Source organism: Crinia signifera, chromosome 1, assembly GCF_055691185.1.
Source record: "Crinia signifera chromosome 1, ASM5569118v1, whole genome shotgun sequence".
NCBI classification, from domain to species: domain Eukaryota; kingdom Metazoa; phylum Chordata; class Amphibia; order Anura; family Myobatrachidae; genus Crinia; species Crinia signifera.
The window spans coordinates 304,628,744-304,744,656 of NC_139217.1; the positions used below are offsets into that span (position 1 = coordinate 304,628,744).

A 115,913-nucleotide genomic window follows, 5' to 3' on the forward strand; every position below is an offset into this window, starting at 1 on the left:
ATCCTCCATTATTTTCTTTAGCACTTTGTGAATTAATGGAATTGGTGGGAACACATACCCTAGCCGGAACGTCCACTGGACTGATAAGGCATCTGCTGCTGATGTTTGGGGTAGCCAATATCTGGAGAAGAATTTCTCTACCTTTTTGTTCAAATGTGTTGCCATGAGGTCTACTTCTGGAACTCCGAACCGGCTGGTCAGTTCCCTGAAGGTCTCTCCATTCAACTCCCACTCGCCTGGGAGGATCTGCTTTCGACTGAGAAAGTCTGCCAGCACATTCTGTTTCCCAGGCATGAATAAGGCTGTTAGGGAATTCAGATTCTCTTCTGCCCATGACACTATCTTCGCAACTACATTCATTAGGGACTTGCTCTTCGTACCCCCCTGATGATTTAGGTAGGCCACGACTGAGGTATTGTCCGAGAAGATTCTCAAATCTGACTTCCTGATTCTTGGAGAAAAGAACTCGATTGCTCTCCATACCGCCTCGGCCTCTCGCCAATTGGATGAATTCAGACTTTCTCCTTTTGTCCATAGCCCTTGTACTGTCTCTCCTTCGGAATGGGCTCCCCAGCCCGACTGGCTCGCGTCGGTTGTAATGACTACAAACTTGGGCACCCGCAACGACGTCACCTTGTCCCTCAGGGTTGGCTTGCTCCACCATGACAGAGATTTCCTTGCTTTGTCTGGAATTGACACCTTCTCTGTTTTTGCCCATCTTCTCTTTAGGTATGGCAACACTGCCCACTGTAATTCTCTCATATTCCATTGAGCCCACGGAACTATCCCGATCGTGGATGACATCATTCCCAGAAGCCTCACCCAATCTCTGAGAACTACAACTCTTCTTTCTGTCAAGGCGACTGTTAGATCTCTTATCTTCATACATCTTTCCTCTGACAGGGAAATGTTGAACCTCACGGAATCTATCATCACTCCAAGAAACTTTATTCTTTGTGCTGGCTCCAGCTGGCTCTTTTCTACGTTCACTAGCCATCCGTGCGACTGCAAGTACTCCATGACTATCTTGAGCTGTCCCATTAGAATCTGCTTGGAGGGAGCAGCTATCAAAATATCGTCCAAATAGGGCCATAACAGAATCCCCTTCTTTCTGAGATTCGCTATCACTGTTATTAGCACTTTCGTGAATACCCTCGGGGATGAGGCTAACCCGAAGGGGAGGCACGTGAACTGATAGTGTTTCCCTTTGATTGAAAACCTGAGAAATTTCCTGTGACTGTTGTGGATCGGAACATGATAGTAGGCGTCCTTCAAGTCTAGAGACACCATAAAGTCTCCTCTTCTTACTCCTGCTGTGATCGTCTTCATAGTTTCCATTTGGAATTTCCTTACCTCCAGGTATTGATTCAGACGCCTCAGGTCTATTATAGTTCTGAAACCCCCTGTATTTTTCCTTACCAGGAAAAGATTGGAGTAAAACCCCTCCATCCTTTGTTCTGATGGAACCGGTTCTATCGCCCTTATTAGTAACAGATTGACTATGATTTTCTTCAATTCTCTTTCTTCCAACCTTGATTTTGGATCTCTCGACTCCATAAAATAATTCTTGATCGGTGTCTGAGCAAACTCCAGCTGATAACCTTCGGACACTATGTTCCGAACCCAAATGACCTGAACTGAATTCCCCCAAATGCTGGCAAATAGTAACAGCCGGGCTCCTACCGGGGGAAACTGCTGACTGTCATTGCCTGCCACCTCTTTGGATGTTTTGACGAAAGGACTGGCGAGAAGAGGCAAAAGCCCCTCTTTGACTGTATGGCCTACCCGGCCTATAAGACTTGGCTTCTCTGAACGCTTGTCTAGAGCCTGAAGGATATTGGAAACGAGTTTTCCTATCTTGAGGTAATTTCAAGGATTTACCTCCCGTGAGCCTATGAATTAGCGCATCCAATTTGGTCCCAAATAGAAATGCTCCTTCAAAAGGTAATGATACTAGACGGTTCTTTGAATTGGAGTCAGCAGCCCAGGGCCTTAGCCATAGAGCTCTTCTTGTGGCTACTCCAGCTGACATAGCCCTGGCTGCAAATGTTGTCACATAAAATGAGGCCTCGCATAAGAACTCCACCGATCTTTGGATCACCTCTAAATTCTTTAATAGATATTGTCTGGAGATCTTCTCCTCAATGTCATTATGAAGAGTGGTACACCATACCCTAAGGGCCCTGGCTACTGATGCCATAGATACACCAGCCTTCAAAGATACAGCCGTGGAGAAGTGTAGTTTCCTTAATGAGTTCTCCATTCTTCGATCCATTGGATCCTTGAAGGAGGCCCCGTCCTCCAACGGTAAGGTAGTGCGAGATGTGACCTCCGCCACAGCTGCATCAATTCTTGGCAATCCGCACCATTTAATAAACTCATCATCTTTAATGGGATACATCCGGTCGACTCGGAACAACTTGCCCTGTTTTTTCTCCACATTTGTCCATTCTTTATTAATGACCTCCTTGATTACACGGTGTACAGGAAAGGATCTTGTCTTTTTCGACCTATCCTCAAATAATACATCCGCCCCCCCCACGGGTGTTACCGGATCTTCATAATTCATATTCTTCAGAATAATCTCAACTGTCTCAAAATTGAATATTCTAGTGTCCTCCTTAATTTCATCAGGCTCATCATCGGCAACCTGTGCCTCGTCAGGCTCATCAGAAGTATTGGGATCATCATATGACAGACCTGCTTGATCCCTGGACCTCTTAGAGCCCTGCTGTTCCATATACTCTGCTTTAGACACGAAAGAGTCTCTCATCCAGTCCATCAAATCCTTAAGCATCTTAGTATGACTATCACTACTTGCTCCTGAGTCCTGCTTAGGTTGCACTTCACACTGTTCACATAGAGTTTTGCCTTGTACAAATTCAAACTTTCTGTCACAGTTCATGCAGCATGTTTCTCTATGCTTCTTCTTAATTGTTTTCTTTCTAGCTCCAGTCTGTACCTCATTCTCCGGCACACTATGGAGAAAGAAAGCCTGTCACTATGCTATAACAAAAACCCTATTCCTATTAGCATAAAAAAAAACAACAACAAGGCTCACCTCACAGGGGCACTCTCTTCTCTAGTGGGGGAAGGCAGTATCTGCTGCTCCATACTGTCAGAACCTGAATGAACATATTCCCATAAGAGATATCCTTTAAGCATCTGAGGTATCTGAATAGTAAGGACGTGTCCTACCTTAAACCAGCTTAATAAGTCACTGCCACTGGCCTCTCAGTAATGCTGCACCACCGCTTGCTCAGAGATCCCTCTGCTTCCATCCAAGCTGCCATAGTGCCGCTAGTACTCTAAGTACTCTTAGAACCACGCTTCCATGTTGCTCTTCCCCTAGTGACCCCCTGTATCTACGAAGTGAGCCCAAAATAAAAGTAACCACTCCTGCCTCTAACTACACAAAGAGACAGGAAAAAAAGACACCAGGGTCTGGGAGGAGCAGGGATTTATACAGGAAGGGGAGGTCCCTGGGAAAAAAGTAACCTGTCTAATTACGAGGAGGAGGGATGAAATCCCAATGTTAAGGCTGCCATGGGATCGTAGAAGAAAAACCTTTAGCTAAAAAAAAAAAGATATATATATATATATATATATATATATATATATATATTAAATACATGCCAACCACAGAGTGCCCCTAGATAGAGGGGGGCCCATGGGTACTGACCCCCTGTGCCCCTCCCCCTTAATCTGGCCCGGAATGTAACTACTCCTAAATGTTATATAATTTAAACATCTAGGTGAGGGGTGGTTTTTATTATTTTAAAACAGTAGAACCCTTAAATTCTTTGTATATCATTGACAATACATTTATATATTAGCTGAAGAGAGAAGGGTTACGGTAAGATTACTGAAGAATTTGGTATTGATCTCCAGCTGTGTCTGTTTTTAAGTTATTAACGAGGAATATAATAGTTGCATAAAATTAACAATTACGGGAATAACTAATAGCCTTACGGCTAGGAGTTTACGGGCGCCTAATAGGGTGGTTTGTCAAGCTGCTCCTACAGGGGGTGTCACGCCCCTAAGGGAAATACAAAAGAACAAAGGTAAAAGTGGAGCGCTAGAAATATGTCTGTTGGTTATTTCAATTCATAATATTTATTAAGTACTGTGCCTTTAAGCACTGGGTATATAAATAAAAAACACACATACATCAATCAATATTCACAACTGTGTACAATATAATATAAAAGAAGTAAAATCGCAATGTAAAAATAAATGGGTCTGATCCTTATTGGTCTGAAGTCCCGCTTTGGATTCCTTTGGATATGGAGGTATTTATGCGTATTGGTTTCCTTGGGTTAACCCAAGGAAACCAATACGCATAAATACCTTGTTTAAGTGTTTAGGTTTTCTTCTGTGTTTTTTTTTTTTTACAGTTCAAAGTTAATAGGCTCAAACAGCAATTAGCCAACATGGATCATAGAAAAAAAAAACTATTACAATGTTATTCCATGGTAATGTGTTTCATGTAATTGTAATCTTGTTTCTTGTAAATGGCTAGTGATGAAATCATCCCAATTTAATTAAAAAGTAATTATTACAGCCCTAGTGTGATAAAGACCATTGGAATGACCTGTGCAAATGACAGATGTTATTGGCGGCATAAAATCATTAGTGACTCTTCATAATGTATTGTAGGCAATAAGCATGCAACTTTACTGAGCTCCTTGTCATTTATATATCTTTATCTTGTTAGTGAGAGCTGCTTGTGATTCCATTCCATTCCAATAGGGGTAATTATGTGTGCCGGTCAGCACACACCCATAAACTGCCTGAACAGGACTGACTAGGTGATGTTGTATGCCAGTTAGTGACATCTGCAGAGATTACAATAATCTCATACAAAGGCTCTGTGCCAAAATACAAGAAATACAGAAGGAAAAACAGAAAGTGAGTTGCGTATGAAATATAAAACAGGAATCTTTTATCCAGACCTGAGGCTAAATACATTCCCTGCATTAAAATATTTCTGGACACACTGTAACCGCTATAGAAGATTGCTATTTACACGGATGCCATAACCATTGTCATGACTGTTGCCAGCCACTATGGTTATATGCAAACAAATATTTTGCATACATAGCATACTCCTAAATTACACTCATATTTTGAATATTTTTATGGAACAAATGAGCTTTCCTTCTGTTTCTATTTATTGTAAATAAATAAGGAAGAGTCCATTGTAAACTCTGTATCTTACTGTACAGTGTGTTTTGTCTGTAGAAATGTTTGTTAGAGCTCTACCACTGACATTATGCTGCGGCTCTACCAGTGGCGTCATGCTGGGGCTTTATCAGTGATTCTATGTCAGTGCTCTATCAGTGACTCTATGTCAGTGCTCTATCAGTGACTCTATGTCAGTGCTCTATCCGTGACTCTATGTCAGTGCTCTATTCGTGACTCTATGTCAGTGCTCTATCAGTGACTCTATGTCAGTGCTCTATCAGTGACTCTGTCAGTGCTCTATCAGTGACTCTATGTAAGTGCTCTATCCGTGACTCTGTCAGTGCTCTATCAGTGACTCTATGTCAGTGCTCTATCAGTGACTCTATGTCAGTGCTCTATCCGTGACTCTATGTCAGTGCTCTATCCGTGACTCTATGTCACTGCTCTATCAGTGACTCTATGTCAGTGCTCTATCAGTGACTCTATGTCAGTGCTCTATCAGTGACTCTATGTCAGTGCTCTATCAGTGATTCTATGTCAGTGCTCTATCAGTGACTCTATGTCAGTGCTCTATCAGTGACTCTGTCAGTGTTCTATCAGTGACTCTTTGTCAGTGCTCTATCCGTGACTCTATGTCAGTGCTCTATCAGTGACTCTATGTCAGTGCTCTATCAGTGACTCTATGTCAGTGCTCTAACAGTGAGTCTATGTCAGTGCTTTATCAGTGACTCTATGTTGGGACTTTATCAGTGACTCTATGTTCGGACTTTATCAGTGACTTTATGGCAGTGCTCTGTCAGTGACTCTATATTGGGACTTTATCACTGACTTTATGTCAGTGCTCTGTCAGTGACTCTATGTTGAGGCTCGAAGAAGCAAGTAGGTGCGAGTTTGTTCTCGGGAATAAATTTGCACAGCATTCTGCCCAAGGTATTTGGTACTTCTTATTTTGTTATATAATGTGAGCTTACTTTGCTATTTATTTGTATATGAATATGACACACTCAATCCTCAATAAGAACAATTGTAGTCATTGATGTTCTTAGTGCTTTTGAGAGAGCTACGGACAGCTGCTGCATAAATGCTTAACAAAGGTAGACAACACAAAGAAAACCTGTCTGCATTACTTGATTACACTAGATTCTTTCCACACCACAGGCGAAAGAGCTTTCTGTTTTTCCATGTAGAAATAGAAATACTTTTTGGCTATAGAGGTGTTAGAGATTCTGAGCTTATAAGCACCACCCACTTACATTGTTCTATGTTTAATATCCAGTCTGGCTTTATTACTGTATTTGTTCTCAATTTGATCATAATTGACCAAGGCATATGCAGTATTTATAAAAATAAATGTTATATGATATCCCGTACATTAAAGGCTAAAGCTGCTGTTCACCTCTATGGGGAACGCTGACATTACTATTATGATGTTTCCTCATTTTGAAGTGCAGGTAAGTTAACTACTTAATAAACAAACAAGTATAGAACTAAATGTTAATATCTGTTAAGGTGCCCATACACGGTACAATGGTGCTGTGCGATGCGATGCGTGCTCCCATGGGCATCCTATCACACAGCATATAAAGTCTGTGCAGCCCGTGCTTTTTGAACAAGGTCCCAACCGCATAACATCGCACGCAAATCACATTCAAATCGCATGCAACTAGTTCAAAATGCACAGGGAATATCGTACCGTATTTGGGCACCTTAACACATATTCCTAGGTATGACACACCTGTGCTGCTATTGATCTGGATGCGCTAAGCAGGGGTACAGAGTGCATTGGAAACTTCAGTCATCAACAAGTCAGACACCTGTGTGTCTTTAAATCTTCATCGCTGATGACTGGTACTACTCAGTGGAGGTACATCTTCTGCGGCCTTTTTAAAAATATCTTACCATTTATTTTTATGATCAGCATATTGGTATCAGGCAATTAATTGCTATTATTAAAGAACTAATGATTTGGCTTATCTTAATTTCTGAATCAAATCTTTTAAAGAAATAAACACCCCTGGTGAAGTATTTCATAGATAAAATGTGTTGAGTTGTCTCTATTATGCACTTGTGAAATTACTGAAAAACATTCTGCTGTTTGAGAACTGTGCCATTTTGCCAAAGGAGTTTTATAATAAAAAACATCTGAGTCATGTAGGAGCAATGGGCCTAATTCACATAGTGAAGTAATTATCGTCCGATAACGGAATGGTTATGGGAAGTGTCTTGTGTCCTTAGCCACCATGTTTCTCGCAGTTGCACATGGGCTGCAAATGTAAACGCTACTGCGATTGAGTTTGCGATGGCTCCGGGCAGCGTCTCTTTTCATTCTGTTGTTTATTTGCTATAAAAAAAGTACCACAGCCTAGAAAATAGCAATTACAATTGCGTACAGACATGAATTAAGCCCACTGAACATCAGCATACTTCAATGCACCTTGTTGCACTTAATAATACAGAGAACATTTGAAGACTGCATGTAGGATTAGTACATTATTGTATTTAAATACAACTACACAGGGGAAAAAGCAATGCAAAATAAGCAACATACAAAACAAAAATCTGAAATGGAAAAAAGAATATTTAGTATGTAGGAATCTATTTATAAGAAAAAGTGGATATCGGGGAAAGTGACAAATACAGACCTGAACGAACGTGTCTACATCTGGTCCAGTTAGAAGGGAAACAATGTTCTAATATCCAATGAAAATTATGACAAAAATGTTTTCTGTCAATAGATAAAAGGTGCCATAACTTTGTTACTTACCGCTCTGGGCTGCTTCAGAGCAAAAGGGCATAACGTACATTATATACTCAGCTCTGCCAGGGAAAGCTTTCTCGCTATGAGATACTGTAGTGGGCAGGAAATCTTTTGCTTTCTTTTTCTAATGTACAAAAACAGGAACTTTAACAGAATGATTATTTATCACTAGCAAGAACTGTGTACATGTGCAGGATGCTGACTGCCCCAAAACACATAACAGGGGTCAGAAAAGATGAATGCACATTTAGACTGCTTATCCCTTTAACTTTAGTAGGTCATTACATGCTACACCAATATCTTTCTTTTTCTTTCTTTCTTTCTTTCTTTCTTTCTTTCTTTCTTTCTTTCTTATATAAAATGAGCACCTAACTGTAATTATACAGATTGTAACATGACAGTTAAGTGCTGATTGGTCACGTAACTATAGCACTGCAGTCCAATAGGGCGGGGGGAGCTGGCGCTGCGGGGGGACATTCCATGTAGTCAGGATGTCTGCATTGAATCTGTTAAAATTACACACAAGATGTCAGGGGGGGCGCGGTGCGTGCAGTGCTACACAGAAGTGCTGAATTACAGGAGTGTGAACATGTAACCCCATGGCAAGGAGCATGTAACCCGCTGGCAACAAGCATGAAACCCCTGGCGAGCATATAGGGAAAAAAATATATAATTAATGGGAGAAGGGGGAGAGGGTGCCAGCAACTTTATAGTTACTCCACTGGCTGATTGGCTGTTTGTTTTTATCTCTGACCACTTTATCACTCGCCAACACTTTCCCACATAATATCAAACATTCTAGTTAGAACAAAAGTACAAAATTATCGCCCTGCCTTATCATTGCTGTCTGCAAATCTTCAGGTTCTCCACAGCATCCGGATTCCATCCTGACATGTTTGTGAACAAACTAGCCATCTGCATGGGTACAACCATTTTGGATTTTTCCTTGTGATTCTCTAAATCAGTCCCTGCATTACATCCACACTCACATGACTCCAGCAGCCTATAAACTTCCGCTACTGCCTTTTTAACCTACTCTGACCTGATGTACACTGTCAGAGCAATGTCTTCCTTCTGTGATAGTTAACGGCCTCAGTAACTCTGTCTTATTGAACTCACAACAAGTCCGTATCGGCTGCACTCCACATACAGACACTAGGAAACACACTCACCTCAAAATGAGGCCCTATGTTCATGTAAAGGTATCTTTTCGCATATCCACATCCAGAAATCCCCTTGAAATAATGCTCGGATATCGCCGTAGCAGGGAAGAAGTTTATTCCAGGACGTGTACAATAAAAACATACAGAAAAATCCAATTAAAAATACACACAGTCTCAGGTGAGCCCAAAAGTCACTCGCTCCCTGTATCCGGATACTAGGGGGAGTCAGACCAGATGGAAAAAAGGTAAAGGGTCTCACCTGTGCTGTGGATTCAGTCCTCTCACCAACGCGTTTCGGGCTTTAAGGTTAGCCCTTTTTCAAGGTGTGAGGAGTGTTTGTAGTACCAGGGTATTTATACCCTCTAAGCAATAAAAAAACAATAAGGCATCTAAAAAACCCGGCCTGGGGTAGTAATTCCCCTTTCCGGTATTATCCTACATACCTCTCTAATACAGCTTCATAACCTCTCTATCTACCTAAACATATATACCGCTAGAGTCATACATGCTGGTGACACATATCGGGAGAGAATTACAGTGTATAAGAGATAAATGCATAATATCCGTATATGTTACATTCCGGAGATCCCGGTTTTCTATCTCTCTTCATATCGTACTTCGCCGGTCAGCTGGTCTGGGGAGCTCGTTCCTGCGGAAGCGCGTCATTGCGCTTCCGTTTTGGACATCCTCCGTCACTTGGAACGCGTGCTTCCTGATTTGCGTTCCAAAGTAGCGGGCGCCATTTTGTGTGTGGCTTTCACTTCAGTGCTTGGTATTGCATTCTCGTCCTTATTTCCACGCCATATTGGAGGTTTACTCCGCGGGATCAGCAAGCCATACAAACAACATATAAAGCAGAATATTAGTATTGTATATTCATCATCCTATTCTCAAACGAAAAGGTCATTTAGGCTTGAACATAGTTGATACAATATATATACATATATTGTTTAAAAAGGCGAATATCAAAAATATATATACATATACAAATACAAAAATATATATATATATACAAAAATGGGGTCTTTAAAAAATTCATTAATATAAAAAGGAGATGACTAAAAATATTATTTAAAAAGTATAAAAATACATTAAGAAATTCATTGGAGTAAAAAATAGTAAGAACACCCATATAAAGCTCATAGAAAAAGTCTCATAGAAAAAAGTCTATAAAAGTACAAAAACTATAAGAAACACTTCAGTTCGAACCCAATATTTAAACCACGGGGCTCAATGGTTTTGTGCGAATATATCTTTTTCATTTCCAAACATGATAATCTCTTTTCCTTATCATTGGCCCTCCAATTATCTTTAACAACATTAATGCCACAAAAAGATACTATATGCTTGGTTTCCATATTGTGTATTCGTTTGAAATGGGCCGAGACATTATGTGTCTCCACCCCTTTCTTAATATTTCTAACATGCTCGGCCAGGCGTGTTTTTAACATTCTGGTTGTTTTACCTATATACTGTTTCTGGCACGAGCATTCAATTAAATATACGCAGAATTTGCTACTACACGTGATGAAGTCATCAATAGGAAACCATTCATTAGTTTGTGCTACTTTATACTGTGTTATCGACCCGCCTCCTGCTCCTTTACAGACTCTGCATATGGAGCAAGTCCCACATCTGTAAAAGCCCTTTGACTTGATGTGGTTATATGGAGAGGGGGTATTTATTGCACTTTTTACAATCAGGCTTTTTAGGTTATTCGCCTTCCTATATATAAATTGTGGGTTCTCACTCAGATATTTCTTTAGCATGGGGTCTCCTTTGAGTATCCCCCAATGTTTTCTAATGATTTTTTCTATTTGTTTAGACTGACATGTGTATCTTGTGATAAAATTCACCCCAGATTTTTCTTTCGGGGGTTTGAAAAAGTTCCATCTTTTGGAGGAGAATCCAAAGAGTTTATGGACAGGTGGTTCCAGACTCTAGATGACTGCTCCATTAAACTTATGCAGCTAATCATTGATCAAAAAAATGAAGAATTGCGTAAGATAGAGGATGATATTGCCATATACAAATCATTAATTGAACCATATTCTAAATCAAAAGAATATAAAGAATTAGAGGGAGTGGTTACATCTAAAATAGAGAAAAATGAAAAGGATTTAATGTTAAAGAAAAAGAAAAAGTTCTGGAGAGACAAAAATGACTATAAAAAGGGAAATCAGCATTGTCTCACCAAAAATGAGATACGTTTTGCACGGAAAGAACAGGAAGAAGGGGCTCGGGAGGTGGAACCCACTCAAACCCCCATAAAAAGATATCAATATAGACGTTACCCCATTAATCAAAATAGATATCATTATAAGAGAGAGGAAACACCAAGGGAAAACCGGAGTTATCCCCTTAGATATCAAAATGATAGGAATAATGAAAATCCAGGACCATCTAGAAATAACCATTGGAATGAGGATAACAGAGATAATCAACATTGGGAGAAACCGAAAGAAAAAAGGTGGAGAAGAAAGATTTTTAGGCAAAAAGACAATTGGAGGGAGGAAAGGACGGATTGGGAAACCGAAAATAGGTTTAATACATTAAGAGATGATGAACAACATTTTTTAGAGCCAGGTCCCGTGACCCCGAGACACAGGTAACCAAAAAAATTAAACCCCGGGGAAAAAGAGGAAAGGGGCTTAACAGAATCAAAAAGAGAAAAAGACCCCCTGCAACAGAGGCGGAACAAACGCCTACTGAGGTCGCCACCCAGATAGAAGATCATAAAACTAAAATAGTAAATCTGAGTAACCACGAGCTCACTGCGGATGAAACTGCTCTGTTGGAGAAAGGCCTAAAGTTTGCCCCCTCCAACAGAGTAGACAAGTTCGAAGTCTTTGTTGATTTACAAAAATTTGTACGCAAACTAGCTTTGAAGCGTTTTTTTGACGATAAGGACCAAATGGGTGATGATACCAACATGACGGTGGAAAATCAAGTAGATACCGTCCCTGTTTTTAGAAGGAAATCCACATTTAATCCCACACATAAAAGGGGATGTCTGGTGGAATCTTTCGAAAAACTGGTAAGGGATGATCTGGAAAAAATGCAGATTAAACCTAACAAAAACCCCAATCTGACAAAGGGAGAAAGAAATGCAATTAAGACCCTAAAAGATAACACCGAAATAATAGTAAAGCCAGCTGACAAAGGTGGTAGTGTAGTTATCCTCAATACAGTAGATTACAATAAAGAGATTTATAGACAACTTTTGGATGTAAAAACCTACAAAAAACTAAGAGGGAACCCCACAGCCACCATCAGCAAAAAACTGGAGAGTTTTTTAAACCTGTACATGCTAAAGGGGGTATTAGAAGAAAAAGTAAAAGAATATATCATGATAGAAACTCCATCTATACCTGTCTTATATATCTTACCTAAGATACATAAATGCATGAATAATCCCCCGGGCCGCCCAATTGTAGCGGGCACCAATTCAATTTTGTCAAATTTGTCACATTATTTGGACACTCTTCTGCAGCCACTGGTTCTGAAAACTACCTCCTATTTGAAGGACACAATTGCCACCCTGGAAATGATTAAAACCATAAAGTGGGAGCCTAATTACAAATTGGTCACATCAGATGTGACCTCTTTGTATACAATTATTGAACACACAATGGGACTTAGTGCAGTGGCACACTTTTTGGACAAAGAAGGTACCCCCATAGATGAGAAAAATTTCATTTTGGAGGGTATAGCATTAATACTCAATAATAATTACTTCTGGTTCAATGATGACTTTTACCTGCAGCTGACTGGCACCGCTATGGGCACTAGACTGGCACCGAGCTATGCAAACCTTTTTATGGCTCGATGGGAAGAGCAAGGCATATATGCTAATGTGAGGCACGGTGCCAGTCTAGTGTCCTGGAAGCGGTATATTGACGACATTATGTTTGTCTGGAAGGGCGATGACACATCCCTTGAAAGTTTCTGTCAAGAATTAAATGACAATGATATGAATATTAAGTTGACTTTTGACATAAGTTCAAGTCATGTAAATTTTCTGGACTTACATATATATATCGAAAATTGCACGATTAAAACAAGGAACTTTGAAAAAGCAACTGATTGCAATTCATTCATAAATTATAGTAGTAACCACCACATAAATTGGCTGAGAAGTATTCCTAGCAGCCAATTTCAGAGAATTGGCAGAAACTGCACTGAAATCGATATGTATGAATTTCATGCAAAAAAACTAGAGAACCAATTTAAAAGCAAGGGATATAAAGATGAAATTATTGTACGAGCCAAAAACAAAGGGAGACAATCAGTACAGACAAATGTAACAGAAATACAGATGGTGCCCAAACCCCCGAAAGAAAAATCTGGGGTGAATTTTATCACAAGATACACATGTCAGTCTAAACAAATAGAAAAAATCATTAGAAAACATTGGGGGATACTCAAAGGAGACCCCATGCTAAAGAAATATCTGAGTGAGAACCCACAATTTATATATAGGAAGGCGAATAACCTAAAAAGCCTGATTGTAAAAAGTGCAATAAATACCCCCTCTCCATATAACCACATCAAGTCAAAGGGCTTTTACAGATGTGGGACTTGCTCCATATGCAGAGTCTGTAAAGGAGCAGGAGGCGGGTCGATAACACAGTATAAAGTAGCACAAACTAATGAATGGTTTCCTATTGATGACTTCATCACGTGTAGTAGCAAATTCTGCGTATATTTAATTGAATGCTCGTGCCAGAAACAGTATATAGGTAAAACAACCAGAATGTTAAAAACACGCCTGGCCGAGCATGTTAGAAATATTAAGAAAGGGGTGGAGACACATAATGTCTCGGCCCATTTCAAACGAATACACAATATGGAAACCAAGCATATAGTATCTTTTTGTGGCATTAATGTTGTTAAAGATAATTGGAGGGCCAATGATAAGGAAAAGAGATTATCATGTTTGGAAATGAAAAAGATATATTCGCACAAAACCATTGAGCCCCGTGGTTTAAATATTGGGTTCGAACTGAAGTGTTTCTTATAGTTTTTGTACTTTTATAGACTTTTTTCTATGAGACTTTTTCTATGAGCTTTATATGGGTGTTCTTACTATTTTTTACTCCAATGAATTTCTTAATGTATTTTTATACTTTTTAAATAATATTTTTAGTCATCTCCTTTTTATATTAATGAATTTTTTAAAGACCCCATTTTTGTATATATATATATATTTTTGTATTTGTATATGTATATATATTTTTGATATTCGCCTTTTTAAACAATATATGTATATATATTGTATCAACTATGTTCAAGCCTAAATGACCTTTTCGTTTGAGAATAGGATGATGAATATACAATACTAATATTCTGCTTTATATGTTGTTTGTATGGCTTGCTGATCCCGCGGAGTAAACCTCCAATATGGCGTGGAAATAAGGACGAGAATGCAATACCAAGCACTGAAGTGAAAGCCACACACAAAATGGCGCCCGCTACTTTGGAACGCAAATCAGGAAGCACGCGTTCCAAGTGACGGAGGATGTCCAAAACGGAAGCGCAATGACGCGCTTCCGCAGGAACGAGCTCCCCAGACCAGCTGACCGGCGAAGTACGATATGAAGAGAGATAGAAAACCGGGATCTCCGGAATGTAACATATACGGATATTATGCATTTATCTCTTATACACTGTAATTCTCTCCCGATATGTGTCACCAGCATGTATGACTCTAGCGGTATATATGTTTAGGTAGATAGAGAGGTTATGAAGCTGTATTAGAGAGGTATGTAGGATAATACCGGAAAGGGGAATTACTACCCCAGGCCGGGTTTTTTAGATGCCTTATTGTTTTTTTATTGCTTAGAGGGTATAAATACCCTGGTACTACAAACACTCCTCACACCTTGAAAAAGGGCTAACCTTAAAGCCCGAAACGCGTTGGTGAGAGGACTGAATCCACAGCACAGGTGAGACCCTTTACCTTTTTTCCATCTGGTCTGACTCCCCCTAGTATCCGGATACAGGGAGCGAGTGACTTTTGGGCTCACCTGAGACTGTGTGTATTTTTAATTGGATTTTTCTGTATGTTTTTATTGTACACGTCCTGGAATAAACTTCTTCCCTGCTACGGCGATATCCGAGCATTATTTCAAGGGGATTTCTGGATGTGGATATGCGAAAAGATACCTTTACATGAACATAGGGCCTCATTTTGAGGTGAGTGTGTTTCCTAGTGTCTGTATGTGGAGTGCAGCCGATACGGACTTGTTGTGAGTTCAATAAGACAAAGATACCCTTATGTGAACATAGGGCCTTTCTATAAGGTCAGTAATCCACCTATCTGTCTACCTGCTGAGAGTACCAGTTGTCCTGGCAAGGATAAAAAGAAACCTCTACGGGCACATAGGGACCTTATTTAAGGTCAGTAGGTGCCCTTAAGACGTTGTGTAAACACGGAGAAAACCACGAAAAATTCTATGACAGTGAACCAAGATACATGGTTAAAAATCCTATGGAGTAGCGCCGAAGTGTATATTCATTTTTGTTTTTGAACGTCTACCCAAGGGGAGCTAGTGCCCCACGAATATACACACGGCTGCAACTCCTGGCGCGGCCATCCTCTCTAAATTTCTTTCTGGCCTCAGTAACTGCTGAACCTTTTACCGGGTCTCTGAGCCATATACTGCTTATCTTCAGATAATCCTTCCTGTGTTCCTGTTTACCACTCAGTCTCTGCTGCAAAAGTTCACTGGTATATCAGACCAAGGGCTAGAGACGCTAAGCTTCAAAAAGTGATAAATTGTATAGTGATAAACAACCAACCAATCAGCTCCTGCCTGACATTTTTTAAACACGATCTGTAACATGGCAGGTAGGAGCTGATTGGCTGGGGGTTTATCACTCTCCATTTTATCACTTTTTAAAGCTTAGTGCATCTGGCCCCTAGTACCGCTGGTTGTCGTTAGTTCTATAAGAGCGTGAAAGCATCCATTCAGCTGTTATACAGTACTTTGCATTACAGTTGTCCTGGGCTGCACCCATATTCCAGGCCTGATTCAGGCATACCCTCCAACATGGCCCATTCCATTAGGTACAAAATGCCCTGTTGCTGGATTCCTTACCAGTGGCAGTTGCAGAGGTGAGGCTGCATCACAGACCAATATTCAAAAAGGGGAGCCGCATCAACTGCCACCTCAAACATCACTGTCCTGGACTCACTGGCAATGTGTATCACACTGCATTACAGGCAGCAGCGCTGACAGCACAGAGGATCCCTCCCTGCTCCTGGTCAGCATCGCGGCAGGGACCGAAAAAGGGGCGGGGTAATGTCCTGAGGGGGCGGAGCTACACGACTGTCAGCATCTATTGGAAAAAGGAGAGGATGAGCTGCCAGCCTGAAGTTGCCTGAATTAGTTAAGTAAAATGTGAGTGTACTTTAACTGGTGTGGGCATGTGTACAAGCAGCGCTACTAGTGGTGGCAACTTGTGTTGGCATATGTACATGCAGCGTTACTAGTGTCGACAACTGGTGTGAGCATATGTATAATCAGCGTTACTAGTGTCGGCAACTGGTGTGGACATATGTACAGGCATGTCGACCTTTTGACTGTTGACCTAACCCATGTCGACCTAATTGTGTCGACCCAATGCTTTTAGACTTAGTGACTGTATTCCTTGGATATTGTGCTGGTGTTTTCCTGTCCTCCACGCATTCCATTAGGAAGAGGAGGATTCCTTTTATTGTAAAAAAAGAAATGCTTAACTCTTTGAGTGCCAACATCTCTGTGAGAGATGTGCAAACTATCTGCTAAAATGCCAGCGTCGCTCTCCTTTGTTATATAAATTCAAATAAAAATGATGTATAGAAAAAGATTATATTTCCTAGATAATGTAAACATTACAGGTCATTATGATGAATAAAAAGGTTTGCTTGACAAACTCACTTGGCAATCAAAGGGTTAATGTATTTTTCTCTTATAGAACACATATCGTTGGCTCTTGGTGACAGAGTGGTTTCTCTGAGGATTGCATAGAAAGGTTGCAGCTGTGGAACATGCAGACACTGTTGATGATTTGTGGTAAAACAAAGGACTGCGTGGAGAGACTCATTAAATATTTGTATTATTTATGCTTTCTCTATTTGAGTATGAGACACTGTATCAATAAGGGAGTGCTGGGAGATTTCTTTATTAATGGATGAATATGTTTACACAGATCATTTAGTGTAATACATAGGAGGATATTCTTTGCTCCTGAAAGAGTAAGTTGGTCCGAAGAACACGTGTATGGACTAGAACAATAGCTCATACCCTCGGCTTCATTTTAATTATACAGAAAAATGAAATAACTTTGAGTCATCTACAGAATAGCAACCAATCAGTTTATATCATTTCATAGAATGTACTAGATAAAGTATAACTAGATTCTGCTTAATATTGACTAACTGTCCAGTTTTCCTCTGTGGACATGTCATTTTATTGTTGTTATGCTTGTTATAACTATACTTGCCAACTTTGTATTCCCCCAGAGGGGGCTGATGGGAGAGGCCCAGATGGGAGGTGCTTCATTGCTGCCCTCCCACCATCAGCACAATGCTTGAATTTATGGTATTGTGCAGCAGGGGCGGACTCTGAAAAAGTGTGTGCTTATTCATCTCTTACATATAACTTGTACTTTATTTGCACTACAACCAAGTTCAGTAGTACCCTGCTGCCATACCAAAATGTAGACCAGGCAGCAAAACCTGACAGTACATGCCGCCATCTTCTGAGCAATTACAATTTTAATTGATAACCCCCCACCACAAACACCCGCAGTAGGTATGGCCATCGGTGCAGTCGTCATCGCTGGTTGCCATTGATGGCAATACTGCATCCAGCCATCGATGGTAAAACTATGTGATGGATAACCATTGATAGCTTTAGTTATCGATGGTGATCCATTTTCTTTGACTGACGGTCCCATGGGCCAATCAGAACATAAGGGCATGGCTTCAGGCTCGTGTGTGTGTGAGGGAGCGGGGGGTGCGAGCTGTGTTATCGATGTATTGAAACCATTTGGTTCTCCCCCATCGAAGGCAAAAGTATTTCGCATTGTAATCATTTTGAATCATTGATGGTCGATGGCCATCCCTAACATGCAGTTGTATGTATGGTGGGTGCCTATGAAGCTGTTTTGCACAAGTGAAGCTAGTTTAGCACAGAAATTATTTTTTAGAGCAAACACAGAGACAACTTCATCTTTACCACAAAGGACATTATGCACAGATAGATATGAATGTAATCAATCAAGAAACATGTTTTGGTTTAGTTGCTATCGATTCAAGCAAATGCATAATATTGATTATCGATTTAGAAATATTTGTGAAATATATTGTTATATTACATTTAAGGTAGTAACTGTAATCCTTAATGCAGTTTAATAGTCTTGTTAATTCTTGTACTTGTGTTTTTATTGGCTTGCGCAAACAATAACTATAATATGCATATAATGTAAAAGAGTGTATCGTGGCTCTAATTGATATATGTTATATACAGTAGTTAATTCAAATGTTCCTGCAGTGACCTATTTAGATATTGAATGAGAGACTGACCTATTTTCTTCTAATTGGCACCTTGCATACTAGTGATTTCATCCATGTTGCCCTATTCTTGTCTTGATTTGTTCTTATAAAACAGGTTTGTTCTATATCAAGAGGCCATAGTATATCAGGGGGGTTACTTGTGTGCAAAATGTGCCTTGTTCCATTCCTTCAGGCTGGTATTAATGACTTTTCCTTAATAATGTCTTAATAAATCTGTACAGTGTCAACCAGACGTATGATGTAATACATCCAGCCACCAGCGTATTACATAGTAACTTAGTAATTAAGGTTGAAAAAAGACGTCAATCCATCAAGTTCAACCTATTTGACTTGAGTAAGTCATATCTATATGATTCCTTTAGTGGCCAAAAATGCATCCAGTTTTGATTTAAATTCATTAATAGTAGTTGCTGTAACCACCCCCACCGGCAATGAGTTCCACAATTTTACTGTTCTAATGGTGAAGAATCATCTTCTTAATTCAGTACGGAATTTATTTTCCTCGAGCCTCAGTACATGCCCGCATTTCCTAAGTATAGGCCTGTTAGTGAACAAATCATCTCCCAGTTCCATATGATTCCCAATCCTGTATTTGAACACACTAATCATATCCCCTCTCAACTTCTGATTCTCCAGTGAAAACATATTCAGTCTAGTTAGCCTATCTTTGTATTCTAGTGATTTGAGACATTTTACTAGTTAAGGCCCACTTCTCTGTACCTGTCCCAGTTCATCTATGTCCTTTTTAAGGTGCGGTTCCCAGAACTGAACACAATATTCCAAGTGTGGTCTCAACAATGCCTTGTAAAGAGTCACTATCACATTTGAATGCCTTGAATACATTCTCCTTTTAATGGATGCTAGTGTTCTGTTCGCTTTTGCAGCTGCCCTTGAGCAGTGTGCACTATTACCCATTTTATAATTTACAATAGACTCTGAAGTCCGTCTCCCTTCCAGAATTCCCTATAATTACTCCATTTAGCCTGTAAGTAGCTTGTTCATTTTTGTTCCCATAATGAATTACTTTACATTTCTCAACGATAAACAGCATTTTCCACCTTTCCACCCACCTTCCTTGTTTAATTAAGTCGCATTGCAGAGTATCCACATCCTTTACGGAGTTAATTTCCTTACACAATTTTGTATCATCCAAAAATATAGCAATATTACTCACTATGTCACTAACTATATCATAAATGAATATATTAAACAAGGTGGGTCCAAATATTGAACCATGTGGGACTCCATTTAGGACCTTACCCCAGCTGGAATCTATGCCATTTACCACCACTCTCTGTTTCTGTTTGTTTGTGGAACCAAATTTTTAAGCCAATTACAAATGTTATCACCTATGCCTAATTTACCTAGTTTTATTAATAACCTTTTATGAGGCACCGTGTCAAAAGCTTTAGTGAAATCAAGAAGTATTACATCAACAGATTTCTCTAAGTCCACCCCCGTACTGACTTCCTTATAGAAGCTAATGCAATTAGTCTGATATGATCTGTTTTTGATGTACTCGTGCTGAGCCTTACTTATCAACGTCTCCTGATCTTAGAAATTTTGGATACTATCTCTTATTATTCCTTCTTATAGTTTCCCCTCAATGGATGTAAGGCTGACTGGTCTATAATATTCAGGGTTAGTTTTGCTATCTTTCTTCTATATTGGTACTATGGGCCTTATTCTAGTTCACTCTTAGAGGCAAATTCCTTCTCAGATGGACAAAACCATGTGCACTGCAGGGGGGCAGATGTAACAGGTGCAGATATTTTCTGTAACTCCACACACACAGTTTCCATATGGTCAGTCCCATGCCCCAACATTTCTAATGCCAGAAATGTATATCTGCATGCATGTAGTTTCAAAGTTCCAAAGAGCAGACCGTGTCCAATAGCTTTTCTCATTTTTACTTGCACACCATAAATTGGTTCCTGTAATAAAGAGCAGGGCCAGATTAACAATGGGGCAGATAGCGCTGCAGCTCCCAGCCTTTACATAAAATGAGGCCCACCATCAAGTAAGTATGATGATAACAGACAGACACCAGCTGCCAAATGGTTTTCCATAATTCTCAAGTATTAAAATTGCATTTCTATCTTACATATTTATATATTTAGGGAGATATTGGGGCTTATCGTGTATGGGTTCTACATGCCTTAGCTCATATCCGCTACTTTTTATTATAGGCCCTTGAACACTTTCAGTCTAAAGGTGTGTACTCACGGGGGAGATATATTGCTCAGCCATATATTGCTGAGCAATATATGGCTGAGCAGTATATTGCTCATTTTCTCTTTTTCATGTTTCTGCGACCAGCGATCACTACAGGGGTAAAAACGGGAGCGCGCACCCGGCGATATATCGCCGATGCACACTCCCATCGTGGGCAATATGGTCGATTAGCGACCATATTTCCCGCAATGTTATACAAAATCGCCCCCGTGTGTGCGCAGCTTTAGAACCATTAGGGCCTGATTCTGGTTCACTCTCAAAAGCAAACTCCTTCTTTAATGGACAAAACCATGTGCACTGCAGGTGGGGCAGATGTAACATGTGCAGAGAGTTACATTTGGGTGACTTATTTAGCTTCTGTGCAGGGTAAATACTAACTAACTCACACAAATCTCTCTTTGCATATGTTACATAACCCCCCCCCCCCCTGCAGTAACATGGTTTTGTCCACTAAAGGAGATTGCTTTTGCAAGTGAACCAGAATCATGCCCTTAATCTGGCTCTGATAAAGGTTAATGTGTGCAGTTGGACGTTGCTGTGGTGTGCGACACCACGTTGTGCTGAATTGAATTCCTAGGTAATTATTATAGTAGATGCTCACCTTGGAGTACAATAGCTAAATATGTAAAAAATTAAGTGGCTGGGAATTAAAAGTGGTTTGCATCTGATTAGGGCAGAATCACTTATGTAGCTCCAGTTTTGCATTGTTTATATTGAAAATACATTAACCACAATGATTACAAGTATTTCAACCTATTGCCAAACCCATATTTACCTTCTGGATTCCTTTTTCTCTTTATTATTTATATACAGTATATTTAGGGTGGAAGGCAACAAACCATCTTTATTGTGGTAGCAAGGTTTGTGGTTTTTGCTAATTTTACAATTTGCAACACAGTTCTAAGGAAAATGTAACATGATCAGTGATGGGTGTTACCTATAGAGCCTTGATGGCTAACCTTGACACTCCAGCTGTTGTTGAACTACACATCAGAGCATACTCTGCATCAGATTTAGCATGGCCAAATAGCAAAATTGAAGCAGAACATGCTGGGATGTGTAGTTCCAAAAAGCTAAATTGAAGCAGAGCATGCTGGGATGTGTAGTTCAACAACAGCTGGAGTGTAAAGGTTAGCCATCAAGGCTATAGGCCCTTGATTTATTTAATTAGTTTCTTATATAGCGCAACAGGTACCGTTGCGCTTTACAATAGTAGACAGTGATAAAACAAACTGGGTAACAACAGACAGATTTAGAGGTTAGAGGGCCCTGCTGCAAGCTTACAATCTATAGGGACATAGGAGGGAAACACAAGGACAGGCATCAGTAATAGCATAGCAGTCCCACCAAGTTACAAGTCCAGAAGGGAAGCTATATAAAAGTGCCTCAGAGGGTAATGCGTGTAGAACTTAACTATGATAGGCTTGCCTGAAGAGGTGAGTTTTCAGGGAACACTTAAAAGTCTGGAGGCTAGTGGAGAGACTTATTGTGCGTGGAAGGGCATTCCATAGGATGGGAGTAGCCAGATGAAAGTCCTGTAATAGTGAATGGGAGCTAGTGATCCATGCAGAAGAGAGAAGCAGATCATGTGCAGAGCGGAGTGGTCGAGATGGGAGACATTTTGTGATAAGTAGAGAGATATATGCTGGTACAGTATGGTTAATAGCTTTATATGCGAGTGTTTTATATTGAATCCGGTAAAAGACAGGCAACCAATGGAGGGACTGGCAGAGCAGATCAGCAGACGATGAGCGTCTTGCAAGGAAGATCAGCAACAGCAGCATTTAAAATGGATCTTGCTATTTGGCCATGCTAAATCTGATGCGGAGCATGCTGGGAGGTATAGTTCAACAACTGCTGGAGTGTCAAGGTTAGCCATCAAGGTTATAGGCCAGGCATGTCCAAACTATGGCCCTCCAGCTGTTGTGAAACTACATATCCCAGCATGCCTTGCCAAATTTTTAGCATTCCCTAATAGCAAAATTGTGGCAAGTCATGAAGGGACTTGTAGTTTCAAAACAACTGGAGGGACATAGTTTGGACATGTCTCTTATAGCAGGCATGTCCAAACTATGACCCTCCAGATGTTGTGAAACTACAAGTCCCATCATGCCTTGCCACAGTCTATTAGGAAATGGCTATTAGGGAAATGTTACACAGGCTATTAGAGAAATGTTAAAACTATGGCAAGGCATGCTGGGATATGTAGTTTCACAACAGCTGGAGGGCCACAGTTTGGACATGCCTGTTTTATAGGTTGTAGGACTGCAGCTCAATCTGTAAAATTAACCACCCTGCTCAGTATTCCCGAAGCCAGATGCAGTTTGTGAGACTGCTCTAGCTTTACTTTGACTGGCAGGGACTACCTATTTGACATCAATTAACACCTTTACGTGATGTCTAAAGCAGGGAACACATTATACGACAACTCAAACGATACAATGTCATTCATGATTTCCCTTGAAATCCTGGAGCTTTCTGACAAACAAAAGATTTCACAAAAGATATCTTCAGTGGCCACATCCAGGAGTATGCAGTCATTGACAATATAGTCAGGATTGAATGTACAGATGACAGAGGGGGTTGCTAATGTGGGTTGCTAAAGATATAAGGGGTGATTCTGAAGTGCACATGGTTTTGTCTATTAGAGAATTTGCTTTTGCAAGTGAACCAGAATCAGGCCCATAGTGTGCATACTAGACAATTTGCACAAAAATATTACTAGTGACTGTCATAAGTGTGCATATTGTTTAAAATATTGTCCGTGTAGCAGCAACTGGATGGCTGTACACACAACCAGACATACCGATATTTCTGGCTGATATATCAGCATTGCTTGTGCTGCACGGCTGATTTGATATGTTTGAGTACAAAAGTACGCGCATATACGGTATATGTACACACCTGATGATGCACTACCAATCTGTTGTTCATAGATCAAACAAGAAATATATTGATAAGCGTGTGGTAAGCCAAAGGCGCATTTGACAAGTGGCTGATGCCCTTAAACCTAGCTGTACCGGTGAATCTGCATATGAACTTTGTGTACGCAGCCTTGTGAATCTGCAAGCAGACTACTAGCTTTGGAACACTCCAAAAATGAATCTGCTCATATCTGTTGTAATGGCCAGCTCCTAACTATCATGTTGCAGGCCATGTATGACTAAAATGGCCGTTGGGAGCCAATTAGCTTGTAGTTTATCACTTTCCACTTTCTGAATTTTAGTACATTTGGTCATCAATGTAAGCTGATTAGTTTTTCTTTTCTTTTGTGCTTTTCCTTTTATGGTGTGATGTATTATATTATGTGATGTATCAACATACAGCAATTGTAAAGCTCCTTTGCAGGTCACATCTTTAAACACTATGATTTGCACTAGTAAAAAATAATACCATGTTTTGGTGAGGATGTCCCATTTAAACTTAAGAGGAAAAACATTGCTATCTGGATGAAGTTCAACGGAAGTGCTGTTATCAGGGTATCCTCTTCCTTCCATGATCTTAAAATATCTTCAATCTCCTGTGTTATTTGGATCCAAGCAATATTTGCATCAAAGCAAATAAAGTTACACAAGTATCATGAAAAGAAAAATGTTAAAAACTTATGGGGCACATGTACTAAGCCTTAGCACATGGATAAAATGGCAAGAGATAAAGTACCAACCTATCAGCTCCTGTCCTTTTTGAAATACAGCCTGTAAAATGACGGACACAGTTTGGTTTGTACTTCATATCTCTCCAAAACATCTCAATTTATAAAATTATATGGATTACATGTAGCATACTTGCTGAATTTCTACCTAGTTCTCTAGGAGATGCTGGAGCGGGAGGACGGACCAAGGTATATTTGGGGCAGTGATTATTTATTAACAGTTTCTTATATAGCGCAGCATATTCCGTTGCGCTTTACAAAGGAGACAGTGATACAACAAACAGGGTATTTACAGTCAAAATGTAGGAGGCCCTGCTCGTGAGGTTATAGAGCAGCAGGATTAGTCACTTGGTACTTGTTTCCTAGAACGGCGCCCATCGCATGCTATTATAATAGCATGCGATGCGACCGATGTCCGCGATTTAACATAGAAATGAATGGTAAAATGTAAATCGTGTCGGTCGCATCGCATGCGGCCAAAAAAATCGCATGCGACCGACGCAATTACCGATTTTACATAGGGAACAATGTTAAATGGCCCAATTGACCCGATTTCACATAGGGAACAATGTTAAATGGCCCACAGACCCCAAATAGCCACCCTGAAGTGTGAAATGGCCCCAATTGTTAACGCCACCCCACGATCAACGTCAACCCGAAGCGTGGCGAGCAGCGGCGGTACACGTCCTCCGACCTTTTCATACCCCCACTATCCACGTCAGCGTGGAGTTGAGAATAGAAAGTGTGGCGAGCGCAGCGAGCCCCGCGACAGGACGCGGATACTTGTGAAGCCCGCGAGGGGACGCGTATAGCTGTGAAGGCTGTTCTACTCTTTCTCTCTCTCTCTCTCTAGGGTTCATGAAAGCAATGGATAACTTCAGAATCTCCCAGACTTTCCATAAAAGTAGGCAAGTATGCAGTGCAATGGCAACAGGCAAAGACTGGTACAGTGGCCTTTATTCAGATCTGATCGCAGTACAAATTTGTTTGCAAAATGGGCAAAACCATGTGCACTGCAGGTGGGGCAGATGTAACATGTGCAAAGTGTTAAATTTGTGTGAGTTATTTTGTTTCTGTGCAGGGTAAATACTTGCGGAATTATTTTTACACTGCAATTTAGATTTCAGTTTCAACACACCCCACCCAACTTTAACTTAAAGTTGATAAAAGGGTTGTTTAATCCACAGGGGATTGTGGTTTTTATCCAAGCAACTGGAAAATTAATGTGGCTGGCATGCAGAACTTTAACATTGTCCCTAATAGACATTGGGAGTATTACTCCACTGTGCTTGAGCCCACATGCAGTGACAGCAAATGCCTAGACGCCAGCATATCTAGAGTTCCCTCCCAAACGGACTCAGGATCCTGCTAAGGAAACCAAGTTCATCATGTCTAGTCTGAATCCAAGCTCCAAAGACCGTGTGTGCTGTTCACAGAAGGGAAGTTCCCTGAAACCACTTAGCTGGCTGCAATATGCCACTTTCAAGGATAATGCTGCAGAAGGTATCAATACATATACATGGCGGACACCGCAGCCCAGAGAGCTTAAGATTCCGCCTAGACAATCTTAATAAAAAATATATATATAAAAAACGCAAGTGCATTATACCTCACGTTTTAAACTCTTTAAAATATATGTATTTATATGCTCTGAAAAACACAGTCTCACTCAACACAAAATGAAAAAGTAAAAATTGTACCATCTTTAGAATCCGCAATAATTACTATAGCACACGATGCTGCAACACAGATATTAAATTCTTTCATGACTCAGACTTCTACCACTTTCAATCAGAATAAACTCTAAATTCCGGCATTTGAGTGCAGTGTTGTTTTGCAGGTCCCAAACTGAGACACAGCAGCCCCCCCCCCCCCCCCCCCTTCACACAGAAAAGCAAAAATTACTTTTCTGATTAACAAAAGGTATTTCTTCTGTGTGAAAAGGATAAATACCTGGAAATCTTGACCCAGGTTGGCCCTTTTACACAAGAAAAGGACCTGTGTCGAACGGCAAATTAGCGTTCTGTGTGAAAAGGATATTAAGCTGGGTACACACCAAAAGATTTCTGTCTGATAAAATCACAGATCTGGTAATGTATGGAAGCATATCAGAAACATTTGCTTATAGACACTGGAAAACAAATAATGGTCATTCAAACAAATTGGTTAAATCCATTTGAGTTAACCGATTTTTCCAAACAATCGTTTTGCACATTATCCAGGGTTTGGGAGTGAATGGTTGATTGTCAAATGCTCCCATACATTAACAGATTTTTGTTTCCACCAGGCAGATAAAGCTGTAGGTGTGTACCCAGCTTAAGGTGTGTCTGTGCTAATTAATGGGGAAAAAGACCGAAAGAGATACAGAGACAGAGACAGAGACAGAGACAGAGACAGAGAGAGAGAGAGAGAGAGAGAGAGAGAGAGACACCGAGAAAGTACCAGTCACCTGCTAACTACTTTTTTTGGCACAAGAAATCCTGGGAGTGCCGCCTATCTGTATGCTATATCCGTAAGGTCAGACGACCCCATGAGGAAGGCACCGGGTAATTTATCACACATTCAACAAGCGAGTGCCGGGCAACAAGATTAGATATCTATCTATCCACACACACTTTATAAAGCCAAAATGGTTGGTACTTGCTCGCTCTTAGAAAAGATGCCAAACACGTTATTCAGCTGAACTCCTAACATAAAATCCTCCCGTATCAGCATTTTGGAGTGCTGCTACCACCTTTAAAAGTGTGACGTGAAGAATTTAATAAAAAGTATTCTTAATATAAATACTACATTTTCTACATCCATTCCAACAGTGCTAAAAAGGTTTGTCATGATGTGGTTTAGAGAACTTTAAAAATAGCATAATTGCCCAACTGTAACATGGGCTCAGGAACTGACAGAGACACAAGTGCAACACAGATAGTAGTTATAGATTTTACTGGGTAACATCTAAACCAATGCAAGGCTTTAGAATACATATTAAACTGTATACAATCCCAGACAGTCACAACAGTTATTACACTAAATAAGGCCTTTATATGTATCCACAGTGTATTATCCATTCACAACTGTACTACATACCATTAGCTTGTAGTTGCATTCATCATTGACACTTTAAGTTTAAAGTTGAAGGACAGGCAACTTATATGAAAAAAAAAAAAAGACAAGAAAAAAATCCCACAGTACTTTGATAAAAAATAAAAAACAACCTTCATCTGTAAATTGATATGAAAAACGAAATTTTAAATCCTATAATTTATTTTGTATTCAACTTTGTCATAAGAAAAAAAATGTTAAAAACAAAGAAAAAAAAAAAAACCCACACTCTACTACTAAAGTTATGGTATATATTTTTAAAAATCCATGGAGGTGAACACATTTCTGCCTTGTACTGTACTAAAAGTGAGCATAAAGGGCTCTGTGGCAGCAATTATTCCAAATGGCCAGTTGTCAGTGGTATCAGAACAGTTTATTAAAGGTTATTCCATCCCCCACTCCAACAATTGCTATAAAAACAGCAGCTTACTGTCACAATTGGTTTCAGTGCAAGCACACTGTGTTGTAGTCCACAAACTTCAAAGGCTGCATGAAAACCACTACCAGCTTTAATAAGAGATTTTAGCCAAATGAGTTTGGTCTGCCAGTGTAGGATTCCAGAACCTTGTCGCTCAGCAACAGAAGTGAAAAACATTTATGATTCCCTTTAAGCAATCCTAGTGTAGAGAAACGCTCTTATACAAGACGTCCAGGTCACTGATGTAACATTTATATAAAAAGCAAAAAAAAAAGTTTGACCAGCAGATTTGTTAATAAAAATAACATTGCCAGGATGACATGTCATTTGTATACAATAGTTTAAAAAAAAAAGTGCAACCAGGGCAATAATGTATGTGGAGGCTTACAATAAAGGGGGAAAAAAAAACTCAAGTCATTTCAGTATTTTAGTAGTGGTAATGAACAGGAGTATGGGGACAATCCAATTTTTTGCCTGCATTTTCACAAGTTTGCTTGGAGGCCTATGGGGCAGAGAACACTTTGGTGCGAGTTCGTGCCACCAAAATTGGATTGACCCCAAAGCTCTGGCGTGTGGGTTACGTCGTTCCACAAGACAGTTGTTCATAGTTCAGTATATGAAATCACAGCATCTAGTGTAGGATTTTAAATGTCAGTGCCAAGTGGACCTTGCAGAGCTTCCTAGACCATACAAATCTTGTAATGGCCAGTAGGAAGTACCTGGAAGAATTTAGCAACAATATTCTGCATGATATGTTTTACAAGATTTAAAAAACAAACAAAAAACAAAGCAAAAATAAAATACAGCTCTTTTAACAGGCATTTTACCAATGTACATGATCATTTTTTGTCATTTGAATCCTGCACACATTTTGATGGCCTGCCCTTTTAAACAGGATAGAAATTACGACAACAATCAGCTTGCCATCAGATAAGCAATACTAAAATCTAGTACCAGTAGGTATGGATGCATCCTGTTGATACAAAAAACTACTTCGCAGACCTCATAGTGAAACAGTAGACATACCAAAATAAAAAAAGTTATTATATACACAAATGTACAGAGGCCTGACTGTACATTACGTGTAATTCCACATTCTAATACTGGTATACAAAAAAAACCTTCATTGCCTGTGTTAAAAGGGGATTCCTATTCAGGATAAGTTTCCTCATTGCTAAGGCACAGCTCTGCTTGGTTTAACTGTGGTGGTCTCTCCTGGTTAGCAATATCTGCTATTGCCAGCGGGACCACTATGACTATTGGCAAATCTGAAATGGTCTGGACAACATGCAATAATGTTGAGACTGGTGATGAAGCAATGTCAGTAGCCTTTAGGAAAGTCTTCATTGGTAGACTTGTATACAACAGTGGTCTCGCTGGCCTGCACAATGGTAATGCAGGGGTACAAAGGGAGGAACGCTCTATTATACAAATTAGGGCCAGGACAAATTCTGAAAACAATATCTATCCCCGTTTATAGCAGCTCCCATAACAAATGATTAATAATCTGTTATGCACCCAACAAGATTTGCCAGAAAAAAAAGCCAGTTTTATAACATAATGCTATGGCTCACAGTCCAGAAGAGTTGGGGGTGGGGAGTTAAAATAAAGGGGGGGGGGGGGGGGGGGGGGACACAGGACGGGACGACATGGTCATTTAAACCATTTGGTGGCCAGGGAGAACTGCAAAGCACTGCTGTGAAACTTTATACAGACCTTTAGTATTATGTTTTTACAAAGTTGCAGTTTACAAATTTACAAGCTCTTGCGTGACAAATTGTTTCAATCGCTCAAGATATTGTCCATAAAGTTCCACGTCATTGTGTCCTGCTCCTTCAACCCACAGGGGTTCAACTGGCCTCTGGCAACGCTCAAAGAGTGCCAGGCCATGTGAAAAGTCAATCACTTCATCTTCTGTGCCATGGATTAGCAGGACTGGGGAAGTTATTTTGGAAATTTTGTCAATGCTGTAATAAAGAAAGATGAAAAATCAGTACTAAAAATACACACACACACACACGATCAAATTTAGAGTTTACAACATAACAGATAAAGCACACATATAGGGGTGTATTCAATGATTTTTGCGAGCTGTGACAGTGAGCAGTGCTGCCTGCTCGCTGTGACAGTGAGCAGTGCTGCCTGCTCGCTGTCACAGCTCGACAGGGCCAGTAGGCAACTGACCCCCTGCACACACCGTTTACCCCTCACTAGGTTTTTGAAGTGAAGGGGAAATGGTGTCTGCCGCCACCAGAAAGGCGAGGCTCATGGCTGATTGCAGTGGGCTCCCTGCACTAGCCACGAGACTCGCTGTTTGGTGGAATCCTCGCCGTCTTCTGACAGCAAGGATTCCCACAGAATGTAGAATAGGGTGAGCGGCCGGCACAGGGATTAAACGGCGAGTAGTCCCGCCAGAGATCCCCGCCATTTAACCCCCTCAAATAAATCTCTTATTTGAACATTTTTAGTTGGGAACCATAAGTGTTAAATGTGGATTTAAAACCATACAGGCACAGAAAATAAAGTCTACAAGTCCCCATATGGGGCATAATAACTACAAACATAAGTAAATAGCTCTTTCACACACAAAAAATTATGGAGTCTTCTCGTCAATGATATTGCCAGTGGGCAAATCTTTATAAGCCCAAGAGTATAATCTGTGAACGATGGACAAGGCAGTGCAGTCCAAGCTGAGAGAAACATATACTGTATAGGGATTTAAAAATGACAGAATACCAACAAAAGGCTAAAAACGGTGGACAGCTCTCTGCACTAACTTGGTGGCTCTAGTACCTGAAAATGTGCTATCCATTTAGCTATCCAAAACAGCAATACTCACTTAGGGAATGCATCAAAACAATAGGTTTTCTTTGTGTCCGGAAAGGCTACCCTCATGCCAGACGTAAGGGGAGAATGAAGAATCACAGCAGCACTTTCATACCGAGCAGCAAGATCCACAGACGGGACAGTTCCTATGCTCTGGCCATATATAATGACATGCTCCGGACGTATGCCATACCTTAAGGAAATAAACAGAAATTTTAATATTCATGGTTTAATCAAGTCACCAAAGCAGGCAAATAGAAATAATAGCCTGTGAGATGCAATCTATTTAGAAATATGGCAGACACCTAGGAAATTCCAAAGGCCCATACACACTAGGCGACTTTGAGCTGAAAGTCACTCAAAACTGCATGTTTGAGCGGCTTTCAGCTCAAAGCCGCCCAGTGTATGCCCTGGCGGTGAGCACTGCTGCGCGCTCCCACATCATCGCTGGCAGGTGAGCAGCTTTGAGGATGGCTTTGCATAGCGCTGCACTATGCAAAGCCGTCCTCTCCCCGCTGACGGCACCGGGCAGGGGGAAAGCAGCTCAGTGTATGTACTGATCGGCTTTCCCGCCAGCGATAAAAACGATCATTACTATTCATACACACTGGGCAAAATCGCCCAGTGTGTATGGACCTTAAAGCTGCAATCATATACAAAGCAAAACCTTGTAAGTGATTCCTGCTTTAAAAATACAGGACTCCCCAGAATTTTGCCCCGAGTTTCAAAGAGCTACAAAATTTAGATCAGCCAATGTACAAAGCATACTTAAAACATAATGTTGGAAAAATATATACATGCCTTTAGTACTGTACACATCACAAAATCAACTAAAACAGTCAACAGAAAGAGCTGGAAACATTTATACTTGTGTGTCACTAGAGAACAAAGTTTCATTCTCTTTACATTTAAAGTTACACAGTGCATACTTTTGGAATAGAGAGTGTAGCATTTCTCATTTGCATCACCAACAAAATTATGTACAGAATTATTGTTCTTCATACAGATATTGCATACTCTTGACTTATAATAACGCTGTTGTGTATATTTGGTTTTGGGATTGGTATGGAGATTAAGCTATTTTTAACCACTTCACTGATGTATCTCTAGCCCTACAATTACCTTCCAACCCCAATTAGCAATTGATATCTATTATCACTCTGCTCGCCTAGCAGTAAAATACGCCATATTGTATCACCCCTCTTCCCATTACCAAGTAGTGCTCTGAGGGGGGACAATGCAGTTACTCACATTTTTGACCCCGGTGCGCGTGCTGCTGAATCTCGTGGTCATGGACCTTTAGATAACAGTCTGGGGAACTTAAGAGCAAGTGGTTTTTCCCTTTTCAATAGCTGGGTGACACGCCACATCAGATATGCCTTGATGGACATAGCACAGCTGGCTGTGGTCGCATCAAATGCGACCTAGCAAGTTAGTGGTTAAAGGAGAGGAAAAGCAAGAGTACTTGTGTAGTTTCACGGCGCCACTAAATCGCATGCGATTTTACATGCGATATCGCATGTGAATTACTATCCAGTTCATATCCCCACTATCCACTAGAGCATGGAGTTGATTTTATATAGTGTGGCGAGCATAGCGAGCCCCGCGAGGGGACAAGGATTACGCTACTTGTGTTGTTCCACAGCGACTCACGATATTGCATGGTATTTGCATGCAATTCCGTGGAATACATTCCGTGTCCGCTTGCCACGCTGCTCTCGCCACACTATATAAAATCAACTCCACGCCCTATTGGACAGTGGGGATAGGAACTGGATAGTAAATCGCATGCGATTTAGTGGCGCCATGAAACTACACAAGTACCGAAGCAAGTTTTATTGTTTGGATACAAAAATAGACCTACTTCTGTGTAAGTGTTCCATGATGGAATACAGAAGTCAATAACGGTAAAGCATACTTAATGAAGAAGCTTTCTCTGTTTACAGTCAAAGCATTTCTAAAGCAATAACATTTAAAAAAAAGGCAGCTATTCACAGGTTTAAGATAGAAAGGAGGGAGAAGAAAAAGGGATTTTTGTAAGAACTTACCGTTCGAATCCCTTTCTCTGATATGGTCCTGGTGACACAGCTCAACACTGGGATGTAGGAGGGTCCGAAGGAGCCAGGCACCTATCCTAAAGTTTTAGAGGGTAGGCTCCTCCCCCACTGCATCCCTGGACTCTTCAGTTCAATCTTTCAAAGCCACTGGAATACATTAACTCAGTACAAACGCCTGCACATATTATATGCACATTTTATAACAGAAACTGTTAACTTTTAACCATTTTAACATGAACATCATGAAACTTCTGGCATACTTACTGAGCGTAAGGGAGGGATCGCTGTGTCACCAGGACCATATCAGAGAAAGGGATTCGAACGGTAAGTTCTTACAAAAATCCCTTTTTCTCTTTCAATGGTCCTGGTGACACAGCTCAACACTGGGACGTTCCAGAGCCGGTCCTTTGGGAGGGTACGCTCAGGTCTGCAGCTCTCAGCACTGCTCGCCCGAATGATGCGTCCTCCGACGCGAACTCATGGAATCTATAGAATTTGGCAAATGTGTGAACAGATGACCAAGTGGCAGCTCTGCAAACCTGCTCAGCTGTGGCCCCATGTCGAACCGCCCAAGAGGTGGCAACTGACCTGGTGGTATGCGCATTTATTTTGGCCGGTACCGGTCTACCCACTTTGGTGTATGCAAAGGCTATCACAGACCGCAACCACCTAGCAATAGTCTGCTTAGATGCAGGCCAACCAATTTTGTGTACGTCATACAATACCAACAATGTGTCAGTCTTCCTGACACTCTTCATTCTGTCCACATATATGCGTAAAGCACGCACAACATCCAAAGTTCTCAACTTGTCCCTTTTCTTAGAACCCTCTGGGGGTTGAAACACAGGTAGAACTATCTCCTGATTTAAATGGAAGGTAGATACCACCTTCGGTAAAAACTGAGGCACTGTTCTCAAAACAGCCCTGTCATCATGAAAAATTAAGAAGGGAGATTTACATGACAAGGCTCCCAACTCTGAAACTCTTTTAGCAGATGCTACTGCTAACAAAAACACTAGCTTCCACGTGAGAAACTTAAAGTCAGCCGACCTTAAAGGTTCAAATGGTGCCTTCTGAAGGCATTCCAAAACCAGTGATAGATCCCAAGGTGCTACTGGTTGCTTGTATGGAGGTTTCAACCTGGATACTCCTTGTAAAAAGGTTTGAATTTCCGGCAAAATGGCTATCTTTTTCTGGAAATAGATGGACAAGGCCGAAATCTGCACCTTCAGTGACTGAAGGCTTAGACCCGATGAAAAACCATCTTGTAAGAATTCCATCATTCTTGATAGCTTAAAATGAGATGTATGAGCCTTTCTTCTCTCACACCATCGAATGTAAGTCTTCCAGACTCTATAATAATTTGCCGAAGATGCAGCTTTTCTGGCTTTTATCATCGTCTGTACTACTGCCTCAGAAAACCCTTTCCTTTTCAAAATGGTGGTTTCAATAGCCAGGCCGTCAAAATCAATCGATCGGAATCCAGGTGATTGAATGGGCCTTGTCTTAGAAGGTCTGGTCTCAGAGGTAGACGCCATGAGTCCACAGACAACCTCTGAAGCCTCGAGTACCAGGACCTCCTTGGCCAATCTGGGGCCACTAAGATCACTGGAACCTTCTGCCCCTTTATTTTCTTCAGAAGTCTCGGTAACATTGGTACTGGTGGGAATGCATAAAGGAGATCTCCCTGCCAGTGAATAGTCATGGCATCCACTGCCTCCGCTAGTGGATCCCTCGTTCTGGCATAGAACCTGGGCACTTGACGGTTGACCCTGGATGCCATCAGGTCCACATCCGGAGTTCCCCACATCGAAGTGATCTGGTGAAACACCTGAGGGTGTAAGCTCCATTCCCCTTCCTTGAGCTCCTCCCTGCTCAGGAAGTCGGCTTCTATATTCTCTATTCCTGGAATGAATATAGCCGATACAGCTGGAACATTCTGTTCCGCCCATAGGAAGATTCTGGACACCTCCCACATGGCCAATTTGCTGCGTGTACCTCCCTGGTGATTCAGATACGCCACAGCTGTGGCATTGTCGGTCTGAATCCTCAAAGGGAGGTTCTGTAACCTGTCTCCCGCCAAGGAAATCACTTTCCAGACAGCTCTCAGCTCCAAGATGTTAATTGGTAACGCTGATTCCTCTGCCGTCCACAGGCCCTGAAGCCTGAGATCCAGGACTACTGCCCCCCAGCCCCTGAGACTGGCGTCGATAGTTACTACCAACCAGTCCCAGGTCTGTAATGACCGACCCCACTGAAGGGAATCTACTTCTGTCCACCATTTCAAGGATTCCCGAGTGTCCGAAGACAGCACTATCATCTCGGATTTCATGGTCAAAGTGTTTCCTGACCAGGCTGACAAAATGTTCCATTGGAACCTCCGAGAGTGGAACCTGGCAAATTGAAGCGTCTCGAATGACGCCACCATTTTCCCCAGGAGCTTGAGGCACCTCCATACTGAAATGCTCTGAGCCCTGAGAATCTCCTGGACTAGGGTGACCAGATCCCTGGCCTTTACCTCCGGGAGGAAAACCCGATGAAGATGGGTGTCCAGTATGACTCCCAAGAATTGGAGCCTTTGTGACGGTACCAACTGAGATTTTTGCAAATTTAAAATCCAGCCGTGAGCCTGCAAAAAACTGATGGCCTCTGCCAAGTGACTCTGCACCTTGAAAAAGCTGCTGTAGCCAGCGAAACGCGTTGGTGATTACCCTAAATAGGACCCTTGGCTATCTTCACCCTTGCCAGCTACTACCCTTGCCAGCGTTTATATCTACAAAAATCCATAGAACCCCACTCGTAAGTGGCTCATCACTAAATTATTGGGATAACAAAGTGGACTGGTCACACCACCTCTATCCGTGGCACATAGAATCTCCTGGAGGCACGCCACCTCCTTAAGACCCAGAACTTTGTTGTGGAAGACACCGGAATACTCCCACTTGTCATACCATCACCATCCGAGGCATACGAAAATCTTCTGGAGGCACTCCACCTCCTAAAAGGCCCGGCATCTTGGTGTGGAATCTCCCAAATATCCTCTTTACTCCCAGGAGTATCTATCAATTGGATTACAAATTTTGTTTCCGAAGATAAATATACAAGTGATACCCTCTGGGGTTTTTCCTCGCAAGGACTGGCACAAGGATATCCGAATGGGTGACTATTAACCTTCTGTCCTAAACCATTTTTAATATTATGTACCACACTGTGGTTTTTTTATTGTGTTTCTTTTATTGTGTTGTTTAATAAATTGTGTATTCCCTTTTCTCACACCTGACCAGAATTCTTTTTATACATAATTACTGTTATATCATCTATTTAGCGCATCCTACCATCCCCTTCCTCTTGTGACTCTGCAGCATGGCTGCTGACTCTGCTTTGAACAGGAGATCGTCCAAATAGGGTATTACTGTGATTCCCCTGAGCCTCAGCACCGCCGCCATCACTGACATTATCTTTGTTTATACCCTTGGCGCGGTTGCTAGCCCAAAGGGTAACGCCCGGAATTGTAAATGCAGGTCTCCTATGGCAAACCTCAACAAGGTCTGATGCTCCGGGTGTATAGGGACGTGCAGATATGCGTCCTGGACATCCATGGACGCCAAAAATTCTCCCTGGTCCAGACTCAGGAGTACTGACCGTAGGGACTCCATTTTGAAATGGTCTACCATAAATGAACATTTAGAGACTTCAAATTTAGTATTGGTCTGAAAGACCCGTCTGGTTTGGGCACCAGGAACAGCGTGGAGTAAAAGCCTTTCTTCCACTCTGCCCTGGGGACTAGTGTAACCACCCCTTTTTCCAAAAGGGAGTGAGCTGCTCTCACAAGAGCTGTACGAAGCCGTGCCTCCTTTGGTAAGGATGTGGGAATGAACCTCTTCGGAGGCGGCCCTCTGAAAGGGATTTTGTAACCCTGTGTTATAATATCTAACACCCAGGCATCCTGGCCTAGAGAAGCCCAAGCGTCCCTGAAGAGTGTGAGACGCCCCCCCACTTTTGTCACTGTCGGGCGAAGCCCCTGACAGTCATGCAGAGGGTTTGTCCTCTCCTTTTGTGGCAGGCTTCTTGTGAAAAGAGCCAAATTTTGACTTTTGTGTCTTGCCTCTAGAGGACTGAAACCTTCCCCTGAAAGACTGTCCTCGAAAGGACGCACCACCTCTAGGGGAGGGCCGAAAGGACGGCTTAAAAGCAGAAAATCTGGACGTCTGCTTTGCTGAGGAGGCCGGCAGGAATGTACTTTTGCCGCCCGTGGCCTGTTTTATAATCTCCTCTAATTCGGTACCAAAGAGTACCTTTCCTTTGAAGGCTAATGTTTCCAGAGCCTACTTGGACTCATTGTCTGCTTCCCAGGCTTTAAGCCAAAGCACTCTCCTGGCATTAATGGAGACTGTGGACACTCTGGTTGCCATTTTAATAGCTTCCTCCTCTGCTTCCACTGCATATTCTGCAGCTGCCTTAATCTTTTCTGCAAGCAGTAACGCACCAGGGTCAGCCTGCAGCATGGTGCATAATTCACCAGCCCACTCTATCATGGCCTTAGAGACCCAGGCTGAAGCAATAAGGGGCCGTAAGGTAAACCCCACCCCTTCAAAGATAGCCTTGAGGTTTCCCTCCAGCTTTTTATCCACAGAATCTTTAAAAGCTGCACCGCCTTGTACTGGTAATACAGTAGCCTTGGACAACCGTGCCACTGAAGCGTCCACAACTGGGACCTTTTCCCAGAGCTCCGCATGAGACTCTGGCATGGGGTACAGACTAAGGAATCGCTTAGGCATCTGAAGCCTCTTATCAGGAGTTTTCCAAGCCCCTTCTAACAATTCCTGTAACCCCTCATCTGAAGGAAAAGTAACAGCCTCCTTCCGCTGTCGCTTAAAAACACCTTTAACAGGAGTCTTATCCTCCACAGACAGCTTTAAAGCCTGCTTCACAGCTACAATGAGATCCTCTATACCAGCAGCAGAGTTCTCTTCCAAATCATCACCCTGATCCCAGGGGATGTCAGTATACTCTCCTTCCTCCTCATCTACCACAGTAGTCAAAGCATAAGACCTTCTAGGGGTCCCTGCCACATCATCCATTTTGTCCAGCATTTCACTGAACCTGTTGATCCCTTTAGCAGTATCCTGCATCACCTGAATCAGCGCAGGATCTGCCTGGGTAAGAGGCAAGGAGCCAGACGACTGCTGAGATGATGGCATAGGTCTCTGTGATTCTACCAGCCCATCACTCTGCCTGTCCAAAAGCTGCACCAAAGCGTTTACTGACCTGCCTAGGGCCCTGGCCCACGCAGGTTCCATCTGCTCTGCCCTATGGGGTTCACTGCCCATGGGTCTCACATCAGCGCAAGTAATACATAAGCCCCCCTTGGCCATCTGCTCAGGGACAAACTTTTGTGTGCAAACATTGCACGCGCTCAGTGCACTAAGGGCTCCCTCCCCCAAAACCACAGCCTGATGCTCAGACATGATGCAAGTGATAAATGTATATCTATCAGTATACACAGTGCAAACAATGTACAAGCGTTTATACAGAGGTAATGCACCCAGTCACTTATCTGTCTGTTGGTTTCAACTGCGGGGAAGCGATGCCCAGGAAATCCAAGTCACTCTGCCAGGATCAGTAAGCCAGCTCAGCTCCGCTGCAAGCGTTCTGAAAGGCGCCAAAGTCAGAGTGAAGGAAGAGACCACAGGTCCCTGCTGCTGCGGGGTCCGTGACCTTTTGGCGCCAACCACCCCCAGCCAGCCGCTCCTTAGGTAGGATTTCCTAGTTCCAGTGTCTCCCCCTCAACTGGGGATCACTTGGAACATGCCTGTCACAACGCTGCTGTCCTCTCATCTAGGAGCTCAGCGTGTAAGCTCCGCATAAAATGGCCGCCGCCATCACGGAGCGCCTGTCCCCCATGATCCCCACCTAAATGTGGAGCCGGTTTCAGGGTACTCCGGAGCCCAGGCAGCCTCTTAGAAGAGGCTATAAGCGCTGCACAGGGAGACCAGGCTATAAGCGCTGCACAGGGAGACCAGACAGTGTCTCCCCTGTGCACAGTGAGCTGACAGGACGCGCTTCTGTCAGCTCCTGCTGCGCTAGCAGTGTGAGGATTCACTATGAGAATCCTCACACTGTGCCTACCTAGCTAGGGTAAAAGTTAATAAAACAATAAAAATCCCCTAACTACTCTAATTCTTCGGCTGCTCCTGCAGCCCTTTAGAATAGCACCCACTCCAGTGGGCACCTAACACGAACTGAAGAGTCCAGGGATGCAGTAGGGGAGGAGCCTACCCTCTAAAACTTTAGGATAGGTGCCTGGCTCCTTCGGACCCTCCTACATCCCAGTGTTGAGCTGTGTCACCAGGACCATTGAAAGAGAAATATAGATAAAAAGGAGGGAGAAACTGTGTCGTGGCACCCTGGGGTGCTAAAGTACCCTTGCAGGGGTGCCCCGGTTTGGTGGTCTAGGACCAATGCAAATTATTTAAGGTCTATGTAAGGGCGCCAGTCGGGATCCCGACAGTCATTTACCCAACGTCGGGATCCCGACTGTTAAAACACTGACAGACTGGTTCCCGACGACCACCAGCTATTCTCCCTCGTGGGGGTCCACGACCCCCACGAGGGAGAATAGAATAGGTGGCAAGCGTAGCGAGCCACCATGCCCACAGCGTAGTGAGCGAAGCGAGCCCGCAAGGGGCTTTGTTGCGCTCGCCATGCTGTCTGAGTCCGGCCAGTCGGGATCCCGACGTCGGGATAATTACTGTCGGAACCCAATACCACACCCCTATGTAATAGGCAAAATCAGTGCTGGTGGCTGCCAAAAAAACTATGTGCACAAACAACATTCTCCCCATATAATTAAAACTAAAAGATGACCAACACAATTTACTTCATTTAATATTTTAATTTTTAATTAAATTATGATAGTTCAGGGTGCCGTGATTGAAAAAAGTTTATTAACCTTATGAAATAGTTTACACGCACACACACAAAAAAACCCCCTCATAAGTGCAATTGTTCTATTATACTATCAGAACAACTACAAGTTCTGAAACGGTTTACATTACATCAGTAATCATTACTCACTTTCACAACTTTATATGAACACGTAACGAGAGACTATACAATTTAATGCCTGTAAGAACAGAGTAAAAATTGACTCACAAGAAAATAAAATGTTCCTGTCTTAAAAACCATGACCTTTGTGCTTTTAGTTCTCAGTACTGGACATATCCTTTACGCCATATTTTTAGAAACCTATGATAATCACTTCACAAAGCAAATGACTTTTTATGAGTTTAAACAATTTATTAAATGTAAATATGTAAAAGGCACACACACACACACACACACACACAGGGTGACTGAGCAGAAAGCCCAGTGTGTATGGGCAGGCTATGAGCGGTGAGGCAGCCTCCTGCATCATCGCTGGTGGCAGACATTGGTCCATTAGTTTTACCAGCAGACTGAACAGCTTTCAATAGCCTCCTGCTATGGAAAGACGTTCAGAGCGGCAAAAAAAAAAAAATAATAAGTGCTGACTGCAGCGATTTTCGTGATCATCGCTGTCCATACACGCTGGGAAATATTACCCCGTGTGTATGGACCTTCACACAGCTGAAATAGAGCAGATGTTTTAGTGTGTTGAAGCAACATGTATTATGATTATGAACTCCTTTTTATGGCCAACATTCTACTGCATGACAATCAATACACTTCTTTATGACACCCATGCAATTAGAATTATTGATTAAACAATGCAATAAATCCAGGCTTTCGCGATGCCTGCCATCCTCGTGTACGTCTTTTCTATCATGATACCAGTTTCAGGCTACACTGCAGGCTCAGAGGCAGGGGATTACACAATGAGAGTGCTGCATGATGACATCAGCTCTTACTGCAAACTTACCTTGCAAAGGACCACTATAACATAACAGGGAACGGCAACCTTAGAAAAGACATACAACAAATAATTACAGCCAAAAAAGTAAAATGCAGTATTAAAGGGAAAACAAAACAACAACACCATCTTCAGGTCACATGCAAACCTGCTGCAGTGACACTACAGACCCATGAAGGAGCCACCTAGCAGCACCAACTCTGTATATGGCATGCAAGCTGAACAGAGCATGTGGGTAAAAGCGAAATACTGTACAGCTGTGCTTCAGAGTGCAGTTTATTTTTACATTTATTTAAGCAAAATAAATAAATAGAAAATAAAAATACTCAACCAGCCTCAGCCTGGCCTGGCTGTTACTAGCACAGAGTGCCACAAGCTTAAGGGCACACTTGTCACTGCGGAACTGTTGTGATCTGCAGACAGATAATGAAATATGACCCTGGAAATTTAGTTTAAGGGAGATATTCAATCTCCACCGCTATTGTTGACGCTAATAGCAGCGGGCGCCTATTCAATGCGGTCTTCCCCGACAGCATTGAATAGGCATCTCGTCAGAGCGGCCCGACTTTAAAAGCGGGCGGCCCTTTCTGCCGAGATAGGCCATGGATTGTCGAGATCACGGCATGACCACACCCCTTTTAAACCGATCGGCAGGTGGGACATTGAATCCCGTCTGCCGATATGCAATCGAGGAAACCGAAAAAGGGCCAGGGTCATGGCTGTAGGGATGGACCGACAGTTGTGACACTGGATTTAATACCCCCTCACTGTCCAAGCTGCTCATATGGAGGAGTCCGTATAAAAGTTGCAAGCAAAACCCTTCAGACTTTCGAATCCTTGTGCACTAGAAATGGGCTTTCAGAGGAGACCACAGAGGTCAGAGTGCAGTGCTCTACAACTCCGGTTCCAATAATACCCCTTTCCCACTTACAAGTCGCATCACACCCAGGATTTTGTACTCCGGTGCAAACCCTTTCCTACTGGCTCCCTGACCCGGGCAAATGAAGTCATCGGGAGGCATTGACCCGGGTTACCCATTTCCACTGTTCCTGGGACCCGGGTCCAAGCCAGGTAACTACCCGGGTTGGAGTCCGATTTTGCATTTCCATGCACATAGACCTGGGTTAATTTTTCTAGTGGAAAAGGGGTATTCGTTACAGCTTCCTGCATTTAACAGCCGATGCCTCCAAGTTGGCTGCATTACTATGTGGTCTATATAGGAGATGACTGCTGTGAATGAACCAACAGATCCTGTGCCACTCTTTTAGCGCTGTGCATCTTTTTTTTTTGTCCAAAATGCATTGGTTATATAAATAAAAAAATTATACTATATCTCTCTATCCTTTATAAAACAGGTCATTATGATAAATAACAGTTTTTGCTTGCCAATTTTCACACCTGGGGGGGAGCCGATCCTATTAACCCCGATAGGTGCAAATTGCCGCTCGGGTGACGTTTTAACGCTGAAAACGGCACCTGAAATAACCCTAACTCACACGCTTCGCAGGGCCGAATTCGCTGAAAATTGCTTGCACCCCTATTGAGGTGCAAGCACTCTTCAGCCAGTTTGGCTCGCCGTAAAGTGCGTACGGTGTCGTGAATCCGCACCCTTCATGTGTAATAGGATTGACCCCCTATTTTGCCAAAATCACTTGGCACTCAAAGGGTTAATGAATAATCTATGGAAGCAATGGGGGTGTTTGTACGGCGAGGATGGCTTTTTTTCTTGCCAAAAACAAGCCATCCTCACCATAAAACCCCCACGCCCTATTCAATGTAAGGGAGAAATCCTGGCAAATGCAGCGAGTCTACTGCATTTTGTGGCGAGCCCTGCTGTTTTAATGGCCACACTCACAGTTTTCATCTTGACAAAGGGAACAAGCGAGGTGGAAACAGCGAGTGAAGGGGAGGAAGTTTAATACTTGACGTCAAGCTATCAGCACTTCGACATCAGGGTCATTAAATAGCCCTCAGTCATATCTTTATATGCAAAACTACAAAGAGGCTTAACTTCCACTTTTTGCATGATAATATTAAAACATACATCCTCTGGGACAGGTGTTCTGGTTTCTATTCAGATAGTGACTTGAACTTTGTATTGTGCTATTTCTTTTGCACCATGCTATTATTACAAGTCTTGTTTTTTAGTTATATGTTTTTGTTTTTTGGTTATAAGTGTTTAGACCTAGTCAGCACTCCTGTTCTTACCTTGTTTGTATTTATTTTTGGGGTTTGCAGTACTGAACTAGTGAGAGCAGATAATCTATTACTTCACAAATAAGAATAGGGAAGCTTTACCAATCCCCAGTGTCCCCTCTCTGCTCCAAAGATGCTTGGACAGGGTGCTAGTAAACCTTGGGCCGGCTCATATGGACATGATAATTCTTTCCAGCCCATAGGGGCCTACAGCCACAATTGAGACCTGTGTTCAGAGTAGGCTATAAATCCTTGGATGACCATTAAGTTACTGGCATATTGCAGTAACAAGGAGTTCTTAAAGTCCTTCCGTAGTAAATGTATGCTAAATAATCTGACAACACAGTCGTTTTTAAACCCTTTATGTACATGAGAAAGAAGAGAAAGTTTGCCTAGTGGGATCTATGTGATTTGAAACTGCCTTGGTCTCTCTCAAGCCTCCCACAGTTGAAGAGGAGATCTGCAGCCAGAGTCCACGGCTCACTGTGGAGGGACTTTCTGAATTCCTGTGTATGCTTTTAGCATGAACATTAAAATTAAAAAAAAATACCTTCATTTAATAAGGTGAAGCTTTTTTGAATTTGTCACAAGACTTTTTCCCCACATGTTATATCAGTCATGCAGCACACGCTGAAGGACTCTGGTTCATCAAGGGGTGTGCACGGGCTACAAAAGTTCACTAAAAACGTATAAAGAGTGGATTACAGAGTAGAAAAAATGATCCACTATGAACCAAGATACTGTAATAGTAAATAATCTATTCTGACAGAATAAGATCACTGCAAATTCACTCCTACACTACATCAGTGCCACAGTTGCTGATCGTTTACAATATAGATACAGGCATGAGAAAGAGCAAGATAAACAAGTATGTAGTAAAGCAGGATACGGAAGGTTTGACAATCCAGAATATATTCTTAAATGTCAAAAATTGTGTAACCTTTGCTACTCCTACAGTCAGAGACAAGTCATTCCAGGTGGATTGCCTTTACAGCGGAAATACCAAGCCTTCCTATTGTTCCAAGAATTTGGAATGACAAAGCCATGACATGCATTGCACACTTATCAAGTAGATACAAATCTAGCACCGGATGCAGAGATAAATACTTACATTACAAACCACATAATTATATGAGTAATACAGTAAGATAAATTAAAATACATGTCTTATTTTCATAAAGCACACTCCCTTGTCAATGCTCAGCAAAACCAGTACAAAATTAGTGCTGCACTGTATTTAAAGAAGATGGGAAAAGTTGGAGAGCAGCCCGTCTAAAAATGCTTGCCACGCTACTTGCATTCTTCTCACGTCCACTTTGGCGGTTGGGCGTGGAAATTCTCCTCCCCAGCAAGTCAGTATATTGCTTTCCAGGATGTAAATTCACAGCATTTGTAAATACTCCTGTGCCACCAGCCTAGTACAAGGTCACAGGTATAATATTAACAACATGTATAAAATTCAAGGACATTTGGATATTTTCAGTAATTATATTTTTGACAGATTAATGCACTCAAATGAATTATTGGCACACCTATCCATTATAACAAAATCTGTCCCATACAGATTTTGTTATGATGAATAGGTGTGCCAATAATAGTGAGGTAAGCCTGCCATACCAGTGCCGATTCGGTCCACACATAGCTGATCAAACTTGACGGGATATTCCACGCTCAATCAAGGAAGCCAAATCTTTTGACCTCACTTCGCATAATACCAAGATGAAATGATTGCAGTGAAGTGGGGCAACAACGTGGTATTGGAGGCAATATATACATAGAATGTAGCCTTCTTAAACACATGCACCTCAGTCACTTACCTCGTTCTAAGAGCAATCCAAGCAGCATCTATGTCAGCATATAAATTCTTCTCTGTTGGCTTCCCGGAGCTTGACCCGTATCCAGAATAATCATAAGAAAATATGTTACAATTAATCCGAGAGCCGAGTCCTATGTAAAAGCTGCTCATCTGACCAAGATCTACAGCATTCCCATGAGAAAACAGCAGTGTGTACTTGGCATTAGGAGAGCAGCGTACAAACATGCAGGCAATGCGGTTTCCCCGGCTGGTTCTAGTCATGAAGCACTCTATTGCATCTTTTTCTCTGGAGGAATACTGCCAGTCCGCCCGCTCTGAAAGATGAAGAGTCCAGCGGCTCCCGCTTTCATCACATATAAGAGTGTATGTTGGATCAGGAGGTAAAAATGCAAGCTTGGAGGCAATTTTCCCTGGACATGGCGGGCAGCAGAAGAGGCAACACAACTCACTAAACGAGAGGTTATTCATCTTTGTCTCTGGGAAGAAAAGACAGACATTTCAGTTAGTTTCGAACATTACTGCTTATGTCAGGTGGATTTACTTTTTGTCTGTACATGCTGAGGTACTCAGGTGTGGTTGTGCAATTAGCATTGCTCGAACTTTATCCTTATTTTGTTTTAAGCTTAACCGCTCACCATGCCCATGGTGTGACGGGCATATACCTGTGTGTGGTATGTTCCCCAATTTGAATACATTTTTTCCCCCTTCCCCCCCCCCCCCCATGTACTCTAATCCTTGTGTGTTATGCAACTTTGCCATATGTAGCTTCCCTGACCCACTTTGTGTAGTGGACAGACCCATTTTTGGGCCCCCGGCGTGGTCATTATTGGGGGTTTAAGAGGCTGTGAACTTAATCGATGTCCTCTACCCCTTCTTTATAATGCAATTTTGCCATATCTTGCTTCCCGGACCCACTTTGTGTAATGGCTGGACCCCTTTTTGGACTCCCAGGACCCCCACAGCGGTGCTAGGGGTGTCGTACCTTCACAGTATTGTTTTCCAGCTTATGTGTACAAAGTTTGGTGTAAATTGCTCCAGGCATTCCAGAGTTATGCACATCCATTTTTATATATATAGGATATAAGACAGGAATGGGAAGGGGCCCTCCCATAACATATCATTACTATTACCCCATGGTCCATGTGCAAAGGAGACTGAGCCATCAGATGTAAGTATGGTTTGCAGATGTGACATTGAACACCTAGCTATCTGTATATGAAGCAAAACAGAACCTGGAGTGCAACACAGCTGCGTCATGATAACATCTCAAGTACAGGTTCACACTTCGGGTTTGACCCAGAGAGTATTACAAAAGGAAAATCTCTCTCAAATGGGCAAAACCATGTAGAACTGTAGGTGGGGCAGATGTATCATGCGCAGAAAGTTTGATTTGGGTGAGTTATTGTTTCGGTAAAGAATACTGGCTGATTCACTTTTTATTTAAATTTCAGTTTCAACACATCCCACACGAGTCTAAGCTCTATACACACGAGGCGACAGGTGCTCCGTGCTGAGCAAATGGCATAAGCGCACATAGCTGCACCAGAAGCTTGTGCGGAGCAGTGCTTTGCCTCCACTTGTAGGCAAAGCACTGCCACCCAAGCAGGATAGACCATGCACTGTCCATCTCCGAGGGTGAGCCCACCATAGGGTGTACATGCTCCATTTCTAAGTGGTCTAGTCAGATTACTTAGAAATAGGGCTTAAATCACCCTGTATGTATGACGCTTCACTTCTGCCTTACCAGCACTGCACATGGTTTTGTCCATCTGAGAAAGATTTTTCCATCAACTCTGAACCAGGCCCTTAGTCGTAGACAGATATACAAGTGTCACACATCAAATTAGTTTGTGCAGTCTCATGAGGTGGTATTGGCACATCTAACTATGACCAAGTCACACAATCAAGCGAAAAATCCGTGAAAACATAAGCTTGGCCCAGAGTAATGTCAACAAGGTATGTTGTTTGGCATAACTAAAGCAATAGTGTACAAGAACACCCTCTGTATATCTGGCTTCTAGAAAGAAACATTCTATAAGAGCACGGCTTCACCAATTACAAAAAAAAAAATTATCTATGCTAACCCAACATAATACATGTCCATGTTCCATTTTAAAACACAAATACTAGGGGCATATAGTGCACTTAACCTAAACCAAAGGACACACAAAAAAGTTAAACACACATGAATGTGTTTGTTAACCACATTGGTATTCTGACCGCCTGTTATACGTATGTATCCCAGTGCAGAGTGTAATACCCCTTTCACGCATATGAAAAATCACAGGTTTTTGCACGCAAATGATCCATGAATTATTCCAGGGCATACTTGCCTACTTTTGAAAACTAGTTTCAGGGAGATTATAGTTGGTAGTAGAATTTTTACACAGCGCCCCATTGAGGTCATGCTCCAGTCCACCCAAAAGGTGCATCTAGTTCCATATATGGACAGATTGTGAAATGTGGAACCTAGAATCGTGGGTTTATACTGCTATATCTTCAAGGAATCTTTCAAAATGACTTCTATGCAAATGTAGATGAGCCCCAAAGCAGTGAGTAAGAGATACTATACTTGCTAAAGTCACTGATATGCGTCAGGAATTGTTCCAATTAAAATCACCACAAGGAACGCATGTAGCCTTCATTGTGGGATCATTGTGTTTTATCACCAATGCTGGAAAATGGGGCTGATGATTCATTATAAATGTATCTCATTCCTTTTATTCCCCAAAAATTTAATAGCTACATATTGTTGGCTAAGTGAAATGAGGGAGATTGCTAGACTAATCAGGGAGAGAGGGAGATTGCTGCTATTCACGGAGTCTCCTGAAGAATGCACGAGGTTAGGTAACTATGGGCCAGGGTCCACAACCCCGCTCCTGACAGCGTCATCGAGCCAAGACCCAGGATTTAACCAGCTTGCTAAACACAGTGAATTCCCAGGTCACATGACTGATGGTGGTATAATGCACCCCTCATGGTATCTATTGCATTAGTCCCTATTTTAGGCAAGTCACACAAAATCTACAGAAAAAGAGCACTGTATCAGGCATTATGTGTGAACCAACTTTAATATGAAATAGGAGAACACTGTTTATACCCCTTCTCTATTTCCAGATGCAGGGTTACAGTCACGTCTAAGGCATTCTTTTTCAAACTAGGAGCATGCATGTTTTAAACACTTATGCTCAAAAAACAATGCAAGTACAGTGTGCAAATAGGCTATTCTATTCTAGGTTGCAATCGTTTTACCCACACTATGGCCAGATGTAGGCCGTGAAATTGAATGTTTTAGCTTCACATGGATTATAAGATTTCTTTTTTTATATGAAAAAGATGCAGCACAAACCAGATGCAGGCAGCAAATAAGTCACTAAATTGGGAAACAGATTCCATCTGTTCAGACATGTCATCACTGACACGACAATCCATGTCTGGCAAAGGGCAGATTAATATGCTGGCATATTTATATCGTGTCCAGAAGTTTATTTTTTTAAACCGTGCTCTCATAAATACATTTAAATAGAATAATATCCAAGTCACTTGTTTTCCACCTACTCTCCTCCATATGCCCAATTCCATCTCGACAAGATAAAAGCTGGCTGCATGTAAATATGATAGCATTCACCTATCTAGTTAATTGTACACATTCTCAAGACAGACCTTAAATGTAGAAATAAAATAAAGAGAGAAACACAGGAACATTACCTACTAATACAGTAGCAGACATATGTCTGTTTCCAGAGCTACATTGCCATGCTCCCTCTGAGCAAGTGGAATTTAATCAAAAAGGTACACAGCCATGAAACCTGCTTTGTTCTGAGCCATAGCTAATGTGTGGGGTGGGCTTGTCTCAGCAGAGAGATGGTTACCAAGGCCACTAATGATTCAGGTTTTATTCTTTGTATTTTAAACACTACACCAACCAAAGATGAAAATGTTTGTTGCCGTTTTTACTAAAGGAACCCTGGTTGCTTAACAAACCAGTCTAAAAAAGCCCAAATTCTTCTCTGCACACTGGGGAAACCTTGGTAAATGTGGAGGTTTCAGATCAGTCAGCTGTAGAATTTAAAAACAAGAAGATCCAAGCCATGCTACACCTCAGACTCTGCCATGCAGTTGGTCACACTTATTCGGAGGGGTAAGGGGGGGGGGGGGGGGGGGAAGTGTAGAAATACACACTCTTCCATTAGGTATGACTGCATACATCCTGCAATATATTAACTGTACATATGCCAAATTTCAGGTTAACCATAAAGCATCTATATGTATGAGCTTACAAATGTGATCTAGTTTGTGCCAACCTGGATATGGAAATACTACAGAACTGCATCTCATTGTCTTCACTCTGTGCTGTTGTTGAGCTGCATGGAATTGTTCCAATGCAATAGACACAGAGCGGACACCCAGAATGAAAAAAAAAAAAGAGTGCAAACAAGGCAACATATATACAAACAATTACAGCTGCAAATCAGTGTACATGTACAGTAACTTGGGTTAACACATTTTAACACCAGTGTAGACTTGGCCCAGCTCTTTAGGTCACGTGCAGAGCTTAGGAAGGAACAGATCGGCTAAATGTGTGGGCGTTGGAAACAATTCACTAGTCTCTGCACATCTGTTGTGTGTACATAAACAAAAGGAAGAGAGAAAAATCCAACCTAAAGGCAAAGACACTGAATGAAAGTTGCAGCTTACTGCAAACCCCAAACTAATGTACATGGTTAGAATTATTTTTTAAATACTAGTTAACAGTGATAGGTTCCTATATCTGCAAAGTCATTGGAGAGCTGTATCAAACAAATGAAGCAAGACTGATCTTAAGGTGCCCATACACGTTACAATTATTGTATACAATATCGCATCTCATCCAATCTCGGTTTTGCGATAAGATTAGATGAGATCTAGTACAAAAAGTATGTGCAGCACATACTTTTTGTACTAGATCTCATCTAATCTGATGTCATAGCAAAACCGAGATGCGATGAGGTACAATATTGTATACAATAATTGTAACGTGTATGGGCACCTTTACATCTATTGAGCAAATGTTGGAATGAATGCAGTAATACCTAGGATACATTTTATGCTGGCTATGAGGTGTTTCAAACACAAAGTTCATTAGTTAGGGAAAACATGCTATAAGAATGTATAGAGACCTCAGTATGCACTATGGGGGCGATTCAGGTTGGTTTGCAAAATAAAACTCCTTCTCTGGACAAAACCATGCTGCACTGCAGGAGGGGCTGATGTAACATGTGCAGAGTTACATTTGGGTGAGTTATTTGGTTTCTGTGCAAAGTAAATACAGTTTGCTTTATTTTTACACTGCAATTTAGATTTCAGTTTGACCACACCCCACTCAAATGTAATATTGCTTTCACATCGCTAAATGCAGGGTAGCACCGAGACTTTGAAATGGTTCAGTCCCGGCGCGACCCTGCATTTTGGGATGTTCACATCTCCCCAGTGAACCGGCATCATCATCCGGGGGCGCGGCGGGGAGTCGACGTGGCATCAGGGGCAGGCTGGAAGCAGCGCTTCAAGCGCTGCCTCCTCCATAGTTCGAACGGGAAACGGGTCGCTTGACCCATTTAACTCGATCACACTGCACAGCAACGAACCGGTAAGAAATCTGCTTTCTTACTGGTTCCTATTGCCATGTTGCTACCTGTTTGCGGCATCCGGTAACCCCTTTCACATCGCACTAATTACCGGGTCGAGCCAGCAAGAAACCATCTTGTATCAGGTAATTAGTTGCGATGTGAAAGGGGTATGACTCTCTGCACATGTTATATCTGCCATGCACAGGTTTTTTACCATTAAAGAAGGGGTGCCGGACGGGGTCCCGACAGGCATTTACCCAACGTCGAGATCCAGACTGTCAAAACACAGACAGCCGGGTTCCCGACGGCCTCCTGCTATTTTCCCTCGTGGAGGTCCATGACCCTTATAGAAGGAGAATAGAATAGGTGGCTCACTACGCAGCGTGCCCGCAAGGGGCTTAGTCTGGGTCCGGCCAGTCAGCATCCCGACGTTGGGCTAATGACTGTTGGGATCCCGACTGTCGGACCCCTGTACAACACCCTAAAGAAGGAGTTTGCTTTTGCAAACCAACCACAATCACCCCTATATCGGAGTAAATTACAAACCCCACTATAGAAGATATAACTCCAGTACACATACCCAACATGCAATAAATGCCAGCAGGTAGGAACACTATATTTAGGGTATAGAATTAGTTCCGTACTGCACAGAAAGCATGTGTTTTTTGATCCTTTGTTTGTTCGGTTTAAAAAAAAAAAAAATGCTTTCCTCCTGTTAACCAAGATGTTTCACAGGTCAAACAAAGAACCAAACCCACAGGAGCTGTATAACTGGATTAAGGTGTGTCATGTTTACACTATATGGTCTCTGGCTCCGCATTTATAGAAATTTAATTCCTTTTTTTTTTTTATATTAGATCCAATAAGTTCAATCAAACAAGCAGTGTATTTGTAAAAGAAGAAAGCCTTTCAAAAACATTGCTATACAAAGACTCATTCCAGAATATGACAATATTTAGGCAACGTGTAACTGAAGGTTTGGAATCTACCCATATAACAGTGATTCAAAGAGTGCTATGACCCAACCAGAAGTTTACCTCATGGAGGGAGAGGCTGCCTACGAGGCCATTTTGTTTTCGGGGGTGTGATATTAGCACCCAAAATCACATTAGTTTGATTTATTTACAGTTTTATATAGCACAGGAGATTCGGTTGCGCTTTACAATAGTTACCAATACTACTGGCTGGATGTGTCACACAGCACATGCAGGGGCTGCAAGAGGAGACTGTACCGGAGATGTACTCGGCGGAAAGGGACAGCATGCGGGTACTGAGTGCTGTCACAAATGGAAACTGATATCTGCTGCGGTCTCTTCTTCACAAATTGGGGTGATGCTCAATATTCAGTGTTTTCTGAAAATAGGTTGCAAACTTTTAATGCTAAACATGCAATGCATGACCATTTACCAGGGCTGCGCTGTACAGGGTGCATAGTGACCTTTTATCACTCAGAGGGCAATATTCAAATGGTTAATCACAATCTCCAGTCTAAAGTGACTTTTTTTATCATGCCACTTAGGTCAGGTCTCGCATAGTGATGCAAAAAGTCCCATTTGAGTGCTAAAACAGGTGACTTTCTTTGTGCATTTCAGCTTGCCACCACAGGTGGGTACAAGCAAAAATTCCAGCGCCAGCAGCCATAGCCGCCCAAACTGGGCTATATTTGAATAGCTACGTGGAGCACCCTCTAGTGGCTGCTGGCATGTAATCATTTGACTATGGCCCAGAGAATCTGAGCATTTCTCTCAACTGCAAAGTATGTACCCAGCTTCATTCACGGTTCTCATCTAGCATACATCCTACTCAATGCGACTCACAATTAGGGAAATTCAAGATTACAGATCCTGTGACTCTGCTAAGGATTATGCAGTGGTGGTAGTGGACTCTGAAGTGTTGCACTTAGTCACATCCTTTAAAAAGGGATCAGATCAATGGATGTGAGGTATAATGCAGACTTTGCAAATAATTGCTGCTAACAAAGGGAGCTCAATTTCAGTATTCTGCTGCAGGCAAAACTCAAGTTCACTTTCTGCAGACATTTGGTGCCTATAATTGGAGCATGATTTCACCACTTGTACATGAATATTACAGTTTCGAGACGTTCTAATGAAAAATGAAACCTTTATCAAAGGCAGTACGGATGGTGTAATGGTTAGCATTACTGCCTCACAGCACTGAGGTCATGGGTTCAATACCCACCATGGCCCTAACTGTGCGGAGTTTGTATATTCTCCCCGTACTTGCGTGGGTTTCCTCCGGGTACTCCGGTTTCCTCCCACAATCCAAAAATATACTGCTAGGCTAATTTGGCTCCCAACAAAATTAACCCTAGAATGTCTGTGTGTGTGTGTACATGTGGTAGGGAATATAGATTGTAAGCTCCACTGGGGCAGGGACTGATGTGAATGGTCAAAAATTCTCTGTAAAGCGCTGCGGAATCTGTGTGCGCTATATAAGAAACTGTTAATAAATAAATAAATAATGCAACCGAGGAGATCACAAACCACCATTTGTACCCAAGCCTTTCACCACTGCATAAGGTATTTTGGCATCTTAAAAAATAAATAAATAATAATTTACTACTATAATACAATTTATATACTGCCATTAATATGTGAAAGAAAGTATTTCACAGTATCAACAAAATGAATGATGGACAATGTGGGAATTTGTTGAGTGAAGAGCATGTAAGTGAAAACAAAGCTCCGATCCAATTACATTTCAGCAGTGCTCAGGGACACGCCACACAGCGATTATCCAAACTGTAAATTAATCTCCTTGCAGAACATAAGCTCTCAGGGTCAAGGGTTTAATCACTGGTCAAGTTCTGCAAAATGGAGGAGGGGGGATAAAACCCAAAACAGTAACAAATCACACAACCATTCTTATTTACAATAATAACACTGTACTAGTACTCATCCTACTATAGCTGACAGCAATGGGGCCCATACACCAGCAATCCCTCAAAACACTATTTACTGATTCTACGTTTCTGTACTGGATTTAACGAATCGTCAGTACACTACGTTAATACACCAGCAATATTTTTCAGTAATTTGAAGCCTTCATTTATCCAAAGATTTTACCAGTAAATCACGGCAGCGACCATACATAAGCACCGCCACAATGGTTCTCAAACTCTGTGCTTAGGATCCCACACAGTTCACATTTTCCTTGTCACTTGGCAGGCGGTGCACAGGTGCATTCATTACTCACTGTCACATTTTAATAGATCCACAGGTGGAGCTAATTATTTCACTTGATTTGTGAGAACTGCAAAACATGCACTGCGTGGGGTCCTGAGGACTGAGGGGTAGATTTATGAAGCTCGGTGAAGTGATAAAGTGTCTGGTTTTTTCACCGGCCAATCAGCTCCTACTTGTCACTTTTCAAACCAAGCCTGTAAATTTACAGTTAGGAGCTGATTGGCTGGTGATAAAACCAGACACTAGCACTTCACCAAGCTTAATAAATCTACCCCCGAGTTTGAGAACCTGTGCACTAGCGCTATACAGAAGTCTATGGATAGTTCTGTAAGCTAAATGGTTAGTATAACAGCTGTACATTGTGAAACACTGGCAACTCTATAGTCCTGATTAAAAAAAAAAAAAAAATATATATATATTTTAGAAAACCTAATGCACCTACAGTATTCAGATAATTTTTTGGTCGACATTGGCGTCCACTATACATTGCAGATTTACAAAATGGGCTAGTATCCTATGAGCCCTGTTAATTTTTTAGGCTAAAGAAAAAAGATCACAATTTTAGCTTTATAGTATTTGCCTATCCCATTAAAGCACTTTCTCAGCTGCAAAATTCTAACTTGGGATCCGGGATAAATATCCGGAGCCATGTGTTACTGTGGCTCAGAAGTACAGGTAATAGGTTAATCAAATAGCCTCTGGTGAAGCTGCTAGCAGTAGTATATCACCTCAAACTTACAAAACAAAAAATTGCCACACAAAACTTAATCATCAGTTTTCAGGTTTTTCATAATTCACACTCCCACTATGAATATACATACAAAGCATTCATTGTATTTTACCAGAAACCTCCCATTAACTAAAAACTTTTATGGATTGGAATTTACAGATTTGCCTGCATCTGCTGAGTTTACCAGGTGCCCTGTGAATATAAGTACAGTGAAAGGCTATCTAAACACGAAAACCTAAATTAAAAATGGGGGTACAAGGTGGATATTATCCTGTTGAGCCTCATTCTTCTGGACAAATCCTTCTCAGATAAAACCATACAGACTTCCATGGCATGTGCATCAGCAGTTATCCACCACAGCCATGTATGGGCTGCCAATATATGCACCTGTGGCCCAAACACAGAACTTGTGGGGGATATTCCTCACGATAGCTACTGTAAACACAAAAGCAGTCTATTTTACAAATTGAAACAATTGGCATTCTTGAGGCTTCCTACCTTAAGACCAACCTGGGCATTAGTCACATGATACATGTAATATAAAAACAGCTAAATGGGCATCCACCTACTGAGGTAGCAAGCAGAAATATTGATAAGTCCAGCTTTTGGGCACCCAAATGCAGCGTGACCAGTACTTGACCTGAAAAATGGCTAAATCCATCTGAAGTAATGGGAACATTGCATCTGGGTTTGACAAGTCCAAAAAGTAATGGGTACCCATAAACTCATGCCCACTAGTACAGACAATTGAATATTAATTTGTCAGTTTAGACAAGACACAAAACAAAAAAACAAAAACAAAAAACCACATTACTTAATTGTGCCTTAAGAAGTAAATGTACTGATGTAGTGTTCATTCTAGCACCAGCTATCTTTGAAAATCCAAGCAGTTCCTCTTCCCTGCCTGGGGTGTCGCTGTCTGCTGTGGTGTTTATAGCACAGGCCTGGTTTGCATATCAATGCGGATATACAGACCACATTGTGCTAGAAGCACTACAGCAGACAGCGACACCCCAGGCAGGGAAGAGGAACTGCATGGGTTTTCAAAGATAGCGGGTGCTAGAATGAACACTAAGATGTGATGTTGCCCATAGCAACTAACCAGATTCTACTTATATATTTAGCACCTTCTAGAAGATAACAGATAGAATCTGATTGGTTGCTTTGGGCAACATACCATCTCCAATAGAACTCACCCCTATAGGAGCATACACACTGGGAGATTTTACCCAGGTGTTGCCAGCGGTGAAGCGAGAGGGTGCATGAGCGCTCATTGCTGGCCCGTACACACCGGGAGGCTTTTGAGTTGAAGATAGTACTGTATGTCCAGTTTATGCTCTACCACAAACAGTGGCATTGTGCAATTTTCAACTTGGAAAACTAACTAAAAGCTTGTAGGAAACAAACAATAAAATAAAAGTGCTAAGAGGTCATGTCATTTCATTGTTTTATAGCACTTGTTACCATCTTTTGGACGTTATGGAAATGTTTGCTCAATCTGGGAGAACACTTATGAAAAGCCTATTCAGAATGGTAACAATGCAGTAATGATTGAGGTGAAAGCAATCTAAAGTCAAGGAGCATTTTGATTCCCCATTGTTTATGTTAGGATAAAAGAAAGCTTGGCTCATAAACAAGCAAATAGTTTAAATAAACATAAAAAAAATAATCATATGTTGATAATGCACTCTTAAAACAAACGTGAACAGAAGATTCCACATGAAAGCTATGTATGCATACTATAAAATTATAAAACTCAATTGCATCTTAAACCTAATTAAATAGACAGCGGTTAATATATATATATGACTAAGAATTCCATGTGCTGTCCATGGCAAGCAACATGTGCTGTCACATGACTGGCAGCATTCCGGACAGTATTTTGTGGAGCTATAATGTGAATGCCTGTAAAGCAAGACTTGAAGCAGACAGAATAGAGGGTGGATCAGTCTGTGCCTACCACCCACACTACATCTACCATCTCATCCCAATCTATGGATACCGATACTAGACACACTAGTACTATGGGGGAGGGTGCTGTAATACTTCTGAGCGAAGAATATATGTGGGACATATAAACCAGCAAGTAATCCTATCAGGCAGCATACACTTTAGACAGGCATTTATAAAGCCTCTGTATCCAATACATGTTCAGTGTGATCTGAAGGGTTAAGATTAAACAGCAATCATTGTGCAGGGCCAGTCATTTGTAATCAGTGTGTATAGTAGAATATGGTGTGACCTGAAGCAACCTCAACAGACAAATGCAGAGCTCTTCTGGAGAGATGCCACTGGTCACATGAGGGTAACCCAGTTTTCTGCAATGTCCTAATATATTCCTAGCCGTGCAGCATTCACAGATCCTATGATGCAGTGTTGCAGAATGCAGATATACTGGGATACAGCCCTGTGGGTGGGGGGAGAATAATACTTTTTGGTACTTGTTTCCTAGAACGGCCACAACGATTTAGATCGTTGTGGTCGTAAGATAAAAAATCGGATCGATCGCATCGCATGCGATTTGGTCGCATACGATGCGACCGATCCGATCTGCCGATTTTTCACCCGATTTTTTTTTTTTTTACACCAGATTTGTTTAAATTGCCCCCCCAAATGTTAATAAGTGTGCTAGACCCCACGATAGACGTGAACCCGAAGCGTGGCGAGCGCAGCGAGCCCGCGAGGGGCGGCGGTGCGCGTCCTCCGACCTTTTCATTCCCCTACTATCCACTAGGGCGTGGAGTGAGAATATAATAGTGTGGCGAGCGCAGCGAGCCACCGAGCCCGAAGCGTGGCGAGCGCAGCGAGCCCCGCGAGGGGACGCGTCTAACTTCACAGGTATACGCGTCCCCTCGCGGGGCTCGCTGCGCTCGCCACGCTTCGGGCTCGGTGGCTCGCTGCGCTCGCCACACTATTATATTCTCACTCCACGCCCTAGTGGATAGTAGGGGAATGAAAAGGTCGGAGGACGCGCACCGCCGCCCCTCGCGGGCTCGCTGCGCTCGCCACGCTTCGGGTTCACGTCTATCGTGGGGTCATGGCGGGCACATAAAAAATGTGAAATGGGTCATATTGGCCCATTTCACCTTTTTTATCATTTTTCCCTATGTGAGATGGACTTAATCAAGTCCATCTCATCTTGTGCCATTATAATGGCACAAGACCGACCGATTTCAATGTTAAAAGATTTTTTAACATTGAAGTCTATGGAAAAATCGGGTCAATCGGTCGGTCGCATCGCGGCCGATTTTAATTGGTCGCGACCGACCGATTGACCCGATTTCTGTCAATCAAATGGAAAAAAATGTAAAAAATCGGCCACATCGTGAGGATCGTGTCCCTTAATTAAGAGCCACGATCACTCACGATTGTGGCCGTTCTAGGAAACAAGTACCTACTTTTTTACATAACAAAGACCACTCTTGAGATCTTGCTATACCCAGAATTCCCAGGATTAGAAGTGGAGGGTGAGATGGGGGAGGGGGAACAATGCTCCCTGGTGCACACACAGAGAGACTCTTCATGCTGTATAGAGGCGGCCACAACAGCAGCAGTGTCCTGTCCTTCCTGCCAGTCAGTCGCCCGGGGTAATAACACTTCCTGCTCTACCCCCTTCCTCACACTCTCACGGCTGTCAGTGTCACAGCAATACACCTGACAGGCTGCAGTAGTATGGACTGGAGCATCACCAGTGCTGGATACCATACACACCGGCCACAGGGACGCGCAGGAAGCGGCTGCCACACGCCTATACTCGCTCTGTGTGAGGATAATGGGCCCGAGTCACCGGTGTCAGCGGTACGGGCGCACATGACAGGAGTGTGAGCAGCGGGTCACTGGCAGCACGCCAGGACCGGGACTCTGCGCTGTACTCCCGGCGCTGGAGGCGTGCGGGGGTCGCCGAGATCCATGACGAGGTGTCTTCTGCCTGCTGCAGCGCACGTACTGACCTGCAGAGCCGGCGACAGATTGGATGGGGGGGACTGGGCCTCTGGCGCGTTTCCTCTCCCCGGCGCTGCGGTGTGACAGGCGGCTCCCCGGGTGACACAGCGTAGGCGCTGCCGCAGTACCGCACAGAGCGCAGCCAGCAGCACTCACCAGCAACTGACCCGGGAGGAGGAGCCGCTGCTAGTGATGGGCTGGGCAATGGCGTCTCTCAAAGCCAATGACAGCGTCAGGAGTGGAGAAACGTCAGGGGTCTGCCAGGGGGGAGGGAGGCGAGTGAGTAAGCTCTCTACAAATCAGAGCGTAGTATCGCTGAGTGCTTTGCAATCAGACGAGGCGTGGATAAGCCTGTGCGGCGAGGGGAGGGAATAGCCGTCGTCATGGCACCCGGCGGTGAGGCACACATGGGGCAGTGATCCTCCAATAGGCGCAGCGTTCTGGGGAATGCGGCTACGGGTACTCTAGTGGCTCAAAATCAAGCTTTCAACATGAGCTCCCAGAAGGGAAACGTGCAGCGCTCCCGGCCGCAGAAGCACCGCAATGTGACCGTATTTAAGAACGACAAATATGATAACAGCTCCCAGACCAAGGTGAGACGCCGCGCCGCTGTCACAGCCTTCTGCGGGAAGCCGGTCCAGTCTAATATAATACCTGATATAGGGTGTTCGGGGTAACCATCTGTACTACTATATAAGTAGCCGATAAACACCAATTAGATACTATCCAGTGATTGGCAAGTGCTTTCTATTGTGTGTCGGCAACATGTGGCAGGTCAGCTCCTGTGGAGCTACCCATCTCAGTATACCCGGCCACACACAGTCTTAAGGTGCCCATACACTAGTAAGATTTATCTTCAGATCTGGCTGGTTGGAACAAAAACATGGTTATGGATGAGTGACAGTTTGTCAGTTTTCCAGCATTTCCAAGCAAATGGTCAACTGTCATTTCCTCTCATCCATAACCATGTTTTTGTTCCAACCAGACAGATCTGCAGATAAATCTGCGTGTGTATGGCCACCTTTACTGTGAGAGCATATTAACCAGGTAGCAGTGCATTCTGGGATGTGTAGTTTTACAGGAGTTTAAATACTTTTCCTATCTTTTCTATACAATTGAATAGAACAGGGATAAGCAATGTGTTTTAACTCCTGCAGAACTTCTTTGAAAATCCTGAAAGTACTCCAACCCGCTATCACAGATGGGTATATAAACCAGCTCACTATATTACAGTAGACGTTTATGGGGACGAGGCTATGATCCAGTGACGTGCGGTGAGGTTAGTGTCAGGTGAGGCATGTGCTATTTGGGACAGTTACAGTGAGAAAGCGAGGACAGTGACAGTGAGGATAGTAACAGCAGGAGATGGGGAGAGTCACAGCAGGGGGTTGGGGACAGTGACAGTGAGGAGAGTAACAGCGGGGCTTGGGGGAGAGTGACAGTGGGGGATAGGGGAGAATGACAGCGGGGAGTGACAGTGGGGGATTGGGGTAGTGACAGTGGGGAGAGTGATAGCGGGAGAGTGACAGTGGGGAATGGGGGAGAGTTATAGCGGGGAGAGTGACAGCGGGGGAAGGGGGAGAGGGATATCGGGGAGAGTGACATTGGGGGAAGGGGGAGAGTGACAGTGAGGACAGTGATATCGGAGAGAGTGACCATGGGGGATGGGGGAGAGTAATAGCAGGGAGAGTGACAGTGGGGGATGGGGGAGAGTGACAGCAGGGGATGGGGAGAGTGATAGTGGGGGATGGGGGAGAGTGACAGTGGGGGGATATGGGAGAGTGACAGCAGGGGATGGGGAGAGTGATAGTGGGGGATGGGGGAGAGTGACAGTGGGGGGATATGGGAGAGTGACAGCAGGGGATGGGGGAGAGTGACAGTGGGGGGATATGGGAGAGTGACAGCAGGGGATGGGGTGAGTGACAGTGGGGGATGGGGGCAGTGGGGACATAGGGCTGAAGTATTACTTACTTTTAAAATCTACCAGCAGCATTGGCAGCCCAGTGACCAAGAGGAGGGGACACAGCCGGCCCAGGCTGCAGCATCAGGTGGAGGAAAGCCAGGCCTCCCGGCGGGGTCCAGAAATACAGCCGCTGCACACTGAACTGTATAAACATACAGCGCTGAGCTGCCGCGCGCCCCCCCTCCCCCCTGCTACTGGGGGACTGGGGGAAAAGAGCTGACAGCTCACTTATAAACATACAGCGCTGAGCTGCCGCGCGCCCCCCCTCCCCCCTGCTACTGGGGGAAAAGAGCTGACAGCTCACCTATAAACATACAGCGATGAGCTGCTGCGCCCCCCCCCCCCTGCTACTGGGGGAAAAGAGCACTGGGGGACTGGGGGAAAAGAGCTGACAGCTCACCGTGCACCTGACCGGAGAGAGGGAGTTCAGCGCCGGGCTGCGGGCGGCCAAGTCCCGCTGCAAGGTGAGCACTAGCCGCCGCTACCACCCCCACGATTATTAGAGCTGCAGCCCCGGCGGTGGCTGGTAGTGGCAACGGCAGTAGCGGTCCTCACTGCCTTTGCCCGCTACTCCTGCCAGCCCCACTGCTGCGGCTGCCCCTACTCCCACTGCTACTCCTGCCCGCCCCCTGGTTAAATGTAATTTTACACAAAATCAGTGTGTGGGGATACGGGAGCCGACACTGCCACTACGCAGCTCAGGGGCAGCGGGTACAGGCTGTCAGTGAGTGACAGCCTGCTCCGCTGTCCTATCACATCTGTCTCAGTGACAGGGGCGTGCGTCCCTGTCACTGAGGCAGAGGAGTAGATGCCGCTTCCCCATCCAATCTTAATGGGCTTCTCAGCCTATTTTCCCCCTGCGGGTTATCCCCGCCCCCCACTGCCCGACAGTCTTCAATTGTCAGCGGGAGGCACAGCTCCCGCTGCCGCCCAGCCTTCCACAGTGTCCCATCTCACAACTATAAAAATAAAAAATCAAATGAGCATATGTGTTATAAATATCATAATTTTTTTAATCAGTTATGAGACAGGGGAGGCTCTGCCTCCCCTGACTGCACGTCCCTGCTATGATCTCTCCTGCAACTGATGTGTGCAGTTGGAATGTGTCCCCGCCGTTTCCTTAAACAGCTCCCATTGCCATGCCAAAAATGACAGACCATAATTTATTTATATGGTGTCACAGCACCTTCCAAATGTTATGAGCAAACAAGAAAACGGCAGCTTACAGTATAATGTAGTAAGATAAGTACATGTTCTATAACCATTGCTGCATCAAGAGACATGACTTTGAAATAAGCTTCAGATGGCATAAGACAATCTAACATAAGACCCGTACACACTGGGCAACTTTCATGTGAAAGCTGCTCAGTTTTCTCATCTCGGCGGCTTTCAACATGAAAGCTGCCCAGTGTGTACGGGGCAGCGATGAGCGGTGGGTGAGTGCTGCTGCATGCTCCAGCATCATCGCTGCCAGCCGCCGCTTATCTGCTTGTATTACCAGCAGATGAGCAATGGAGAGGATGGCTTTCCATAGCGTCCTGCTATGGAAAGCTGTCCAACTCCGGGAAAAATGACTGGGCAGAAGGAAAAACGCTCAGTGTGTATGTACTGAGCCTTTTCAGCCCAGCTATTTTCACCATCATCGAGCACTATTCACACTGGGCATAATCGCGCAGTGTGTATGGACCTTAACAGCTCATACACACTGGGCTATTTTGAGCTGAAAGCAGTTCAGTTTTGTCGTTTGAGCTGTTTTCAGCTCAAAAGCCACCCGGAGTGTATGGCCAGGTGGTGAGCGCTGATGTGCGTTCCTGCATCATCGCCGGCCGCCGCTCATCTGCTATTATTACGGGAAGATGATCAACAGGGTGGATGGCTTTCCTGCTATGGAAAGCCATCCACCCCCGGGAAAATCGATTGGACGGGCAAAAATGCATCTTAAGAGCATGACAAGTCTATAAACGGAGGTGGCCCTGCTTGTAGGAGCTTACATTCCAAAAGGAAAGGACAGATAGGAGTGACACAGGTGGGATAGACGTGAGCATGGAACAGAGGGTTAAGGTGCCCATACAGGGTACAATATTCCCCATGCGTATTGAACTAGATCGCATCGCATGCGATTTGCGTGCAGTGTGATCGGGACCTAGTTCAAAAAGCACAGGCTGCAGAGACTTCATGTGCTGTGTGATGGGATGCCCTATGGAAGCACGCATCGCACAGCACCATTGTACCGTGTATGGGCACTTTTAGAGTAATACCCCTAGTACACCAAAATCCCAGGTCAGAGCTGGGAATTTAAACATTGGATAATCCTGTGTTTGCTCCAGCTTTAGATACATTTCCACTGCACTTTAACCTAGGATATTGCTGTATCAGCCACGTTTACATTGAACCCAGGCTAGCCCTGCTTTTTCCTATGGATGTCATTAGAAATGGCCTTTATTGTTCTGCAGGGTTTAACAAAGGATTTTGATGCTGCAGGGTGGGTAGCTGCAGGCTGTATAGAAAGGTGTGAGTACAAATGCAAATTAGGACAAGTACATGGTAAATAAAAGACAGTTGCAGCAGCAGTGGACACTGACACAATCATAACAGTGGCAGAGATCTATTCTTAGAAAAGTACATGAGGAGAGAGTACCCTGGTCGTTAGAGCTTACATTCTAAAGGGAAGCTGCAGACAAACTGGGGTGACACAGCAGGGATAGAAGTGAGCATAACAGAGGGTTAGGATGAGAAATGGTTAGATTTAATGAAGAAGTGGGTCTTAGAGCCCATTTAAAGTTTTGTAGAGAGGTGGCAAGCCTGATAGGTGGGGGTAGAAAATGTCAGAGATACGGAGCACAACGGCCCAAAACCTGGAGGCGGGAATGGGAGGAAGTAACCATTTTGCAGGAGAGGCGATGTGCATTTGTAGAGCAGAGAGGTCGGGTGGGAGTGTAAAGAGAGACAAGGTCAGATATATAAGTGGGAGAGGAATGGGTGATGGCTTTAGAAGTGAGTGTAAGGAGCTTGAATTGTATTCTGAAGGGAAAGGGGAGCCAGTCTAGGGCTTGTAATAAGACCTTATTCAGGTCCATTCGCAGCAGCGCTATGTTCGCACAGAGTCCGATGTTGTCTAAATGCGCATGTGCGTACGCAGGGTGTGTGCACCCATGGTGAACAGTCTGTTCGCCAGGTGCATGCACCCAGGACAGGGGGCGCGGGCAGCCCCATTAGCAAATGGTAACACCTAGCTTTTCATGGATGTGGGAGGTTCCCCTAGACCTGCAAATGGATGTTACTGTGTAACATTCATTTGCATGCCCTGCGTGCGAATCACGCTTGCGAATGGATGAGAGCAGTCCACCATTTGCAAGGTGGGGTTTGGTTGATTCTCAAGGGTTCAAATTAGCATCCGATCGAATCATTCAGAATAACCCCCATAGGGAGTTTCTAGAGGAAGATGAGCCGGGCAGTAATATTGAGGATAGATTGGAGTGGAGATAAATGTTTTACAGGATGGCCAGAAGTAGGAGATTATAGTAGTCCAATCTAGATTTGACTAGTGAGTGGATAAGGGTCTTTGTAGCATCCTGGGTGAGATAGGGTCTGATCCTTTTGAGGTGGAAACAACAGGACTGTGAGAGATGCTGAATGTGTGGTTTAACCACTTGAGTGTTATGCCTGGAAATTTCTCGGGCTCAGCTGCGCTGCCGCAGCGGGCTGTCCCGGGAAATTTCCGGGCATACCACTAAAATGAAGGAGTGCGCCAGTGGTGTCCAGGTGTGCACCACTGGCGTATCACCTGTCCGGGCACCCCCCCCCCCCCCCCCAGGGGCCGCTCTGCTGTCCCCTCCCCTCAATCCCCCTCTCCTTTCAGCTCCGGCGATAGTACACCGGAGCTCCCCTGCCCCCCCCGCCGCCATTAGTTCTAGTGATTGACAGGCGGCAGGCTCGGGAATGTTCGTGGCAGCTCAGGGGGACTCCGGAGAGTTCAGGCACCCGAGTCCTCCCGAGCCGCCGCGAAACATCCCCGAGACTGCCACCTGTGTGATCACACTGACAGGCGGCTGGGGCAGCGGCGGTAGCGGAGCTCCGGCGTACTAACGCCAGAGCGAAGGTGGAAGGGGGAGCAGCCTCTGATGATCTGTGGTGGGTTTTGCTGGGGCAGGACAAAGGGGTTAAAGGAATCAAGAATAACGCCAAGGCAGTGTACTTGGTGGCTAGAGGAGATCGTTGTTCAGTGGAAGTTGAGGTGATATGGGAGGACAGTAAGATGATCCGTTCATTCTTATACTGCTTTCACATTGCAACCCTGCTTTCAACGCATTTTTGTAAACGTTTCATAAAACGGGTCAAAAGCCAGTAAAACCCCTTCACATTGCATGTTGTAACCAGTATATTACTGTTTATAAACCGTTTTTGTACCTTTCACATTCAACCCGTTTCACCCATAAAAAAACCCGGCTTTTTTGCAATAAAACTCTATTGTGTAATTCCTGCTTGTGGGCAGTGACAACATGCAGGGAGACAACCAATGACTCTTGTGCAGATTATCATGTGTAGTTCAAAACGGTTCTGGGCCGTTCAGACTGGCGGAAAAACGGCTCAGAACCGTGTAGGATCCTGCTTATAAAAAGTTTTCAAATGCTGGTATTCTGTAACCGGTAAATTCTTTGCGGACCTTTCACATTGCAGCTGGTACCATTTCAAAATGCTACAAAAAAATGGCAATATACCGGTTTACAAGTGCAATGTGAAAGGGGTATTAGACATGTTTAGTTTATGAGTGCGGAGATCGGAAGAGAGGTCAGGAGAGGAGAGGTTGATTTGAGCATCATCAGCATAGAAGTGATATTGGAAGTCAAATGAGCTCACCTAGAGATGATGTATAGGAAGTTAAAAGGAGAGGACCAAGAACAGAGCCTTGGGGGACACCTACTGTCAGTGGAAGTGCAGAGGAGGTGGAGTCATGGCAAGAGACAAAGAAGGAGTGGTCAGAGGTAGGAAGATATCCAGGAGAGAGCAGTAACATGCCGACCAAGGAAGTGAAGGATTTGGAGAAGGAGAGGGTGTCAGCAGTGTCAAAAGCATATTGGCAGAGTAAAAGAGTATTGGCATTTGATTTGGCAGCATGAAGATCATTGCAGACTTTAGTGAGATCAGTTTCAGTGGAGTGGAGAGGATGGAAGTCAGACTGGAATGGATCAAGCGGGGAGTGGGACGAAAGAAAGGCAGTAAGGCGGTTGTAGACCATTTGCTCAAGGAGTTTGGAGGCGAAAGGGAGGAGAGAAATGGGTCATTAGTTAGCCAGAGAATTGGGATTAAGGGTAGGTTTTTTAAGGATAGGGTAGACCAAAGCATGCTTGAAGGCAGAGGGGACAGTACACGAGGAGAGGATAGATTGAAGAGGTGGGCAAGTTGGGTGGAGGCAGGAGGGGATAGGGTCAGATGGGGAGGTGGTTAGGGGGAACGGATGAGGCCCATGACTTCCTCACCAGATACATGGAAGAAGGATGTCAGAGTGTGTAAGGGGGAGGAGGAGGGATTATGAGGGAGAGGAGATTGCAGGTTGTCTGGTAGGATGTAATGTCCTGACATATGGCGTCCATTTTGGATGTAAAGTAAGTGGCAAAGTCAAGAGCAGAGAGTGAGGAAGGGAGGAGGGAGTTGACCTTTGCAAAGAGGGATCGTGAGTTTCTAGACTTGGGGGAGATAAGATTCTTGAAATATGACTGTATAGCAAGGGAAAGGGCGACACTGAAGGATGAAAGCATAAGTTTGAAATGGAGGAAGTCTGCCTTGGAGCGCGATTTCCTCCAATGTCGTTCAGCAGTATGTGAGCATTTTGCAGGTATTTGGTGCGCCAGGGTTGAGGTGTTCATTTCCAAGGGTAAATAGTGGTTGGTGGAGCAATAGAATCAAATGCAGAAGTAAGGGAAGCATTATATAGGGAAGTGGCTTGTTCAGGACATGAGAGATAGGGAGGTGGTGTCAATAGCCTAGATGTTATGCTTTGTGATTGTACTTTTGGGAGGTGGAGATGGAGAAGTAGAGAGGCTGAAGTTAAGAGAGAGACGGTGATGTCAGAGAGGGGGAATGGGAATTTGGAGAATTCAGAAATATCACAACAGACCAGATCAACTGAGCTTCCATTCGCATGGGACGGTGAGGAGGTACACTCGGAGAGACCAAGTGAAGATGTCATGTTAAGGAGTTTTGAGGCAGAGGTTTCTGTGGGAATGTTGATCGGTGCATTTTTCAAGGGAGCGATCACACTGAGGCCTGACCCGGGTCAACCAGCTTTATCCCAGGAAATTAGTTTGGTGTAAAAGGGGTATAAGCTTCTTATACCCCTTTCTGGGTTTGATGAAAAAAGTGGTCTTCAGAGCCCTTTGAAGTTTTTGTGGAGAGTCTGATAGGGAGAGGTAGGATTGGGAGGAATTAACCAGGAAAGGTGGCATGCAATTCTGGATTAAAGACGGTAAGGGGGAGTGTAAAGATGGGTAAGTCTAGATATGTAAATGAGAGCATAAAGAGCGTAGGCATTGTACGTGAGTGTGGCAATCTTTGATTCGGAAGTAGAGCTTATAAAAGGAAGGAAGCAGATATATTACCTTTGGAGAGTAAGATGAGCTGGGCAACAGTATTAAGAAAGATTGACATAGAGAGAGGCGGTGGTCAGGGAGACCAGATAGGAGGAGATTAATGTAGTCCCTGGAGATGACCAGTGAGTGGATGAGGGTCTTAGTAGCATCCATGGTGAGAGAGGGTCTGATCCTGGAAATATTGGAGAGGGCAGCACTTGCTCCCGTGACCAAGCAATGTGAAACGTACATCGGGAAACACTGTCGGTCACGTGGTGCACTCACGTGACCCGCATCTACAGGCCGGGACAGATGCAGGAGGAAGCACAGTGGGGGAACATAAGAAGGGCGATATTATCACTGCATTTCCAGGCACTGGTGTGACACCACTTACTTGCACACACTATACGGCTAAGGTAACAGTAGAACTTAGAGTGTGTTTAGTCCATTGGTGCCATAAACCCAACCCGCCTCCGCTACAAACAACGGGACAGAAGAGCTATTACAATTCTCCTCTGTATCTGTGCTATAGCTAATACATGATGATACCCTGCACCAGTCCATTAACAAAAATTGCTATTATTTATTATGCTATTGTGCTATACGATCATCTAATTTACAACAATCTTTGTGGCTTTTTGGAGGCATTAGGTGTTTTTTTTTTAATAGAAAAAATAACCTATGATTTAAATCCTATCATGGTATAAAATAGGACAAATGAGGATCACACTTGGTACTTTTATACAAAACCATCTCCAATACCAAGATAGGCCTGTATTACAGGGACAAATTGCCTTATCAGTCTTAATATTTTGCAGTTTCTTTTTGTTGTGTTTTTTTGACAAGGAATTTATCACACCCCATTTTATTGCATATCCATTACAATTTGTCTTTTAAATACTGTAATTATACAAAAAATCTGTACTTGTTTAGTTTCAAGGCGGCAGATATATCGCATACGATGCCATTGGATGCAATTTTGTACCTGTTCATAACCCCACTTACCACTACGCATGGAGTTGATTTTATATAGTGTGGCGAGCCCTGTGAGGGGACGGGGATTACTTTACATGTATTCCGTGCCGAGCGCAGCGAGCCCCGCAAGGGTTGGCTCTGGGCTGCGCTGGGGATCTCGCGTGAGTAGCGAGATCCCACGCATGCCCAATCCTGCCGGCTGGGGGAAGGAGACACATCAGTTTACACCTATCTCCAAGAGGGGACATCTCCGGAGGGGGGAGTTAGCATCTTGTTAATACATCTTGTCGGTCTCCCCTCCTGATTCGCCTCGTTAATGAGGCGAAGCAGGAAGTATTATAGCGGCGCACTAAGCGCTGCTATAATACATCTGCCCCAATGCCAGAAACCATTTACAGCAACTTCTTATTTTGACAGTGACCATGGTCAAATTGATATAATATTTTGATAATTATCTGGATTCCACTACAATCATAAGCTCGATCACACTATTCCAGCTTTGGCATTTGTTGTGTTAGATTTAATAGGCTGAAAGATTCAGAAAGTGAGATATTTGGTAATAAATCTCAAGTTTCTTTAAAGCAGCAATCAATTACACTGCTAAACCAGTTTGATTTTGAAGTGTAAATGTTGCCGCTTTAAAAAAACTGGAGATTTCTCACCATATCTCTCACTTTCTGAATCTCATCCTATTAAACCTCACCCAGTATTTCATTTGTGAGCTGACAAAAAAAAATCGAAAAATGACAACTTAATTTGGAAGTTTTTGAAAAATAAATCGCAAAAATACAATAGAATGAAAATAATTAACCACAAGTAAAAAAAAACAATCCAAAAACCTTTTCTCTACATACATAATGGAGATTTGTGTAAAAAGGACAGAACATAGGCCCACTATGTTCTGTCTTTTTTTACACAAATCTCCATTATGTATGTCAAGAAAAGGTTTTTTTTTTAACTTTTGGTTAATTATTTTCATGTTTTTATTCTATTGTATTTTTGTGATTTATTTTTCAAAACTTCCAAATTAAGATGTCATTTTCCGATATATTTTTTTGGTACTTATGTAATATCTGGGCTCCCGTTTTTCTTATGAGACCACGTCCCCTCGCGGGGCTCGCTGCGCTCGCCACGCTTCGGGCACGGTGGCTCGCTGCGCTCGCCACACTATATAAAATCAACTCCATGCTTAGTTGGATAGTAGGGGTATGAAAAAATGGGGTGCATTTAACATGGGAGCCCAGATAATACATAAGTACCATTTTTTTTTTGTCAGCTGTGAATAGCAAACATGGATAAAAAACTACAATGAATTTATGATGACGTAAAATTGCTTCTTACCCATCTGTGTACAATACATATTTACATTACGTTAAAGGTTAAAATCACGCCAGAACAGTGCATGTTTTTTAGGGCTGTTTTTGCTGCAAATGGTCTTTTCATTGTTGAGGCACTGTACAAGCTGCACACAAGGAGTACTATTGTACCTCCGTACACAGCTCTGGGCACATCTGTGATCGTAGTACAGTAGCTCTTCATTGTGTCCACTACTGTTATGTGACTTGTCAATATACTATTCATTACCCCTTCCCTTACAGTGCTTCATGGAAGATTCCATAAAATATCTTTAGCCAACTGTCTAGACTCTAGAGTCATGAGTACTACTGTATATGTCATATATTGGAATCACATACATATCCGATACCAAAGGAACATAATGTTATATGCACTCACCAACTAGTAGGTTTCCTTTCTGATAGATGTTGACTCGCTCACTGTGAGGCTGATGCACGGTCACTACTATGCCAGATTACATAGTCTATCTTGTGCGTAACATAAAGAGAGTGCACACAGCTGGTATGTAGAAATGAGATGCAATGGGGGTGAGAAGGGATGTTCTTATTCAGACAGATTACAGTCAGGAAGTGTATAGACAAGTGTCAAAACTATGTAAAGGAAGCCTATACACCTTGGAAAGCCATATTAACGGCTGGCGGCCAGGGAAGATGCAAATAGCGGATGATGATCATTGGCACTTCCTGTTTATTTTATTTCATTTATTTTGCATATTTGAGATGTGGAGAGTTATTAATGTATTATGTAAGGATCTTGTAGTTTATTGCCTCAATGTCAATACATTTCTTGGATATGGAATTACGGTACTCTTTACCTAGCACGACGCCCACGATTTTGATCGTGGGCATCGCAGGTAAAAAAATCGCGGGCATTGAATGCACAAAAAATCGGGTGCGACGCGATGCCCGCGATTTCCCATAGTGAACAATGTTAAATGTCTCAATTGACCCGATTTTCATGTTCAATGCCTCAATTGACCCGATTTTTCTATAGGAAACAATGTTAAATGGCCCACAGAGGCCAAATAGGCACCCTGAAGTGTGAAATGTCCCCCACAATTGTTAACGCCACCCCACGATCAACGTCAACCCGAAGCATGGCGAGCGCAGCGGTACGCGTCCTACGACCTTTTCATTACCCCCACTATCCACGTCGGCGTGGAGTTGAGAATAGAATAGGGTGGCGAGCAGACGCGGATACCTTCACAGGTAAACGCGTCCCTTCGCGGGCTTCACAGGTATCCGCGTCCCCTCGCGGGGCTCGCTGCGCTCGCCACACTATTCTATTCTCAACTCCACGCCGACGTGGATAGTGGGGGTATGAAAAAAGGTCGTAGGACGCGTACCGCCGCCCCTCGCGGGCTCGCTGCGCTCGCCACGCTTCGGGTTCACGTTGATCGTGGGGTGGCGTTAACAATTGTGGGGGCCATTTCACACTTCAGGGTGCCTATTTGGCCTCTGTGGGCCATTTAACATTGTTTCCTATGGAAAAATCGTGTCAATGAGGCATTGAACAGGAAAATCGGGTCAATTGAGACATTTAACATTGTTCCCTATGGGAAATCGCGGGCATCGCGTCGGTCGCGTCGCACCCGATTTTTTTTTTAGTGCATTCAATGCCCGCGATGGGCGCCGTGATAAGTAAAGAGTACCGGAATTACTTTGAACATGTGTACAGGGACCAGCAAGTGTCTGGTGTATGCAAATCCGATATGTATGCTACTGTTGCTAACCGAAGGGAACACATACACTCACCATTCATTTATTTATTTTGGACCAATTTACACCTTTTTTTGCTACTAACTCTATATCCTAGTATAACTGTGAATGTTTATAAAATATACCTTTTAGGGTTTGACAACCCTGTGCCAGCAGCTGTTGATTGCACACTACACACCACCTGTGCATAACTGTGAATGTGTTGTGTAGTTTTTATTTTATGGTACATACACTTTGTATATGTACTTGAGTCCTGTTTTATGCAGGGAGATATAACATACACCGGGCCAATTGAGACTCAGCCAATCAATGGCAGGCCAGTCATTTCAAAATATTAAGCAGCCTCATCCCGCCGCCCATCAAAATGCCGCTACAAGCTCCAGCAGCCTCCCAGTCGCTGTTGCTCGGACGGACCCCGCTGCCCGCCCCCCCCCCCCCCCGCCATCACCACCAGCTGGCCGGACCCCGCTGACCCCCCCCCCCCCCCCCCCCGTCACCGCAGCAGCTCCCGGGGAGAACTACATTCAATAAATCGCATGCGATTTATTGAATGTAAAAATGGCATATCAAATGCTAGATCGCATGTGAGCCTCCTGGGGGGCTCTGGGCAAACTGGTCCGACTTGTCCTTAGGACAAATCGGGGCCAGTTTATGGGGGACCTAATGCACACAAAATTTAAAGGTGTGAACAGAGAATCATTCAAACAATTTGGGAAAAGGTGCTCTATTAATATTGTTCATATATCCAACATAATTTATGGGAGCATATAAATATGATGATTATATTAAGTGTCTGTGGAAGTAAAATAACATAGCGAAATTCAGTTATGCGGTTGCATAAACCTCCCTTCACTGGACACCCCCAAGATGGGGATGGATATGGAACCACTCTACTAACTCCACAGAGGCTAAGATTGCTGCAGGAATCCAGTCCGGCATACCGGATTATGGACTGTTCCGTTTTTAACCCAATCACATAATATTGTGTCATATATTGCTGTCCTTAAAAAACAAACAAAAAAACCCCACACAATATGAGTGGAAATGTATGGCTGTTGAGGTATATCTTTGGGCAATGAAATGAATCGTAAGAATTCTATTTCTTTTTCAACTTCATGGCACCCATAAGGTACAGGATGTATCCATTCAGTGTATTATAGAAGATGGCTAGTGCAAACAAATGGCAACAAAAGACATTACTTCCGTCACTTCTGTTCCTCTTGTACGTTTGCACAATGACATTTCATCATTTTTACAAGCATTTGTCTGGATGGAGTAGGTCTTTGAGGATGAACAAAATGTTAATCTATCCTCTTGAATTCTTTTTGTTCTGGACAGTTACATAGAAATTAAACCCCTCCCTCCTCCATAAAAATCCATGGCATGTAAGCATTCTTCACTGTTGGATGGATTTCCCTATAGATATTAAATCTTACTTGGGGGTTCTCGCTGTGCTCGCCACGCTTCGGGCTCGGTGGCTCGCTGCGCTCGCCACACTTTCTATTCTCAACTCCACACCGACGTGGATAGTGGGGGTATGAAAAGGTCGTAGGACGCGGACCGCGGGCTTGCCACGCTTCGGGTTGGCGTTGATATTGGGGGTGGTACACAGTGAAAAATGACATTTGGGGGCCAATTAACATGTTTCATACTAATTTTAATGCATTTGGATGCATTTAAGATTAAAAACGTATGCCATCGCATCGTATGCCATCGTATGGCATCCGATGCGATCGCATACGATTTTTGACCAAAAATGCTCAAAAATCATTAAAAATCGCATCGTATGCCACTACATATGGCATACGATGGTAGCCGTGATACTCCACAAGTACCAAATATACTTCTAACTCCATAGGATTTCATGAATTGTATGTAAATAGTACAGAGTTAGCAAAGATTGCATAGCAGTCGAATAGCAAGGGAATCTCACTGTGTGTACACACCATTAGATTGATTATGATCTGATCAGACACAGATTTTGAGTGTATTTTAAAAGTTCTTTTGGTACTTGTTTCCCAGCAGGGCGCCCAGTACGCATTTAGCATATTGGGCTATTCTCCGTAGTAAAATCGCATTGCGCAGCGTGTATAGTGCTGTGTGATGCGATGTCCATATGAAGTGCACAGGAGTACTTTATACAATGAAATATAGCATGCAATCGCAGTGCACCAGATGCGATGCGATATTTCATTGTACAAGCCCCCATGCAATGAGATCTGATGGGTGCTTACTATGAGATGAGATGTGACATGAGTTGTATGACATGTGATGGATGCTTACAATTGTAAGCACCTATGCCATTGTTTAGCGTCAACCCCAGTATCAACACCACCCTGAAGCGTGGCGAGCGCAGCAGAACGCGTCCTCCGACCTTTGCTAACCCCCATTATCCACGTCGGTGTGGAGTTGATTTTATATAGTGTGGCGAGCGCAGCGAGCCACCGAGCACGATGCGTGGCGAGCGGATGCGGAATACATGTAAAGTAATCCGCGTCCCCTCGCGGGGCTCGCCACGCTTCATGCTCGGTGGCCGGCTGCACTCGCCACACTATATAACATCAACTCCACGCTAACGTGGATAGTGGGGGTATGAAAAGGTCAGAGGACGCATTCCGCAGCCCCTCACTGGGCTCGCTGCGCTCACCACGCTTCGGGGTGGCGTGGATAGTGCTTGTGTTTTAGGATCACATTCACACCTGCAAAATCATACAGCTGACACAGTAATGACGACATGTGTTGACTATGAACTGTAAAATTTACTAAAATATATGATAAAGCAGAACAATAAAGATAATAACAACAATTAATCACTAAAAACCGGAAAACATTAATTAATAACAAAGAATCGTAGTAAATACATCATTATTCAACAATCACTTAAGGAGGGTAAGTGCCCCCAGGATTCTCTCAAATAGGTTATCCCCACCCAATGTTTTTCTCCACATGAACTCCTGGAGATAGGAATTGAGCATGTCGCGTGCTGTACCTCTGTGGCGCTTATTGCGCCATTTGCATGCGCCCCACATTTGTTCCACGTTTTGGGTATGCACCCCTGTGGACGGGTCTATAAAGTTAAATCTATGATTCACTTGGGCGTGCTGATACCCAGCAAGTTCCAGCTGCTCAGTGCTGTACACCCTCCAGCAGGCACTGTAAATTGTGGTGCCTGGCTCGACATTCTCCACAGTAGCTGCCATCAATGTGCTTGCATCTCGTCTTGGCACCATGGTGAGGAAGCACTGTCCAGTTTCTCTGCAAATTCCCCCAAAAACCCACTGGTGTGGGAACATACGGCCAACATTACTTTTCCTCCTGACGAACATGCTCTCGTCAACCTCCACGATGTGGCCTGGACCGCCAAGTCGGCGCTGCGGTTGCACCATGAGGTCCATCGTGCACGCCTCATGCAGCCATCGATTGTATAAAACAGCCGTCTTCTTTGAAATGTCCAGCTATTGCTGAAAGAACTCAATAGATGTCAGCTCCAGGGCCCATGAGTATATAAAGCGCACCAGGGTGACAAAGGACAAGCGGCACCCAGGAAACCAGTGGGCCGCTCTCAGGCTCACCTTCAGCCGGCACACTTTCACATGGCAGCGCCACATACATTCTTTGACTGAAAGGCGCATCACGTGGCCATTCGTGTAATTTTGCGGCACCGGAAGGAGACCGTGTCCTTGAAAGAAACAGATAGCCTCCTCCTCCGTCTGAGGCAGCGTGAACACGGTCACAGATGCAGCCATCTCAATAATCGCAATGAAATACTCAAGAAACTCCAAAAATCACCACCAGCTCTGAGGTATGCAGAATATCACCTTAGTGATTTCTGAGAGGATCGGACAGGGAGCGGGAACGGGAAAATCGCATTGCATACTACTATGCGATTTCACTACGTTTACGTACGTAAGAAATCTGGGCGCCGTGCTAGGAAACAAGTACCGTTCCCTTTTTTTTTTATATTCTATTATGCATCAAAGAACAGATTCAAAGCTAGCATTGCCTTCAATATTTGTATTCCAGTAATATGGGTATGGTATATCTTAACAACAGTCTGGATTCCTGGATCCGACATCACCCTGACTAGGTGGGCGAGCGCATTCACGCCCCTTGTACCTCCTATTCTATTCTCCTTCTGTGGGGGTCGTAGACGGAATCCCGACTGTCGGTCACTCATATTGCACCCAGTACTAGTGGTGATATCCTTTATCTAGAACAGTCTCTAACAAGCCAGGCCAATCTGTGCTGTGAAGCTACACTTCCAATGCAGTTTTAGTAATCTCTATTTGCGAAACTGTGGCAGGGCATGCTTAGAATTGTACCTTAACAACAGCTGGACAGACACAAATTGGCCAGTAATGGTCTAAAAATGGCACTGAGAAGCTGATTGATGGCTATGTGCAGCTATTCTACTTTTCCTCACATCTCCCATTATTTCTGACATGGGACAAAACTGTGCCATTATTCTCATGCTATGCTACCTCTGCACATGGTTACAGTGGGACCTGTTTGGCCAATTAACCTTTTGCAGTCCCACTTTTTTTTTTTTTTTTTTGGCATTCAAACAGTCTGGTTTAAAGGTTTCAATTAATTGTATTTTTTTTTTTTTTTTAGAAATGGTCTACATTGAATGTTGAACGATGTTAATATTTAGTGTTCCTTCTAGGAACCAAATGAGGCAGGGCGCTGGAGGGGCGGCCCGGGCCGCCGACGTCACTACAGGGGGCGTGCCCGGGCCGCCGACGTCACTACAGGGGGCGTGCCCGGGCCGCCGACGTCACTACAGGGGGCGTGCCCGGGCCGCCGCATCGCACATGGGGGGCGTGCCCGGGCCGCCGCATCGCTGAAGGGGGCTTGCCTGGCCATGACTACGTCACTGAGCTGCCGGGACGTAGCCATGGCCGGGCAAGCCCCCTTCAGCGATGCGACGGCCCGGGCACTCCGGCGGGACAGACTGCAGGCTGATTTAGCGGGGCGCTGCTAGAGGGGCAGGGCGAATTTTGCCCTTTAAAAATTGGGCAGGGCTAAGCACCCCGCTAAAACAGCCTAGCGGGAACACTAATATTCTTATTTTAAAGTGGCTCACCATTGGATCTGCTACTAGCTCTAGGGCTAACTAGACATTGGACTTGAAAGGATTAAAGTAGAAGTAAATGGGGGAGAAAAAAATTGGTATTGGTATTTCGGTGGCAGTCCTTCTGCCTGATAAGCATATATTATTACATGAGACCGTAGCATGTTATTGAGCTGTAAAGGAAACCACAAAGAAAAACTTCTACCTTTATACATTTTTCACAGCTATTATGTTTTCTCCTAAATTCCTACTATGAGAGACCTATTTGGAGTGAGGTGCAATAGTTTTATGGTAAACACCAACTCTTGGGAGCTAATTCAATCCAGCGCAAAGTACCGATGGAGCGTTATGATCGGTGGCTACCCACATTTCTGGCCATTTTGGGTACATTGTATTAACAGCTTATTAAATCCACGGCGTGAAGTTTCCAGTCGATCAGTAGCTTTGAGATCCTCACTATCTGGACCTCTCTGCACTATCAAAGAAAGCAGCCAATCTATACTGAATGCAGAAGCTGGCACATTAAGTGTTGTGTGTTGCAGCAATCAAGGGGGGCGGTAATCATTTCCTGCTAATCTGTTAATGGGGTTGTGTGGGAGTAATCGATGCAGGCTATATGTCCTCTTCATCTCTAGGTGTTTGTAAAATTGTGAATGCAAGACTCTCTATACAATGTTACACTTTTGTTATTACAGAAGATTTTTAGTTCTATAATTAAAAAATGTGAGTGTGTCCATGTGTCATATGACACACATTTATATGAAAGTGTGTATGTGAGACCATGCTGATGCATCAAAATCCACCCTTTCATACTTATCAAAGACTGACAATGGGAATGTCGGCCTACGTAATAGCCTTCCATTATTAACTAAATTCCTCCTCCACTGCCCTAATTTCCTCCCTAACAAGATCATTAGTGTACAATAATAATACACACATCTTTCCTCCCTGCTGCCTAACAGCCCTCATCATACCATCAGATCCTGGAAGGTGTCTAGCTTTTTACAAATGTAAAACAAGTGCTAGGCCAGTGGTTCCCAAACTTTTTCAGTCCGAGGCACCCTTTGGGTCTCCGTGACTTTTTCAAGGCACCCTGGTCACCTGGACCCACTTAGAAAGCATGGGCTGTGAATTTTTTTTAAATTTTTATCAGGGCCATGCATCAAAAGCCCGATTCAGACCTGCAGCAGGTAAACACCGCCCTGCCCAGCTCAATCCCCATCAGCTGCGTGTCACAATCTAATGATTTCCCCCCCGCCTGCAAGCAGAGAGTAATTCTACCGGGGCATTTTATGTGTATGCAGACCTCTCTGTACCCTGCAGACCTCTCTGTACCCCGCAGACCCCTCTGCCCTCTCTCTCTCTGTACCCCGCAGACCCCTCTGCCCTCTCTCTCTCTGTACCCCACAGACCCCTCTGCCCTCTCTCTCTGTACCCTGCTGACCCCTCTGCGCTCGCGCTCTCTCTCTCTCTCTCTCTCTCTCTCTCTCTCTCTCTCTCTCCCTCTCTCCCTCTCTCCCTCTCTCCCTCTCTCCCTCTCTCCCTCTCTCCCTCTCTCCCTCTCTCCCTCTCTCCCTCTCTCCCTCTCTCCCTCTCTCCCTCTCTCCCTCTCTCCTTCTTCCCTCTTTCTCTTTGTACCCCACATACCTCCCTGTGCCTGAGGCCCCTCACCGTGCTGCGGTGCACAGTTTGGGAACCCCGGGGCTAGGCCATATACCTAAAGTATTGGGCGCTACAAGAAAAATGTGCGAAACTGATGTTCTGCTGATTTCTGCTCTCCAGTGGGTGCATGCAGAAATAATGCATGTCCGAGTTATTCTCACCCTATTGGAGCAACAACTGAATTGCTCTGTCAGACGCAGGGTGTGGAAAAATATATAAAATACTGCCTGATATATTAAAAAAAACTAGTGTCTGGACCAAGACCATTTACTAGACACTAATGAGAAGGAATTTCCCAGATGGCATTGGCATAATAGTCAATATTCCATAATCCTATAAGCATCAGGGGACCTTGCTTGTACTGGTTTAACCAGTGCCCACAGTTTCTACCCACAGACGGCGTAATTAAAATATCAGACAGCCCACGGTTTCTGCCCACAGAAATGAAAAAAGCATAGAAAATACGATACCTATATGTTAGTTGGCCGCCCACTATAGTTAGTACGCTCATACCCCCAGTATCCATGTCGGAATGGAGTTGATTTTATATAGTGTGGCGAGCCCGAAGCGTGGCGAGCGGAGGCGGAAAACTAAGCAAATAGCTTAGTGGGCGTCCAACTAACAAATAAGTACCAAAAATACTACTGAAAACTGATATTCTACAGATTGCCCTTTTTCATATTGCAAGTTAGAAATAGTTTCACCATATTATAACTACATTGTCCTTAAATTCATAAAGCACTAACAAATTTCCCAAATGAGTTAACAATCATAAGAGAATGTGGAAGAATGACATTTGTAGCTGCTGGTGGGAAAGGTGTGTGTGTGTGTGTGTGTGTGTATGTATACACCTACTTTAAGACCGAAACATTATTGGCCTCCAGTAATAAAAGATCCATTGTCTGGTAGTATCAGTGTTGGAATGAGGAAAGACAGCAGTCCGCAGAAACATGAACCAGTGTTGAATATCTTTAAAACCACTGGTGTCGGCCATAATTGTACTTGGCTATTTATGCTAACAAAACATATTTCTTCTGCTTACATGCTGCTCAGATACTATTGTAGTTTCTGGTCTTTCCTTACTATCATAGAAACAGCTATGATGATTGTTCCACAGAGACTGCTGTCATCACGGATTCAGCAGAGGTCACCATAAGATGAGTTGGAAACAGCAATAACCATTGAGCACAGTGGGTTCAGCAGCCAAATTATACTGTATTTTTTTTTTTAGATCTCAAAAACCATGTCCTTGGGGCTTGATTAAGTGTTCAATGCAAATGCTAATTTTTTCTAAAAAAAAAAAAAAAATGTTGCACTGCAGGCAAATGTAACCTGTGCAGAGAGAGTTGGATTTGGGTAAGTTAATTTGGTCATGTGCATGGTAAATGCTCTATGGTTTATTTTTACACTGCAATTTAGATTTTAGTTTGAATACACCACACCCAAATCTAAATCTTGTCTTTTGTGCATTTGCGATCAACCCTGAATCAAGCCCCCTTGGTTTGGTGCCTCATTGCCACAACTTGTGATTTCCTATTGCCCTTGCAATTGTTTAGCTGTTTTTGTGGGAAGATTATTAAGTTACAGGTTAAGCACAAATCATATCTAACATGGAGCCATCTCTAACTCAACACACCAGAGTTGGTTTACAATATATCTGTAGGCTATTTTTGCTGGCACATGCTATCAAATAGGATCCAATCATTTTTGGTCCTGAAAATCAAGCATTTTGAATTTAATAAACCCACATGCCTATGAGCAGTTTAAACACACTTTGTTGGCCACAAATCGTTAGTTCATGGTATTTGGACTGAATGACAGCATTTTGGAATACCTGCATTTGGATCAGATTTTTTTGAGTGCCAGCTCTCTTCCTTCACTCTGTGTGTGTGTGTGCGTGCGTGTGTGTTTGTATTTATCATCTTCCCATACAAAGTTAGATAATGTCCAATATTGGCCTACACCAAAACAAAAAGCCCAATAAGGATAAGGTCAGTTTTGCTAGGTACTGCCTTTTTTAGTCCAGCCACCCAGTGTCAATGAATGTGGCAAGGGTAAGCTGTAAATATACATTCCTATTCATAAAATTATTAGCAACGCACATACGAAATTGAACATAACTTGAACTCCGAATTGGCTAATGATTAATAAAATCTGTGATCATATGGAGAAACCTGCATCAATACTTTGCACCATGTTAGCCATTAACAAGAGTATGCTCTTGCTAGTGATGTTAGTAATCTATGCTTAGGCCCATGCCATCATCTTGTCTATTATTATATATTCTTGTTTTTGTACTTGTACATATTATGAGTCTAAAAGTATGCTCCATGCGCTTTACCACTTTATGGAAGCTCACCTGACCTGGCTTATTCATGACCTCTGCAGTTGTCAACAATAAAAGCATTGGAGTAGAGTCAGACTGCTACACAAGCACAGGTGAATGACTCTCCGCATGTATGTACTAAGGGGAAAATGCGGTAAAACCCCCGTTTTACCGCATTTTCCTATGTATTAAAACCCCCACCGCCTCTTTACCGCACTGATGGGTATCGCCACCTTTTGGTGGCGATACCCTATAGAAGCCTATGGGCTTCTTTTCGCCGCAACCCCGCCGCCTCGCCGACTCCCCCTCCCTTGGGATTACCTTCTTGCAGGTCCGCCTGGACCCCGGAAGGTAAGCCCTTCCTCCCCCTAGTAACGCAGCCGGACGTCCTTCCGGCTGCAGGGGGGAAGGAGGAGGTGCCGGGGACAGCCTGCTTAGCTGTCCCCGGCATGAAGGCAGCAGTAGGTGGCAGGGAGGAGACTGAGACCCCCCCCCCCCCGTATACCACAGTACAGGTATCGCGGGGGGTCTCCGTTACCGCACCGCGATGACAGCCGCATATGTTAGTACATATGCGCTGGCATCGCGGCGGGCCGGCGGCGATGTATATTAATACATCCCGCCCGTTGTGTGATTGCAGAGGGGGAGAAGGAGGAGGTAGCAGTGCATACAGGGCTCAAACTGGTGCTCCAAATCCTTCCTCCTCACAACATATTAAGAAGTGTACGCTCTGGCACAGTCCCTGCATATTTACATAGAGACTGTACACAATTTAGCAAAAGATGTAGGCTTCTGAGATCTTCTTCCGCATTTCAAGACGCAGCATCAGGTCAACTGCATGGACATCTGAGTAGTCATCCGGTAGCTCAGAATGTCTGGCAAAATCACACTTCTATGGCCAATGAAACTGCATCCAAGGATGCATCCGTTATTTATTTATTTACAGTTTCTTATACAGTGCAGCAGATTCCGTTGCACTTTACAATTGCATGCCAGAACACTGCTCTAAAGTTCCTGCACTTTCTTAGTGTTCATTCTAGCACCCACCATCTTTGAAAACCCAGGAAGTTCTTCTTCCCTGCTGTCTGCTGTGGTGTTTCTAGCATGTTTGGTTTGCATATCTGTGCTGATATACAGACCACACTGTGCTAGCTGCACTACAGCAGACAGCGACACCCCGGGCAGGGAAGTGGAACTGCATGGGTCTTCAAAGATGGCAAGTGCACACTGTTTCTATAAACCTTCTATTTGCATCCCCCCAATGCTAGCACCAACTCAGTCCTGTTGTGACTTTTGGAATACAGCGAGCAATGTTTTAGAAACAGGTCTGCACAACCATCCAGAAGATAACGCATGCAACCCACAGCAACTTGCAGACAGGCATACATATGTTGTTCTGATTAGTCCGGAAATAACTTGGCAGCCAGGTGGGAACCCACCCTTTGAAGGCATACAGTGGGCACCATTTACGTGTTTAAGATTCTTCAGTATGTGCACATTTAAAAACTAAAAATCCCTGAACCTTGGTTGTAAGATTAAGTAGATTCAAAGTCGTAAGGGTGTGTTGAACTTCTAATGTCATCCTGTATAATCCGTCCCTTGTGTGTTCTTTATTGAATCATTTTGTTCAATTCAGGTATAAAAAAAGAAAAATCATGTAACCTGAGCTTCAGCGTCAGTTACTCCAGAATGTCCATTGTTTTGGAACATTTAACCTTTTCCTTTTTTCACCTTCACTTAGGCTTAATTTCCTTAGAATATTGTATATTCTACAATCTTTTATTATACTCGTACATTGCTTTTGCATTCTGGTTACCAGTGGCTGGTCAGCCATCTCTTTATGAGCGTAGACAGGCACAAATTAACTTTTGGATGCAATTCTAAAAAATGCGAAAAGCACAGTTGAATTATAGTAACTCGGCAGTTACAAGGTCTGGCTGTTTAATATTATAATGAAGTACATTTTAACCTAGTTTCCTTTCTATGTACTCCCCTTCTTCTGCATCCTTTGTTTATGAAGACATTTAGCAGGAGACTATAATGTAAAGGTGACCATACATCAGAAAGACCGGTCTTACACCGCCTGCTGTGCAAGAGATATTCTGAGCGAGTGCTCTGAATTTATTAGCGGGGCAGTTATTAATTGTGGCCAGAATCGGGGATGCAGGGCCGCACATTTGAATCGCTGTGTAAACACATCGATTCTCTGCCATTTTCTGAGCGAATTATTGAAAATGGGTAAAAATGGCTTAATATCGTCCTGTGCCCATTACAATCATGATTGTGCCCAATTTCCCTTCAACTCCCCGGTAGTCCTTTGTAAGTACATTGTATGTCCAAAAACTACCATCTCATACAATCCGTCATACAATCCATCTGCTGCATGATTGTATGATTGAAGCTTCATTAAAATAGGGGGCTGGCCTACTAGGATCAAAAGGATAGGAGTACCAAAAATCCTGTATTTTTGTATTTATTTTTTTAATTTACAGGTTGCCAGCAACTACCAATCTGCTCACATCTGCTGTGTTATGCCATTATTAAATAGCCCTAATGAAGCAATCCTCTGAAAACTGTTTTCAGAGTAGTGACAGAATTGTGCAAAAGGACGTCCACCGCTCTCTTCAGCCGCCCGCCCGTCTGCCGCTTGGAAACTTCTGCAGCTCCCAGCATCTTCACTGCCACGGGCCACCCAGAAGCTGTACCTCTCTTCTCTGCTAGTCAGGGAGGGAGTGTCACATGACACTGGTTGTATGAGCCTTCTAAAGACAGATTGCATGTGCTTAAAAGCACATGCAATCTGCTCCCAATACCAACTGATCTGACGTGCAGCGCGTCAGATCAGAGAACCAATCCTCGAAACCCCCTGGGGCCGGCATTGTATGATTGTGTGCACACAATCTGCATACATCCATTTTACAATCCATTGAGATTGTATGATTGGGTGCAATGTCTTGGGGGGCCTTAACTGTCCACCAGTTGAAGCTTAACAGACGTTGTGTGATGCAACAGATTGACTCAAAGCACAGAAAACTGAAGTAAATGACCAACTGAATGGTTTCATCAATCAATGTGGATGTGGTGGTTACGTTAAGAGATAAGAGGCAGATGATGGTTTAAGGAACTGTTGGTGTAATAGAGGAAGTGGAGATGGACATTTAGAAATCTGGATAGGTCGTACTTTAAAAAAAAACAATCCTTTTTGTTGCATGACTTGTCTGTCTTGTTTGACACTTTTAATTGAATGTAAGCAATTTAGAACTTTAAATCTTATGTGTTTGAAAAAGTTTTTTTATCTTGCATTATTTGGCTCCTGCTGAGTGTGAACGTAGTTGTTTGTGAAGCACAAACATAAAATGCATTCAGTAAAGAGCACGCCATTCCACTCATGGTAAGCTGGATGCATCATATGTCTAACTTGGCACCATTTTTTATGTAAAGCAAACCTGCAAACAAATGCAATGTTAGAAAGTATTTCTTGTGCTTATAACCTGCCTGTATGTGACAGGTTTATGCCAGGTATACATCAGATTTCATTTACTGTATATACAGGCAGGTTATAAGCACAAGAAATACTTTCTAACATTGCATTTGTTTGCAGGTTTGCTTTACATAAAAAAATAAGCCTTTTTATTCAACAGATAAAATAATCTCTCTTGTGTATGAATACAACTAGTTACTAGACCCTGAATGTTTTTTGTTTTATTTCTAGCTGAATTCCTCCTGTGCAGTTAAAACTCTGATTTTCTGTGAATTGAAACTAAATCCAACATGTGTTTTTAGATACAGCTATATTTTGTCTTAAAGACCATCTCCTATAGCTGACTTTCTGATGCTTTTTAATTGCATGGTTTTCTATTAAAGCCATGTAATTAAAGGACATCAGAAGGTCAGCGATGGGTCAGATGGTTACTATAGTAAGCAAATCAGTTTGTTAAAAATCCACTTCTAGAAATATATATATAAAAAAATTGTTTTTATCATAAATATTTTAATTGTTTTTCTCACCAATACACAAAGCTGTGTGAGACTTTAAGCCGTTTCCAAGAGCAGAAATTGATCTATGATTTGCCAGGAAGAAATGCTTTATCACTCTTTATTTAATTACAATGACTGCTTCACCTAAAGATAAATTCACAAAGAGTCACTTAAGCAGGGATTCTTGGCAGTAACCTGCATTCCTGTTATGTGTCACCTAGTTGCAGTTAATGGCTAGCCTTTCCCTCTCAGGTTAGAGAAATTCTACAACACTTCCGACCTGGTAATACTGACACCTATTTCATGTTTACCTCTGATGCTGGGTACACACTGGGCGATTCCCAACACAGCTGATAGACTATATTGGCAGTGTTGATGAGGTAACGATATAGTGCATACACACTTACCGATATTGGTGACGTAACCTGCCCCAAGCTTCATACATGCAGTCCTTGACAAGATGGTCAAAATTGAGCTGCATGTACAGGTGGTAGCGGGAGGATGTCGTTAAATATGTGCGGGAGTGCACATCATTAACAACATTGAGTGTACACACTGCACGATTTGCGCTTTATATCGTTAAAGATATAGTCTGTATATTTAACAATATATCACCTAGTGTGTGCCCAACATTGCATTCAAATATTTGAATCGTTATATAATATGAGTAGCCACTATGAAATAAATGAAAGTTTTGAAACCAGTGATCCATTTCATTCTACACCACCATTTTGTACATTTCACCACTGTGGGCAGCCAGAAGTCGCTTGGTTTAAGGTGCTACACATCAACCTAGTGACACCATTAATGAAGGACGGAACCGTGATTGTTTTGCCCTTCATTAAGATCGCTCCACTGTGTATGGGTGATTTGGATTGACTGGGATGTCAGAAGGACTCCCCATCGCTACAGTGTGTACCCAGCTTTAGTGTTCCCTGTCCTACCCCAGGTACCTGAAATAGCAGAATGAATGAACATCGTCACCCAGCTGTGTTAATGGTCTTACTCCTGTATTACCTGACTAGTGAGAATGAGGAGCGAAGATCAGAACTTCAAGATTGTGTTACCTGAAATAATGGCTTATTTGAAAAGGTCCATTGCCCTCCAGAATTGACTTGATTGAATTTTTATAGTTATTTCACTCATCTATTGGAATCCTCCCCATATTAAAAGGTTAATTAATATAGATATCTTATTCTTTTTGTAAGAAAATTACTTTTCAAAGTACATAAATACACAAACTACTGTTTAAAAGTGGATTTGTTTCTCAGCTCATGAGACTTTATTTAAAAAGAAATGTGAGAAGATGTGCATACAGATTTCTAGCCATAATGGTCTACACCACGGGTTCTCCTACCAGGACCCCATGCAAGTTAGCACAGAATGGATGCTCCATGTGTGGTGAGTAGACCGCACATGCGCACTAGAATTTCCCTAGAGTCCCTGCCCTGTATGTTTTTAAATATATTCATATGAATGTTAAAGTTTGTATCTGCGGTAAAGGATTTGCTGATGGCAGGTTGAGGCAGTAGGTGACAGGTGGAGGTAGTGAAAGAAATAGGTTGATGAGGAGGCAGAGGGTGACAAGAAGAGGCATTGGGAGACTGGGAAGGCAGTAAATGACAGGGAGAGGTAGAGGCAGCTTACAGAACCACTTTCAGTGTGCTTCACCTATAACGGTCTTTCTACCTGGTACTGATGTGGTGGGACAGGAGAGCAAGAGCCCTGCAGCGGGTCTGGAGCTGCCTGATGACTTCTCAGATCTCTCAACCAGTGATGCGAGGAATCTGAACATACAGTTCAACTGATCTTTCTGGCTCCTTGGATCACTGGCTGAGAGATTCGAGCATTCATCAGCCTGCCAATCAGCAACATGGAGTTGTAACCCACAGTTTGATAACCGCTGCTCTGCACAATATAGATTAAAAAAATGTAATGAAAAATTGTCCTCAACAGTGTAATAGGCCTCATTTGCTTACGGTGTGCTATCAATAATAAAATAACTAACAAATCAAAAGAAAGGGTAATGATACAGTTGTGAGTGCATTTTTCATTGCATGTTATCTGAAGAATGATTGTTGAGATTTACTATTCTGGGGGGAATTTACTAAAGTAAATTTGTAAAAAAATAGGTGTATTTGTATCCAGAAATACACCTTTTTTTTACATTTACTATGCCGAAAATACGGCTATTCGTATTGATAGCACATCAATACGACTACGAATTGATGTATTTTCGGGATAGTAAATGTCAAAATAAAGTGTATTTCTGGATACAAATACACCTATTTTTTTACAAATTTCCTTTAGTAAATTTCCCCCTCTGTATGATCATATTTGTATTAGAGAATGTTTTACTGTTATTTTTGTGACTTTTGAAACAAGAGGCTTGGCAGCTGTATTGATGTATGCCCTCAGAATAGCAGCAGCAGGTTGTTGCTTTTATATCCATGCGCCAGGTCACAACTATAAGGTGTGTTTGTTTAGAGACGTTGTGGGTGATTTACTCGCTATAGCACGTAGCCCTGTTCCGATGTTTTGGGGACTGTGCATGGTCTATTATGCTCATGTACAGCTGTCCTTTGCGAATGGCTTCGGTGACTTGCATAGTCACCGAGCCATACAAAACCATCAAGGCAGGCTGGGAGCAGGTTCACAGCTTCCTGAGCCTACCTGAATAAGGCTAGAGGTAATCTGAGGTTTTGTATATGATTATTAAGGGTTAAACAACAGAATAACAGCCATGCTAACACACTTATCTTATTTCTATCTTCTAGAAGATAAACTCTAAGCAGCATGATGGAGTATGCCAACACTGCAAGGGCGTGCTGGAGTGGCGTGTGAAATACAGCAAGTACAAGCCGCTATCTCAGCCTAAGAAATGGTAAGTTGCATAGCTGTTGTGACTCGCTGCTACAGCTGGGTAATTTACACACCGTGTCATCAAGCTTCCTGTTAATGCCTCTGGGGAGAACATGAATGAGTAGGAAAACAATAAAGCTTTTATCTGAAATCTGAGACTTCTCCCATAAAGAGCATGGCTGGGGCATTTACAGTGCTGAATAAAATCTTTCTTAAAAGACATCCATCATTAAAACTGTCTGTGATGGTACTTTAAACATAAACTAAGATGGAAACTGCACCTGAAGGATATATGAGGCTTACCTTCTTGCACCAGTTCCATTCATGTATTTGGTAATTACAGCGTGCTTACGTTTATTACAAGGTTTTTAGAAGCTTTGGTAATAGAAGTGTTTACATGCGTCTGAAGTTTTCAATAAACCATTATAATAGCTGATTCTATTCCCGCATGTAAGTTGTTATATAATATATATATATATATATATATTATATATCTCATCATTGCCTTTCCTGGAAGATGGTCCTAACTGTGCGTTCTTACTCCAGGGACTTTTACAAATTGTATGTTGCAATGTCGCACGTTTACCGATTTGCGGTAAAAATCACACCTTTTGCCTTTACCACAAAATCTTCAAAACGTCAAAAATTGCAACTACATGTTTTCTCGTTGAAAAATAGACCTGGTTCTGGCAGATTAGATTGACGGAATCTGTCAAAATAAAGTGTATAAAATAAAACGGCACGGGGTCCCCGTCCTGAGCATAACCAGCCCCAGACTCTTTTGAGACGGTCCTGGTTTCCCAAATACAGGGGGAACAATTGTTGGGGTTCCCTCATATTTAAGATAACAGCACCATCTGGGAAAGTGGGGACCCCACGACTATAGGATGGGGGAGGTGCAGTGATCTTTCAGGGTGCGTAGGGAATTGCAGTCAGCGACGCTGAGGGGGAGAGGGCAATGATATGCTGGACTGAGCTCATTGTAAATGGTCTTTCTATACAGTAGCGTCTCTTCCGATGAAATAAGGTTTCGGGACCAACTTCCGATCTGCCGATTTGTGTCTTTCTACAGTACATTGTGGCGCACTGTTAGCTGCGGCACACTATGAGGTCAACTAGCATTGTAGCTTCCAATGTGGGCTGAGAGTAGAAATACATAGCTTGGTCTGGAGGCAGGAACACAGCTATAGCTACAGTAGAACGCACTCTGCGAAACGGAACAGGCATTTTTCTTGCAAAAGAATAGAACAGTATGTGCAAAAGTAAAGAATAAATAGAAATCGACATAAACATAATTTAATGAACACTCCCCAAAAAATGTATTGCTCGTGGTGGGATCCAAACCCTATGCACAGCAAACAGCACGCTGTGGCCGTAACCGTTAGACTATGAGGGCTACTGTACCACATGCCTGTCATCTCATTCACACTTGATGCAGATACCCAGAAGCCTTATGTAAGTGTGTGGCCGGTATGAATGCCGATGACACTTGGGGCTACGCTTCGCGGTTTGTTTCAATTCAAGCAATTTTCTTGTGTTACAAACTGTAATGTAAATCAGTGCTTGAAGTGGAAATTTTAAAGTGGGGGTATGGAAAAATAAAGGATGTAGTTTGGTGCGTGCCAGAAAAGGGAGTGTGGCCACTCAAAAGGGGCATGTCTTTAAGTGTAGTGTACCATGCCCCATACCCCTTATACTATCTAGTACTAGTACCCCTTACACATGCCATGCAGTATGAGCCAAAAGTCAAGGACAAAGGGACAGGGTGAGTGACAGCCATGATAGTGACAGCGGGAACGCAGGGACATAGAGAGAGTGACAGTGGGGGCGCAGGGAAAGAGAGAGAGGGACAGCGAGGACACAGGGAAAGAGTGTGACAGCAGGGACATAGAGAGTAATGACAGGGTCATAAAAACAGGGAGAGACAGTGGGGACAGGAAGAGTGACAGCGAGGACAATGGGGCAGGAAGAGTGATAGCGATGACAGACAGGGACAGCGAAGACACAGGGACAGAGTGTGGACGGGGAGAGGGACATAGTGACGACACGTAGAGAATGACGACAGTGAGAGAGCTTGACGGCAGGAATAGAGAATGACAGCGGGGACCGAGAGAGTGACAGCAGGGACATGGGGACAGGGAGTGACTGCAGGGAGATGACAGCATGAACTTAGTGACAGGGAGGGTGACACCAGGGACAGAAATAGTGACAGCAGGGATATACAGGTGGGAGAGAAAAGGGAAGAGTGCCTATTTACAGTCAAATACTGGCTGCAAATATGTTGTTCTTCAAATAGTCATTTTCTGTACAACTATCTTGAATGCATATAGGGTAAATTTAGAGATTTGTAAAGGTTGATCTTCCACAGCTTAGAGCAGCAATATCCCTGAAGGGTAGGCTACTATTAGTCAGGTATGTGATCTTTGAAATACACATAGACTTCTGCCAAATGGGTGTGGGCTCGTCTTCAATTCAACTATGTTTTCATCTTGTGATGTCACAGTGAGTCATTATGCTAACATTGTCTAAGAATGTCACCAGTTCTTTTCTCTGGGGTAAGTCTTCTGTAACCGTGTTAGATGTAATCTCTGAGTTAAAAATCAACTTTGTTTTTTTTTCTTGTCAATCTGGCTGAGCCACATTTTTGAGTTTGGTCTGTACTTTCACCAGAGCAGTTCAGCAATAGTGCCAACTAGTAAAATACCTTGTGGAACTTGTCAGTTAACCACACATATGAAGCTCTTCAGATGTTTAACATTGCAATGTATAAATAAAATGTATTAATAATGGAAAGTTAAAATCACTTAATATTTATACATCGTGGAGCTTACAAACTGTATTCCTTACCACATGTACATACACACACACATTCACTCTTGTTTTACTTTTGTTGGAAGCCAATTATCCTACCAGTATATTTTCGGATCTTGGGAAGAAACTGGAGTACCTGGTGGAAACCACGCAAGCACAGGAAAAATACACAAACTCCGCACAGTTAAACCAAGGACCTCAGTGCTTTGAGGCAGTAATGCTAACCATTACCAGTCTGTGCTGAAATCCCATATGAGTTGCCAAATGCTAACTTCAGCATGTATCCACTATGCATTCAGTAAAGCGGCAGGCTAATTATTGTAAAGTTGTGCAAATTTAAATTTTGTCCATTTGATATAATTATCTGGAGTGTAAATATATTAGAGGTGAAATGTAATACCCTGTGAGTTATAAGCTGTGTGCGACTGCCTGTATATTTAAAGTTGCAATCATTTACACGCCAAAACTAGGTTTGTTATGCCATATAAATGATTGTGCGAGTCTGCCCAGATTTGGATATTATTTATATGGCACAACCAACCTAGTTTTGGCATGTAAATGATTGCAACTTTAAATATACAGGCAGTCCCACACAGCCTATAACTCGCAGGCCTCGCACTGGAGCACTTTCTTTAACCTGTACTAAAACCTATATTCACTTTCCATCTTGGCATATTGGTAACACAATTTTTTTAATTTTTAAAGAGCTCTTTAAAAAGACTTGGGTTTATGACCCTTGATTACTTTCACACTGGTGCGTCTTTTACTTTCTTTGCTAAAATTGTCACTGCGCCGGGACCCCTTTGTCATTAATCTTCATGCTACTATCTGATCAGCAGCCCCCAGCCTGGGGAGGAGGCAGAGAGAGGGAGGGGGGGTCAGAGGAACATATGGAGAGGAGGGGGGCTCAGAGCAACACATGGGGATCAGAGGCATGCGTGTGGGAAGAAAGAGGCACACACAGGGGGTAGGAGGCAGATACACTTATAGGTAGGGGGGGTCAGAGGCATAATTTGGGGAGGCAGTGGTCAGGGGCATTCATAGGGACGGGAGGCAGGTATATATGGAGAGGACAGATTATAGGTGCTCATGGGGAAGTAGGTGGCAGAAGCACTCCTGGGGAGGGAAGTCAGAGGCACACTTGGTGAAGCAGGGCAGATGGGACATGATAGGTGTATGAAGGCACTCATGGGGAGATGGGTCAGGCACACTTGGTGCATAGGTACATAAGCGGAGGGCAGATGATAGGTGCACGTGGGGAGGTAAGTAGCCAAGGCACTCTTGGGGAGGAGAGCTCAGAGGCACCCTGGGAGTGGCAGGGTGCAGAGGTACATATGGGCAGGGGAGGTAAGTAGCCAATTGGGGAGGAGAGCTCAGAGGCACCCTGGGAGTGGCAGGGTGCAGAGGTACATATGGGGAGGGGAGGTAAGTAGCCAAGGCACTCTTGGGGTGGAGAGCTCAGAGGCACCCTGGGAGTGGCAGGGTGCAGAGGTACATATGGGAGGGGAGATGATAGGTGTACATGGGGAGGTAGAGAACAGAGGCATGGGAAAGACTTGACTATTTTACTGATGACTCATGGAAGCAGGTCAATGATGATAATTATGGAGAGATGGATGAGATGGGTGCAGGAACATAAGTGATGGATGAGCTGTGATGATTTCCTGCAGCATTCTATGAGTGCACAACTATTGTAGTACCACTCAAGGGCATTGTGTGCAATGTAGCATACTACCATTCTTCTCTTACTGGAATTGTCACTCTTACTAAAACCATCTCAACTCGGCTCCCTTTTCTCACACTGGTTAAAAAACAGAAACTTTGGGCCTGATTTAGAGATGAGCATATTTGAACAGCAACTACATGCCTGGAATATGCTAATGCCTGCAGTAGGAATCTGATGGGGGGAAAAACACTTTGCCGATGTTGCAGGTGCAAGTGCTAAGAAGCATCAGATCATTTTCAAGACCATTGGCTACATGATTAACCTTGAGGTTATTCATATTGGGTTCCTGCAGCTAAGGCCAGGAAGTCTAGGTTACAAAACAAAGACCCTGGCATTGCCACTCCTAGAAAACAAGGACAACATACCACCATTTTCAAGATTGCTGCCCCCACTACAGCCACAAAAAGATGCATCCTATTGGTCAGATAGCATGCACTATATCTAGTTCGCAACCAATGCATGCTATTTCCCAGGACTTTTTTGTTGGACTGCACATGTGCAGGATATCTGTTCGCAACCAATGCATGCTATTTCCCAGGACTTTTTTGTTGGACTGCACATGTGCAGGATATCCGTGATGTACGTAAACCATAGATTTCTAGGGTGATCTTAAAAGGAGAAAGATAAACCATGGTGGGCTTTCTATGAGCCTCGGTCTCTCCAATCCAGGTTTCTACAGAACCCTTTCTTTAAGAGCAGGTGCTGCCTTTCAAGCATTGCTACCTTCCCCTGCATGTATGTTATCTATGATCACAAGTTATAGATCTACTCCAGCTCAGAACATAAGAAGCCAGTACACCTACAAATGTGCATATGACAAATAGACTTTATGCTACCTCCACTTTTCAGAAGACCATCGGCTATTCTGCAAGATATGACCATCCATGTTACGCAAACATTTTACAAACTTGTATTTGACATATGAAGAACTTTATTAAGTTATTTATGGGGTGATTCTGGTTTACTCGCTATTTAGCGACTTACGTAGTCACCAAGCCGTTCACAAGCATCGGGAGGGTGGGGATGGGAAACGCATATCATTTTATGGGCATCCCCGTGGGCACGCAGGTGGGATGATAGCCACCCGATCCGTCTCACAAACTTTTATTTGCGAAGCCAGGAGAAATCATTTGATGGTCGACCATGATGTCTACTGCAGCGGATGCATGCGACAGGGTGTGTCTTTGTTTTAACATCCCCTTTGCATGTTAATGAGGGAAATCGGCGACAGGCGGCGTCTCAGGCACTCGTTCAGCTGCAATCTTGACCACTTACCTAGCCAACCTGAATCTGCCCATTAATGTTTGGCTGCTTAGTCAACTTCTGCAAATGACAGTGCATTCCTGTCTTAGATCCTAAAGAAATGAATGGTACTTTGGTCTGTGGGGAGAATTATAAATTAAGCCTCAATGATCATGTCTTGCCTTAATCTGTTCTCTCCTTCATAGGAGTCTAACTAAAACAGTATGTGATAACTACATACTGTAATTAAACTACCATCTGGATCTAAGAGATTGTCTGTCTGTTTATCAAAGCAATGTCTTTTCAAAGCTTTAATATTGAGGAATTATTTTTAAATCTCATATTTTTACAGCTGCCTCATGTACAAATTTAGCATCCTCACTTCTATGAAAATTGGGAGAATAAGAATGTTTTTTTGTCTATCTAGTAAAGCTTTATATGGATGCTACTGGATCAAGGTTACGACTATCCATTGGTATGAGGCACCTCTCCGATAATGAGAAATAATTGTGTAGTCCAGTGGTTCCCAAACTGTGCCGTGGCACCCTGGGATGCCTCGAGACACTTGCTAGGGTGTAAAAGTATTCACATATGTTCCACACAATGAGGCTTATTTACTAAGATGAGAGTTCTTTTAAAGATGGGATGTTGTACATAGCAACCAATCAGAATCTACTTATTTACCACCTTCTAGAAAGGTAGAAATTGGTAGAAATATGATTGGTTGTCCACAGCAACATGCCATCTTTAATAAAACTCCCATCTTAGTATATTAACCAATGGTGGTAGTTTTTGCGCTGCGCATGAGTTGGAGCCAAGCAGTATGCAACCAGAGTGATGCTGAGTTATACACATATTGGATGCATCTGCATTTGTATTGACTAAGTTCAGAGAATGTCTCTGTGGAATTGCTGCCCATGCACAGTTCTGTATATGTGATGTAGGGCTGGTGCATGTATGCACTGGTAATAGTGACTGCTGTTAAACCAATTGTACTGAAAACTGTATGCGCATTGTGGAGAAATTTGTGGCCAACTCAGTTTCACCTCTGCATTGACCCCAATGTGCGTGTTGTTATTTACACATTGTTTTGTGTTTGTTTAGTGTGAAATGTCTCCAGAAGACCGTGAAGGATTCTTATCATATCATATGTAGACCGTGCGCCATTCAGCTTGAAGTCTGTGCCAAGTGTGGAAATAAGGAAGACATTGTTGTGCCGTAAGTGATTGATAGAAGTTGCACTATAGTCTCTGCTAATTGTTCCTGTTGACCGCATCCCTCTGTTCCCTTATAGATGCCCTGCTACATTCTAATCTGCACCACAACAAGTAAACTGACCTCTGTCTAATATTCTAGGAGTATGGATGGCCTTTAGGTGTAATGTCTCCTGTGTCCATCCCCTTCTGACTATATTCTCAAAGAATCAAAGCATGCTAGAACTTGTAGTTCTAACACAGCTGCAGGAAGTACAACTTGTCAAAAGTCTGTAATCCAGCATTGAGAATAAGATGAAAAATACAAATGTCCCTCATCAAGATGTACTTTTGGGCAAGAGCGGTGGTGCATGGAGTCCTGCCCTTCTTGGTGATGGTAATCGTATGCTGTCAAATGATTACGGCACTCATAGTCTTATCCATCACTAAATAGAAGACTTATTTGGTGAAGCTGAATGGTGACTGCACAAAGTACATGTGCTTTCCGTATTCAGCTATTTCTGAACTGAAAGATGTAATCTGCTCTGATTGCATGTTTATATTTCTTACAGAGCAGTGTGTATATGTCACAGATAATTTCAGAAAACATTAAGGTCTGCTTTCCCCAGGTATGCATTGTAAATTGGCAAGTAAAGATTATTGGGGCCCACCATTCACCATTCGATAACTATGAACGGTATGATGCTCTATGGCCGTTTGGCCAATTGTTTTATTAATTGCTCCGTCCTTTATCCATTATATAAATGTATGTATGCACAACAACTTATTTGAGTAAGTTTACCATAATATTAGAAAGCTGTATAAAAGTAGAAATTGACTGCTGTAGGTAGCAGAATGCAATTTCATCAGCGATGCTATGACTGAATTTCTGTGAACATGGTAGTTAGACATATGGACCATCAATACTATCCAATACACCAGTGGTTCCCAAACTTTTTTCTCTCTCGTACCCCTTGATTAGGCTTTTCATTGATAAGTACCCCCTCCTCTCATTTTGAAATATGGACAGTACTTAGCGGTATGCGGATCCTTATGCATGTCCTTATATTAAGGAAGAGCGGAGGAGTAGTATACAGCTAGGAATCGTGCCCTTCTGTGTCTAGACTATGGTTGTGTACTATCTCCAGGATTCCCGCTAACACCGGTAGGATTAATGCCGCTGCTTCCTCCACCTTTGTCAGTGCTGGGCAGATGACTGCTGATGTCTGAGGGCAGCATGGGAAGCTTCCAGTGGATTGCTTGTCAGGCATATGACACAACATGGTTTGTCTCCATGGCAATGGGACTTCTTCAGCCATCAAAAGACCTTTTCATCGTCCGCCATTACCAATATTATTTTCAAGTACCCCCAACTGGTCTGCAGAGTACCCCCAGGGGTACTAGTACCCCAGGTTGGGAACCACTGCAATACACTGAAACATTTGTTTTTTCCTTCTCCCTTTTATAGTTAATAGTAATACACATTTATGTTTGGAACTTTATTTTAATTTTCAGAATCGTAACCGAACCAGAAAATGACAAATCTATAGCTAGTGGAGGAAAGGACAGAACCTACAAAGACGAAGACTTAGATTTGGAGTCTTCAGATGATGAACTATCAGATGAACGATCAGAAAAAGAAGCAATGACCATGAAACCAGAGATGTTTAGCAGTTAACATTTTTAATACCTTTTCTAAAAGCCCATACACATTAAAATGATCCCGCTGACACAGATATTGGCGGCGGTGGTGACCGGCATTGGCAAGTGCATACACACTTGCCAATGTCGCACACAAGCTGGCCAATGGCAGGGGAATGACAGCTTTGCCGTGGTTGATGGTGTCCTTTCTTGTCCAAACATGCTTGGACAAGAGAGGGGGTTGTTAACGAAACGTGGGAGTGTGCATTGTTAAGGATACACACTGGATGATATTGTTCACAATATCCTTCAGAAAGCCCTTTCTGAACAACATCGTGACCAATATAGTTTAGTGTGTATGGGCCTTAAGACACAGCCCTTTAGTATTTATATTTTTTGAATCCTGAAACGTTTACTGCAACTCTAGATGCTCTGTGGGGTTACACTTGTTTTGCCTGTTATAATATATATAAGAAGATGGGGAGCATGATACTTTATAGTAAAGTAGACTTCTGGGTTCCATCCCAACACTGAATGGGGGGTGGATTAGAGGTCTAGATAGACAGTCAATAGGTTGACACCAATAGGTTGACTGATCAAAAATTCTACCTGAAAAAGGTACACATGAAAAGGTCAAAATTTAGTTATTTTTACACCTTTGGACATGGACACCCAATTAGTGTAACTTTTACCCTTGCCATGCTTCAGGCACTTTAACGTTACCAGTTGAAGTCCACATGTATGGTAAAGTATGGACTACAAGTGGTAACGGTAAAGTACCTGAAAATTGTAAAAAAAATCTCATGTTGACCTTTTCATGTACAGTAGGCCTTTTCACCCTGTTGGCATACTGACTGTCTCTCTAGACCCTGTAGATCTATCGACCAGAACCACGCTGAAAGGGGGACAACACAAGAATGCCAATATATGACCACTTTAAGCAACATATCACAATATTTCTCTTTGTTTGAGTTATATATTCACATAGAATAGACCGCTTACTTTTCAGCACTTTTCAGTATAACTAGGTATACCTGTCATGGCTAACCTTGACACTCCAGCTGTTGTTGAACTACACATCCCAGCATGCCTTGTATCAGTTTTAGCATGGCCGAATAGTAAAACTGATGCAGGGCATGCTGGGATGTGTAGTTCAACAACAGCTGGGGTGTCAAGGTTAGCCATCACTGTTGTATACATCACCAGCCTTACTGCATCAGAGCACCAGTGATTTGTGAGTTATATAGCGGCCACTGGTAACCATATTACCTGAATTTTTAGAACTGGAACCTGGAAAGAATTTACTGCTGGTCTTAAAGAGTGCTAGACTGTAACCTAATTTTCATTAAGATGTATGGACATAGGCGACTGTCACAATGCACTTGAGGTCTCATTGATCTATGTTTTTCATAAATGTATTAAATAAAAAGTCTCCTAAATCTATAGATGGCTATTGTTTTATTAATTAACAATACACAAAAACTCTGGACTGGTTTGTTCCAACCGCACTGTTACTATTATTCCCTCTCCCATTGGTTTCCTGCATAAACCTTTCAGTGTCTGTGTGAGAGACATAGCTATAAATATGTAGGATATGTCATGCTTCATGCCCAAAAGAAAACCAGAACATTTCTTTAAAATCCTTTCTGATGTGAGCTTTCGTGTTTTACGTATATTATTACTGGTGTCAACTCTATTTTTCATACTGAAATTTGATTTTACAAAAGAGAAAAAACCTAGCTGAAAAGTTTAGGATTCCTGCTAAGGTTTTCAGAAAAACTTGATGTATTTGTCACGCTCTTTCTATCCCTTCTACGTAATACAGTGTGTGTCAAAAATATTGGATAGGTTTATTTATTTTTTTAGAGGAAGAAATTACATTTTACGCAAATCTTTATTTTGTCCACGTAGTTTTATACTGACATAGAGTGACATCTTGTGGTCACTTTGTTTTATTTTAGTTAACTGTGATGGAAATCTGGAATTTGTCCACAAGTGGATACCTGAAGTAAAATGATTGTTTTTCTTAAATTGCTCAGGTCACCTATGCGCAAGGAAGACGGAATCCTATCAGAGTGAGCCCCATTTCAGGAAATGCAAGCACTGAATGTTGCTAATTCCTTATTTAACCCCTTACCGCCGCAGCCTGTTTTTGCCTTCCTGACAGAGCCCTTTTTTTCAAATCTGACATGTATCACTTTATGTGGGGATAACTTTTTATTGCTTTTACTTATCCCAGTGATTTTGAGATTGTTTTCTCGTGACACATTGTACTTTAAGTTAGTGGTAAATTTTGGTCGATACAGTCTGTTTTTTTTTGTGAAAAATACCAAAATGTCGTAAAAAAATTGAAAATTTTGCAATTTGCTAAATGTTAAATTTTCTGCTTGTGAGACAAATAATCATACCACTCAAAATAGTTAATAACTAACAAAGACCATATGTCTACTTTATGTTGCCATCATTATTTCAACCTCCTTTTAATTTTTTTGGACACTTGGAGGCTTAAAATATGAATAGCAAATTCTCAAATTCAAACACTGATTTTTTTAGGGACCAGTTCAGTTCTGATGTGACTTTGAGGGACTTGTATGTGAGACACCCCCATAAATGATGCCATTCCAAAAACTGCACCCCTCACAGTATTCAAAACAGCATTTTGGAAGTTTGTTAACCCTTTAGGTGTTTCACAGGAATTAAAACAAAGTGTAGGTGAAATTTCAAAATTTCATTTTTTTAGCAGATTTTCAATTTTAATACATTTTTCTAATGAACACAGTAGATTTTACTAGAGAAATGTGACTAAAAATTGATTCCCCCAATTCTTTTGTTTTCATAAATATCCTATATGTGGCCCTAGTGTGCATGTTGACCAAACCACAGGCTTCATAATAGAAGGAGCACCTACTTGATTTTGGAGCCTCCTTTTTATGAGATTATTTTTTAGGCACCATGTAGGTTTCTAGGCACAATAAGATGCTAAAAGTTAGGAACCCCCCCACAAGTGACCCCATTTTGCAAACTACACCCCTCAGGGAATTCATCTAGGGGTATAGTGTACATTTCAAACCCCCAGGGGTTTCACCAATTTTGGTACAACTGGGCTGTGAAAATGAAAAATTACATTTTTTTACACAAAAATGCAGTTCTGGCTCAAAATTTTTCATTTTCACAAGGAATGAAGGAGACAAAGCACCCCAAAATCTGTGCCGCAATTTCTCCCGAGTACGGCAATGCCTCATATGTGACCAAAAAATGGCAGGACTCAGAAGGAAAGGAGTGATATTTGGATTTTGCAGCACATATTCTGGTGGAATGAATGGTGGGTGCTATGTCGCATTAGCAAGACCCCCGAAGCACGGTGAAATGATGAACCTAATAATCCATAGATGTGTGGTATATTTTAAAACACTCCTTCATACATAGGCCGGGTTTGTCGGGGCAAGTTTCACAGTGGAAAATAGTTTGCTTTCTTATTCCCTTTTTATAGCAAACTTTGCACCTTTTTTGTGTCCTGCCCTTTTTTCCAGTGGAGGGGATTTCATTAGGAAAATGCTGCCCTGATACAATACGGGGGCCAGTACTAGAAGTACTGGGGCCCTCTGCCTGCTGGTTCCCAAATATTAGGCCCTTTATGACTTCCTCTTGAAAGTGCATAAATGTCCCCGTCTGGCTGGTAGAACGGAATAGTACGTAAGCGTTATACAGTGCCATCTGGATGATATACACGGCCAGCTTCTTATACCATATTTTTGTTTTCCGCAGGGCACTGTACGGCTTCAGTACCTGATCTGAAAGATCCACTCCGCCCATGTACTTATTGTAATCTAGGATACAAATAGGTTTTGAGGTGTGGGTACTGGTACCTCGTACAGGGACGGAGGTGGTACTGTCTCCGTGAATTGTTGTCAGTATAAGGACATCCCTCTTGTCCTTATATTTGACCAACAACATATTTTCGGTGCATATTCCCCTGCTTTCACCCTTTCTCAGTAATTGGGCAATGTGCGTTTTTGGGAGGCCTCTTTGGTTCTTGCGCACAGTACCGCAAGCTGCTGTACCTCTTGAACCAAGGGCCTTAAACAGGGGGATGCTGGTGTAAAAATTATCCACATAGAGGTGATAACCCTTATCCAGGAAGGGGTGCACTAAATCCCAGACAATCTTTCCACTAACACCTACGAGGGAGGGGGGGGCATTCTGGCGGTTCAATTCTTGTGTCCTTCCCTTCATATACCCTAAACCTGTGGGTGTACCCTGAGGTACTTTCTTTCTTTTATTTTTATGCCATACCTTGCCCTCTTATTGGGAAGGTACTGGCGGAATTTAACCCTTCCTTTAAAATGTATAAGTGACTCGTCTACACAAATGAATTTTTCGGGGATGTACATCTCAGCAAATTTGGCGCTAAAATGATCAATGACCGGCCTGACTTTGAATAGCTGGTCAAAGGTGGGATCATCTCTGGGTGGGCACTGTGCATTATCGTTGTAATGCAAAAATTTAAGGATCGTCTCAAAACTAGTCCGGGTCATGGCCATACGATGAAGTGGGGTGCTGTACAGAACATCTGTACTCCAATATTGCCTAATTTCTGGCTTTTTAACTATGCCCATATGTAACACCAGACCCCAAAACGTCATCTCTACTGCATCTACAGGGGTCCACCTAGCAAATGATGACGTGGGGTTTTGGCCAATAAACTGCTGGGCATATAAATTACTTTGGTCCACCATTAAATTTATAAAATCATCAGAGAAAAAGACTTTGAAAAAGTCAATTTCTTTGAGGCCTGTAGTATCAAATTGGATTCCTGGGTTGGCCAAAAACTCAGGAACCTGGGGCTCAAAATTGTCTGGTGGTGGGGTCCATACGGAATCAATCATTTGGGGGGGGGGGTCTCGGCTGCTCTACGGGGGCGTCTTTGAGGGGGTCCCTCATCACTAGAGGAGGAAGAGGAGCTTAAGACGAATGCAAATTCATCTCTTACTTCACTGGCTCTGTCAGTGTCAGAGGCAATAAGGGCATATGCCTCCTCCGCTGAAAACAGTCTTTGGGATGATTGGGACATTTTTATTATTTTTGTGTTTGTGTAAGTGTAGTGTTTCAACACGTGTATAGTGTAGGGGGGGTACAAACTTTATTTCAACACGGGGGGTATGTAGTGTGTATGTAGTGCTTTAACACGTGTAAGTGCAAAGAAAAAAAAAAAAGCTCCTGCGCTAAAAATTGAGCACAGATGTTGGTCAGTAACGCTCAGCGGCCACAGGACACCCACAAAATCACTGTGGGTGTAAAAAAAATAAAAAAAAAAAAGCCCACAACACCCTCCCAAAAAAATAAAATAAAAAAAACACTGATCAGCGCTCAGCGGCCACAGGACACCCACAAAATCACCGTGGGTGTAAAAAAAATAAAAAAAAAAAGACCCCACAACACCCTCCAAAAAAAAACATAAAAAAAAAACCTGCTGATCAGTCAAAGGCAACAGGAATTTGATCCAAAAAAAAAAAATTTGATCAACCCTGTGCCAAAAATGCTGATCAGTGATGTACGTCACTGATCAGCGCTCAGCGGCCACAGGACACCCACAAAATCACCGTGGGTGTAAATTTTTTTTTAAAAAAAGACCCCACAACACCCTCAAAAAAAATAAAAATAAAAAAAACTGCTGATCAGTGATGCAACACTGATTAGCAGTGAGGGGCAGCAGGCCCACAACTTTTGGTGCAACCTGACGGGGTATATATAAAAAAAAAAAAACCTGCACCCCAAAAAAGTTGCTGATCAGTTAATTTATACTGATCAGCACAAAAGGGGGGCAGCAGAGACAAAATTGTATTACACAATATTATATTATATGACACAATGACGCTGCAGCAGCAGCAGCACACCAAGCAGGAAGCACCAACAACCAGGAAGCACTGGCAGCACGGATGCCACCAACGCTGATCAGGTCAGTATAAGTGGATAAATGGGCACGGAGACCGCTCTGCACGCTGTTCCTGACCGGAATGGCGGCTGCAGGGCTGTCTCCGTTATTTTCTGTGAGGTGTAATGGCTGTGATTGGTCCGTCGGTCCGACGGACCAATCACAGCCTTGGGGGCAGGTGGGGTGACCACCAGTGACCCCTTTACACCTGGTGGTGATTGGTGCTGTACTTAACAGCACCAATCACCACCGATCCCTGTGTTACCGAGCGCCGTTATTCGCCGGTACACAGAAAACGCTGCAATTGGCTGTTCACATTTGAACAGCCAATCACAGCGATCGCTGATGGGGGGGGGGGGGGGCATCCCTGGGCCACGAGGGAAGATGTCTGCTGTCAGGGACAGCAGCCATCGTCCCTCTGTCACCGCGTCTATAGACGCGGTGACACTTTAAAGTCATGACGTACATTTATGCCATGCGTCGGGAAGTACATCCCGACCATGACGTAAATGTACGTCAAATGTCGGGAAGGGGTTAAGCAATAGATTGCGTTCCCATAAGCGTTGGTGCAGCCCACATTTTCTGCCTTCACTCCAAGTGACTGGCGTACTTTCACTTTAATTTTCCAGAAATTATACAGTGTGGTTTAGAAAGACTTTAGTGATACAAATAGATTGGCCCTTGTTTTGCCTCCTTTTCTCAGATCTTAAAATAGAATTTATTATGGTGTTGTCAGCTCCAACATTTTTCTATCTATGCCTGCCTCCTTATAGTTCTAATCATGCACTGGCATATATAAATAGGGGAAACGGTCATCTGTCAGACCACACTTAGGTCGACAGTCATTCGGTCGACAGGGTTAAAGGTTGACATGGGCCAAGGTCGACGTGAGCCAAGGTCGACAGTCATTAGGTCGACATGGGTTTTTCACTGTTTTTTGAGCCGACATGTGCCGACAGGCGGTATTTCATGCCCTAGCATCCACTAGGGCGTGGTGGGAGAATAAAATAGTGTGCCCGAAGCATCGCGAGCGATGCGAGGGGCTGCGGTTCAACTCCAACCGTGTTCATGTCGACATTCGGGTAAAAAAAACAGTGAAAGACTCATGTCGACCTAATGACTGTCGACCTAAACCCATGTCGACCTTGGCCCAAAATCGACCTTTAACCCTGTCGACCTTGAGGCCAGTCGACCTTCCGGGGTTGACCTAATGACTGTAGATCTAAGTCTGGTCTGACAGATGTACCGATTCCATAAATAGGAACTCAATTACCTAAAAGTGGCATCGGTTGGCTTCCCAACAGTGAATTTGTCACTGGCTTCCATTCTGTTAATGAGTTAGCAGAAACCAGCCTGAAGTCCTAAGGTGTAAATGTATTAAAATATGCGCAGCAGTTTCTTTATATTTGATATGATTCTCCAGGTTGTAATTATTGTGATTTTTGTTCTTCTGTACTTTCTTTGGTTCTTTTTCTCCAGCAAACCAAAGCTGCTTTAGTACAAACTTTGTAAAAGCGATTCATTTATTTTTCTGCAATTATGTTATTTTTTATTTTGTTGATATGTGTCGATGTTGTTTCAGCACTTTCCGTCAGCACTAATCTGAAACTATCAGAACCCTTCGCAAGTGGGGATCTCACTGAGATTTAGCAAAATTTGATTTTCCTGTAATTGCTATAAATTACATACTGTATGCTGACCTGCCCCATGCTCTTAAATCCTAATTAAAATCCTCTTAAGTTTGGCCATACATAAAAACAACCTGCTCACAATCATGATGGTGTCCAGATTTCCCTTCAACTCCCCAGCAGTCCCAGACTCAATAATTGGTGGTTTGTGGATACACAATGTACACACAATGTGCACACAATCCGTCGTACAATCCCAGCTGCCGCATACGACCGGTCATCTTACAATCGATTGTATGCACCTAAATTGCCATTCAAATGACGCCGGTCGTATGAGCCGTCAAGGCATCGTACAACCCCTCGAGATTGTATGCTTGGGTACAATCTCATTCTGGTTATGGGGCCTTTAAAGTCAGGACATTTGTATGCAGATGGAATTGTGTACATATCAGGTCCTTAAACTAGCTACACACTTGTATAATCGTACTTTTAAAGTGCCCATACACGTTGCGATAACAGCGTGCGTGCAAAGCGACACGTTATCGGGTGGATCGTAACGCATGCGTATTGCATGTGATGCGATCTGCGGGCAGTAAAAAAAGTATGTGCAGCACATACTTTTTGCACTGTGTGATGCGATGCCCGCGAGAGCGAGCGAGCATCGCGTCACACAGCACGATGCTTATCGCAACGTGTATGGGCACCTTTGGATATGATTTTACTTTGTTTACACTTTTGACTGGAAGACCCAATCATACCGATTCATGCAGACATTCCTGTGCAATCCACAAAACTCATCTATCTAAAATAGCAGCTAAAGAGATACACATGAATATAGCTAGCTACAGTGCTGCCAGAAGTAACTCGATGAGCATAAATGGTCTGTAAACGGGCACATAGGAGAGCATGTCATCAATACACCATACAAACAGACCAAGACGATTACATCTGATGGATTGTCGGTTTGCTCATATATGGCTGACATACCACTATGAGTCAGATGTATCAAGCTTCAAAGAGTGATAAACAACCAGCCAATTAGCTCCTAGCTGTAATTTTTCACACCCAGCCTGTAACATGGTAGCTATGTTTTAACATTTCCTAATATCCCAGAGTACATTCAAGTTTGCTCTCCTCTCTGGCATATTTTGTCTTTTTCTCCTGACAATGATCTCTGACAATTACATATGTGAATATCAGCCTAAAACAATACTGTACCAGTGCCACATACCCAGACTGGAAAATTGCAGGCGATGTGCAAAAACACATAGGTAAACATTATTGCCTAAAACCTTCAGCTGTTGCACTTCCAGAATTATTAATACCAAGCAAGTAGCCCTAAACCGGCTAAACGGTATTCTGCAGAATGCCACTGGTACATTTTGGCCTAGCATTAATGTTTATGAACTTCCATAGTTGATAGTATGCTGTACACAGACCTTGAAATTGTGCATACTGAAATTTAGTAAATGATACAATGGTTACTTCCATCTGTAGGGGTCGATTTAATATGGTGTGCAGTAAATAGAGCTGGGAGGGAGCTCCCAAGACTATTCTAGTCGCGCTGCTAACTCGGATTACTGGATTTTTGCTTGCACCCGAAATCTGCAAAACTAGTGCGGCAATGCTGTTTTCAGCCCTAGTGCACTGCAAACCGTTCACTATTCACTGTGCACTCTATTGAATTGACCCCATAGTCCTAAACAAGTTTTTGAAGCGAAGATAAAAGGCACCTTACACTGCGATGATCGAGTAGCCATTTGACAAATACTCCTCTATGGCAGAAGCGCCCTGCTCCAAATCCTTATTGTGACTGATTATTGGGGACACAAGCCGTCCCATCCCCACCACTCTGACCTTCACTAACTTCACCACGCCCCTTTCAAAAAATAAATGGTACTCTTTATTTAGAAGGACGCCCATCATGGCTATCTCGGGCATTGAATGCACTAAAAAATCGGGTGCGATGCGACCGACGAGATGCCCGAGATTTCCCATAGGGAACAATGTTAAATGTCTCAATTGACCCGATTTTCCTGTTCAATGCCTCAATTGACCCAATTTTTCCATAGGAAACAATGTTAAATGGGCCACAGAGGCCAAACAGGCACCCTGAAGTGTATAATGGCCACCCGAATTGTTAACGCCACCCCACGATCAACGTCAACCTGAAGCGTGGCGAGCGCAGCGGTACGCGTCCTACGACCTTTTCATACCTCCACTATCCACGTCGGCGTGGAGTTGAGAATAGAAAGTGTGAGCCCGAAGCGTGGCGAGCGCACGCGGATACCTTCACAGGTATCCGCGTCCCCTCGCGGGCTTCACAGCTGTCCACGTCCCCTCGCGGGGCTCGCCACGCTTCGGGCTCGGTGGCTCGCTGCGTTCGCCACACTTTCTATTCTCAACTCCACGCCGACGTGGATAGTGGGGGTATGAAAAGGTCGTAAGACGCGTACCGACGCCCCTCGCGGGCTCGCTGCGCTCGCCACGCTTCGGGTTGACGTTGATCGTGGGGTGGCGTTAACAATTTGGGTGGCCATTATACACTTCAGGGTGCCTATTTGGCCTCTGTGGCCCATTTAACATTGTTTCCTATGGAAAAATCGGGTCAATTGAGGCATTGAACAGGAAAATTGGGTCAATTGAGACATTTAACATTGTTCCCTATGGGAAATCGCGGGCATCTCGTCGGTCGCATCGCACCCGATTTTTTAGTGCATTCAATGCCCGAGATGGCCGAGATTTTTTACTAACGATGCCCACGATCAAAATCGTGGGCGCCGTTCTAAGTAAAGAGTACCAAATAAATTTCCCATGCTCCACCCTGTACAATCTGGTTGATGGATTCATTGCAAGTGTTGAGGGACTTCACAAACTGATTCTTTGAGTGAGAAGCTTCAGCTCTGCTGTAATGGCTCTCTTCAGACCATGTGACATTTGTAAATGTGTTTTTACATTATGGTCTTCTATCTATTCTCTCCATCACATCTACAGAGATTTATTTTTTTATAAGTCCACCGGGCCCAGCAGTATCCCCGGCCACGACACCTGGCTGTGACAGCACGGGATTTCTGGCCCGCAGGCCCTGGCCGCTGTCCTCCAGCAGACTGCGAGATGCTCCGGGCAAACGCAGTGGCGGCAGCCCCCAAGGGAGGAGGTACGGCTACACTATTAGAGGCAGCGGCATGGAACTCAGCCCAGAGAGTCCCTCTGGCCTCACTGACTCTTCCCCTGCCACCCCCACCCACGCTGGCTCTCCAGCCAAGGCTTCTGCCACGCTGATCCCGACAATCGGACAGGGGAGCGAATTTGATACACACTGATCGAGTCTGAATTGCCCCCTGAGAATGAACAAGCTAGAAGGAACATTGATCACACTGAATTGAGGCATACTTACCGACCTTTTATCTCTCCTCTCCGGGAAAAGACCAGATAGTGCTGCCAGGAGGGGCGGGACAAGGCTGATGTCAGCAAGCCCCGCCCCCATGCCACTCAAACACTGCAATTTGTGGGTCTGTGGATTGGGGGAGGGGCTAAAATGAGTCACGTTAGCCCCGCCCCTTTGCAGTGGATCTGCAAAATCCCAGAGACTGCGGACTTGGTGAAGGGGGGGGGGGGTGGAGGCTGCAGGGGGAAAGTGGGACACTTGCCTACCCTCCCGGGTCCCAGGAGGGGGACTCGATTTTCGGGAGCCTCCCGACGATTCCAGGAGGGTAGGCAAGTATGAATTAAGGTTTTTTTTTTTCACATGTTCTAATAAAAAATGTATGTTGTACTTTTTTCTAGTAGTAGGTCTGTTTTATTCTTTCTTACTTTGCATTTTCTCGCTGCCTTTCCTGTTTCTACTGACTACTGATAAGTGCTGCAAACTGACTCTGTGGGCTCTCTAGCAGTGTAAAAGATTATCCTTGCTACTGTACCTTTTGATACAGAAATAGAAAAGTAATTACTGCTCATTTGTAAAAGCAGAGTTAAACCTGCATACATGAATATATTCAGAAATGTAAATACAATATATCACGTCTGCTCTGTATTAATTGGCTGCTAACAGCACAAGCATATCTGGAAACGGAATGTCAAGAGTCAGCTACTGTGTCACTTTGCATAGGGTGGAGATAGATAGAACTTGACTTCCATGAGAACTTGATCTGTGGAACTACGTCCAACAAGAGACCGTGATATACAATAGTTGCTGATTAGGTCTTGTACCTAAAGGAGAAAAGGAAATTATACAGCAGATCAGAATATTAAAAGGAAGGAGATGACCTCACAGAGCTGTCTGCGACTGTACGGTTCCCTGATATCCAATGTCTCGGCTGTTTGTTGACAGATTCAGAGACGTTGAGTTGGTGACATAAAGTTCCATTAACCTCATGTGATATCTAGCAGGACAGTACATTGTGCATATATGACGTTAAACGATACAGCAAACAGGAAAGCTTGTCTGTTTTTGAATGGTCTTTATTTTATTATTGCAGCATGTCTTTCAGCGTCCAGGATATTATGAATCACGTTTTTTTTCCATTTTTCTTTGGACACGTTTATTCCATGTAGGGAACAACAAAGCTACTTTTTATTTCCAGTTTCAGATTTTATTGTGTTCTGTATTGCAGTTTATCTGTCATTTGAATTTAATATATACATATATTGTGTATTCATTGTTTTTGTAAATGATGGGAAAAGTCATTATCATGACCAACTAACACAGGTGCATAACTATTATGTCAAAGACCATGATCTGCAGAGACATGTAGAAATAAGCACCTGCCTATTGCTTTCTTCCTCAGTTTTATTGCTACTGTTTTCCATAAGACCTTCATCATCCTTCCATTGTTCATCCCAAGTGATTTCTTCAGAGACCTACTGCACTTTACAGCTGTCATGTTGAAATGTTCCTAAAACGTAGAAGGATGGGTTTATTCCAGTAGACCGAAAATGACAAACTTCAATCAAGCGGTAATTGGACTAAATCTAATATTGTCCTTCTGTCTTTCTACAGTTCCGCAGTTTACAAGCAACGATCGTGAAATTTTTCATACAAGCTTATTAAAACACGGCTGAGGCAACTTAAAACATTTCAAAATGATATACTGTTCATTTATTATTTATTAACAACCACAATTATTTTTTTTTTTAATTAACTTGTGTGTGTTCCAGCATAACTCTGGAATTCCTGTAGCAAATGACATCAAACTTGGTATACACATGACTTACAATCTGGAAAATCATACTGTTGGGGTAAGACACCATTGCACCCCTGTGGGGGGCCCAAAAAGGGGTCCAGCCACTACACAAAGTGAGTCAGGGAAGCAAGGTATCCAGCATAACTCTGGAATTCCTACAGCAATTACACCAAACTTGGTGACTTACAATCTGGGAAGCAAAATATTGTGGGGGTAATACACCCCTAGCACCCCCATGGGGCCCAAAAAGGGGTCCAGCCACTCCACTCTAGTGGGTTAGGGAAGCAAGGAATGGTAAAGTTGCATAACATAGAGGGGGGTAGAGAACATTGGTTCAGATAAGGTTCACGGTCACTTAGACCCCCAACCCCACCACAGGCCTATAAAGAGGTCCTGCCACTATACAAAGTGGGTCAGGGAAGCAACATATGGCAAAATTGCATAAAAGTTGTATAAGACATTGATTGGGTCCAGATTTGGTTCACAATCACTAACACCCGCAATCCAGACACCGCTGGGGTCCCGGATGCCCAATAAAGTGGGTCAGGAAAAGAACATGTGGCAAAGTTGCATAATATAGAGGGGATAGAGGACATTAATTGGGTGAGGGAGCCCCCCACAGTCAGGTGTACGCTGGTCACACCATGAGTGGTTAACCTTAAAACAAAAGAAGGTTTAAGTGCAAGTAATGCTAATTGTACAACCAAACCGAAGCAACGCCGGGTACCTGAGCTAGTCTTCAATACATATTACCCAATGGTCCAGTTTTGTATTGAGAACTCAGAGGCCTTGGAAAGTATTTGGAGAGCAACTTCATATTCTAAGCGGGACCACATTTGCATAAAATTGGAAATATATATATAGAGAGAGAGGTCATGAGGTCAGTGGCACAGACAACATGAAAGGCACTTACATAAATACCCCATCACAGGAACTGGACTCCATGTTGCTCCACCCGTCGCTCGCTCATACCCGCTCAGTACTTCCTGGTCGGCGCATACCGTGACGGAACCCGTCGTGATTACAACTTCCGGGATCCCCTTTCCATCGTCTGTAACTAGGCAACAGAAGTGGCGAACGTCATGGAGGACGGCAGGAGCGTAGAACCAAATTTCTTAAGTCCAACAACACCAAGGGCCAGATGCACTAAGCTTAAAAAGTGATAAAATAGAGAGTGATAAAAGAAACAGCCAGCCAATCGGCTCCTACCTGACATTTTTCAAAAACAGTCTGTGACATGGCAGAGAGGAGCTGATTGGGTGGCTGTTTATCACTCTCCATTTCATCACTTTTGAAGCTTAGTGCAACTGGCCCCAAGTGTCAAAGAGTTATGCATATATGAATAATAAACCATAAGGGATAAAAGGGAAGAAAAGTAGAAGTAAGTAAGAGCTAGGAAGGAACAAGGCAGGAAAGGACGGAGCTCTCTGCCACCTCTCCGCCGGTCACCGCTTCCTATATATAAATATTTATTTTTGCAAGCATCTAAAAGGATGGCAAAAATGTTTAGGTTTTTACAAGCATACTGTTTGTTTTTGTATTGTGCATATTTATATTGTACTCTGCAGATACCAGTGGCAGCAATGAGTGTTCGCACCAACATAAGTAAAAGTACTTAGATCAAAGATGTGTGTATATGAAGGTGGTGAATGAAATGAAGGAAATGCTTTTTTTGCAATAATTGTTTCCTAAAATAAATTTTAGTGGAAAGTAAGAGACTGACAAATCATTATATATCAATTTGAATTATATACAGTCATTTTGGAAATCAAGCAATTATTACTATGGTAATGCCAACATTTGTATTTGTCTTCTACTATATCTTTAGGGCGCAAATCATTTTAAACTGCAGTGGGGGAGGGGGGACTAGACAAGGGACCCTCCATCAGACCTGGGCCTGGGTAAAAAGTACCCCCCCCCCCCTCCTCCTCTCGACAGCACTGAATACAACACCATAAACGGACTCCCTTAAGTGGATCCTTAAACGCTTCTGTGGTATGCCCATAAATTCGACAGGCTCAGCTGTGACGGGCATACCACAATACAGTATGTAGGTGATTCCAGCACTGGCGCACACCTTCATTCTGTACACATCCTCACCTGTTCGTTGCCCCACACACACATGGCACTCGCTGATGCCGAGCACTACCTGCTGCCGATCATCACTCCATGCCCTCCGCCGCAGTCGAGCACTCCCCTGGAACTTTGGGCCAATCTGAACACACGAACACCCAAGTGCAACAACCCCCCCCCCCCCCGCAGCTTGAGTAGTGAGTTTCCTGGGACAGGATAAACCTGCCCTTGCAGGAAAAGCCACCAAGGGGTTAAAGGCACAGTTGCCAACCCTCCTACATTCTGCAGGAGACTCCCTGAAATAACAGCAATCTCCCCCTCTCCCTCATTAGTCTAGCAATCTCCCTCATTTCACCTAGCCCACATTACACTGTTACAGTTTTTTTGGAAAGAGGAATGAGAGCTAGATACATTTACATTGAATTATCAGCACCATTTCCAAGCACTTTAGCAAGTATTGTAGCTATTACTAACTGCTTTGGGGCTCATCTACATTTGTATATAAGTCATTGTAAAAGATTCCTCTCAGATGTAGCAGTACACACCCACGCTTCTAGGTGCCACGTTTAATCTCTTTTCACAATATCTCCATATATGGAACTAGACACGCCCTATGGGTGGAGCATGACACGCCCCCTCAATGAGGTGCTTTTGCTAAATTCTACTACCAACTATAATCTCCCTGAAACTAGTTTTCAAAAGTAGGCAAGTGTGGTTAAAGGCCTATAAGGGTCCATTAAGTGAAAAACATTTTCACTTTACAAAACTTTTGAAAACTGCAAAAGTATAAACTTTCTCCCGTCACTCAGACAGGCCTAAACACTAGAATCCTCTAGTTATGCAGTGTATGCTGATTGAGTTACAGTATATAGTGATGCAGTGTGTGCTGAGCGTGAAATGGCAGTTATAGTGGTGCAGTGTGGGTTGATAGTGATGCATTGTGTACTGATAATGTGTCCTTGATAGTGATGGCAGTGTGTGCTTAGGGTGTAATGTCTATGATGGCAGTGTGTGCTGAGGGTGTGATGTCTGTGATGGCAGTGTGTGCTGAGGGTGTGATGGCAGTGTGTGCTTAGGGTGTAATGTCTATGATGCAGGGACGTGCAGGCAGGGGAGGCAGTGCCTCACCTGTCATAAATGATAAAAAAATACAAAGATATTTAACACACATATAGTGTGCAATAAATATCTTATTTGTATTTTTTTTATATATAATTTATGTGGTGGAACACTGTGGGGAGGCTGGGAGGCATCGGGACCTGTGCCTCCTGCTGACAATGTAAAATTGCCAGCAGCGGGGGGGGCGGATCTAAGGACGGGCACAAAAAGTGGCTGAAAATCCCATTAGAAACCAATGGGGAAGCGGCACCTACACATCTGCCTCAGTGACAGGGCTGTCACTGAGACAGATGTGATAGGACAGCAAATACAGGCTGTCATACACTGACAGCCTGTATCCGCTCTCAGAGCCAGCCCTATCTGCCAGGATCAGAGCGTGCAGCAGCAGCTGGACCAGCCGGTGGACACTAAGTACCAGACACCCCCTCCCCAGAAGCTATTACCTGCAAGGGCTGGGCACTGGCAGCGGGCATCTGCGGTGGCAGGTATCGGCGGCTATAGTAGCAGGCAGCACCGGCGGTAGTGGGCGGCGGGAGCGGGACTCATTCACAGCGCAGGGGCCAGGACGGTAGTGTTCCTTGTGCTGTGTGCAGGGAGCCAGGTAATGTGCGCCTGCAGCCGCACACGTGAAAGCCTGTGTCCTGTCCCCGTAGCTGCTGCTGAGAAGCGCATTAGAAGAACCAGTGGCTGCAGCAGGGGGTCTGTGAACGGGTGTCCCGTGGAAGAGGAGGGTGAGCGCATACACCGGGAGAGCAGGGCACGGAGAGGCAGCCCTTCCCGCTGCTTGACAAGAGGGAGCACCCTTCTCCTGGTCCTGGCTGGGGGGTGGCTGCTGGTACACACAGACCGCCCCGGCCCCAGATGTCTACTTTATCTTCCAGCCTCAGACTCCGGGGGCCGGCCTGTGTGCTAGCAGCTTGGGGGAGCACAGCATCGGGTGCATACATCACTGTGTAAGGTGACTTCCAGCACACATACATATATATATATATATATGTGTGTGTGTGTGTATATATATGTATATGTATACATACCACATATATATATATATATATATATATATATATATATATATATATATATGGTATCAATCAATCAGAGCCTCACCAGTGACTGACCTCACCGTACGTCACTGCTATGATTCCAGTGTGTGCTGAGGGCAGGGCCGGCGCTACCCACTCAGCGAGGGATGCAAAGCAGGGAGGCTCCAGGCTAAAGAGGCGCTGTCCCTCCCCGCTCTGCATCCCCGCTGATTTCTGCTCTGCTCAGTGGTTCTGCTGGTTGCTGCTGCCTGTCAAAGTGTAGGACAGGCAGGCAGCAGCGCCGGCAACTAGGAAATCCTCCCACCAGTCCGTCCCAGACTCCCACTTCCTTTAAATGCATTAGAAAGTCAGCGCCGCTGGTCCCGAAAAGGGGCGGAGCTACACGGGACATAGGGGGCGTGGCTAAACGGGAAAATCGGGAGAGCATTTCCTGTGTCACACTGGCAGCCAAGCAGCTTTATTAAGTAAGTGGGGACAATCAGTGAGAGAAGGAGTGTGTGTGTGTGTGTGTGTGTGTGTGTGGGGGGGGGGGGGGGGGCATTATTTATAGAGGTGGTGCAGCTATTGGGAACATTGGGCCTGATTCTAATTGACCAGCAAAGCTGCAAAATTTGCAGCTTTGTGGATCCTCTAAGCGCCGCCCAGAACCCGCACGAATGTCTGCGCGCTCTCGCACGCCGAATTTCCCCGCAGGCATGCGAATGGATGTTTTGCATAAACATCCATTTCGCAGCCTTGTGTGCGGGAGCAAAGTCATTCGATGGTCGCTGACCATCGAATGATTTTGCAAGTGCTCGCAGATGTAAGGCACCTCTCTGGTGTCTTACATCTGCGAGCGCCCAGTTCAGGAAGCGGGTGGGCGGCTGGCATCAGCTGCCCACTCCCCACACCCACTTCATGGGTGAATTTCCATGGGAATGGCCATGAAACGCAGGGCATTCCCATGGGCACGACGATGGCCTGCCACCCCCCCTGTGAGTGGTCGGCAAATAATCAATTTGCCGTGCCCGCTCGCTCATAGAGGCTGCATATGCGCATAAATTCTTACACGCGTATGCACTCTCTAAAAATCGCACCACTGTGCGAACGTGCAGTGGAGCGATTCCACTAGAATTTCCCTTATTATGCGTGTAAGCAGTGCTGCTACTATTGACATTATGGGTGTAAATGAAGCGGCTGATATGGGCATTGTGCGTGTATATGGCGCTGATACTGAGGGAATTATGCGTGCGAATGTCACTGCTACTATGAGTATTTTGCATGCAAACTGCGCCGCTACTGATGACATTATGCCTGCAAACGGCGCTTTTACTATGGGCATTATGATTGCAAATGGCGCTGCTACAACGGCCAATATGTGTGTAAATGGCGCTGATACTGAGGTAATTATGCGTGCAAATGGGGCTGCTACCATGAGTATTATGCATGCAAACTGCGCTGCTACTGAGGACATTATGCATGCAAACGGCGCTTCTACTATGGGCATTATGCATGCAAATGGTGCTGCTACTAAGGGCATTAAGTGTGTAAATGGCACTGCTACTAGGGGTATTAAGCGTGTAAACGGCACTGCTACAATGAGCATTATGTGTGTAAATGGCGCTGCTAATGAGGGCATTAAGTGTGTAAACGGCGCTGCTAATGAGGGCATTAAGTGTGTAAACGGCGCTGCTACTTGGGGTATTAAGCGTGTAAACGGCACTGCTACAATGAGCATTATGTGTGTAAATGGCGCTGCTAATGAGGGCATTATGCATGTAAATGACACTGCTACTGAGGGCATTTTGTGTGTAAATGGTGCTACTGTTATGGGCATTATGTTTGTAAACAGCGCTAATACTATGGGCATTATGTGTGTAAAGGGAGCTGCTACTATTGGTATTATGTGGGTAAACAGCGCTGTTACTAGGGGCATTATGTGTGTAAACAGCGCTACTATTATGGGCATTATGTGGGTAAACAGCGCTGCTGCTATGGGCATTATGTGGGTAAACAGCGCTGTTACTAGGGGCATTATGCATTTAAACGGTCCTGCTACTGCAGACAATATGTGTGTTAGTGACACCAATGCTACTAGGGGCATGGTTTGTAAGCAGTGCTGCTCCTGTGGACATTGGGCCTGATTCTGGTTCATGGACAAAACCATGCTGCACTGCAGCGAAACTGTGGTGTCATAAGAATCAGGGGCACTACGTGTTGTGTAATGTGAATAAGATTGTGCTACCGTGCGGCATAATTTGTAATGGGGATACTATTGTGTGTCTACATCTATTTCTTGTGAGACGCCCTTTTTTCAGCGCGTGCCTCTGATGTGCAGGGAGGGCGCAAATTTATAGTTTGCAGGAGGGCGCCGAACACCCTAGCACCGGCCCTGGCTGAGGGTGTGATGTCTGTGATGGCAGTGTGTGCTGAGGGTGTGATGGCAGTGTGTGCTGAGGATGTAATGTCTGAAGGCAGTGTGTGCTGAGGGTATAATGTCTGTGATGACAGTGTGTGCTGCGGCTGTAATGTCTGTGATGGTAGTGTGTGCTGTGGGTATAATGTCTGGGATGGCAGTGTGTGCTGAGGGTGTAATGTCTGGGATGGCAGTGTGTGCTGTGGGTATAATGTCTGTGCTGGCAGTGTGTGCTGAGGGAGTAATGGCTTTGATAGTGGTGCAATGTGTGCTGAAATGTTATTGACAGTAGTGATCAGTGGAGAATTCTACCTGGGTGGAGGAGGGGGCTGTGACTGGCCGAGCAACTGTGTTCCTGCTGCCTTGTCCCAGACGCCGGTTAGGGCCTGTCACCTGTACAGTGTAGTTGAAAGACACCGGGTCCAGCACATGCACAGCAGTGGCAAAAAAAATTGTTATAACTATAAAGATCAGCAACATCATCCCTTTATACATCTTAAACATCATGTGCGTTACTCTCACTTATGCTATCTGATTCTGACCTGTGTATTCTGTCCTGTCTGATACCCACCTCACACTTCCACCTGCAAAAACGTCTCCTATGCTGCTACCCACCATGGAATACCCTACTGCACTTTATCTGACTGTGCCCCAATCTTTGTCTTTTTTTTTTTTTTATATACGTTTTATTAGTTTTTTTTAAAGTAATGTAGAACAAAGCATACAAGAATGTCACTGTGTACAATCTCAAGCATTAGTTAAACATTAAGATACAATTCGAACTTGCATATTAATATCTAGTTCACATTGACTTTTATTCAGGGGCGGATTGGAAATTAAAACCAGCCCGGGAAATATTTTGAAGCAGCCCTGACAGGGGGGGGGGAGGGCGATGTTGTTGCGCGCCGTAGGCGCGCCAGATTTTTTGGGGGGCGTGGCCTATCAGTGTGGGGGTGTGGCCTATCCCAACGAGGCCACGCCTGAATTTTGCCGCTGAGATAAAAAAACATTATGCAACGGAATGAGAGACACAGGGTGAGAGGGGGTTGGTGCAGGGTGAGAGGGGTTGGTAATGAAGGGTCAGAAGGGGGTGACGAGGGGTG

The 115,913-nt window shown here is 43.4% G+C and overlaps 2 protein-coding genes across 2 annotated transcripts; one reads left to right on the forward strand and one right to left on the reverse strand.

Moving 5' to 3' along the window:
* Window positions 1-27,480: 27,480 nt before the first annotated feature.
* On the reverse strand, window positions 27,481-58,651 carry ABHD17B (abhydrolase domain containing 17B, depalmitoylase). The gene is made up of 4 exons (XM_083186092.1): window positions 58,353-58,651; window positions 44,862-45,336; window positions 30,914-31,093; window positions 27,481-30,041 (listed from the first exon to the last, which is right to left on the reverse strand). The coding sequence occupies exons 2-4, from the start codon at window positions 45,326-45,328 to the stop codon at window positions 29,822-29,824; spliced, it is 867 nt and encodes a 288-aa protein (XP_083042218.1). The 5' UTR covers window positions 45,329-45,336; window positions 58,353-58,651; the 3' UTR covers window positions 27,481-29,821.
* Window positions 58,652-58,775: 124 nt separating this feature from the next.
* On the forward strand, window positions 58,776-96,880 carry C1H9orf85 (chromosome 1 C9orf85 homolog). Its single transcript, XM_083186093.1, has 4 exons — window positions 58,776-58,937; window positions 86,740-86,846; window positions 93,708-93,821; window positions 95,312-96,880. The coding sequence occupies exons 1-4, from the start codon at window positions 58,836-58,838 to the stop codon at window positions 95,472-95,474; spliced, it is 486 nt and encodes a 161-aa protein (XP_083042219.1). The 5' UTR covers window positions 58,776-58,835; the 3' UTR covers window positions 95,475-96,880.
* Window positions 96,881-115,913: the final 19,033 nt, after the last annotated feature.

What these genes read in the sequence shown, in the direction of transcription:
- ABHD17B (XM_083186092.1), bottom strand. Translation starts at nt 45,328, where the DNA reads ATGAATAACCTCTCGTTTAGTGAGTTGTGTTGCCTCTTCTGCTGCCCG. An exon ending in TGGATTGCTCTTAGAACGAG is followed by an intron (nt 31,094 to 44,861) that starts GTAAGTGACTGA and finishes TATTTCCTTAAG; the next exon opens with GTATGGCATACGTCCGGAGC. An exon ending in TGTTTTGATGCATTCCCTAA is followed by an intron (nt 30,042 to 30,913) that starts GTGAGTATTGCT and finishes TCTTTATTACAG; the next exon opens with CATTGACAAAATTTCCAAAA.
- C1H9orf85 (XM_083186093.1), top strand. Translation starts at nt 58,836, where the DNA reads ATGAGCTCCCAGAAGGGAAACGTGCAGCGCTCCCGGCCGCAGAAGCAC. An exon ending in ATAACAGCTCCCAGACCAAG is followed by an intron (nt 58,938 to 86,739) that starts GTGAGACGCCGC and finishes TCTATCTTCTAG; the next exon opens with AAGATAAACTCTAAGCAGCA. An exon ending in CTATCTCAGCCTAAGAAATG is followed by an intron (nt 86,847 to 93,707) that starts GTAAGTTGCATA and finishes GTGTTTGTTTAG; the next exon opens with TGTGAAATGTCTCCAGAAGA.